At 43.0% G+C, this 121896-nt stretch overlaps 3 protein-coding genes and 1 long non-coding RNA gene across 5 annotated transcripts; 3 read left to right on the top strand and 1 right to left on the bottom strand.

Moving 5' to 3' along the window:
* Positions 1-447: 447 nt before the first annotated feature.
* NELFA (negative elongation factor complex member A) lies at positions 448-37851 on the bottom strand. The gene is made up of 11 exons (XM_048849097.2): positions 37524-37851; positions 28113-28284; positions 26648-26809; positions 25580-25669; positions 19919-20049; positions 18899-18968; positions 12590-12678; positions 11735-11846; positions 7943-8196; positions 5873-5972; positions 448-4936 (listed from the first exon to the last, which is right to left on the bottom strand). Exons 1-11 carry the CDS (start codon positions 37773-37775, stop codon positions 4752-4754), a joined length of 1617 nt encoding a protein of 538 aa, XP_048705054.1. The 5' UTR covers positions 37776-37851; the 3' UTR covers positions 448-4751.
* Positions 37852-37972: 121 nt separating this feature from the next.
* On the top strand, positions 37973-52846 carry LOC125636243 (uncharacterized). 2 transcript variants are annotated; one of them, XR_012668220.1, is made up of 2 exons: positions 37973-48576; positions 48789-52846. It is a non-coding gene; the product is annotated as an uncharacterized LOC125636243 (long non-coding RNA). The 2 variants fall into 2 exon arrangements; XR_007356522.2 differs by having other exon boundaries at positions 48695-52846.
* Positions 52847-57426: 4580 nt separating this feature from the next.
* LOC125636241 (NELL2-interacting cell ontogeny regulator 1) lies at positions 57427-70400 on the top strand. Its single transcript, XM_048849099.2, has 4 exons — positions 57427-57536; positions 59654-59798; positions 61529-61617; positions 70017-70400. Exons 1-4 carry the CDS (start codon positions 57453-57455, stop codon positions 70086-70088), a joined length of 390 nt encoding a protein of 129 aa, XP_048705056.1. The 5' UTR covers positions 57427-57452; the 3' UTR covers positions 70089-70400.
* Positions 70401-86609: 16209 nt separating this feature from the next.
* On the top strand, positions 86610-101666 carry NICOL1 (NELL2 interacting cell ontogeny regulator 1). Its single transcript, XM_048849100.2, has 4 exons — positions 86610-86744; positions 86896-87053; positions 92689-92777; positions 98650-101666. The coding sequence occupies exons 2-4, from the start codon at positions 86921-86923 to the stop codon at positions 98713-98715; spliced, it is 288 nt and encodes a 95-aa protein (XP_048705057.1). The 5' UTR covers positions 86610-86744; positions 86896-86920; the 3' UTR covers positions 98716-101666.
* Positions 101667-121896: the final 20230 nt, after the last annotated feature.

Raw genomic sequence — 121896 nt, 5'->3', positions numbered from 1 at the left:
TCCCTTCCAGTCCTATGAGAAATATTTTCATATCAATCCCACATGGCTCCTCAGAGAATGGTCATGACTGAGACACCAAGATTATTATCAGGATTCACTACTGTCAATCTCATTAACAAGCAGTGACCCAAACTAGGCACAAGTGACATCTTAACAATGGCAATCTATCCTGCATGTAGTTCTAGATCAGGGGTTCTCAAACTGAGGGTCAGGATCCCTCAGGGGGTCACAAGGTTATTACATGTGGGGGTTGCAAGCTGTCAACCTTCACCCCAAACCCCACTTTGCCTCCAGCATTTAAAATGGTATTAAATATATAAAAAAGTGTTTTTAATTTATAAGGTGGGGGGTTGCACTCAGAGACTTGCTGTGTGAAAGGGATCACCAGTAAAAAAAGTTTAAGAGCCACTGTTCTATGCTAACTTTAAAGAATGTAACTACATAAAGTACTAAAAATAATCCAATGAGTTTATTTTAAAGCTCGGCTATATATAGAGGCACCACGATACAAGAAGATCACTTTGTCAGGCAGCTACTACACACTACTAGCTCAACTGTTAGCTCAATATGTAGAAATATGCCATTGCAGATTGTAATAACTGACCTTACAGTTTCTTTAGAAAATCTAAACTTTTATTATACATACTGTAGTACACTGAAAATACGTACCCGAAGACAGAAGATCTTGAATTTACAACTGTACAAAAAACAAATAGAAAACATATGGGCTATGCTATAGATGTAACATTTTACAAAATGACATTTCTTGTTAAAGGCACCAGATTCCCAGTGGGCTCTGGCTTAACATTTTTCAGTCTTTTTTCTAGTCAGATCTTGCTATGAATGTGCGAGCCAACCTCAAGCTCTACAGTGTCAAAGTATCAAGCTTCTTTTTTCTATGCAAGTGGTCTGCACTTTGACGTGATTCAGTGGGGGAAATTAGCAACTTCACAGGGGCCTATTTTATTAACTACTCGAAAGAAGATTTTCCCCATCACATCCAGCACCCTATTTTATTTGACTGAAAGGTTAACAGCAAAACTACAAATAAAAACTGAGACCCCTTAGGATCCTCTTAGGACGCTGATCCAGAACTGAAGAGTTAGTCATCCTAAGAACTGGGCAGTGTTTTGGGGAGTTGGATGGGATTTACTAGAGAACGCTTTGGCAGGAAAAGGTGTTTCCTCACCTCAGAAGAGATGAAAGGAGCCATGTTACCTGTTTCTACCCTATACTTCACCCTAGAATCCTAAATAAGAGAAACTAATTCTGTGTGGCCCCTCCGTAACCACGCTGGGGGGGCTTTCACAACCTTAAAAAACAAAAACAGAACACCCACAAAGGTCTCCTCCTTGCCCCCAGCGTAAAATTCCCCAGGGCATTCTTGTTTGCTGAAGCTACCCCACAATGCACATGTGACATTCTGGCTCACAGACTAGGGCCTAGAATGTTGGGCTACAGTAAAGGGAAACAAGAAAAAGGATTTAAAGAATGTTAGCCCTGAACAATGTGTGCACCTCCCACGCCTAGTTAGTGGGGGCTTCAGCACATCATTCTAGAGTTAACTTGGTTTTTGTTTAGCTTTGCAATGCACTGCTGAGCCTCATGTACAAAATCAACTTTTCAGTCATTTAGATGCTAGGTGAAGACAAAAATTATCAAGCTCAAGGAGTCAGATTTGCTTTGTAAAAATCAAGATTAAGTAATATACAGGAATTCAAGTGCTTGCTCTGCTGTTTCCTGAACTTTCTGGTACTTTAGATGTTCTCTTCTCAAAGCACTGGTTCAAGCTATGATACAGGGCTCTCGATGTAGTTTAGTTTTTCAACAGTGTAATGATTCTAAAAACATTTAAATGGCTACTTTCATTTCATATTTTGTTTTTAAAAAGGACACTAGATACTCAGAGCTAGCTGAAATAAAGTTACAGTCCTTAGGGCTAGATCCAGCCAAGAGAAAGCTTTTGTATTTAAAAATAAGACTGCTAATTATTTTAGCAATGTTAAGTTGTCTCAGTTCCAGTGAGAATGAGTTTAAAATATTTTGTTTCTATTTAAAAACTAATTGGTTTAGTGCATATCACTAGTCTTCGATGAATAGGCCTGGAGATTGAAGTCTGTCCATCTACACAGTAAATACAGAGCAGGTAGCAGCAGTGTAAGTTTCCCCCATCCTGCTTCATTCTAATACTTCAACCGAGTTCTGGAGAGACTACTTAGAGAGAGGGAGCATCTCCTTGCCCACGCAGTCCTCTTCCTTGCTGCTGATGGCTGAATTTTGGGGATGTGGAATTTGTCCACTAGACACTGGACTGAGAACCCCAACTCATCGCATGTAAACTGAAGAGCCATCAAACGGCAGCTTCTGATCACTACCAAATGTGAATGAGTTTTGAACCAATAGCTGGGGATGCGAATGCACGTCCCCTGAGGTGTCCACTCCTAAAAACATTGTTTCTTATAAAAAGAAACAAACCCCTCATCTAATGTCTCTATTAGCAGAAGACTAAATGTATTAAAGCAGCAGCAGTTAAGACAGAAGCGTCACACTGGTTTAGTTTATAGAAAACTAGTTATCACATGGACTATTTTAAAACCTGAAAACAAACGAGATTGAAAAGGAATGCAATTTATTCCTTACACATTTTTAAAAAGACAAATACTTCTGACTTTAGCCCTTCACTTGTAATGTATTAAGTCAAAGAAGTTATAACCATTGTGAACACACCTTATAGTGAATTCATTCTAAAAACGAAAACCCTCCACTCATTTTAACTTGTTCCTGTTGCTTGTTTGGCTGATTTGTATCACTTGGAAAATAGTCTACCTCACTGCAGAAATGGAGTAATTAAGTAGAGGGCACTTTCTAGAGTGACAGTTATGCTGAGGAGTCTCGTTCTCTCACTTATACATGCACACAACTTCTTAATGATAATGGAAGTTCCATGCAGGTACCAACAGTACAACTCAACCATTAAGTGTTAGAATGGTTAATTTAGGTTATTCTGGACCTTAATTTTGTTGGAGCAAATATACATACTTTTGATCAAATCACAATAAAATGTTGTAAATACATTTCCTCATTAATGTTTGCCCTGTTCTGATAGGCACATAGCTGGATAATCTATAGGCTGTGTTGGCACACAGATGTATCACTTAGGGGATATTTGCTTTTATCTTAGAAAAAGATCGTGTTGGCCTAAAAGTCATAGATTAATATTCCTTTTTAAGGCCAACCCTGAGTCATCACAAGGCCCCATGTCAGTCTCTCACAATGCTATGTGACTTATCTTTGTACTTCTACCTCCCCAGCATCACCTTCCCAGGCAAGTGCAATTCCACACGAGATTGGCTGAAAGAAATTTAACATGGACATTTAATGCAAGTCTCCATTAAGGGCCAAATTCTGAAGTCACTACTTATGCCTGGTCTACACACAAGATGTACTGCTTTAACTGTACCAGTTCAGTTAAAGTGGTACAGTTATATTGGTATGTGTGCATATATGGTATAGCTATTCCTGTATGGGAAAGGGAATAAGCTATACAAGCATGAGACCCCTTTACTCTGGTATAACTGCATTCACACTAGGGATTTTACTGGTATAACTATATCAGTTTTCAAGAAAGTCACACCCAACAGTTGTACCAGTACAAAAACCTGTGTGTAGCTCAGGCCTTGGTCACCAAGTGCCCAGTGGCTGATTAGTCAAACTTGCACTAAAAAAAAAAAAAAAAAGGAATTTGCCATAAAGGCAGAGTCTCGCTAACCTTCCACATTCACAGATGTGACAGTAACTCACTTTGTGGCTGGAAGAGCCACTCTTAAGACTGCAGTAAAATTCAACTGCTCTTGAGAGGCGTGAAAGCACAATACAAGCTTCATTCCCTCCAAGAGAAAGATAGGTTGCCCAGGGGGCCTGCTGTACGAGAGGCAGAGATTAATCTCCACTGTGCGCCTCACGTGGTAGCAAAGAGCTATGATCCCGAAGCAGCCCATAAGCAAGGTGGGAATTCCATTTGGCAATCTTAAGTTTGACACTAAAGGAAATTATAAATTTTGCTGCATAAAAGGTTAAGATATTCAGTTCCCCTCCATCTCAGTTGATTTATGCCAAATACAGATTAACTCGTGCTGGGCATTAACATTTGCAATACAGTAAGATTAACAAAGCTTCTCAAACCCACCCTATGACCCTGGAAGAGACAAGCTAAACACACAGAGGGTGCCATTAGACATCTACCACTTGCAGTAGTTAGATTTACTACAATCAATCAAATTGCAGGAAGAACTGCAAATACCTGTGGTGGTGCAAGTGTCCATATGTAAATGGAACCCATGTAGTCAAAGTAAATATTTCTGCATTAAAATCTGTGCCCTTGCTTAGTGGTAAATTGTGATTCTGTAATTGTTCTTTCCTCAGTGCTTGGAACTGAAATGCTCTCAAAGTGAAAAGGAAATTTTTCAGCTGTGATCTCAATGTCTGGCACCCTGAATCACAGATTAACAAATCACAAATGTTAACTTCCCCCCTCCTTAAAAAAAAAAAAAAAAAAAAGGTAAATCTGTCAGTTTGACAGCATCCTCATACTGCATTCACCTGAGCCCAGTTAGTTTGGATAGCTACAACTTGTATTCTGGAAGGGAATAAGAAACCTACACATGAATGCCATTTTGTACAACGGACGCACTCTAGAGGTGCTGGCTGATTCTAGTCTTGGTTTGGTCCACAGTTTGTTGTTACTGAATCTCTTAGGAAACATTAGTTATAGGTTTGTACTTCTTGAGTCTGGTCCACTGGCCCGTAGCATAGTTCATTTCAAAGACTGTGTCAACTAACATGGTGGTGCTCCCAGTGCCATCGGCCTTTGGTAAAACTTCTGTATGCTCGCTAAGTTTAATCTGAATGATGTCGCCTTGCTCTTGGCAAGGATTCTCTGTGGAGACAAGAATAAAAAATAGTCAAACTACAAGTTAAGACACATTTCAACACAGTGTGTTAGCAAAATTAAAGGGTAAGGAAAAGCTTTGGCTCTGCCAGGGCCAGAGGGAGGAGGAAACCAAAAACCTGACAAGCTATAGTATCACTAGCACCTGGAACAAAGCAGGAAGCCACATGCTCTCACAGATCATGGTTTGAGTTAACAAAGGGAACTGAACCCTGAGGGACTAAATTAAGGATTTAGCAAGGTTACCCGGGTAGGTGGGTGGGTGTTAGGGCTCTCCCTGAGCTTTATCATAGCATTTGAGGTCATCTGATGTGCTTGAGTCAATATTTGCTACATTTAAAACATTAAAGAAGAGGCTCTGTACTCTTGAGCTCCCTCCTCGTCCTGGTCTGACAGCACCCACACTCACTGATCTTCCGAGCACAGCGCAAGGCCTATTCACAAGACAAGAGTGTGGACTAGTTTGGTCTGTAGGGGTGGGTGCCCCCCCCCGAGGTCCACCACATGCTTTTGTATGAGCAATGGTATTATGGTTATTTGTTATTTACTGAAGCATGTGTATGTCCTGAAGGGCACATTTTGTAACTACAAAAATACAGTTTGTCAGAGCAGTCAGATGTCAGCACCCCTCCAACCACCACTCACAAGATTTTAGACTTCAGCTGGTATGTTGACACAGCCATGCCATACAAGCTTTCCGTGCATTGTTGTAGGGGCAACTGTATAGTTCAGCTGTTGCCAGGCAGTGTAGTGAGGCACTCCATACCTTTAAAACAGAGGCTTTCCCTGCTCCTCCCAATTTTTACATTTAAGCCATAAAATAAGATCCTGCCCAGATTATCACTAAAGCAGCACATCTTTACATTTTAGTGGTGCTTCATACCATCTACTGGTCCTCAAAATAATGTTAGTTGTAATACATGCCTCTGGATCCTGCCATGAACCCAAGGATAAGAGCCTTTTCTGGCCTAGTAACTTTGTTTGCAGTCTTGAACATTTCCTGTGCGGCATACATTTGCTCCCTCTGCAACATATTAAAGCAAGTGTATATTTCAGTGGAGAAAATGCTACTGAAGAACACAGTAAGTTACATTCAACATTCAAAGATAAGACACAGGCTACATAGTGATCTTTATTCTTATAGAAAATAAGTCCACTCATTCCTTTTCATAAAAGGCACATAGTGGCACACATTTTTGAGGTTGCAAAAGAGTTCACATAAGCCCCATTTTCACACAATTTTAGGGCAGTCACTTTTTGTGACTAGCGCAGACCTCTCAGTGACACCTCTACTCCACTTTTCCTTAAGGACTACACCAGCACATTTCACGTTTCAAAGTTCAGCTGCTTCTGCTATAAAAGTTTTTTAAGGGGAAAAAATCCATGTGGTGAAGAATTTCTTTTTATGGGGGGAAGAGTCTGCTTTGCTGACTTGTGTGTGTGTGTGTGTGTGTGTGTGCAGAGGTGGCAAGGGAACAAAATGTTAAAACTGTATGTGAATGAAAAATCACTGAGAATGTTCAGGAGCATCTGCTTCGTCCATCTCTTTTGTGACATTACAGATTCTTCCTACCCAGACTGACAGGCCATGGGGCTGCTGCTGGGACAGTTTCATGAAAGAGATTTTTTGAGAGAGATTTAAATATAGCAAACTCATTGAAATGAAAACAAAAAGGTCAAACAACCCTTTCTTAAGGCCCTGATTCTTTGAACACTTATGCACGTGCTTAACACTGAAGACCTGAAGCTCACGCTTGAGGGCTTCAGACAGTCACCTGCAGGGCTCAGGAAGGAATTCCAGCTCCCCAGCCCCAATATATTCTATTTTGTTTGATCTCCTATCTCCAAAGCATCAGAGATGGCCACAGCTGGAGGTGGGACACTGGATGGGGCCTGTGTTCTTAGAAGGCACTGAACATTTTCCCTCTCACATGCTTAGCTGGCTGGTTCTTGCTCAGGGTTTAACTGATCGCCATATGTGGGGTTGAGAAGGAATTGAGAGAGAGACTGTGTGTGTGTGTGTGTGTGTGTGGTGAGAGAGCGCACGTGCGACCGTCTGTCTCGCCTTCCTCTGGACCATGAAACATCACTTGCCTGGATTATCTGGGTCTCTCTCAGTTAAACCATTTCCCTTCCATTGCAGGGGCCTTGGATATTGATATACCTCAGTCCCTCCCATTCTGCCTGTGGCACATAATAGTCTAGTCCCCTTGTAGGCTGTAATACTTTAGTTTAAGTTTGGTTGTTGGGTTTAGCGTGCAGCTGCTGGATGGTGTTGGTGGTCTGTGACGTACAGGATGTCAGACTAGGGATCTGATGGTGCCTTCTGGCCTTAGAACTCTATGACCTGGGACTGCTCATGTACTTAACTTCAGGCACGTGCATTAGAGTTTACAGGATCGTGACCTTAATCAGCAACAGAAAAGAGATGTAGTCCAGCATTTGGAGTATGATTTTTCCTGCATTTTACAGTATTTGACCATTTAAAGCTTTCTCTTTAGAACAATCAATTGCTATCTTCTTCCACTGTACAGTCACTGCTATTTGTGTTGGTTTATAATACAAGTCCTTTTCAGCCAAACATGAGTAGCAGTTATGGTGGAAACTCACCCCCATCCCATTTGTCTCAATGTTTGACTGTAACAACCTCATTAGGTCCATTTACCGTTATGAAAAACAAATGATTTGTTGGGGTTTTTTTTTTTAAAACTTAAAAAACAAGGAAATCAGGTAAAGAAGTCTACCATACTGAACCATTATGTTTGCACAGATAGAAATCACAAGACACATGAAAACATCCAATAGCAACGTTAACTAGTTGGCAGAGCACTTCTATTTTCGTTGGTTAAAAGATGTACTTTCCACAGCCTCCTGAATGCCAAAACTCAGCATTTGCCAAGCCATTAAAGAATTAACATGCTACTGAGGTTAACAGTAAAGATTTGTGATCCTGAATGAAAACTGCTTTTCATCTACAGATACATTATTACTTACCGTGAGAGAAAGGCTTTTCTTGGGTGGTGGCTGCTGCGGAGTTTGGGGGACTACTTGTGGAGGTTGTGCAGCAGGGGAAATGGCAGGAGGCGTAGTAGGTGTTAAGGGTGAAGTAGGTGTAGCTGCAGCTGGATTTGAGTTACTGTTGTACATGGGTGTTCGTTGTTTGAACTGAGCAGGAAGAGGAGTAGTGTTTGGAGCTGTAGACTCTTCGGGTTGCCTGTTAGCCTGTATGGCCTCTCGCACAGATCCAGCTGCATGAACAAATGTAACAATTAAAAAAAAATCACCCGCAATTGGATAAGGGTCTCAGATACTACAGTGCCTTTTAAAAGTATCTAGATACAGACAGACAAGAGTTGGAGAGAGCCACGTTTTAGTGATGTGATTAAATGAGCCATTTATTTTATTTATGGATTACATTTGAAAAACTACATTCTCTCTCCCTTTCCACTGCATTTCCTTTACCAATAATGGAGAAAGCTTGGGGACTTCCAATTGGCAAATCTCCGTTGCACTATACTTAGCAGTGAAATTTGTATTTAATGGAGTCTGCTTTATAAATTTTTGAGTTTCTACTCCATAATTATAAGTATAGCACAATTATTGTATGAAGACCTATTATGCAGGAGCTGAGATTAGAGAAACTAAATTTTAGAAGCAACTTCCCAAAGGAAGTCAGAATTAATTCCCAGTCTCAGCCAGTCAGTGAATATTGAGAAGACAGACTGAAAAAACAGGCTAAACAACAGGAATTATAGAATTAAAATCCAGTTCCTGAATCAGTTGTTGTTTAGAGGACCACTGAAAAGGAAAGGGTTACTGTAGAGACCTGCTTTTGGAATGACAGATGAACTGTCCCTTCTCTCCCAAAGTGGATAACCAACTAGTACAATTAAACCCCAAAACCACACACAGTAACTATTTCAAATCCAGTATGAACTCAAAACATTTTAGAGGAAAATCCCAGACAATGATATCCGCCACAGCCAGACACAGATTCTACAATTTATCAAATTATAATCTTGTCATCTGAAGACTCCCACAAGGCTTTACAAACGGAATCTATTAATCACTTAGCTTACCATGACATGCAACTTACTCTTGGCTTAAACAAAGAAGCTGACTCCTAAGTGACTTAGGGGCTATTGAAAATGCTACTACTATTTAACGATGCTAAGCATCATTATAAAGAGTTTAGGGCAGGAAGTGAGGAATGTGACCATATTCAATTGAAAACAGACTGGGGGGCACAGAGGGCAAAAGAAGGAGAAAAAACTGGCAGAATGTAAGTGCAGGAGTTGGGATTTCGGCAAGACCCCACATTAACAGCTTTAATCTTGGAGGTTGTTAATAGCTAAAGTGATGCAAGATGCACAGTTTGTTGTATTACATAAAAAAAATAAGGTCAAACAATAAAGCAATTAGATCCTGAATATGTGAAGTACGGCATTGACCAATTTAAAATATTTCCTGCCACAACAATGAAACAAAATGTTTAAAGAAAGAGGTTCTTAACCTTGACCATGAAAACCAGATAGGGCATTCAAAGCCATAAGGTGTATAGATTGTCGGGCTCAACGGGTAGTGATCAATGGCTCCATGTCTAGTTGGCAGCTGGTATCAAGTGGAGTGCCCCAAGGGTTGGTCCTAGGGCCGGTTTTGTTCAATATCTTCATTAATGATCTGGAGGATGGTGTGGATTGCACCGTCAGCAAGTTTGCAGATGACACCAAACTGGGGAAGAGGTAGATACGCTGGAGGGTAGGGATAGGATACAGAGGGCCCTAGACAAATTAGGGGATTGGGCCAAAAGAAATCAGATGAGGTTCAACAAGGACAAGTGCAGAGTCTTGCACTTAGGACGGAGGAATCCCATGCACTGCTACAGACTAGGGACCGAGTGGCTCGGCAGCAGTTCTGCAGAAAAGGACCTAGGGGTTATAGTGGAAGAGAAGCTGGATAGGAGTCAACAGTATGCCCTTGTTGCCAAGAAGACTAACGGTATTTTGCGCTGTATAAGTAGGAGCATTGCCAGCAGATCGAGGGACGTGAACATTCCCTTCTATTTGGCATTGGTGAGGCCTCATCTGGAGTACTGTGTCCAGTTTTGGGCCCCACACTACAAAAAGGATGTGGAAAAATTGGAAGGAGTCCAGCGGAGGGCAACAAAAATGATTAATGGGCTGGAGCACATGACTTATGAGGAGAGGCTGAGGGAACTGGGATTGTTTAATCTGCAGAAGAGAAGAATGAGGGGGGATTTGATGGCTCCTTTCAACTACCTCAAAGGGGGTTCCAAAGAAGATGGATCTAGACTGTTCTCAGTGGTAGCAGGTGGCAGAACAAGGAGTAATGGTCTCAAGTTGCAGTGGGGGAGGTTTAGGTTGGATATTAGGAAAAACTTTTTCACTGGGAGGGTGATGAAGCACTGGAATGAATTACCTAGGGAGGTGGTGGAATCTCCTTCCTTAAAAATCTTCAAGGTCAGGCTGGGATGATTTAGTTGGGGATTGGTCCTGCTTTGATAACCTCCTGAGGTCCCTTCCAACCCTGATATTCTATGATTCTAAATTCAAATTAAAGTAAACCAAAATATTTGGTCTTCATTGTATGTGCTTTAATTAAACAAGACAATGTTAAACTCCCCTGGCTAGATAACACACACGATCCAAAAGGAATAAAAAATAAAATGCAACTAGCAAGGCTCAGAACATCACATGATGGTTTTTCTGCAGTTAGATACAATGCTAATACTAGAAAACAACAAATACTAGCGGCTGACACTGCTGATGCTTCAGGCCATGTACTTTCCAGAGCTGCCAAGTTGCAGTCAGAGAGAGATTTATACAGGGCTTCTGAGAGATTTGGAACTCTGTTTCTGAGCCAAGCTTGTGTACATTCTACATGTGCCCGTCTGCAGTGACCACTGTGCCAAAGTTCCTGAACTGAAAAGTAAACATTGCTATGGTAGGAATCTGTACACAAGCACCAGGGTAAAGAATGTTGCATATAATTGAAATGTCAGTTCTTTGTTGACTGAATTTATCCCAAAGTGCTTTGTTAACGAATCACTATTATTTACGTGTATTAGATATCTTACGGACCTGTATGATGACAAGTCCCTGCTCCGTTGTGTGTGTGTGTGTTGGGGGGGCCGTGGGGGGTGTTAAACCTTTTAATCCCATGGCTAATCACTTATTTTAACACTTCCCTGTTTTCTATTATTGAATGTAATTTGATTTTTGAACTGTACCTAATAGACCTTCATAAAAATGCAAAGGAAAAAGGTGAGAGGGTGATAGGTTGTGGTTGAACACCATGTGTTAAAGCAGTAACCCTTTAATAAATTATACAATTATTGTTTAACACTTGAGAAAGTACCTCTCTCTTTCACACACCCAGAGCCACAAGGCAATCTTTGGACTAATGTACATTCCTAATGGCTTACAATCAGATTTCCTATAAAAAGACCAAGCAAATGAACCATTTAGGGGGATAAAGAGTACCTTAGCCTTTGTCAGATCTATAATTAAAAGTGATTTCATAGCTACTTTTAAAGTGAGAATTTTTTTAAAAATAATGTAAATGATGTGTCTTTTGTTACTAAAAAACTAGAGGCCTTCTCCTGCAACCCTTACACAAATAGTCCTGTTGAAGTCAATGAGATTACTTACACCAGGGATGGTTGAAGGAATGTGTCCTGCATTTGTAATTACAAATGAATGACAAAAAATATATGAGAGAACCAATGTATTAATAAAGTGCCAGTAGCAAAAATGATTATTTTACCTGGCTGCACTTCGGAGCTTGGGATATAGGAGGAAGATGGAACCACGCTGGGGGTTGCAGGCAAATAGCTTGTAGAAGGTAGTGCAGACTCATTGTTCAGAGGGCCAAGTTTCTGTAAAACAGTAAATGGTTTTGCAGTTCTGCAGCCATATATGACATGTCATTTCTCTATTTCTCCATTAGCGCTTTCTTTTTGGCACTTGCTTAACAATGTATGTACATGGGAGATTTTTCCAATTATACAATTATAGTTAACTGCTATAATTATATCAGTAACTCCTCACGTGGACACTCTTATTCCAGAATAAGAGTGCCTTATCTTAAACGGCTTACAACTCAATATAAACCAAACTGAAAAAAGGCACTCTTAGTCTGGTAGAAGAGTGTCCACACAGGGAGTTATACTGGTGTAACTAGTGCAGTTTGAATTCACAGCCTACCTTTTAGTGGTATAACTTCCCTGTGCACATTAGTCGTAGAACACCAGAAACTCCCTGAGATGTTGTCAGTCATTCAAAGTTTAGACAGAATTAGCAGCTTGCAATGATAGTCCACCTTTCGGCTTCCACAAACTCCTCACATCCCCTTCTAACCCTCAGAAGAGAAGATCGACCCTAAGTTACATTTATGAAAAAAGCTCTCACTAGTTTTCCTAGAACACATTTAAGTGTTCATTCTGCATTGTATATTAGCAGCAAAATACATCAAGAATAGAACATTATTTTGTGGAATCGTTATAAAATAGTTATTCACTTGGAGGTAAGCTTTAAAGAGGATACAGAACTAGTCTTTAGAATAAAATATCCCAGCATTATGCAGCACAATTTTATATTTCATTGCAACTTAATGTCCTACCTGGGTAGACACAAGGCCAGCAGCATAATCTGGAGTTGCATTTTCCACTACTGTTTCTTCTTTGGCTTGTTTTTCCACCACTTCTGTATCTATTGGATAGAAAAGAAGGAGTTTGTTCAAGTTAACTTTCCTAATTCCTGAACTAAATTTTTTTTAGAGTGATCCATGTAGAAGATTAAAAGAAAATTCTGATAAAAATTACTTAGAAAACACATCTGTTATAATTCTGGTAAAATCAACGTTTTTCCATATAAAATACCCACGTGGTTTCATAATCACGCTGATGCTTAAATTAACCATAAAATTTACATTTCACAAAGATACTAAATCTGAGCATTCAGATAAACCAAGCACAGCTATCCATCACAACACTTCTTACAATTGTGATTTCATTCATAAAAATGTATTTAACTTGTTTTGGATCTTACAAAAAAGAACTGAGATTTGTTTTCATTTAGCAAATTGCAAAATCAAGAAAGTGTTCCAGGAAAAACATGCCACCTAATTTGTTTTCTGCATGTGTTTAAGTAGCCCGGTCTTCTCATTCAGGATGATTATTAAATAATGCCTAATTGTTTTTTCATTCTTTTAAGATCATTCAAAATAAATATTTAAGATGCTTGTATACCATATAGATAAAAGATTCAAAATTGATCCTTTCAAAATTTCACTTAGTTATGCAATAAGTAAAAGTATACAATATACAAAAATGTTTCAGAACTTTTTTTTGACTGCAACACAAAAGGAAAAGCTAATGTCACATTCATCTTTGTTGGGATGTTTGTATGTTCAAAAGGGCACAGGTAGTTAGTTCAACCCTCTCAACATATTTCCAGGGCACACAGCATTTTAATTAGTGGAATTCAGAAACAAACATGGCTACCTTTAATTCTTCAAGTGCTTGCCCCTGTCCATTCCAAAGTAGGTGTGTGCTCACCCCAAGCACCGCCACTCAGTGGTATCTGTCAGGTTGGCTCCAGTGCCCCCTAGAGTTGTGTGCTCATAGCGCTGCTATAAAGGGTTCTACCGCTCCTTCTTACCAGTCGCTGGAACTTCAGCTCATTCTTGCATTTTCCCTCAAGTACCCCTCTCAGTGGACTTTGTTCTTCTAGTTGTACATAATTATTTGTAGTGGTTAAGTTTCAGTTATTTAGATTATGGTACCCTGTTTAGCAGGGTTACCCACCCCCTAGTAGCGAGGCATGCCTCGGTCTCCAGGGTTTAAGTCTTGTGTGTCATGCCACAAGCCTATGCCTGTTAGTGACCCCCATTCCAGCTGCCTCAAATGTCTGCGGGAAGCCTACATGCAGAAGCACTGCAGAATCTGTAAAGGATTCAGGCCCCACACTAAGAGAGACAGGGACACCAGACTTAAATTCTTCCTCATGGTGGAGGCACTTCACCCTCCCTTGGAGCCGAACCACTTTGACTCAGCACCGAGTACTTTGGCCTCAATAAGCAGCATGGAGGCTTCTCTTAGAGAGATGCAGCGCTGTTCTGCCTCTCTGGTGCCTTTCTGCTTTTCAGGACTCCTGGCACCATCAGTCATCCCTGTTGCCAAAGATCGCTCCTGTAAGGGACTCTCCATCGCCGGTGCTGAGAAAGAAGCAGAAGAAGATGGACAGGGAGCGATTCCCAACCCCAAGATCTGTGGGACACAAAGACACCGGCAGACTGCGACCCATGCCGGGTCTAAGATGCCAGCAATTCGCCCTGTACTGTTGACTCCAGCCCCAGAAAGGCACCACTGAGTCTGGCACCTTTGGCTCTCTCGTGGTGGAGGGTCCATCAGAGCCCAACTACTCTGGTGATGCCATCCACACCAGAGGTGTTTGAGGCCGTGAGGGAGGAATCGTTGCTCCCAGGACCGCCATCCCCTACTGTACAGGAGCTGTCAGCGGCGGCACCAGAGACCAGAGCTCCCACAGCACCGTGGCCCAGGATGCCATCAGAAGGGAAACTGGCCATGATGGCACAGCACCAGTATCCTCCCTCCCAGCACCGCTCACCGGCACTTGTCAGCACCACTCCGTGCTGGTCACCTGGCAGGGAGTCCTCGGAGTCTGACTCAGAGGCAGAGTTGTATGTCTCCCGCAGAAGCCGGCACTGCTCCAGTTGGCTTTACCCAATGGTGGACATGGGCCAGGGCATTCCACCAGCGGCCTGGCCACCAGCGCAGTGACAAATGCCACTACAATGATTATTCTGGAAGGCCTGGGCCTTTCCACCAGTCCAGGGGTCATAGTCCAGGAAATCCTACTCCATTGTTTCAGAGTCTGGAGCTCCCCCACCACGTCCCTCGGAACAGGGCCCATGTTCCGGTATTGAGCCTCGTGCCAAATATCAAGATCCAGCACTGAGAGACCGAGCCGGTGCACAGAATGAGGAACAGTGCCCCTTGCCTGTAAAGGCCTCCTCTTTCTTCTCTCTTGACAAGGCAGTGGTGGGAACAGGCATAGCACCCTCCTGTATAATGATGATTATAGGGAGCACTAGGCGCTCCTCAAAAGGGTAGCTCAAAACCTGGGGGTACATAGAGGAGATTAGAGTCCTCCCATGCCCTCGTGGATATTCCTGCTGCATCAGGCCCTCATGAGTTGCTTTGCCCTTAAACGAAGCCATTATGGACCCCATCAAGGCCTTATGCCAGACCCCAGTGTCCCTATAACCAACGGTTAAAAGGATAGAGAAAAAGTACTTTGTTCCAGCAAAGGGGTTTGAATTCCTTCAAACTCATCCACCACTGAGCTCACTGGTGGTATCAGTGGCCAATGAGTGGGAGCAACAGGGTCAGCAAGGTCCAACCCTTAAGACCAGAGATGCCAAAAAATTAGACTTCTTGGGCAGAAAAGTATCTTCAACTGGCAGCCTCCAGCTCAGGATCGCAAACCAGCAAGTGTTCCTGAGTTGCTATGATTTTAATTCTTGGAACTTGATGGCAAAATTCAAGAAACTATTGCCATAGGAGTCAAGAAGTGGATTCACAGCCCTAGCAGAGGAGGGAAAATCTGTGGCAAGGGCATCCCTACAGGGAGCTTTAGACACGGTGGACTCTGCAGCCCGATCAATGGCTTCGACAGTAGTTATGAGGAGAGGCTCTTAGCGTCAATCTTTGGGCCTATCGTATGAGGTGTACCAGACCTTACAGGACCTCCCTTTTGAGAGTATGTCATTCTTCTCAGAGCAAACAGACATCAAAATGCACAGCCTCAAGGTCTCAAGAGCCACCCTGAAGTCCCTAGGGCTACATACACCAGCCCCTTCTAGGATGCACTGAAAGCCCCAACCAGCTCACTTCTTCCCACCACAGTCCTGACAGGACTATAGTAAGAGGAGAAGCAGGGGCTACAAGACAAGACCTCTACCCCAGTCCTCATCTGCTTCCGTGCCTGCCCCCCAAGACAATCGGCGGGGTGGCAGACCTTTTGATGGGACACTCAGGGACAATATAAGAGGTCAATGTGTGGATCAGATTTCCCCAATTTTTGTGGACCGGTTGTCCCACTTCTATGAGGCATGGTATTACCTCAGATCACTGGGTGCTACACACGATAACACTGGGATACACCCTTCAATTCAGTTGTTCCCCTCTTTCGCACCCCATCCTCCGTCTCTCTTCAAGGATCCTTCTCACAAGCAACTTCTAGCATAAAAGGCCTTCTTCATCCCCTCCCTGTATTCAGGGAACTGGTATGCCGCCCTGGATTTGAAAGATGCTTATCATATTTCAGTCTTTCAGGGAAAGAGAAGGTTCCTCAGATTTACTGTGAATAATGTGTACTACCAATTTGCTGTGCTCCCATTTGGCCTGTCCGCAGCCGCTTGGGTGTTCACAAAGTGCATGGCAGCCTTCCTGAGGAGACGGGATTCAGGTCTACCCTTATCTCAACAGCTGGTTGATCAGAGGTTGGAGCAAGGTCCAGATGGAGACATATATAGCACAGTCAACTTTCTAGGACTTAGGTCTGTTAATAAATATACAGAAGTCTACTCTCTCCCCAGTTCAAAAGATAGAATTCATCAGGGCGATTCTCAGTTTGGTCCAAGCCAGAGCCTCCCTCCTGGAAGCCTGGTTCCAAGCAATATGGGTGCTCATTGAAAGCTTCAGAAACCACCCATTACCATGGCTGGGATGGATCATGATGGGATGGGATCATGAACTTATGTGGTGAAGCATGCAAGACTACAGCACAGACCCCTTCAGGCATGGTATACCTGGACATGGTCATCACACTTCCCTCATTGGTGATCGCCTCCTTTCTTTGGTGGTTAGACCAAACCAAGTCCCATTCTCGAGACCCCAACCATCAATGTCTCTCATCACAGACACATCAGCGATGGGCTGGGGAGGTCACTTGGGGACCCTCAGGAGTCAGGGTCTCCAAAGGAGCTCTTGCTACACATCAATATCAGGAGGTCAGTGTGGTTTGCCTAGCCTGTCAGGCCTTCCAACCCCATCTGAAGGGCAAGTGCATGTTGGTTCTTACAGACAACATGACAGTGATCTTTTATATAAAGCAGCAGCATGCAGCGTGCAGTACGCAGAAATTCTGCATAGCTCACTCGATCCACTTTGAAGCCTCCTATCTTCCACGGCACAGAACAAGCCAGTGGATCACCTCAGCAGATCCTTTTCCAACCACCACAAGTGGTCCATCTGTCCAGATGTCATAAAAGGCATCTTTCACAAGTGGGGGACTCCCCAGATAGATCTGCTCGCGACGAAGTAGAACAAGAAATGTCTTTGGTTCTGCTCCTTCCTGGGTCGCTCATAGACACTTTTCTCCTCCCCTGGACAGACCACCTCTTCTACGCATTCCCTCCCATCCCTCTCATTCACAAGGTCTTGCTGAAGGTCAGAAGAGACAAGATGCATCTGATAGCCCTAGTGTAGCCATGTCAGCACCGGTTCACCATCCTATTAGACCTCTCGATGGAAACGCCAATCTGCCTGCCCCCATTTCCAGACCTGATCTCCTACGACCACAGCCGTCTACATCATATGAACATAGCGTCCCTTCATCTCACGGTCTGGAAGTTCCATGGCTGAACCCCACAGAGCTAGCATGCTGTGAGCTGGTTTGTGAGGTGCTTTTAAAGAGCAGAAAACCGTCCACTTGAACCACTTACCTGCCAAAGTGGAAGAGATTCTTGAACTGGTCTATGCAGAAGTGTGTTTCACCTGCACAATCAACTCCACTTGAAACAACAAGTCCTAACCGTGTCATCTATTAGGGTCCATCTAGCTGCGATCTTGGCTCTTCACCCATGGGTGAATCGCCATTCTGTTTTCTCAAACTCTCATTGTCGTCATTTTCTTAAGGGCCTGGAGAGGTTATACCCCCAGATATGGCAGCCACTCCCTCCCTGGGACCTAAACTTGGTGTTAGCAAGGCTAACAAGACCTCCATTTGAACCGCTGGTAACGTGATCTCTGCTCTACCTATCCTGGAAGGTGGCCTTCCTGGTGGCCATTATTTCTGCCAGAGGGTCTGGGAGATCTGAGTCCTTACTTTGTAACCACCTTATACAGTCTTCAAGGACACGGTTCAATTGCAGCCATATCCGCCCTTCCTTCTAAAGGTGGTCTCACAATTCCATAGTTACCAGGATATCTTCCTACTGGTCTTCTATCCGAAGCTGCATGTCAACAGGGAGGAACAGAGACTCTACTCACCGGATGTCAGATGTGCACTGGCCTACACAGAAAGACTAAATCATTTAAAAAAATCTACTTGGCTTTTTGTAGCTGTTGCAGACGGCATGAAAGGCCTTCCAGTCTCGGCCCAGATAATTTTATCATCATGTATCCACACATGCTACGATTTGGCAAAGGTCCCTGCTTCTCCTGCCCTGACAACACAATTCTAGGAGGGCTCAAGCATCTTTGGTGGCGTTTGTAGCTCAAGTTCCTAACCAGAACATCTGTAGACCAGCACCATGGAATGCAAAATAGTGGATTGATGACCATTATACCATCACCCAACAGGCTAGAGATGATGCAGGTTTCAGCCAAGCAGTATTAACAATCAGCGTGCCAATAAACTCCAAATCCTTCACCATAGCTTGGGAGTCACCTACTTTGGAATGGACATGAGCAACACATCTCAAAGAACCGTAGTTATGGAAGGTTAGTAGCCATTTTTTCAAAGGGAGGAACCTCCCTTCAAGTTTAAACCCATCTGAGTTGATAATTTTAATTAAAAGTTGGATTTAAGAAAGTGAAATTGATAGGATATATCTGGCTCTTGTTCTCAAGGTAGTTTCAGTTATTAACATTTATACACCTTACAGACATGCTGTACCAACCTAAAGTCTTTCTTCTTCTCTTTGCTTCACGGCCAGCACCAACCATATCCAACTCTGAGATATCTAGTAGCTACCAAAAAAAAAAAAAAATTCATTATTGAATTGAAATGTCTTACAAAACGTATTTCATAGAATCACAGAAATGCAGGGCTGGAAGGGACCTTGAGAGGTCATCAAGTCTAGTCCCCTGTGCCAAGGCAGGACCAAGTATACCTAGACCACTTCTGAAGGGTGTTTGTCCAACCTGTTCTTAAAAACCTTCAATTCCACAGCCTACTTTCGAAGAGTATTCCAGAGCTAAACTATCTTTACAGTTAGAAATTTCTTCCTAATATCGAATCCAAATCTCCTTTGCTGCAGATTAAGCCCATTATTTCTTATCCTGTCTTCATCAGACATGGAAAACAATGAATCACTGTCTTCTTTAAAGCAGCCTTTAACATATTTGAAAACATATCAGATCTCCCCTCCAACCCCAGTCTTCTTTTCTCAAGGCTAAACCTGCCCAGTTTTTTAACCTTTCATCATCGATCAGGCTTTATAACCCTTTTATTATTTTTGTTGTGAACTCTCTCCAATTTAGCCACATCTTCCCTAAAGTGCGCTGCCCAGAAGTGGACACGATACTGCAGCTGAGACCTCACCAGTGTTGAGCACAGCAAGACAATTACGTCCTATGTCTTATATACAATATTCTTGTTAATACACCCCAGAATATTAGCCTTTTTTGCAGCTGCATCACTTTGTCAACTTATATTCAATTTGTGATCCACTACAACCACCAGATCCTTTTCAGCAGTACTGAAACCTAGACAGTTATTCCACATTTTGTAATTGTGCATTTGATTTTTCATTTTTAAAAGTAGTATTTGATTTGTACTATTTGATGAAATACTTTGGAAACTCACAAAAAAATATTAACTGCTCTATAACCAGTGCCAACAAACTATAGTTCACTTTTGATCAGAGGCTGGGGACTGATGGGAAAATGCAAGAGTATTTAAAAAGACTATTACTTACCTTCACTCCTCTTTCTTTGCGCAGAGGTGTTCTTGAAGGAGGTATAGGGGTTCTGTTTCCAGCAGGGCTAAATACACTAGGTGCTGTGGGACTCCTGAATGGAGCTTGTTTTGGTATTCCTTTGAGCGGGGCTTTGGAGGGGGGAAAAAAAAAAATCAGCAACATCAGTTGTAATGAACTTCCACTTAGTTGAAAAGAATGATGAGATCTGGACTCCTCATTTCTTGTACTGTAGCTTTAAAAGCTTTAAAAGCTTCTTGGACGGAATTGACTATAGATATACATCAGCTGCATCTCAGAGGTTTATTTTTGCCTGCAAAAATGTTAATAAAAGGAGTTCACTGGGTCAGAGTTTGTGCCCCAAAGGTTTAAGGATGAGCCACAATTATTACACAGTTAGACGCATACAGATATCTTTTCATGCACAGGAATTTAAATAAAGCAGTCTATTAAAAAAGACATATTGCTACTGAACTACATCAAGCTCTGCTTACTGCTAAGGGCTCTATTTAATCAAGGTGAATTATAGACACAGATGGTAGTACCTCCTATAGTTAAGACTGCCTAACGTTTTCCATGATAGGACAAGTTTTCAGTTGCTTATAACTTTACCATGCTTTAACCTTTTGAGATGAAATGTATCATGTTATTTGTGCGTCTCTGGCTGAAATACACAGGGGACTGCAGGAGCCGGGGGAGGGGGAGGGTCAGAGGGATGCAGCAGCTGGTGATGGGGGTAGATAGGAGCAGAGGGTGCTGGTGGGATTGCATAAGAGAAGAGTTATGGAGGGAATGTGGAGGATAAAAGAAACATGGAGTAACTACCCATTCCCTGAATGAGACAGAGGCCCTGTGGAAAATAATAGTATATAATCATGTAATTAAAGTCTAAATCATAATGCAAGGGTGCCAAATGAAGTTTTAACACAAGCAGCTTTAATTCAGACATTTCCTAACTTTTGAGTCCTTGACTTTGCAAACTTAATATGCTTTAAGATGTGTTTTGGATGCATATATAAATCAGGAAAGCACTTAGCTTAATTTTCATAAGCTATTAAGAAGTTAAGCTATTGGAAGGAGCAACATATTGGTTATCAACTTCCCTCAAACAGCAGTTAGAAGCCATCCTGATGTCTCTAACCTTCCCCTTTCTGGGAAAGAGGACAAAAGTAATTGGTGTTCTACCTGACTTTCCTGCTTTCAATCAGGTTTTTGGCTTGGGTTTAAACAGAGTGTACCCATTCATTTTGTTGGCTGATTATCTTCTCCTATGGAAACTCAGGTTTCCATGCAGAGATTGTATTGTAATTGTCCAGCGACCTTTGATGCTATTGACCATAAACTTTTGAGACTCTCCTGCAGATCCTGGTGATGGGAGTAGATAAGATTGCATTTTGATGCTTCTCTTCTTTCCTCTCAGAGATCCAAGCATTATTCTGAGAACCTGTTCAGATGTTCTGAAGGTTCTCACGTGTCATGCAGAAATCTGTTCCCTCACCTTCCCTTTTCTCGTGAGATCACTTGGGCAGACAACAACATGTGTCTACATCTCCCTGTCACCAGACACTGATGATGCAGCCTCACTGCCTTCCAACTGCCTGGTTGAAAAAAGGCAGGTAAGAGCACAGATAACTGTAGTTCCAGAAAACATCTATTGTAGGTAGAAGAGGAAATGGAGATGGAGAAACTGCACTGGCTGAAACTGCTTCTGGCTGTATAGATGTTCCTGAAGGTGTGAGAAGGTGCAGTGTGCCTCATAAGCTACATAGAAGAGAATAGGTGTTTGTCTCTAACATTCTATCACTGTTGAAAAGTTATTGAAAGTAACTATGCCAAAAGCAACCAGCTGTATATTTAGCAGTTATGATAATCTGTCAGCCTGAGTAACCCTCTGCGAAGGAGTCTACACCATTACTTGCTTCCTAAAAAAATGCCACAGCCTAACTTGCACTTCTGGAAGTTGCATACAGGCAACAGTAGCTGCAGCAGCTGGGTGCATGTCTGAACTCCAACAGCAGGTCTGGCCACTGTGCTCCTACTCTGGATGGGTCCTCAATGTGAAGCTCACCTCTCTACCTTGAAATCTACCGGTATGTGTAGGAGGCCACTCGTCTGGTTTTATATGAGGCAGTCCTCTTTTTGGCTAGTTTGTCCCCCAGCCAGTACTAGACAAAACTATGCTATTTTGAAGAGTGCCACTCCATCCCTGCCAGTGTGATCTTGCATGCACTGTGAATGCAGGGTCACACAGGCAGGAATGGGGTCATGCAATTCCCAGAAGTGCTGGAATGCCCAGTATTCTGGGAATTTGTGGATGGCCACATTGTGTGACACCAGCACCTAACATGTGACAAATGCCCAAAATGTTTACTAAACTTACTGCCTCAGCAGTTGTGCGGTGTGACCCGGGACCTCTTGGTGCCAACTGGCAGAGGGGTGCATAAGTGATACAGGGATCCACTGGGTCTGATGTCTTCATATTAGTTTGCCAAGGGTGCGATGTAACCCTAGTGATCATAATCACTGTGAAATGTATACATGGATAATATGTAAGGAGTCATGTATATATATTGAAAATTATGTTCCCAAGGTATGTGAATTGGAGCTGGTCACCAGAAGGTGATAAAGAAGATTCTTTTAGGCAAGAGATGTTTGTCTGGCTATATGTAAATTGAGTATTGTGTGGTTCACAATGGATACCCATTTACAGTCTGAGCTGAATAGTAATGATGGGATTATAAAATCTTCAAGAGAAGGAATTTACAGGAAGAAATAACCCAGCAGGAGGGAATCCAGTTTACAAGTGAAGACAATGGATTTTTGGACTATAACTGTAGAAAGAAAAAAGGAACTCACTCTGTATCCTTCATGTAGGAAGTAAGCTGACTGCGTGTGTGCTTTATGAAAAAAGTATCATAGTCAGGCTTGGTTGAAAAATGCTGGGAAGACTTTGGGGTGAATTAAACTTAGACACCCCTTGGCCAATGAAGTAAGTCTACATTCTAGAATGCATGTTATGAACTTTGTTATATGTATCCCTTTGCTTCCAATACTTCTACTTGCTATCACCTGGATCTGTTCTTTGTTAAATAAATATCTTCTTTTTACTGTAAACATATCTAATTGCTGGGTGTTAAGCAGAGCCGCGATCTAAGGTATAACTGGTAAGCTGAAATGTACTGTTCTTTTGGGAGCAGAGGCTCCGGGAATTTTGTGAGCGTCCAGTGATCAGAGGCTGGGTACTCCACGGGAACACGTGTGGAGAGTTAGAGTGCGCGTATTGTTAACCTGTAAAGTCAGTGATTGCATTTCCAGAGGCTGGTGAAGCTGGAGAACTGACCCATAATAAGCACAGATGAGGGCAGGTGGTACGGGTGTGTCTCACAACCATAGGTACCCCCAAGAAGTGTCACATGTGGATTAAATGTAACATGTACCTTTGTATCAGAGGGGTAGCCGTGTTAGTCTGGATCTGTAAAAGCGGCAGAGTCCTGTGGCACCTTATAGACTAACAGACGTATTGGAGCATAAGCTCCAGTACATGCATCTGACGAAGTGGGTATTCACCCACGAAAGCTTATGCTCCAATACATCTGTTAGTCTATAAAGGTGCCACAGGACTCTTTGCCGCTTTTATGTATCTTTGTGAAAATCTTAAGTGACCTACAACACATTCCTGCTGGCATCCTTCCCTGGAATCACAGGCACATCTGAGCTTACTGAAGCTTCTCCATCTGCCAGAAGAAGTCGGGGGCTGGGTGAAAAAGAGGCCAGAATTAGAAAGTCGGACAGAGGAGGGCACATGCATGGGGGCTCTTGCAGGTAAGACTAGCTCCCGCACACAAGGCAAGACCAATAGTGACTGACAGTGATGGCATTTGTTAATGTATGACCAAAGTATTAAACTGTTTAATACATTGTTTGAACCCTACGCCACGTCTGATGGCCCAAGGATTCAGAATACACTGACACCATTTTGTCCTTTACCACTTGTAAGATATAACCTATTTTAAAATGCCCTGAACCACCACCTCTATAAAAAAACGTGTAGCCAATGCTAACCCTGTAAGGCTCTTTGTTTCCTACAGTGGCTACCCCACATACGAAGCTTTTAGAGTCTGCCCCTGCCTTTGACCAAATGGCCTAATCCTCTAGCTCAAACAATAGCTTTAAAATCCAGAGGTCCAGGGCTTATTTCACACTAGACAGCCTGACGAGTGGGATACAAAGAGAAACACTGCAAGCATGGATTACACCCTGGCCAGGGAAGCTTGTCCCAAGCTTCAAGCTTCTGAGGTTGACAGGAGTTTCAATCCTCACATGTATCCATGGGGATTGAACCTGAGGCTTCTGGATCTGAAAGTAGGAGCCTCTAGTGCTTGGGCTAAAGAGATAGCTTTATTAGCTCCAAGTCTAGAGTAGACAAACCACTATCTTGTATCTGTGGTCTGTCCTTTAACAGGGGACAAAGAGCCACATTTCATTAGGATCAGAACTCCTGTAGCGTGGTAGTAAGCAGTATGTCTGATAAATTAGATCATCAGAAACCCCTTGTCATTGTACTGAGATAACTCCAACACTACCATTATAACTTGTATCTTCAGCAAATTGTGTCCACATAGCTCCAGTGCTATCAATATTCCTTATCTTATACCAGTGTCAACCTTGATCAGTTCCACTGTATCAATGTCAACATTCAAGCAGTAACATTTTAAAGCTTAAATATCTATTGATTTTTTTAAAAATGCAACTTTTAAATATTCTTCCAATCTACTCATAGCAAAGAATCAGACCAATTTTCACACTTCAGATTGCTGTAGGATGTTTAAAGAAGGCCCTGAAGGAAAAACTTCAGGCACTAACATGGTTTAGTTGCATAGCAGTTTCAAAAACTGGCATAATTGGCTTTAATTTTTTTCCCCACTACAAACTGATAACAGAAAATTCAAGCAGTTCAGAAATTACAACAAATACTTGGAACTGATCATCTCAGAGCACTGACTTGTGTAGACTCTTTTCACCCCATTAAAATGGAAATCTTGAGTGCAATTTTAACTGTAGTGGTGCTACTGCTACCCTAAAATATTGAAGGTACTGACACTTCAAGAAAATGGTGCATTTATAGTTCTCTACATTTAGAAAACAACTATTCTCAACTACTACAATATCCTTAGTAAGAGCTAGGCAATCTTTGCATCTGTTTGAGTCAGTGTTTGATAGGCTTTATCTGCCTTTTCCCTTCTAATGCGCAGAACTGTTTATGTTCTTGGTAATTATGTTTGACAGTTTTGTACCTTATTTTAAGAATTACAATAAAATATACTATTTTTATATATAACCTCATCTATATATGTAAGCAAAAAAAATTCCAAGCAGGAGTTTCATACTATTTCACCTGGAATAATTACCCCATATTATGGTTATCACATGTTCTCCTTTCCATATGTGAAAATCAGTTTAAGATTACTTCACTAAAGTGCATCATTATTTTTATATTTTCATGTTTCCATAGAGCTTCATTTCCCTCCTCTCTGCAATCCAGTTTTTAAAAATATAAACCTTGTAATTTTATTCTTTGCAAACATTATATTTTACCTACATATGAGCTGTATAGACATATACATTATTCTCTACTGAGTAGTAATATAAAATGAGTCATACTTGTTGTATCTATTTTTTTGACCAGCCCCCTTCCTTTGGCATGGAAAGGCACTCCTGCAGTCTTCTTGAGCTGTTGTGCAGTTTCTGTTGCTAAAAAGAGAAATGCTCTAGTTATTTCAAAATTTGTATTTGAAATTAAAACTACTGCACATCCTACATAAAATTCTTTTAGGACCTAATCTAGTACAAGATGGGAAACTACCTTTAATTGACACAGGTCATCAATGTTCGACAAATCACATAATCTAATTATTTTTTTTCCCAAATGGTGCATTATCTGTTACACAATCCTTTTAAGTTACAGAAGTATGCAAACTAACATAAAAATAAACAAACAATCTACTTGAGGGGAAAGTAGAAAGTTAAAAAAGGTAAAAATTTCATTCAAAATGCTTAGCTACTCAAGTTGATATTTTAATCCAATCAAACTGACTAATCAACTCAAAGAAAGGTAAAAGCAAGTTGCTACAGCAAAGTGCAATGTACAGTACAATATTTTAAATTCACGGCTGTGGCCAAACTTCCTGCCTTCTGTTAATGAAAATCTTCTTGGCTTTCACTCACAGTAGGCACACTGAGCAAGGGAAAGCATGTACTGGCTGCCTCTGCTCCCTGTTGCAAAAACTATGACAAAATAAAGCTCAGCTTGGTTCCAGTTTCATTTTTGTGGTAAGAGCCCCAAGCATCTTAACAAAAGCTCTCCCTGATGAGTCTCAAACTGATTGCTAAATATAACCACCAAAGAATCTAACGTTGCTTTAAACAGAGAAAAAAAAAAAAAAAAAAAGCAAAAAAAAAGCTTTTTCAGTGCCTTCAAATCTGAACAGCATTTAAATTACAAAAACAAGACTAGCATATTAATATGGTGACAGCCAGAATGGCTTCACTAGGCTTCGTCCTGATCTTCTGCACTGTTGTGTATTGTGGAAAACCAGTCAGCACATATTCTTGTAAGAAGGGAAGATACGATAAGTGTTCCTGTACTGAAGAACAAGACTGAATTCTATGCCTTCCTTTTACAATCCTATTTGTAACTGTATCTGATCAACTAGCTGGTTTACTACTTACATTTCTGCAAGAGTTCTGCTCGAAGAGTGGCACTTTTGGGTTTTCTTTTCAGCTGGAAGTGTTTCACTGGGGGAGTAAGTGGCCCAGCTAGTGTTGTCAAGGCATTTTTGTTTAAGTACTGGCACTCCAACGGCAACATAGCTGATGTTTCACATTCACTTACTGTGTAAAGAGTTAACATAATGCATGTGGGTAAAAGGACCTCTTGCACAGATAATTACAAGACAATTTTTATATAGTTTGTGCAGGTGATTCTTAACTTCAAAGTATTTATTCAGACCCCGAGGGAAACTTCTGTTTTGCTCATAATCACTATTCCAGAAACCTGCCAACTCTAGCTATGTTGTAGGAAGTAACCCTTCACAAGGATTTAATAAAACAGGAAATATGTTATTTTTAAGATGGCCACGTTAGATTTGTCTAGTCAAGTGTAAAGTTATTTTTAAAGTATTGTACATATTTCAGTACTCGGGAGAAAACAGCTGAAGATTAATTCTCAGAAGCTACATTTAAAAAAAAACACAAAAAACAAACAAAAAACAGAAAACCTAATCTGGCAGACCACAAAATACCGAGAGGTAAAGATTTCTACCAGCAAATGATCATTCCTATTGTCAAGCATGATGCAGTTCTCTTTCCAAGGAGTTTTTCTATTACTTTGCTGCATCCTGGCTTCTACAACCATTTCTGTCCATTACATTCGGTGGCTCTTCTACACTTCCAACTTTTGGGATAGTTCCTGTTATTTCATGAAGACTGGTACTGCATCACTGGTAGCAGTAACTATGGGAGTACTAGCATATACATGGCTCAGGCATTTTAACTGCCTTAGTCTAGACTACACTAATGCTCTGACTGCTGCCATCATCCGTGAAGCTGCACCGATGGGACACTTCCTAAGAACTGCTAGTATAGTTGCAGTCCATCTGTATAGCACAATGGTTGGTTCTTTGAAGTACAGATGTACACGCTCATCTTTAATGAGGCTCAATACAGGGGTCTGTCCACACAAAGCTCACTGCTTTGGGATCGGCGTCTTAGAGAGAAAGCATAATAGCATGCTTTCGAAACTATGAACAAGTGCACAGAGCCTCTCTCCTAATGTAGACAACCCGAAGTCCCTTGAAGATTAGTAAAAAAAAAAAAAAAGAATGCAAGACAGGAATAAAATGATGTTTAATTTATGATCTTTTAAAAGTTTATACAAGTTTAATCAAAAAGTAATATTTATTAAATTATACATCAGTTTTATTTCATTTCAGGCACTCCTTACATAGTTCTACTGCCTCATGTGGAACAGTTCCTGTGGCAAAGAGCTGCTGAATTAGACCCACATTTATTGCTTCCCATTAGACTCAAACACATAGGGTGTAATCCTTGCCTCATTGACTTTCACCCATAGTGGTTTGAATGCAAAAAAATGTAAAATATGCAGAGTAATTTTAGACAACAAATGATTGCTTACCCTTTTCCCTAAGTTCTCCTAAAATATCTTGAACATTGGGATTCTGTTCTTCAAGATCAAGGTTAAGGGAGCCAGTATCTGGAAAGGATTTTAAAATATCAGCTACCATTAAGACCCAGGGGTCTGAATCCAAGGTAGCGAGCTGGATAATTTCAGTCAGTGCACCTTTCATCTAACAAAAAAGAGAAAAGAAAATCAACAAATTGGAAACAATTCTAAGAAGGTTACTTTGTATCTGGAAATATTTTCAGAAACCAGCACAAACATGCACAATATTTACTTCCTGTGGGGAACCCATATATTGTGTTTTAACACAGTTAAAAAGACCTTTAAGCCATATGTCCAGAGTCATCTTTTTTGTTACAGAGTGCCATGAAGAAAAGATGATTTTTAAAAACTTATTTCAGGAGGTTCAACTGGGGAAAAAGTCACAAGATTGTAGTGGGGGAAAGTTTATTTCAGCTACTAGTCAAAATATCTATTTGTTCGTAGCATAAATAAATAAAAATAAAGAAAATACAATCATCTCACTGAAATTACATATTGACATTTGGTTTTAATCATTATACTTTATTCACAGGTAGCTCAATCCCTGAGAGAGTTGAAAATTCAGATTTAAAAACTTTTTTTAATGTCTTATTTGAACGTTAAAAATTGACTTTTTTAAATCTCTCCAGTCTTTTGCAGAGCTAAGATGTTGCTTTAGGCAGCATGTGCTTACCAGAACACAAGAAAAAAATAGAGTCAACATAAACTGTGTGGTTTCAGAGTAACAGCCGTGTTAGTCTGTATTCGCAAAAAGAAAAGGAGTACTTGTGGCACCTTAGAGACTAACCAATTTATTTGAGCATGAGCTTTCGTGAGCTACAGCTCACTTCATCGGATGCATGCCGTGGAAACTGCAGCAGACTTTATTTATACACAGAGAATATGAAAAAATACCTCCTCCCACCCCACTGTCCTGCTGGTAATAGCTTATCTAAAGTGATCATCAGGTGGGCCATTTCCAGCACAAATCCAGGTTTTCTCACCCTCCACCCCCCACACAAATTCACTCTCCTGCTGGTGATAGCCCATCCAAAGTGACAACTCTCTACACAATGTGCATGATAATCAAGTTGGGCCATTTCCTGCACAAATCCAGGTTCTCTCACCCCCTCACCCCCCTCCCAAAAACCACACACACAAACTCACTATCCTGCTGGTAATACCTCATCCAAAGTGACCATTCTCCCTACAATGTGCATAATTAAGGTGGGCCATTTCCAGCACAAATCCAGGTTTTCTCACATCCCCCCACCCCCATACACACACAAACTCACTATCCTGCTGGTAATACCTCATCCAAAGTGACCATTCTCCCTACAATGTGCATAATTAAGGTGGGCCATTTCCAGCACAAATCCAGGTTTTCTCACATCCCCCCACCCCCATACACACACAAACTCACTCTCCTGCTGGTAATAGCTCATCCAAACTGACCACTCTCCAAGTTTAAATCCAAGTTAAACCAGAACATCGGGGGGGGGGGGGTAGGAAAAAACAAGAGGAAATAGGCTACCTTGCATAATGACTTAGCCACTCCCAGTCTCTATTTAAGCCTAAATTAATAGTATCCAATTTGCAAATGAATTCCAATTCAGCAGTTTCTCGCTGGAGTCTGGATTTGAAGTTTTTTTGTTTTAAGATAGCGACCTTCATGTCTGTGATTGCGTGACCAGAGAGATTGAAGTGTTCTCCGACTGGTTTATGAATGTTATAATTCTTGACATCTGATTTGTGTCCATTTATTCTTTTACGTAGAGACTGTCCAGTTTGACCAATGTACATGGCAGAGGGGCATTGCTGGCACATGATGGCATATATCACATTGGTGGATGTGCAGGTATACGAGCCTCTGATAGTGTGGCTGATGTTATTAGGCCCTGTGATGGTGTCCCCTGAATAGATATGTGGGCACAATTGGCAACGGGCTTTGTTGCAAGGATAAGTTCCTGGGTTAGTGGTTCTGTAGTGTGGTATGTGGTTGTTGGTGAGTATTTGCTTCAGGTTGCGGGGCTGTCTGTAGGCAAGGACTGGCCTGTCTCCCAAGATTTGTGAGAGTGTTGGGTCATCCTTTAGGCTAGGTTGTAGATCCTTAATAATGTGTTGGAGTGGTTTTAGTTGGGGGCTGAAGGTGACGGCTAGTGGCGTTCTGTTATTTTCTTTGTTAGGCCTGTCCTGTAGTAGGTAACTTCTGGGAACTCTTCTGGCTCTATCAATCTGTTTCTTTACTTCAGCAGGTGGGTACTGTAGTTGTAAGAAAGCTTGACAGAGATCTTGTAGGTGTTTGTCTCTGTCTGAGAGGTTGGAGCAAATGCGGTTGTATCGCAGAGCTTGGCTGTAGACGATGGATCGTGTGGTGTGGTCAGGGTGAAAGCTGGAGGCATGCAGGTAGGAATAGCGGTCAGTAGGTTTCCGGTATAGGGTGGTGTTTATGTGACCATTGTTTATTAGCACTGTAGTGTCCAGGAAGTGGATCTCTTGTGTGGACTGGACCAGGCTGAGGTTGGTGGTGGGATGGAAATTGTTGAAATCATGGTGGAATTCCTCAAGGGAATTCCTCAAGGGAAACTGTGTGACCACTATTAAGACATATTGGCAATACACAGTCCTAAGACTAAGGGTTTTAAGATGAAGTGCAAGGAAACTAAGAGTTAATATTGAGACGTGGCCCTTTCCATATCCCATTGTGATCACATATTGCAGTACATATGGCACAATTTACACTGTTTTCAGGAATCCAAACACAATGAGACAATCAAGGAGAGATCTTCATCCTTAACTCTATATTTCCTTTCTCTTATTAATTTACAACAGGACTTTTGTTATTTGAACATATTTTGCTTGTTAAAAAAAAATATTACACCAAAATAGTAAATTATTAGATTATATCCCAGTTCTCTCTTCCATTTCCAAGCATCTTTAGACCTCAGAAATAAAGTCAATGGTCCTTTTGATTTTGCTGATTATATAGTGATCCCCCTGCTCCAACACATACACCCTAAATTACAGAAAGCTAATTTACGGTCTTATTTATGCTGTGCACAGAAGTCTCCACAAATTTCTAATCCCTGCTCCCCTCAAAGCCTCCCTCTCCCAAATCTTCACAAGAAACCGTGCTTAATTTGTAATGAAAGAGGTGCTGGGGCTCAAACAATTTTTTTTACTTTCATAACTGATGCAGCAAGCGCAGAGGTGCCAGGGCTATGAAATGCCAAGCCTAGAGGTGCCGGACTCAGCTCTGGCACAAATTAAGCACTGCAAAAAACCCAGTGTCAGCCTAGAACTGAGGGGAAAATGGCAAAACGGCCAAATTGGGCTTCCCCTCCATCAGAAGCTGCTTCCGCTATATTTTAAAAAAGGAACGAATTAAGCAATGAGAGGGAAGAGTATGATACTTCTCAGGACAAAGGGCTGCTTTGACCTCTCCAGTCCACAATACAAATTCTAGAACTTGAATAGGGATTTTCAGGGATTGTAAGTGTGAACACAGAACAGTCAATAATGCTTTCAGTACGTTTGAGTAATATGGTAAGAATGATAGACCCTGACTAAGCTGTCTATATTATGATTCCCACCAGTTTTAACACCGGTTCAGCTGACCTGGTGGTAATTTTTTCCATACATTTCCTCAGTGTCAACATCTTATGTCTCCTCTTCCCACCACTCTGTTAGTGCTTTTTCTTCAGGCTGCTTTCTACATATAGCCAAGCATCCTCAATGCCCTCTTTTATATTCCTCCTCAAACTCCTCTTTTCTCTAGTTTTGCATCAGGAAGACCACCACTGGGCTCTCTGATCCCAGGTTAAGTTTACAGATATGGCAGTTAGAAAAATATGTATTTATTTGCAAACTGAGCATATATAATATGCAAGTCAGAGGCAACAGAATCGCACATGCCATTTTTACAGTTACTTTTCAAAGCAGAACTACATTCCAACATTGTTAATTTCATTATGGACCGAATCTTGAAATCCTTACTTAGGCAAATCTCTCATTGATTCCAACGAGAGTCTTGTTAATCATAGACTTCAGGATCAGGTCCAACATAGTTTGTCAGTTGTCCTTATGGGTCTTTCCTAAAACATCAATGTTTAGCAAAAATACTTTAAAAAAGGAGTGAAATTAGTACCTATGGAAATGAGGAGTTAATTACATTTTGTACAGACAGCCAAAAATATGGCAAGGCTTTAACTTGGACAAATATCACTATAAAGATTAACATGAGAAAAACCAAACTCATTTTCACTAATAACAAACAGCCATCAGCATTATAAATAATCATAGCATTTGGGAATGGGAGGGAAGGGACAAGTTACTGGCAGCAGACAAGAAAACCAGACAAGAGCTCCAGCTTCATCCAAGTAGTTCCTATTAATTTGCTTTCCACTTCTACCACTAATGCAGTGTGGATTAAATAGAATTATAAAGTGGTTTTACTACTGGCTAAAAAACCTTAACTGTTTTTAATGGTTCAGTGTCCATTAAGAAGGTGATGTTGAATAGGAGTCCACAAAGGTCTATTATTAATCAGCATTTTCATTAATCTGAAGAATGGAGTGGAGAGTATATTAATATCTGCAGATGGTAAAGGTCAAAAGGATCAAAAATTCTCCAGTGACAAGGGATTAAAATACAGTATATATTTAATAAAATGGAAAAATGGCCAAGTTCAATATAAAATCGGATTCAATAAACTGTAAGATAGGAAATACAAGTGAGGGCCAGGGAAAAGTAAAGGATGACAAATTAAGACAGATAGTGATTGTCTTACATGCAGCTCAAAGAACTAAGGTAGCATAATATACCCCCCCTTACTCCGGTGCTTTATACCACCACTTCTAGTGTGCAGGGAACAGACAACTTCCCACCCATGCAGGTGGATGGGGGCAGAGCCTTGACTCCGTACCCTTCAGTGTAGTTATGCTAGTGCATCAGGGAGTGCAAACAAGACTCCGGTTTAGACAACTCTCTCCCAGGGTACTCCAGGGGAAGCACAACACCACATTGCCCAAAATGCAGGGCATAATGACACAACCTAGCCATAAAGGAGTAAATACAATCCTGGCAGAAAAATACACATGCCACTATGGGTCATGTTAACAGGAGTATATTGTGCAAAATAAATAAGGGTAATTATTCCTCTGAACTCAGAACTGCACTGAGCTTTCGGTATCATTTCAAAACTCTGATTAGCTGCAAAGGGTTTAGAAGAAAAAGAACAAAAGGTTAGGGAAATAAATCCATTAGGGAATGGTTAGGAAAGCTACCACGTTCAGCTTAGAGAAAAGCAGTACGAAGGATGAATTTAACAATTGTCTACAAATACACAGAGATGTTAAGAAGACAGGCACCAATTATTCTCATTAGTCAGTGAGGACAAACAAGTAGTAATGGGTTTATGGTGTGGTAAGGAAAATGTAAGTTAATTACCTACCCGACAGGATTGCTGGAAGGATTAATTCATTAATACTTGTAAAACACTTGGAGTTTCTGAATGAAAGGTACCAAGGAAGTTGCAAACTATTGGGGGGGGGCAGGGCGGGGGAGCTGAACACTCAAGCAATGGATCAAGCTGTCAAAGAAGGTTTGTGAATCACCTTCACTGGATATATTCTTAGATAGACTTGACACTTCCCAGAGAGGTTTAGGGATTAAGAATGGACAAGTGACCATCAAAAATCCTTTTTAAACCAAACACCATGTATTCTATTCATCCCAACATACATTGTAGTCCAGAAGTGGTTTCCCAATTATCCTGTTCCACTGTTAACCAATATACTTCACACAGTGCTCATTTTAGAAGGATGAAAGATACTGTCTCTTTAAAAAGCCTATATTCAACCTACTATCCACACAGCACAATATAATTTGATGTTTAATACCTTTAGTACACATGATACACCAGTTACATACACTGTACACACCATTCAGAACCAACAAATGCAACATTGTTCCTAATCTCATAACATTTTCAGACACCAGCTCAATGCTCTGAGTCCTAACACCTGATCAGTGCAGACATGTACATGAGGAATAAAGAAAAACATGCAGTACGCTAATGAAGTCTAATCACACTGAATCTAAGTCATTTTCACAGGTCAATTCAACTCATAATACAAACTAATTCAAAAATCAGTCTGAATATACATTAAGACTTTTCACTCTTAGCTAGCCACAGCTCTGTTATATTAAAGTAATTTATTATTATTAGTTGTTGTTAAAGGATGATATTGTGCTCAGTGCTGTATCATATATAAAAATGAATACTGTTCTGGCCCAAAAGACTAAGAAACTGTAAGGTTAATGCTAAATAGCAGCTGTTACTTGTTTTAAAGTCATCCTATAACAAGTGTGATTGTAACACTGTTTAACGTGACTTCCTAAGCATCATCATTTAATTTGAGCTAGTTTATTATAAAACAATGCACTTTTGATGTAACAATTGTTCCTTCTCAATGAACTCATCACTGAATTCCCTTTGGTTAATAGCTTTGTTCCACTGGGGTACTTTATTAACAATACAAAACTAATGCAAAAAGTTTTGGGATTCGACTATACAATTTTTCATCTTCAACTGATTTTACCTATATAATAATGATTTTTTTTTATGTTTAAGTTTTAAGTGGGTGAAAATGGAGGAAAAAGGTCACGTACCCTAGCAGTTTTAACAGATCACAAGTACTCTGCAAAGGGACCAAAAAATTACATTGTGCAAGTCTCTCTCAAGAGCAGGCTTGCTCAGTTTACAAGTCAAACGATAAAATTTGTAGCTGCTAGCTCCACAAACTCCATCTAGAATCTGAAAAAGCCAGCACTTCTGCCTCGGTCAATAACACCAGTACAAGTTTCTATATTCAGAGCTTAGCTGGCCGTTTTGACAATACATGAGGTAGGATAGAAACTAGCTCACTCTTCAATAGTTTGAATGAGTCAGCAAGGCTAACAAAAGTCAAAATGAGTGAAGTGACCTGCCAAGCCTAATTAAATTTGGATTAATTTTAAAGCAGTATTTTAATAAAAAGTACCTCAGAAGTACTGTTCGGATGGATGGCTTTGCAGCATTTCAATGGATTATTTTACAGTGTCACTTGAGCTGCAGCTCCATCTGTTTGAGACAAGAGCCAATCAAGTGTTCTCCGTGAAGAGCCCCAAACTTTTTAATTCACTCCTCTTGATCCAAAATACCTCTAATGTGGTAACTTTCAGGGAACACAGCAAGTCCCATTTTTTTACCTAAGCTTTCCGGGGCTTTTGCTAACTCTGGGTGTAATGAGAGTTGGGGTCTTGATATAGAGGGATCATGTGCGACTGGGGTGAGCGATTCCTATTTTCTGGTTTTGGGGAGGCTGCTTTATTTTGTTGTATTAGTATAATTGAATTTGTAATGTAAGAAAGATTCAGAGGTGGGACAGGCACTTAGCAAGCAGTTACAGTATGTCTCAAAGATACACAGGAAGTAGATATGCTAAGAAAGCGCCTTTTTAAAAAACAGACTGCAGTGACACATAACTCAGTGAATGACTGCACAGAAAAACCTACAAGAGCCACTCTGAGTCACACTACTCTGAAACCAATTGGTTAAAACACTTGATGCTTTGCATATATCTCTTTTAGGACATTTGGTTGTAAATTCTCGAGGGTGCAGTGTGCACTAATCCAGGTTATTTACAATTTCCCCTGCACCGTGTTTAGAACACTACTATCACACCTCAACAACAAACATATCCTATCTGACAATGGCATCCATAAACATGAGTCTCTTGCAAACTGCACATCTACTCGGAAAAGGTGAGACTCAAGCTGAACCTGCACGGTATCTGCATTGGTGTTGTCAGGAAACAGAACAATGTGGGCCATGAAGTAGAGTGCAAATTCCTCAAGACTCAAGTTGTGGAAATGTATGCTCCAGAATGCCCTCCCATTGTAAAACTATTCCCTCACAAATCAGCAGCTTCCTGACTTCCAACTCAATGCCACTTCAAAACACCCCACTCAGACTGTTACATCCTCCTACCTCCAGTTAGCCATGCCAACTCTGATTTCCTAGCCCCTACACATTTGAACTTCAACATCCCTCTCCTATCCCCCCTAGAGACCCCTGCTCTTTCCCTCTCCGAGTTTCAGCACTTGCTGCTGTCCTCCCTAGGGTAAGGCTCTTAGGCTATGTTTACACTACAAGTGCTACAGCAGCATACTGCAGTGCTGCATTATAGACCAGTGATGTGCAAATGGGGCGGGGGGGGGGGGGAAGAGAAGGATGCAGGGAGCAAAAGGTTCGGGGGGGCGGGGGGAGTTAGGCTATTCCCTAGATCGGTGGTTTTCAACCTTTTCCCCCTGCATTTACAGATTCCTAAAAAGCGTCAAATGGAGGAGCAGACCCCTTTGGAAATTTCAGACAGTGTGCGGATCACAGGTTGAAAACCACTGCCCTATATAGTTTGCTCCTCTGGCCTACTTCCAAGCACAGGTGCTGGCCCAGAGACACAATCCCCCAGAAGGAAGCCACTACACTAGCAGTTGTACCTGGTGAAAGTCTCAGGTTCATAACTCATCAGCCTAAAGATGAAACACAACCCCTCCCCCAACCATGTTTCAGACAAGAGGGCAATGATGGGACTTTTTAAGACTGACTGTATGGCACCCACATGGGTGCCACACACGAGTAACAGTAATGATTGCATTTTACACTTTCCATTAGGAGGGTCTCCGGGCACTTCACTTTCATCACAGATTGAAACCTCAAAGTACTGGCTAAACAAATAATACTAAATGCCTAGATCTTACACAGCACTTTCATCAAAACAATACAAAGAAGGACAGTACCAATACCCCCATTTTACAGATGGGCAAACTGAGGCACAAAGGTGGGCCAGGACTTGGCCAAGGTCACCCATCAGGCCAGAGGCTCCCAGGCCCTGTGGATTCAAGGCCAGCGCTCTCTCCACTGAGAGACACGGGTCTCAATGGGCTGGCCACTCAATCCAGAACAGCTATTTCAGTGTAAACTGGGGAAGCTGGTCGGGTTGGCGGAACTGGGGGAGGGCTTGGCAGGAACACATGGCAAGGACCCCCTGGGAGTGGATGTAGGGGCATTATGGGTTATAACTGTGTGGGGGCCACACCAGGCAGGTACTGAGTGTAACGCCCCGGGGGAGGACGGGGGGGCGCAGTACTGATACCCCCTCCCCCACCCGGGGGTGTGTCCAGCAGGCGGGGGCGAGACTCCGCGCACGGCTCTTCAGACGCCATTTAACGGGGAGAGGGCGGGTACCGGCGCCGTCGCCACACGGGGACGTTTGCCGCCCGCCCTGCCGGGCCGTAGCCCCGACCTTCCCGGCTCCTGTGCAGCCCCTGCCCTGTTCTCACCTCATCCACCGCCCGGCGGGGCAGGTGCAGCATCCCCAGCAGCAGTTTGAGCTTGACGGCCGAGGAGAGGCCGTGGAAGCAGAGGCGGATGTTGTCGATCACCGAGGCCGTGAGCAGCGAGGCGATGCTCGGCGGCGCCCACAGCTCGTCCGTGGAGCCCAGCTTGTTGTGCAGCCACAGGCCAGTGTCGCTCTCCCGCATCGACGCCATCTTGAGAGCGGGGCGAAAAAAGAGGGGATTCTCAGCGGGCATTTTATGAAGACACCTAAACGAAGGGAGGGTGAGGACCCCTTTGGGCTGCCGTTTCGTTCGTAACCCAAAATGGCGGCGCCCAGTGGAGAAACTCCACCATGGGGGGGGCAAGGAATTCCGTAATCTAAAATGGCGGCGCCCTGTTGAAGAGGAAGAGCCGGCTCTTGAGCAAATCTCCTGTGATGCAAAATGGCGCCTCTCTTCCGTATTGCAATATGGCCACCCCCTGTTGAGGGGAAGCGTTACCCACAGACTGGCTTCCTACCCCTCTCCGCGGGCTGGTTGTGTCCCCAATGCTCCCTTGTGGTAGTGACGGGCCACGGGACGGGTCTGAAGGTCGAGCGTCTTGGAGCGCGCCCCTCAGCCAGACGGAGCAGCGGCTCTGAGCCAGGCCCCTTCCCTGTGCCCGCTCCCTCTGCCCTTCTCTCTCCCTCATTCATTTCTTCCCCCTTCCCACACCTTCACCTCTTGTCTCCCCGCCCCTCTTCTCCGTCCATCCGCTCTCCTCCTGCCCCCCACTTCAGCCCCGCGCCTCACTGGCCAGTAGCCAGCCAAAGCCCAAGAACTCTCCGCTCAGCCCTGCGCGGAGCAGCTTCCCCGCGCCCGGGGCTGTGCTCTGCCCATTGGACGTTACCGACCGTTTCTGACTCGGTGGCAGCCTGTTGTAGGCTAGAGCTGGCCGGAAAAGTTTGCAATGTATATTTATTTATATAAAATATTTAAATATTTTAAATATATATAAGACTTCTCCTGTCTCCAATCTCTCCCCCCACCTTCTTTTGACCAGTCAGCCCGATGCTCTAATCTACACCCTCCACTGTGGTGTCTGGGCAACTCACTTCTTTGGTCCTTAGTTTGTTCCCCCTCTTTTCTTCCTTTCAAAACAACAAACCCAACCTGCCACCAAATTGATAGATGATGAAATCAACTTGCAATGCTGTGCTTTGACGGAAGCAAAGTTAACTGCCTTTTTCATCATCTCCCCAAAGATTTTAGTGGGGGGGGTGATGGTGACAGGAGGAAGTCATCTCCGTGTTCACACCAAAAGCAGGAAAAATAGTCTCTGCAGGTTCAGGGCCTTATAAATACAGCTTAAAATGCTTATTTTAGTATAGCAATAAACTAAATTAAAATAGGGGAATCTTTCTGGGCATGGCTGGAGACCATGAATTTGGTGACCCTGCCACACTTAGGGATTTTGTATCTGCAGATTTTGCCACCTCACAGTTTACCTCTTTTTCCAGACCCTTTATGAATATATTGAACAGTATTGTTCCCAGTACAGACTCCTGGGGGACACCGCTATTTACCTCTCTCCATTCTGAAAACTGACCATTTATTCCTACCTTTTGTTTCCTGTCTTTTAACCAGTTACTGATCCATGAAGAGCCTTTGGTGAGGGAACTTGTCAAAGACTTTCTGAAAATCTAAGTACACTATATTCACTGGATCCCCCTTGTCCACATGCTTGTTGGACCCCCTCAGAGAATTCTAGTAGATTGGTGAGGCATGATTTCCCCTTTTACAAAAACCATGTTGACTCTTGCCCAGCAAATCATGTTCATCTATGTGTCTGATAATTCTGTTCTTTACTCTAGTTTCCAACCAGTTTGCCCAGTACTGAAGTTAGGCTTACCCGCCTGTAATTGCTGGGATCGTCTCTGGAGCCTTTTAAAAATATTCATGTCAGATTAGCTATCCTCTAGTCATCTGGTGCAGAAGCAGATTTAAATGATAGGTTACATAACCACAGTTAGTAGTTCTGCAGTTTCACATTTAAGTTCCTTCAGAACTCTTGGGTGAATACCATCTGGTCCTGGTGACTTTTATTACTGTTTAATTTATAATTTTTTTCCAAGATCTCCTCTGACACCTCAATCTGGGACAGTTCCTCAGATTTGTCATCGAAAAAGAATGGCTCAGGTTGGGGAATCTCCCTCCATGAAAACCGATGCCATGAAGACTGATGCAAAGAATTCATTTAGTTTTTTCACAATGGCCTTAAGGGGGATAAGTGCGCCTTTAGCATCTCGATCATCCAGTGACTCTGCTGGTTGTTTAGAAAGGCTTTCTGTTTCTTATATACTTACAGGGTTTTGTTTTGTTTTTTTAATATTACTTTTCGAATCTTTGGCTAGCTATTCTTCAAATTCTTTTTTGGCCTTCCTTTTTTTTCACACTTCACTTGCCAGAGTTTATGCTCCTTTCTATTCAATAGAATTTAACTTCCACTTTTTAAAGGATGCCTTTTTGCCTCAACTGCTTCTTTGACTTTGTTTATCCACAGTGGCACTTTTTTGGTCCTCTTACTACATTTTTTTAATTTGGGGTATACATTTAATTTGAGCCTCTATTACAGTGTCTTTAAAAAGTTTTCATGTAGTTTGCAGGGATTTCACTTTTGGCACTGTACCTTTTAATTTCTGTTTAACTAACTTCCTCATTTTTCTGTAATTCCTCTTTCTGAAATTCAATGCTACCGTGATGGGTTGCTGTGGTGTGTCGTCGTCGTCGTCGTCGTCCCCCCCCCCTTCCCCCCCGGATGTTAAATTTTATTATGCTATGGTCACTATTACCAAGTGGTTTAGCTATATTCACTTCTTGGACCAGACTCTGTGCTCCATTTAGAACTAAATCAAGAATTGCCTTTCCTCTTGAGGGTTTCAGGACTGGCTGCTCCAAGAAGCAGTCATTTAAGATGTCAAGAAACTTTGTCTTTGCGTTGTGTCCTGAGTTGACAAGTCAATATGGGGATAGTTGAAATCCCCCACTATTAGTGAGGTTTTTTTATTTTCGTAGGCTCTCTAATCTCCCAGAGAATTTCAGTCATTATCACCATCCTGGTCAGGTGGGCAGTAGTATATCCCTATTGCTATATTCTTACTATTAGAGCATGGAATTACTATCCATAGAGATTCTGTGGTACAGTTTGGTTCATTTAAGATTTTTATTTCCTTTCACTCTATGCTTTCTTTCACATATAGTACCACCAGTACAACCTATTCTGTCCTTCTGATATATTTTGTACCCTGGTATTACTGTGTCTCAATGATTATCCTCATTCCACCAAGTTTCTGTGATGCCTAGTATATCAATATCCTTATTTAATACAAGGCACATTTAGTTCACCCATCTTATTATTTAGACTTCTAGCATTTGTATATAAGCACTTAAAAATTGTCACTTTTTAGCTTTCTGCCATTATGGGATCACACCTCTAGTCCATCACATGTTGTGCACTTGGACAAATCACTTAACCTTTGTGCCTCTGTTGAGTGAAGTTTTTTACGTGTAACTTCCTACCTTTAAAAATATTGAAAAAACAAATTTCATCATGTGGTCATGTTGACACCCACATGGGTCATCGGATATGTAGGGCTATTTACAGTGACTCGAGTGTGAGTGAAAATCTCAGGGCAGACTGTTAGGAAGCAGGGCACAAACCCCAAATTGGCTGTGGCACCAGCTACCAGGGAAGGAGCCTCGGGGGAGGCCTGTGGCTGCTCCAGCAACCACCAGGGGGCACCCCGGGGTCAACTGCTGCCCTTGGGGCTGCTGCTCAGGCATTCCCCAGGGCCAGCTGCATTGGCTGCTGCTCAGGCGGTCCCTGGGGCCAGGTTCCCTGGGCCTCCAGAGTAGCAGTTGGGGTGGGGGCCGCTCCAGCAGCAACTGGTGAGACTGGCTGTGGGGCCACCTGAGTGACTGGCCCCAGGGTCAGCTGCTTGGGTGGCCATGGGGACAGCCACACTGGCTGGTTTCTGCAGAAGTCATGGAGGATACAGGAAGTCACAGAATCTGTGACTTCCACAACCTCCGTGACAAACACAGAGCCCTACACATAAGTGAGCCAGACTGATTCCTGCTATGTATTTGTCTGTTCTACTGAGACACGGGGACTCTGGCATGAGCTTGCACCTGGTTTGCCAGCATCACACGCACTGTTGGAACCTTTAGATCTATAACACAGACCTCTGCGACTTGTGCTGAGGGAGAAACTGATAGCAGTAGTAGGTGTCATCATCAGCCCAGTAGGAGATGGGATACTTTGCCAGGAGGTTTCACAAATCTTTGCTGGCAGCGGAGGAATGGTGAGTCTCAGGAATCTTGGATACCATGCCAGACTCTGGAGGGGAGCTTGCTGTGAGCACAGTTTCTTTCTATCCTTTCCAAGTGGGATCCCTTCTGCCCCAACCCCTCTAATCTGTCCTTGTCCCGTCCACGTCCCATTCCCCTTACCTAGCCAGTTCCAGTCTTCACTCCACTCCTTAGGCTTTTTTCCACTGAATGCATCCAATGAAGTGAGCTGTAGTTCACGAAAGCTTATGCTCAAATAAATTTGTTAGTCTCTAAGGTGCCACAAGTACTCCTTTTCTTTTTGCGAATACAGACTAACACAGCTGCTACTCTGAAACCAGAATTATGTTTGATTTTTTTGGCAACAGTATTACATTGTTGACTCATATTTAGTTTGTGATCCACTATAATTATATAGTGAACCTTGGGTTCCATGCCAGCTTCTGGAAAGGCGTGTCCTCTAGTGGTCACAGACCCTTCTGCCCCTTTCTCTCTCCCCACAAAAGACTGACCCCTTTGCCCCTCTCCCAGACCCCTCTCTCTTCCCCTAACTCCCAATCCTAGCCTGGACCCTGGGTTCCTTGTCCCAATCTACCCCATCATATGGTTCTTTTCCCTTCTGGATTCATTAAATTGGTTCCTCCTCTTTGTTCCCTGGGTACCAGAAGAGAGACAGTCTGCCTGCCCTCAGGACCACAGAAGAGCCCAAGCTGGAAGAAGCAATTGCAAAGGAAGTCCTTCTCAGCCCCAGTACCCAAGATGGAGTATGCTCAGTTGGTATATGCAAAGTTCTGTTGGCACATAGAAGCTGTGAGGGGATGGAGCAGGTCCAGTACAGACAGATTCTTCAGAGAATTTAGCTGCCAACCTTTTAACAAGTCTGGACTGAGAATTTGTGAGACGAGGTTTTTTTTTCTAAGGCTTATAACTTGGCCAGGGTTTCTCATGGAAACATCCTTGATACAAAGGCCAAATTTCAAACCCCTTCTCCAAAGCATGGAAGTGCAAGAGCATTTCAGCAAAATGATTGTATGAATTTTTTCTAACATGGACAAAACACATTTTCCCCTAGTTGGTTCTCAGAAGCACATGGTTTCAGCAAAAATAGTCTAACTAAATTCAGCCTGAAGCAGACAATTGACATGGAAAATGTCAGCCCAAGTGGTTAAAGGCTGGCAAAGTTATAAGCTCCTAATAACAGCTCTTATGATGGAAAGTGTCAGGGTACCTTAAGTATAAGACTTGCTATCTGTGCCACCAATAATGAACAGTAAATCTGAACCTTGGAAAAATTAATCTTCAAAAATGTATTTCAAATGCTATACAGCATTTGTTGTTTTAAATGAGTTTTTCCAGTGGTCCATACAGCTGTTCATACGTGTTAGACTTATTGCAAGAAATGAAGGAAGCAGAAAAGGGGAGAAGGGAGAACCAAATCTCAACTTAAACGCCTCACCCACAAAGGGCCAGGAAAAATAGAGCTGAGCGCACTTGTTCAAAACTTTTGTAGTGGAAAAAATGCAGATTTGGCAAACAGAATTTGTATCAATTTCACCAAATCGTTTAAGTAAAATCTAAAAAAAGAAAAATTTTAAAAAAATCTAAATGTTTAAATATTTTTGGAACAGGACATTTTGATTTTTTTCAGTTCGAAATGACTTTGTTTAGAAATTTCCTTTAATTTTATTAAATTAAAATGAAACCTTTGTTTTGGGTTAAAGAAAATGTCTTGCTCAACCCAAAACAATTTTTTGAAATTTTTTGATATGCTAAAAATTTTTGGTTTTGGTTCAGCCTGAAACTATTTCTCTCCACCCCCACCCAATTTTTTTCAGAATTGCTAGTGAACCAAAAAATCCATTATTCATCCGCCTCTACAGCAAAAGTAACGGTAGGACTCAGCCTCTTTTGTTGTTTGAGATGCTCTCAACGAAATTTTGGAAAACATTTTGAAGTCTGTATTTGCTATAAATAGTTTTTAAAAAGTTGTCACATTCAGTCATTTATTTTTCCAAGCTATTGTTGCAGGAGAACCTATGCCTTCCATTCTGGCAGTTATTTTTTGCCCAACATCTGTGCAATAGTTGTTTTGTTTTAAGCTACACATATTTGTGTCCTCAGGTCCCTTTCAATACTAAACTTGATGTAGGGATAAGTTTTTTTTTTTTTGTAATAAATAGATTGTTAACATACAGGACGATATTTTTCTAGTATTGTCCAATGACCAAACAGCCATCAAGCTTATGTGATAATTTTGAGTAGAGTTGTTAGAATGTGAAGGGATGCTTTCCTTCATCCTATGAAATGTCAGAATGTTTCACTGTGGCAAGTGGGTGCAGCTTTATTTTAATTTCCACTGAAGAAACTTTTCCAGGCAATACCTGGTCCCATAAATGTAACCAAAAGGTGGCAGCATATTGTTTGCTATTCCTTTTCTCTCACTTTATGGAAACACTAGCAATAAGCAACTCAACTTTACTCCATCAGTCTGCAGAGATGCCAGGAAGACTGGCATAATCATTCTGACTAAGGCATTTAGGTGATGACTAATGTAAATTCAGCTGTTTGTTTAAAAGAACATAAGAACGGCCTACTGGGTCAGACCAAAGGTCCATCTAGCCCAGTATCCTGTCTACCGACAGTGGCCAATGCCAGGTGCCCCAGAGGGAGTGAACCTAACGGGTAATGATCTAGTGATCTCTCTCCTGCCATCCATCTCTACCCTCTGACAAACAGAGGCTAGGGACATCATTCCTTACCCCTCCTGGCTAATAGCCATTAATGGACTTAACCTCCATGAATTCATCCAATTCTCTTTTAAACCCTGTTATAGTCCTAGCCTTCACAACCTCCTCAGGCAAGGAGTTCCACAGGTTGACTGTGCACTGAGTGAAGAACTTCCTTTTATTTGTTTTAAACCTGCTACCCATTAATTTCATTTGGTGGCCCCTAGTTCTTATATTATGGGAACAAGTAAATAACTTTTCCTTATTTACTTTCTCCACACCACTCATGATTTTATATACCTGTGTCATATCCCCCCTTAGTCTCCTCTTTTCCAAGCTGAAAAGTCCTAGCCTCTTTACTCTTTCCTCATATGGGACCCATTCCAAACCCCTAATCATTTTAGTTGCCCTTTTCTGAATCTTTTCTAATGCCAGTATATCTTTTTTGAGATGAGGGTCCACATCTGTATGCAGTATTCAAGGTGTGGGCGTACAATGGATTTATATAAGGGCAATAAGGTATTCTCTATCCCTTTTTTAATGATTCCTAACATCCAGTTTGCTTTTTTGGCTGCTGCTGCTGCACACTGTGTGGATGTCTTCAGAGAACTATCCACGATGACGCCAAGATCTTTCTCCTGATTAGTTGTAGCTAAATTAGCCCCGATCATATTGTATGTATAGTTGGGGTTATTTTTCCCAATGTGCATTACTTTATATTTATCCACATTAAATTTCATTTGTCATTTTGTTGCCCAATCACTTAGTTTTGTGAGATCTTTTTGAAGTTCTTCACAGTCTGCTTTGGTCTTAACTATCTTGAGCAGTTTAGTATCATCTGCAAACTTTGCCACCTCACTGTTTACCCCTTTCTCCAGATCATTTATCAATAAGTTGAATAGGATTGGTCCTAGGATTGACCCTTGGGGAACACCACTAGTTACCCCTCTCCATTCTGAAACTTTACTGTTTATTCCTACCGTTTGTTTCCTGTCTTTTAACCAGCTCTCATTCCATGAAAGGATCTTCCCTCTTATCCCATGACAACTTAATTTACATAAGAGCCTTTGGTGAGGGACCTTGTCAAAGGCTTTCTGGAAATCTAAGTACACTATGTCCAATGGATCCCCCTTGTCCACATGTCTGACCCCCTCAAAGAACTCTAATAGATTAGTAAGACATGATCTCCCTTTACAGAAACCATGTTGAACAATACAGAACAATTTATGTTCTTCTATGTGTCTGACAATTTTATTCTTTACTATTGTTTCAATTAATTTGCCCGGTACTGACATTAGACTTAGTGGTCTGTAATTGCCAGGATCACCTCTAGAACCCTTCTTAAATATTGGCGTTATGTTAGCTATCTTCCAGTCATTGGGTACAGTAGCTGATTTAAAGGACAGGTTACAAACCATAGTTAACAGTTCTGCAATTTCACATTTGAACATTCAGAACTCTTGGGTGAATGCCATCTGGTCCCGGTGACTTTTTACTGTTAAGTTTCTCAATTAATTCCAAAACCTCCTCTAGTGACACTTCAATCTGTGACAATTCCTCAGATTTGTCACAAAAGACTGCTCAGGTTTGGGAATCTCCCTAATATCCTCAGCCATGAAGACTGAAGCAAATTAATACAGACCTGTTATTTCAGTTGGTTCAATGGTTTGCACCTCATTTGTTTGGCTTCTGGCACAAGATAGAAAACACCTCTGAAGAAAGGTTACATTTTAGCTCACTGTTAGTCTGCTGAGGTAGCTTCAGGAAGAACATGTCCTTTACTGCTTGTTAATTAATCTAGACATTGTAAGCAGACTATTTGAAAAGCCTCAGGTGTGTTATTGATCTGTAGACTTGTGCCGAATTTTGTCCCTTGTGCCACCTTGGATAACTGGGCTGGGTGCCAGTGACCTCCCCAGGCCCAGGAAGGGGAGGAGGAATCCTTCATGCAGAAGTATACAAAAGTGAAATGGTATGAATATATCAGTCAAGGTTTTGCTGAATAACTGCATCTGTTTAAATGACTGCTTCTGAAAGATCTGCAGATGTCCAGTTACCAGCTTCAGAGGTAAGAGGCACGTGTGTGTGTGTTCTGGACATCACTTACATTGCATTTCTGTAGCCCAGAGAGCATCTGGGCATGGAGCCAGCAGCCCTTAGGAAACTCCAGCTAGTACAGAACACTGCAGCATGACTCCTCAGCAACAAGGGCCAGCGAGAGCACAGGAGCCTTGTCTTCCACGTCCTCTGCTGGCTTCCCACAGACTATCAAGTCCAGTTCCAGGTCTCAGTCTTTGCCTTCAAAGCTCTCAGTGGCCTGGGATATTTAAAATATCACCTAATGCTCTGGGATGAGGACCATCGTTGACAACTCCACTCCCCAGACACAATGGAGCTTTCTAACACAGGGGTAAAGCTTGCCTGTGCAAGAGACAGTTTTCTCAGGGGCTGTTCAGACTGTGGAACAAACTCTCACAGGAATGAAGGACCATCATAAACATCACCACTTTCTGTACTAAGTGCCAGGTGCACTCCTTCAGCCTAACCACAGAGCAATGGGTGCATGTGTAAAAACAAATCCCTCAATGTTACACTGAACAAATAAATCTTCCCCTGGGGAGAAGATGAGAGAACAAACCTTGCATGAAAAATGTGGTTTAATCCACTGTTGGAAGGTGCTCAGATGCACATGTTGTTGACGATAATACAAGGGCATATATAGTTTAGGAGCCCTGGGTTTTCATTCTTGTGTTATGTGAACTTGAATCTCTGTGTGGGGAGTATGGGGGTAGGAGGCTGGAACTTGGATTCTCTCTTTACTGTTTGCTATATTTTGGGTGTTGTTCTCCCTGAGGCAGCACTGAGAACTTGCTGGAGAATGTTTAGATCACTCTGTATCACTTGATGGCAATGGATGTTCTACTGTGCCGTCAGTCTGGTTCCTGCAACTTGCCCTCCTATCTGCTCTTTTCTTGGTTTACTTACTTTTCTATGATGTCAATACACTCTTGGGGCATGATCCTTTGAGGAGCCTCTGATGATTGGGTGTGGCATACAAATTTAGCACCAGCCACCACAATTTACACTAAACCTAGTTTACACCCTCCCTGGGGTCTAGTTTAGGAGTGAGGGTGGACACTGAATGCACCTGTAATGGAGTGTACCAGGCCCTTTGAGGCCCCCTCCTGGAGACCTCATGGTCCTCCTACCACACCCCGCCCCAGAAAAGGAGCAATAAAGGTGGGTTCTCCAGGCCTGCCTAGAAAGGATGCAGGAAAGCAGCCAATCAGAGCACAGCAGGCTCAGATTAAAGGAGCTGCAAGGGCTGAGCAGGTCAGTTGCTGGCTGGGACCAGAGGAGCAAGGAAGGTGGTCCTTGCTGGAGCTCAGTGGAGAACCAGAAGACAGGTTGTAGTGACATTGTTATTCCGTGAGGAAGAACTTCAGCCCTGAGTAAGGGGCTACATGGGAAGTGACCCAGGGAATAGCAGCAGCAACTATTATAGGGCAGAGAATGTTTAGATCACTCTATCACTCGAGGGCTAGTGGCTGCTATTTATAGGGTCCTTGGGTTGGGACTCTGAGTAGTGGGCAGGCTGGGTCCCCTCACTGGCAGGGTGGTCTAAGTCCCAAGAAGGGGTTAAGACTTATTTAGAGGCCCAAGTGAAGGGCAGGACTTAGAGTCTCCAGGGAGGAAGCCCTGGGGGGACTGCTCTATAACAGGGCAGGGATGGACTTAAAACTAGCCCAGAAGGGGCTGAGATCTGAGCCCAGAGACAGGGCTGTAGACATTACCATGGGCACAGGGACAGGCCCTGTTGGACCTTTTACCCTGGAAGGGGTTTGTTTGTTCACGTTTGACTGACATTACCAAAGGCACAGCGTTTCACTGTGTGTGACTTGGCCACAGGGTTGAGCCACTGAAGGCATGCCTGACAAGGGGCACCATGAGAAGAAAAGAGTGCAGGATTGCACCTGGCTGACAGAAGGCACTCATGGGAGGTGAGTGACCCCCATCACAAAGCCCCATTGCCTTTTTTGTGCATGCAAATATACTGGGGGAGGAGGTGAGATGAGAATTACTTCATGAAGTGTCTTATTTCTTTAATTGCTGTCATAGGTATGAGTTAATACAAATTTCAGTGTGCCAGCATGAGCAGATTTCAAAGCTGCTTGACTGTTGCTCCCTCTATTTCCCATCTCTTGCTGAACAGCTGGTCTCTAGAAACAGAGGAAATGTTTCCATTGGGAGATTTCAAAGCCAGCTTGAAAGAAAAGGGACAGAGGGTACGTCAATATGTTCTCTCTCCTCACTCTTTCCAAGCCCTGGACTATTAAAACACTCCAATTTGGGAATTGTCTATATTTAATGCCTTCATGGACCCAGAGTCATGTGTTCAGCTCAGTCTGTCGTTGACCTTTAATTAGCTGGCCCACTGTGAACAGAAATTCTGTTTTCCTTTATCCTTTACTTCAAAAGCATCTGCGGCACAACGTTATGCACAAAACACACAAAACTTATAAGTCTGCATGTGAGAATGAGAATGCCAATGCAATTTGGCGTGGCACAGGCACTGTCCCAATACAGCTTTGTTACATTTGTTTTGGGGATGAAGGTACTTTCTGAGTTGCTGTGCTTGTGTCTGATCTAAATGAAGATGGTTTAATTGGGATCTTAAGGCTGCCTTTTCTTTACTTTGAAGAGTTATTTCTGTTCCCTGGTCTCTTCACTGACATGTACAATTTTCTCTCTCTCTTTCTTTTTGGATTGGGAAGGCAGGCCAGAATTAATACTCCTTCAAGAATGTCATTCTGTCAATAAAACATCCAGAGGTGCACCTGTCCATTGAGATACTGAGTGCTAGTCACTATTACTCTGGGCCAGATTTAACTCACTAATCTTGAGTTTAAAAGTTTTTCATGTAATTGCCAAGCTTTTGAGCCACCTGGTTCCCTGACTTCACTCTTAGGAAAAAGTGACAATTTAGTATTTTCCTTTCAAAATTAAGGCTACATCTACATTACACACCTTTTAGCCACTACAGCTGTCCCGCTAAAAGGTGCGCAGTGTAGCCGCTGTTTGTTGGCAGGAGACAGCTCTCCTGCCAACAAAGCGCTGTTCACCGGTGCTTTTCGTTAGCAAAACTTTTGTCGTTCGGGGGTGTGTGTGTGTGTGTGTGTGTGGTTTTTTTTTTTTTCACACCCCTGAATGACCAAAGTTTTGGCCTTCAGATTCCAGTGTAGACACAGCCTAAGTTTTGAATATTTAGAAAAAGACAGTAGTAAAGCTTTCAAAACAGCCAAAGTCCCAATTAGTCAATGAGTGGCTTGCATTGTCTAAGCCACTCTTAAAAAACAAACAAAACAATCAGCAAAAACCCCAAGCCAAAAATTCTACTGTGCATGTGAAAAAAACATTTATATGCTCATCAATTTTTTTTTAAAGTACTGAACAGATTTTATTCAGATGTGGCTTGCACCATAGCTACAAAACAATCCAACTTTAAATACAAAAAAGTTTGAGCCAACTTTGAATGATGCAGGGTCAATATTTTTGCCTGGAATAAGTAAGGCATAGTGCATTTGTTTAGTTTTTATACAAACTGCATCAATTCTCTTCAAAGTATCTCCCCTTCTCCCCATTCCCCCTGAGTCACTTCTGTGAGAAGACTAAGTATGGAAAATTACAGACTCAAATGCATTTGTTTGCAAGAGCCATGAGCAATTGAAGAGGTTAAGTGGGGGGTTATAATGGAGGTTGGAATTCAACTTTAACTGCAGAGTAAGCAGTAGCACAAGCTAATTTATCTGTCATGTTCGGTGTGTGTTTTTCAGATACTGAATGCAGCCGTGGTCTTGTTTGTGTCAAAAAGATATTTTTGTTATTATTGTTACTTAAAAACCTTTGTTTGCCTGAACCATGTTGTAAAGCTGCTATAAATCTATTGGGACTTTTTTCTTTTCTTATTTTGAATCTTGAAAAATTCTCACTTCAACTTGCACATTTAAAAAAACCCGACAATATGAAAACCACATGCCCTAAGTGTGAATACATTTTCCCCTCCATGATTCAGAGCAGTATTGGATTGTACTGTAACTCTTCAAAGGTGGCAGTATTGTGACAGCAACATTTAGCATATCACAAGTGTTCAATTAGCACAGACATAGCAAGAATATGTGCTTTGAAAAATAAGAGGTTTTAAACCCCCTCCCCTCACAACCCCTTTCCTCTTTACCTTGATGCAGTTTCCAAGACGCAGTTGGAAAGCTAGTTAAAAGAAATCTCCCTTCTGAGATGAGATTGTTCTGCGGTGATGAAAACCCAGAGATGTCTGCACAGAGCAAGTTCCTTGGCATTAGAAAAACATCTGAGAAACAGAAAGCTATGTCTTTTTTTGTTTTCTTTTCTTTGAGACCGTGAGTGGCCATTAGGACTACAGCTTTGCATGATCGAGGGGATATAAGTGTGCCCTAAAAATGTACTGTGGAATCCCAGCATACGTGTTTGTATGCTACTCCAGTGCATGGCACTCTACTTCAGTGCATGGCTTTTCAACTTGCAGGTTGTGAACTGGACTTGGTGTCTATCTGGCCCATGTCTAGGGCTCCTAGGTAGTATGGTAATACAAATAAATAATTATATTAATAATAATAGACCTGTGTGAGTAACAGATTTTTTTTTTTCACTAGTAATTTCAAAATACTGAAAAAAATCTGTTTGGATCAACATAATACTGACACTTTCCTGAATTTTTAGTGAATCAAAAAGTCAGAGACAAAGTTGTTTCAGGGTGAACAAAATATTTTGTTTCAGTTTTGACCATTTTTAAAGGCTGTTGGATTTTTTTAAAATAAAATTGAGGGGAACTTCTAAACAAAATTGTTTTGAACTGTAAAACTGAAACAGTTTTACCTTTTTCTGAATTTTTTTTTTTGACACACATAATTTGGCAACATCAGCACAAATTTGTAAAATGTTTCAGTATAAACAAATCTTCAATTTTTTGCTGAAAAAACTTTCAGGGGAAAAAATTTGCCTAGCACTGGTTGTGATCACCTTACCCATCCTGGATGGGTATTCCTGGGGTGGAAAAGGCAGGTCTTTAGTATGGAAAAGTTGGAGAAAAATTTTCTCTAGGGCACAGATGCCTTTCTTAGGGCATCCCCAGGATGAACAAGGGCCTTGGTCAAGGCGAGCCATAGGCATTTTTTGTTTGTTTTTTTGCCAGCCTGCAAAATATTTTGCAACCAGCTCTCCTGCCTCCAGATATCCTTAAACATAAAAGGTACTCTCGTCTCACACTCCCTGCAAAAAGTAAATTTTAACCTCTTCTTACTCATCATGAACACGCCCATCCTCCCACGCTGTGTGTTTATGTGAGTTAACCACGCAATCCTGTAGCCAATGATTGTAGTTTATTATTCATTTGTTGTGTAATATAACTAACTTGTATGCTATTTCATATATCATCATTGCATGCTAAATAGATTTAAATTGTCAGATTATAGAAGTATAGGATTGATCAAGAGTTAGAAGAGATAATTACTTAGATATCTAATACATATGGCTAAAACACAAGGCCTACTGGCTAAGGCTTCTAAGATTTTAGCTTATAGTCATACTAGGCCATAGGCTTAAGAAATGCTTGACACAAGTAAGTGATCAAAGAATGACCTTATGCCACAAGATTACTGGAAAAGATGCACCAATGGGTGATATTGCGAAAAATTAACTGTAAGAGAATTTTTTGCTTACAAGATACCAGATAGGGCACGTGTTAGAAAAATGTGACTAACTGCAGGGTGCACTATATGTGTAAATGCTAATGAGGTATAGTCAGAATCGCATTTAAAAAGAGGGTGCCCAGATGAGGAAAACTGAGCTCCGTATGGGAAACTCCAGCAGGAACCATTGCTCTACTGAAGATCAATTGGCAATGCAGCCATCAGACCTTAAGAATATTGCAAGTATATGAGTAACTTGTGCAAAGGTCTTTATAGAATTTCTATATACTTGGGTAATAACTTTAACTGTGACTTTAATAAAACGTGTAAAACAGATCAGACCTTGTACTTGTGAAATGTATGTGTGGTCACGATCCTTGGTCTTTATGTGTTCCTAGAGACTCTAAATCGGAAGCAAGTAGCAGAGGTGACTCACTTGGTTGAGCTTGAAACTGTAGCCACCAGTGCCGAACTCACGGTGTTGTAATACAACGTTACTAAATGTATTTAAAATAAAATAAAGGGCTATGATCCCAATTTATATAAATGTCTGTCTACCTATCTCAGTGTTTGTTTTTCTGCCTCCCATCACTGTCATGTCTGAGTGCCTTCCATGTAAAATGGACAGCAATAGTGAAGTCTTCAGGGTAATCATGTGGCTTTGAAAATCAGGGATGCCATAGAATCATAGAACATCAGGGTTGGAAGGGACCTCAGGAGGTCATCTAGTCCAACCCCCTGCTCAAAGCAGGACCAATCCCCAGCTAAATCATCCCGGCCAGGGCTTTGTCAAGCCTGACCTTAAAAACTTCAAAGGAAGGAGATTCTACCACCTCCCTAGGTAACGCATTCCAGTGCTTCACCACCCTCCTAGTGAAAAAGTTTTTCCTAATATTGAACCTAAACCTCCCTCACTGCAACTTGAGACCATTACTCCTTGTTCTGCCATCTGCTACCACTGAACAGTCTAGATCCATCCTCTTTGGAACCCCCTTTCAGGTAGTTGAAAGCAGCTATCAAATCCCCCCTCATTCTTCTCTTCCGCAGACTAAACAATCCCAGTTCCCTCAGCCTCTCCTCATAACTCATGTGTTCCAGTCCCCTAATCATTTTTGTTGCCCTCCGCTGGACGTCTTCCAATTTTTCCACATCCTTCTTGTAGTGTGGGGCCCAAAACTGGACACAGTACTCCAGATGAGGCCTCAACAATGTCAAATAGAGGAGTATGATCACGTCCCTCAATCTGCTGGCAATGCCGCTACTTATACAGCCCAAGATGCCATTGGCCTTCTTGGCAACAAGGGCACACTGACTCCTATCCAGCTTCTTATCCACTGTAACCGCTAGGTCCTTCTCTGCAGAACAGCTGCCGAGCCATTCGGTCCCTAGTCTGTAGCGGTGCATGGGATTCTTCCGTCCTAAGTGCAGGACTCTGCACTTGTCCTTGTTGAATCTCATCAGATATCTTTTGGCCCAATCCTCTAATTTGTCTAGGTCCCTCTGTATTCTATCCCTACCCCCAGCGTATCTACCTCTCCTCCCAGTTTACTGTCCTCTGCAAACTTGCTGAGGGTGCCATCCTCTAGATCATTAATGAAGATATTGAACAAAACCGGCCCCAGGACCGACCCTTGGGGCACTCCACTTGATAGACATGGAGCCATTGATCTCTATCCGTTGAGCAAGATCTAGCCAACTTTCTATCCACCTTATAGTCCATTCATCCAGCCCATACTTCTTTAACTTGCTGGCAAGAATGTGGGAGACTGTGTCAAAAGCTTTGCTAAAGTCAAGGAATAACACATCTACTGCTTTCCCCTCATCCACAGAGCCAGTTATCTCGTCATAGAAGGCAATTAGATTAGTCAGGCATGACTTGCCCTTGGTGAATCCATGGTGACTGTTCCTGATCACTTTCCTCTCCTCTAAGTGCTTCAGAATTGATTCCTTGAGGACCTGCGCCATGATTTTTCCAGGGACTGAGGTAAGGCTGACTGGCCTGTAGTTCCTCAGATCCTCCTCCTTCCCTTTTTTAAAGATGGGCACTACATTAGCCTTTTTCCAGTCATCCAGGACCTCCCCCGATTGCCATGAGTTTTCAAAGATAATGGCGAATGGCTCTGCAATCACATCCGCCAACTCCTTTAGCTCTCTCAGATGCAGCACATCCGGCCCCATGGACTTGTGCTCGTCCAGCTTTTCTAAACAGTCCCTTTTTTTCTGAGTCCCTCTCCATGTCCTGTCTGTTTTACAGAAGCAGTGTATTACAAACCCCTGCAGAATGGAGGCATGAAGGAGTTGCCAGGCACCTGAGCTGGCTGAGTGAGCACATCTAGATCTGCCAGATAATAATGTTCCCACTATGCACCCCCCATGATTCTCCCCTGCCCCACAAGAAGTCAAGTCTCTGAGGAGGCTGAGAATCTTGACACCTCTGAATGACAGCCTACCGCTGCACGCATTGCCACCACATGCACGCATGCACTGCAGGTGAGTCCCAGATTTTGGTCGGGTGTCAGGGCCAGAATGGGGAACGAAAGGGATCAAGGTGGGAGACAAAGGAGTGAGAGTGAATGTGAGAGAGAATGGAAAAAGTGTGGCAGAGGGAGAGAGAGGACTTGGAAGACAAGAGGCAAGGAGCAGAGGTAAAACAAAAATAGACAAAAGTACAGAAGAGGTACCCTTTTCTTTTCCTGTCTCTCTTAGTTTGCTAAAACCTGCAGAGCTGGAACCTGGAGGGTTTTGGGCTGCTGATGCCTCCCCCTCACCATAGAAGGCTTAGGCTGAGTTCTCATGGGAGGACCCTGTGAGGCTGGGCTTGGCAGGAAGTACCGCCCAGCAGGACTTGAGTGACCCCCTCTCACAGCCCCCTGATTGGCCAATATCAGTACTTAAGCCAGGATGGGAAGCTGTCTGAGCAACAACTCAGACTACCTGCCCATTTTTGCTCCAGATCCTTGCTTGCGATCGACCCTGGTTTGTCCTTGACATCACTCTTTGATTGCTGTCTGTAACCTGGTGCCCAACTCTGACCTCCTGCCTGCCTCCAAGCATCTGACTCTTGGTTCACCCTCTGGCCTGTCTTGGACTCTGTTCTCCCAGTGCCTGACTCCTGCTCCAGCCACTAGGTCTGACTGCCCATGTCCTGGTCATAACACAGCTGACAAACCCTCCTGTGCACATCTCAACCCCCTCTAAAAAGTGTCTGTAAATTCTCTTTCACTGGGACAAGTGTTCTGGCTTTTCACTTTGAAAATCTGTCTGTCCTCTAAATGACCTGCTATTATTTTGAAACATAAATCCTGTCTCAAGCTATTAAACTGCTGTAAGTATCTGCAACTCCAGCTCAGGCAACTCCAAGTTTCCGAGGGATCATTCTGATGTTTTGGTGTGCAGACTCACCCATCAGACTGCCGGGCTTAAGGCTTTCAGACAATTCTGGGTTCCAGTGATAACAGTGCAAAGCCTGAGAATTTTTCTTGGTTCACTGAATGGTTAAGTGCCTAAAAACAGTATTCTGCAGAAATCACAGTAATGGGGCAATGCACAGTACAACAATGGGGTGGAGTGCATCTCCTGCAGTCTGTTCTTGATAACAAAATGTTTTCTAGAATGATGAAGGTGTAGCCTGTATCATTTCAGCAATGCTTTGTAGCTTATTTGTCAGGTATTAATAATCAAAGTCAGAATGATTATTGTCTCTCTGAGAACTGCATACCAGACTCCATAGCTTTTGTGTTGGCCCGGAAAACAATATTTTGCTGTCTAACCTCTAAAGACCCCATCCACTAGAAATATATTACTATGCCCAGGGCTGGCCTGAAGGCTTTGGGATAAAGGTTACGGGGATGATTCTTTGGTCTGTACCCCAAACTCAACATGCTCTTCACTTCTCTACCCCTCCTTGCTCATCTGGTCTTGTCTCCTGCCATCTCTGCCCTGCAGTTATGTCAGCCCCAACCTCCCCTTTTGGCTATTTCTCTCACAACCACTCCTGTGCTTTCCTCATACTACCCCTTACTGATAGAATACTCTCTGCAAGATGTAAAGCCACCCCCCTCTCCTTCAAATCCCTCTGCAAGACCGAGATTTACAATGAAGCTCACATGAATTGAATTTACTGCATTAACAGTGGCTTATCAGCCAATTGGGATAGATGAGGATTACAGAAAAAAGTTTATTGTATGTTTTGTTCCTCAGCTTCCTCATTTGGCTTGTTGCTTGTCCAAGACTGTAAACTCTATCTATTTTAGGGTTTCATACTGCTGTCCGTAGTAGCTGAGTGCCTTCCACATAAAATCAATAGTATAGTTCCTAGTAGGCTTCATGGGATCTCTAGCTCTTCTCCCTTTTGCAGGGTCAAAACTCTGTAAAATGATTTTTTTTGTGGAGTGGTGGTGCTAGGGGCTTGGGAATCTTCTTCTTCTTTTGTATGGCTTGGGTAGATAGCAACAATTACAAATTTATATTTAAGTTTGATAGCCAGCAAATGTTCCCTTCATAGCTCTGCTAGTGCATCTCAGTCCTGACCCTCACTTCTGCTATGCCCATCCTTTTGAAGCAGGGACTGCCAAACATGCCGCATCATGTGGATGTCTCATGATGGGGCAAATGTGCACAAAGGGCAAAGATGAAATCCAGGAAACTTAATTTTACATCTAAAAAAAGTGTTTAATCCACAACTTTCTATCACCATGATACATTCTGCAAGTAAATGTTCTAAATTAAGCAATGCATCCCCGTGTATGGCTCCAGGGATATGAGAGGGGAGCAAAGGTGCTGGCTCTGGGGCAAGGAGGCAGGGATAAAGTTCTTACTCTGGAACGTTCAGTGCCTCCAGTCTTGCTAATTCTTCTGCCTCTTCACATCCAGTGGCTGGGATTGCAAATCTGGAGAAACTTCCTGGGAACCAGCCTTGGGTGGGTGATTACAGACCCTTTAACTGGCCGTGCCAGACAAACCCTCTTGAGTGGGGAGGTGTAGCTAATCTTAACAACTTTACACAGAAACTTCACACTTAAGACTGAGACATAGCCTGTTCCTCTTTAAATTGTGCCTCTGTACTGAACTGCTCTGCACTGCACTGTTGCTATGGAAGATCCTTCACCATAGTAATAACCTCTTTCAGGGAAGGTTAAAAAGAAGCAGTGCACATGCTCAGAGATGCTTTTTCTTGTTCTGTTGGCAGTTTGCAGCGGCCATGCCAAAGAGACCATCACAAAGACAAGAGAAATCAGGTACTAATATATATATATATATATATAATTTGAGGGATGGGGTGACTTTTGTTTCATAAAACTCCAAACAGGCCATGCTCTCAGATTTTTATTGACTGTCGGCTGCAAAGGCAGAGGCAGACAGCACTTGAAAGCATGTTGTGATTATGCTGCACAGACAGCTGTTTCTGTTCAAACACCTAACAGTCACTTTGGTGTGGTGTGAGATAACTGATGCCCCATGGGAATGTTTCTTTTACAGGGGGGCTCATTAAAAAGCTGAGCTGGGGCTGGGACTGAACATGTCTCAGGTGCCCTGAAAAAGTTTAGCTTAGCATCTGCTTCATTTGCCTCACTGATGCTTAAGCTTCAGCATGAGTTTATAGGAATTAGCCTCCCTTCATGATGCCCCTGTGCAGCTACAAGCACTTTAGATGTAAATGGCACTCTCCTAATCTGCTGTTTCAGGAGGACACTCTCTGTATTTTGCTGTATCTCGTTGCAAGGACTAGGATTTAACTGGACTTTTTCACTTGGATCACTACTGATTTAAAAAAAAACACCCCCTTTTTTTGTGCTGTTAATGCTCTTACTAAATTTTACTTTGTTAGTGAAGATAATGAAGACCGGCAAAGGGAATCAATAAATTCACACAGTCTCTCAGTTCTGGTGTTGAAAGAATTACATAAGGGACCCATTTTTTTTTTTTTCTGAAACTGGAACCCTGAGTTTGTGGCTGCACTATGTGCAAGTCTGCCCACTGTAAACTTACACGTACAACTGGGGATTTGTGCATGGAACACAGATGATTGCACATAACAGTACTCCTTTGCTGGCCCAGCTGCCAATTTGCATATGCAGCAGGTGTTCATGCAAAATTTGCAGATTCATCTCAGTTGCAGGGTTTGTAAATGTGGCCTTGCAGTTGTCTAAACAGCAGGTTTATTCCCTTATGTTTCTGTTGCAAACCACCTCTTCTGACTGGGAAATGGAGACTGTACTGTATAATGCTGTATTCCAGCAGCACATTCAGAGCACAAGGATTCAACATTCTTATGCAACATTTTTGCTCAGTGTTAATATTTAAAAATTAGAAAAAGAACGGACAACTCATCCTCTTGCCTTCCTGTGCTCTGCTAATGAGAATCTGCATTCTCTGTATATGGAATTTATTTTAGTCTTGTTACTGCTTAGAACTGAGTAAGTTTTTCTCTCTGCCTGTGTTTGAATGTACAACAACTGGTCCCAGTATACAATGCTCCATCTTGACCTAAGCAACTTATCTACTTGGGTCAAGATGAAACCCTGCATACAAGAGCTGATAGTGTTCAGAGGCTTCACCTTTGTATTCAGATGAGATAACCTTGGGTCAGGCTGTCTAATACTTCTGGCCATGCTTTGGCCATCTCTGATGTACAGGAACAAATGTATGACAATAAGTAGAGGTTTGAAAACCAAGCAGGGATCAGAGGAGAGACAAGGGGGAATAATTCATGTCAAGAAACTGCTGATTTTGTTTTAGTTGTGACCAGAGACTTTGCCTATGGTTCTATGGGTTGGGGTTTAAGAAAAGCCTCCTCTCCTGCATGAAGGAAGCTGAGTGAAACCAGCTTATGTGATTTGTTTAGTTGCAAAGTAATTATAAAATTAATTTTACTTTTTCAGGTATATGTGAAAAAATGGTACATTAAAAATGAGAGGGAGAGAGCACTTTTCATCTCTAGGTTCAAACGCAGGTCAGCTTGGGAGCAGAGCTGCACAAATTCCCAGGGGTTAGCAATGACCCAACCCTTGCTGGTTTGGGTTTGTGTAGAATAGGACAAGTATCAGCATCACAAAGCTGGCACCCTAGTTAGCAATCTCAGCAGAGAGGCCAGAGGCTGACTGAGCCATGGGAAGTGAACTTCTATCTCATTCCTACAAGAAGTCCCTCTAGGCCAGGTTTGAGGCACAAGGGTGGGGTGGGGTGAAGAACTTGGCTCTGCCACTGTCCATGCTGTACCTGTTCTGTAGATAAAGAGAGGAATTTAATCTCCAGGACTGTCAGTCTTGTAACTATCATGAACGTTACAGACACAAAGGGTTTATTTTACAGAACTTAATGTTTCTCACTAACTTGTTTATTGCCCTTAATAAAGGAGGAAGTACCAATTAGCAGGATGCTGACACCTTACCTCCTAAGAAGAGTGGTCTTCATGGTTCCTTTGATTTTTGTAGTTGCGCTGCTCACCATGGAGCCCATTAAAGCCAACCAAGAAGCAGGAACCACAATCCCAGCTGAAAGTATGTACTGCCCTGTATACAGGTTATCTCATAACGATACATAAGTATAACACAGATTTAATGCTGCAGCATTTACAGGTTTTTAAAGATCATCTTAATTCAACCAGTCCTGGATACTTCGTGTATTCATTGCACTAGATGAAAATCTTCGTAACATACTCCCTCAGTCCCCCAGTGGCTTCTGGATCACATTCGTCCTCCCCATCCCCTCATCTAGGGCACCTCACTGCTCTGCATCTTCCTGCATTTCTTCAGTCCTACCCCTACCCTGCTCTCATGCTGTACTCTGCCAGTGTGGCACACCTTGACGCTCCGTTCCCCACCCCCTACATTTGGAGTGTCCTCTCCAGTCCTGTGTTCCATGCAATTATAGTCTCCACCTTTATATGGATCCTGAAGGACCACTTCTTTCCGCCAACAATGCCCTCACACGTGCCTTCGTGCCGGGCACTGTCCCCCAAACCGAACATAGTAAAAATTCTCTGAAATTAAAAAAATGAATGTACAGGATACCGAAATAATAATAAGCACATCTCATAATCTTTCATGATCACAATCTCCATCCTCCCATTCTCCTCCCTTTGTGTATAGACATCCGTTGAGCTGTGATGAGTCTAATTTACATTATAAATTACTTGGAACAAGGACCTATCATTTTATTTGTCTGGAAAGTGCCATCCTCACCTATGGTTCTATGTATATACTAAATAATAATAATAATTAATAACAAAATTAGACTAAGAAATATACTAGAACATTCAGAGATTAGGTCTTTTAATATATTTTTATACATTTCTCCTTTTATTCAACTGTAGCTGAATAGTTTGGAGTGTTATTTTTCTCAGGCAGGCAGACTTCTAAAGGACTCTGAAAATTCATCTTTCCTTATTAGCAGGCAGACTTCATGTTGTAGGATCCCGCTCTGGTTTGTCAAAAGTGTGTGGAAATCAGTCACAGTGTTTGCACAACAGGCTGAAGGTCACTGCTGCCTCACTCTAGTTCTTTCCTTGTTTCTTCTCAACTTCAGAGTGCTGACTGGCCCCACGTCCTGAACTTCTCATTTGAGCAAATCGCCCAGTGAAGTAATCAAAGATGCATAGAAATTAAGAGGCAAGTGAGAGCATATGGAATGCCAATAATAGTTGATTTTAGAGCATATTAGTACCATTGCTTTATCTAACTCTGAATTACTAATGTTTATAGTGTATAGTTTCTAGTTGGATGAAGATCTGGCCTTGGTTTCATAGAATATCAGGGTTGGAAGGGACCTCAGGAGATCGTGTAGTCCGACCCCCTGCTCAAAGCAGGACCAATCCCCAGTTTTTGCACCAGATCCCTAAATGGCCCCCTCATGGTCATCCACATCCTTGTGACCTGCAGCTTGGATTACTTAGACCAGAGAACACAAACCTTAAAAATGCTTCAATTAGTCCAGAGGGCAGCAGCCCTCCTCCTCAGCGACACCAGCCACTAGGAGCACCTCGGTACACTGCTCACTACAATGGCTCCCCATGGAATAATGGGTCAAATTCAAAGTCTCAGATCCTCACATCCTCACCTATGGTTCTATGTATATACTAAATAATAATAATAATAATAATAATAATTCCTGTTGCTGACTTGCTGGTTGTCTCTTGGAAGGGCCTGATTCCGTAAAAAGTCATAGTCATCCCCTTTGATTACTATTTCATGCCATTTAGGAATGTCTTTCTACTAAAACTCTTCCCTAGGTCGCCCCTGTGTTGACTGCCATGCATTTGAATTCATGCAGAGGGCCTTGCAGGATTTAAAGAAGACTGCGTATAATCTAGACACACGGGTAAGGCGGCATTGGACTTTTTTGTTGTATGACAAAGTTGTTTTGCTTAGAAGTGGGTAAAATGGATACATTTTTGTTTTGGCAATATCAATCTACTGTACGTAACTGTTCTAAGGGATGATGTTGGGCAATATCTGTTCATTGCTCAGGATAACAGCATGAGTTCCCTAGCTCCCTCTTATTCAACGTATAAGCCCATTGAGAGGATTAGTGAGGAGCTGTGGCCTGCACAGCTTTCAGTATTTTGGTGACATCCCGCTCCGTCCCTAGCTCTATCTCACCAACTCAGTCAGTGCTACCAGCCCTTGGCCCAGTAGCTGGTTGGGGTTGGGTCACGGATGAGAGCTGGTTGGCTGGAGCTCATTCTGGATAAGACTGAAGTGATGCTGGTAGGCTGGGGAAAAATGATAAAAAAATATTCCAAGGATCGTACCTTCCCCTCTTATTGAGAGTGTTTGTCTACCTGTTGTCACTGGGGCTTGCAATCTGTGGCTACTGTTGTCTCCAACTGCCGTTAAACAGTAGTGGTGTCTAGGAAGGGTTTTTTAGTCTTTGCCTAGCTAGGATGTTGAAAGTGTTTCTTTCAGATGCAAACCTTGCTGCTGTGATCTTTGCCACCTTGATATTGCACTATTGCAATACACTCCACTTAGGGCTGCACCTTAAACAACCTGGAAGCTTCTTCAAGTCCTATCTTAAACTGTAGTGCAGTGTTGCTATCTGCTGGTAAACATCTGCCATGTTCCACCCTAGAGGTGGCTGCTTTTCAGTGGTAGGTGAAATGATTGCTGTGTTGTGCAATTTAAATACTCTGGGATGAAAGATACTATGTAAATATAAGATATTTAAATTACCTAAATCCAGGGAATGTGCATGGTTTATCGTCTCGCAGACATAAAATACCCCACTGTTGCATATGCAACATCAAAATGTACATAGCCCTTAGTAAGTTCTCCATTTTCTATGTTTTCTATTCATGCACATTTTTCAAAAGAAGCTTCTAAAAATTTGAGCATTATATTGTCTGACATCTGATTTATATAAGCAAATGTATTTTACAGGTTTGGAAGCGTAAAAGCACATTGGCATTTTTAGAGATTGGTCTGAGGACCCTTTGAAAGTTGAGCCATCATGTTTACATAAAAAGGCAGCTGCAGGGATGAAGATACCCTGAAGATTTTACTATGGAAAAATATGTGTTTCAGTGGGGCCAAATTGGTGCACAGCAGATGTATTCTTATAAACAAACCTGCTTAATAAATACAAGTCAAATGTATGTCAGACTCCTCCATGAATAAATTTGCTTAATGAATACATCTGCTGAGCATCACTAAAGCCAAAACTACATATTCATGCCATGCTGAAATGTACCAGTACATCTTTCCTTCTGTTACAAGTATAGTTGAACCTCTTCAGCAAGCAGAGCACTCGGCATCAGTTGATTATTCCCTGATACTCAGATTTCTGAAAGAGGAATAAAAAGGAGATCTGACCTGCCCAACTGGTTTCAAACTCCGTTTTTTTGCAGAGATTTCTCAGGACTGCTTCAAAAACCTCCATAGTGAATAAAGATTCTTAGCAGTTTCCCTTATGGGTTCTACAGTGTCATGGACACAGGTACTATGGCAAAGAAAAAGTGAGGCTGAATAAAAGAGAGAGAGAGAGAGACTGCAGAGAAAACTGAATTCTTGAGCCCTCAGGTCTCTAAATTCACTTGATGTTGGGGGAATGTAGCCTTCCCCTATTTTTGTTTTTTAAATTAAAGTTACATGAAGCTATTTTTACCCAAATGGCAGAGAGAAAATGAAGAGGGACGGGAAGGGTTTCAGCTGAAATGAATGCCAAGGACATGTATTTCCCAATTGTAGGTATGATAGCTGAGTTTGAGAACATCACTTTGTGAGATATATTTTTACAAAACCAGACCCTCTGTCTTTCTCCATCTTAATTTGGGAGTCTGTTTAAATCCAAATGACTGAATCCTTGAATATGTTTGGACTAGGAACGTCCACTGGGAATTCTCTTTATATGTTCTCAAAAAACATTAAAGCATTTAATAGTCGTTGAGGACTAAATGGCTCAGGAGATTGCTAATGAGTTATGGAGCTTTTCAACTCTCTGCTCACTAGTTCACTCTAGCTCGAGTTAGTGCTTACTAGAAGTTTCAGTGTGATAGTTTACATATCGATATGTCCAGTTGTCTTAGTGTGTTATGTATATTTGGCAGATTATTTATAATGCGATTAGTTGTCTTAATCTACTTCCTATTGCTGCCATACCATCCCATAAACCATTGATACCTTTGTTGGTATTGTGACATCCTGCTCAGGACACCCAGAACTGTGAGCCACTGTGCTACCCCTCCGCCTTAGCAAGAGTGAGAGCTTTCCTGCTGCTATGCTCTGTGCCAGCTCCCTGACACACCAGCCTGTCTGCCTTGCCAGCAAACTCTTCAAAACTCTGCCTGTCTAAACCTTGCTTTGCAGGTAATGATCAGGGAACCCCAGTTCCCAAGTTCCACGGAGATGTCTCCCTGCGGTGTCTAGTCCCTCTTGCTGGACACTTGCAGAAATTACTAGGTTCGCTGCCTCCAAAAAACCAGACACATCAGCCTGTTAGGTGAGCTGAAGACTCACACTTCACTTTAATACGCAGCACTGAGATGGTTTTGTAATAAAACAAGAATAAATTTGTTAACAAAGAACAGAGATTTAGCAAGAGAAAAGGAGACAGCGGTGGTTACAAAGAAAACAAAATTAAACAGTCTTTCTAGAGACTAAAATTTAAGATTAGCAAATTATAGTCTTTGCCTAAGCAGTTTTCATATTCACAAGTTAATCAGCATCTCCAGCCCTCCAAGTCAGGGAACCCAACGTTCACAGAATCAAAGGGTGCTGTTCCTTTTGCTCCCTAAGGGATGGATAACCAAATTGCCTTTTTGTTCCCCTTCTATTGCCCAAAGTCCATTGTCTCTGCTCTAAGAGTCAGGAAGGATTCCTGGAGTGCAGGCTCTATCTGTCAGTGTGCTCATTAAGCTGCAGCGTGTTAGCTTGATAACTTCATTTACTACATATGTAAATATACATTCATTGTCCTCTGCCAGTAATCAAGCAGGTCAGACACATTTCTTTCTCTAGCGCAGGCTGGGTTTAAGCACTGCCTTCCAAATACAATTTAAGAACATGTTTGCAGCACATACATACAACCTGTACATAGATGACACAATGATTTTCAGGACCATGGTGTGACCAGTTTACATATGATACCTTTTTAGATACATACTATGACAACAGTGTGTTGGGGGTAATGAGGGTGTGAGACCCAATGTGAGTTACAATATGGTGGGCCCTCTGCTAGTTGGCATTGAAGGGCTCCCAGGGTCACAGGTATATTCATTAGAGACATCCTCTACCTTGAGACAATAGACTCAGTTTGTAGATGAGATCGATGTGATGATCCTATGGCTCTTTTCCGTCTCTAATTCATAACTAGATGTGGGTGGGAAAAGGTTTTCTTATCCTGTGAACCTTTCTGAGATATCAAAAAAAAAAAATTCCTGTTTCACATTAGGACAAAACCAAGACATTTTGAAACTTTTCACGAAGACCAGAGACAATGCATGTAGAATAGACAATAGCTTGGTGGTTAGGGCACTCACTTGGCATATGGGAGACCCGGGTCCAAATCCCTGGTTTGAGTCAGGTTACTGGTTATTCTGGGAGCAAGCTCTTTGGGTTTGACCAGAAATCCCATCTGGGAAACCATTGCTGTCAAAACTGGTATATTTCTGCAAAAAGTTTTGGTTTTTAGTAAATCAACATTGCTCATGTAATGCTGATTTAAAAAAAAAAATCTGCTCTTTACTATAGTTACCATCAATTTGCCTGGTACTGCAGTTAGGCTTTTTGGGCTGTAATTGCCAGGATCACTTCTAGAGCTTTATCAGACACATAGATGCAAACAATATGTTGGGGGAAGAGTCACTTTGGCTCTTGTATAGGGAAATCATGCCTCAACAATCTATTAGAATTCTTTGAGGGGGTCAACAAGCTTGTGGACAAGGGTGATCAGGTGAATACAGTGTACTTGGACTTTCAGAAAGCCTTTGACAAGGTCTCACACCAAAGGCCCATAAACAAAGTGAGCAATCATCGGGTAAGAGGAAAGGTCCTCTCATGGATCAGTTACTGCTTAAAGGATAGGATAAAAAGAGTAGGTTTTCACAATGGAGAAAGATAAATAGTGGAGTCCCCAAACGATCAGTAGTGGGACGTGTGCTGTTCAGAATACCCTGTATTCATAAATGATCTGGAAAAGGGGATGAAGGGTGAGGTGGCAAAATTTGGAGATACAAAATTATCAAGATAGTTAAGTCGAAAGCTGACGGGGAAGAGTTACAAAGGGATCTCATTAAACTGGGTGACTGGGGAACAAAAATAGCATATGAAATTCAATGTTGTTAAGTGCAATGTAAGGCACATTGGAAAAAATAATCCAGATTATACATACACAATGATGGGATCTAAATTAGCTGTTACTACTCAAGAAAGAGATGTTGGAGTCATTGTGGATAGTCCTTTGAAAATATCTGCTCAATGTGCAGCAGCAGTCACGTTAGGAACCATTAGGAAAGGGACAATAAGAGAAAATATCGTAATGCCACTATATAAAGCTATGGTACACCTGCACCTTGAATATTGCATACAGTTCTGGTTACTCCATCTCAAAAATTAGAATTTGAAAAGGTGCAGAGAAGGGCAACAAAAATGATTGGAGATATGGAACAGCTTCCATGTGAGGAGAGATTAAAAAGACTGGGCCTGTTCATCTGAGAAAAGAGAGGACTAAGAGGGGATATGATAAGAGGTCTATAAAATCATGAGCGGTGTGGAGAAAGTGAATAGGGAAGTGTTATTTACCCCATCACCTAACACAAGAACTAGGGGTCACCAAATGAAATTAATAGGCAGCAGGTTTTAAATAAACACAAGGAAGAACTTCTTCACACAATGCAAAGTCAACCTGTGGAACTTGTTGCCAGGGGATGTTGTGAAGGCCAGAAGTATAACTGGGTTCAAAAACAAATTAGGTAAGTTCAGGGAGGATAGGGCCATCAATTCCTACTAGCCAAGATGGTCAGGGATGCAACCCTTCCTCTGGGTGTCCCTAACCCTCTGACTGCCAGAAGTTGGGACTGGACGATAAGGAATGGATCACTCCATGTTCTGTTCATTGCCTCTGAAGCATCTGGCACTGGCCAGGGTCAGAAGACAGGATACTGGGCTAGATGGAGCATTGGTCTGAACTAGTATGGCCATTTTTATGTTCTTATGATATTTTCTGATGAAATCCCATTTCATTTAAGAATTCCCGATTAGCTCTTCTCATAACTTTCTGTTGTAGGGTGAGACTTTTAAAAGCTCCTCGGGGAACTAGATGCCCAGCTCCTATTGAAAGGAGTTGAGCTCTCATCTCCTTTAGCTGCTTTTTAACCACCCCCCCCCAATCTAAAGTTCTCCCCAGGAGAAAATACTATGAGAATGGACCATATACTCTTTTATTACTAGCTGAACTTGATCGATGCTTTGAAATGAACTTGGCATTGATGGCTATTTATCTATGTAAATATTGGCAAAACAGATATTCACGTGTTCAAAATTCTAATGGGTGTTTTTTAAAGTTAGCCATGAGATGTTGGATGTGTTATCATTATTCTAAAAGGTTAAGAGTTCTGAGACCATGAATATTTAGGATAAATGAACCAAAAACCAGGTTCCAAACAACCGTGAACATTTGGCTGGGTTCAGAATCTGAACCTGGATCCAGATCCAAAGTTTTTAGTGTGTTCTTCTCTCTACAATGGGCCTAAACAAAACCTCCACTCTGTATAGCCATACATTTTGATGGACTCAAAATCCAGGTCTTAACTTAGCAGTTGGAACCCATCTTTAATTTTTAGGTAAAAAGAAAAGGAGTACTTGTGGCACCTTAGAGACTAACCAATTTATTTGAGCATGAGCTTTCGTGAGCTACAGCTCACTTCATCAGATGAAGCTGTAGCTCACGAAAGCTCATGCTCAAATAAATTGGTTAGTCTCTAAGGTGCCACAAGTACTCCTTTTCTTTTTGCGAATACAGACTAACACGGCTGTTCCTCTGAAACCTGTAATTTTTAGGTGTAATTTTAGGGATATTTAATTTTGTGTGTAAACAGTTTTATGATTATGCTCAACTAACAGCTACCAAAACCTCTATTTGTTCTTTATTAATTTCTAAACTATTCATGATAAATTAGCATATGCAAAGCATATCAAATTAGATGTGCTCATGGAAATAAAAATAAAACATTAGCCATGGCTGAGTTTGTAAATTTTCACTAGAAATATAAAAGTTGTAAGCAGCCTTGAGACTTAGCTCAGAAACCATTGGCAAGCTGTTGGGTTATCGTATTCAAGCCTTCATGAGTAAGGTGAAGGTGATATTTAAAAGGTAGATGATTGAGTGGTTTTAAGTGATTAGCAAAAGTCTGATTAGACTTTCCCACTCAGAGTAACTGAAGGATTCAGTATTAGTGATTCCCTGAATTAGAGACAATACAATTGTATTTTAATGGTTTAACAACTGGCAAAAGATTAATATAGGAGAAAATGTTTATTGGTTAGAGAAGAGGGTGGGTGCTCTGGACACTTTGGTTCTAATCCTAGCTCTCCCACCGACTCCCTGTGTAACATGGGCAATTCACTGAAGTCAAAGAAAATTCTCCCAAATTTGGCCATGTTAGAAGCCTTTGAAAATCACAATCCACACATGCTCAGCAGAGACTCCTTTGATTTTAACAGCTAAAATCTCCAAAGATTCTATCCTTGCTGAGCATGCTCCTCCCTTTACGGCAGTGCCTGTGATGCTGGGACTAGGTGAATGGGGAAGCTGGGACTGGGAACTAGATGCAGGGGAGAGGAGGACTGGGACAGGAAGAAGGCTAGGAGACTGGGAGAGGAAGCTGGGGCTTTGGAGAGGCTGTTACTGGCTGGGCAAGGAGACTGGAACTGGGAACCAGGGTGAAAGGACGGGAGAGACAGATAGGAGGAGGAGCCAGGAGGGGAGAACTGAGAATGGTTGTACAAGGAGACTGGAGTCAAGGAGTTGGGGGGGTGGGGAGAGGAAAACTGGGACTGGCTGGGCAAGGAGAGAGGGACTGGATGTGGGGAGGAGGAGAGATTGGGAGTGGGGGATTCTGGGATTGGGAGTTTAGGACTTACTAGGCAAGGAGACAGGACTGGGATGAGAAGCCTGAGGAGTGGAGACTGGGATTGGAAGAAAGAGCCAAGGGTGGGGAAAGAGACTAGACTGGGATGGGGACAGAGCAGAAGGACACTTGGGAGGAATGGGCAGAAAAATCTGTGCCCACTAGAGTAGTGGTTCTCAAACTTTAGTAACCCGAGGACCCCCATTTTGATTTAAAATTTTGCCATAGACCCAGGTCCTGCCGCCACTCCACCCCTTCCCCCAAGGCCCCACTCTGCCCCATCTCTTCCCACCCTTGCTCCACCCCTGCCCCTCCTCTTCCCCGCCTCTTTCTACCCCCTCCTCCTCCCTCCTAGCACTTCCTGCATGCTGGAGAACAGCTGGTCCCCGGCATGCAGGAGTTGAGGGTGGGAGGGGGAGGAGTTGATCGGCTGGACCCGCGGACCCCCTGGAGTACCCTCACGGACCCTCAGGGGTCCGTGGACCCCAGTTTGAGAAACTCTGCACTAGAGCATTTGCCTCTCCAGAGCCTGGACTGGTCATCAGAAATGGTCACTGAAAATGCAGTTATTTGCCCAGCTCTACTCCCGATTCTTTTCATTGTCTGTTCCCCCTCTGAAATAAACACAAAATTCTGATTTTAAAGTCCTCCCATATGCTGCATCTTGGATAAATAAAATATTTCACCATCCCCAAATCCACCACCTCCGTTAAATATTTATACAAAAACACTGTCTTGTCCCCACACACTTCCCCTCAACCTGCTATGACACTCAGGGCACTACATTAAATGGGGTCATTATAAATACAAATTATTTTAAAATTCACAATAATTTTTTAAAACCTCTCGTATACATTAGAGTTTTTAATGTGAAAGTAAATAAATAAAAGCTAGAGTGTACCAGGTTCCTATATTTTTCAGATCATCACAGGAAGTGTTGCCATACTATTATGCTAATTTAATAGCCAAAGGCTTAACTACCATCTATAACTAAACAATATGTCTGGTTATTATTCTCAAGCCTCATCATGTAGAACCAAACTGGTATCTCTTGTGACATAAATAAAACAGACTTTTCTTTAGGAGCTAATTAGTTGTAGAATTCTGACGCTCATTTTTTGATGTTGCTTTTTTCTTTCCCCCTTCCTTGCAGACAGAAACACTGCTTCTTCAAGTGGAAAAGAGAACTCTGTGTGACTGTGTAACTGCCGACACGCTGAACTGAACACTGGAGAAGAGCCAAAGAGTGTCACCTGTTCAGCTGGTTTTAAAAATGCTGCTGGATGTAATATGGACAGCCGTGTGGAGTACATATTGCAAGCATGTAAGCCCCAGTGTAGTGAGGCAAGCAGGTGGGGAGTTTCTTTATGAGATGGTGGGGTGGAGTGTGGTTGTCTGTCTTATGCTTGTTTTCTCCAGTAGGAAGGTGCTACTATTGTGGCTTGACTGATTGATCATATCAAGACAGAGCATTGCATGCTGGAATCTGTAGTCTCTGCAGGCTGTATCGCCATATTAAAGGTAATGGTAGCTGCAATCCATTCTGTTTATTTATAATGCAAATTTGGACCAAATTCAGCCAATTTGTAACTGTGGATTTCAATGGTGTTCCTACACCTGCTTCTATCTGGACTGAATTTGGCCCTAAACAGGACTCCTTGTCTCCTGGGAAGCTGTCGACTTGGCTGGAGAAAATGTAGGTATCCTTGAATTAAATCATACACTGTCACTACCCACTTAGCACTCCCACTGTATGCCAGCACATGTAGAAATAGCTATTGTTTTACCAATCTAAATGCATGTTGTGTACAAAGGGAAAAGGACAATAAAACTACTAGAAAAACAGGTAATCCCACACCCAAAGGTACCTTGTTTCTGTTTGAATGAGATCTTGACAATAGGCTAACCTAAAAGTTCAGTGTGACTAGGGGAAGGAGGAATCAAATTTTCATTCACTATCACTGTGCAGTGTAGCTTTTCTTAGAGAAAGTACGTCCACCATAGGAATGTACATGGCACTCAGATGTCACTGAGCTAGTTAGTGGTGTCACAAAGCAACACACTATTGAACAAGTCAACTTTTGTACACATCAAAAATGTCTTCTAAGTTCTCCACAGGGTCAGTGCTCATGCACTACGGGAGCCCTGTTTTCTTTGCCCTCTGCAAACCTGTGTATATATTGTAAGTATGAAAAGGGGAAGAAGTGAAAGCATTAGAAATTACTGAGTTATGTTTAGAGAGACAAGCTGTAGAGAGACAAGGAGGATGAGGTAATATCTTTTATTGGACCAACTTCTGTTGGTGAGAGAGAGACAAGCCTTCGAGCTACACAGAGCTCTTCTTCGGGGCTGGGAAAGGTAGAGTGTCACAGCTAGTTGAGCATAAGTAGTTAGCACATGGTCTAAGGGACCATTCAAGGTGAAGTGGCCTGTTTAACCCCTCCTGAAAGAAATCTTACCTGAATCCCTGTTTCTGGCCCCCCAAATAAACCCCCAACCTCTCCAAGCCCATCACTGGAAGCAAGCTTTATTTATTTAGCTACTTTTCTTTCAATCCCTCCTTAAAACTCACTCCTGCTGCCAGGCCTCCTACAAGAAGTAAGTTAATTAATCCAAAACTTCCCAAACAACTAAACTCCCACCCCCCTTTTTAGTACATTAACAGAACCATCAGGGCATGCATATAATCTTATTACTATAAGCTTTGTCCTTCCTCACTCCTTCCATGCATTGTGTGTTAGCCCCTGGCTGTGTCACTATAAAATTAAATTAGAAGCTCTTTGAGGCAGAGCTTTTGTCTTATTTGTACTGAAAGTGCCCAGTACACTTTGCGGTGATGTAAACATATAAACTAAGCATCACCATGTTTATCTGTTGCTCTAGTTTCATGTTCAACATTTATTTGATAACATACATACACAAAAATGGACCTGTGTCTCCAATTGAATATAACATAATCCACCTAAACTAATACCCTTTCCCCATCATCCATGGAGATGCTCAGTATCTATATTATGACTCTGTCTTTCTCACAGTCACTCCACGGGAGTGGAGAACAGCAGAAATAGGGGCTCAGAGGTCTTATGAAAGAACTGAGTTTTAAGAAGTGATCTGACAGAGATGAGGGTGGAGGCATATCAGACCAGGTCAGAGGAATTCCAAATGTTGGGGGCCATGAAGAAGAAAAAGACACAAAGATCTGAAAACACTTCACTTCTTTATGTAATCAGTCCCCCTTTGCAAGTATTTACTAGTGGTCAAAGACATGCAGCCATAGTGGGGTAAGGAAACATACCACAATAAAAATGTTATTTTAAAACTATTATTCATTCTGAACTGTGGAGCAGGGACTATAGTAAATGTATGTAATAAACACCCAGGCAAAGGACTGTTTTCTGCAACTGGTCCAGTATCTCCTGATGTCACTCTCTGATTGCTGCGGTGAACAATGAACTTGCTGACTTCCACCACGTCAGTATGTCTGCATGAGCCTTGAGTGCAAGCTGCTTTTTGAATCAAGGCACCTGATACTACCCTCTGAGTCTCACTTAAGTAGCCAGTCGGTGGTTAAAACCAAGCAAAAGTGGATGGGAATCTGGGAGGCAGTGACCATGAGTTGGTTGAGTTCAGGATCCTGACACAGGGAGGAAAGGTAAGCAGCAGGATACGGACCCTGGACTTCAGGAAAGCAGACTTTGACTCCCTCAGGGAACGGATGGGTAGGATCCCCTGGGGGACTAACATGAAGGGGAAAGGAGTCCAGGAGAGCTGGCTGTATTTCAAAGAATCCCTGTTGAGGTTACAGGGACAAACCATCCCGATGTGTCGAAAGAATAGTAAATATGGCAGGCGACCAGCTTGGCTTAACGGTGAAATCCTAGCGGATGTTAAACATAAAAAAGAAGCTTACAAGAAGTGGAAGGTTGGACATATTGCTCTGGCATGTAGGAATGAAATCAGGAGGGCCAAATCGCACCTGGAACTGCAGCTAGCGAGAGATGTCAAGAGTAACAAGAAGGGTTTCTTCAGGTATGTTGGCAACAAGAAGAAAGCCAAGGAAAGTGTGGGCCCCTTAATGAATGAGGGAGGCAACCTAGTGACAGAGGATGTGGAAAGAGCTAATGTACTCAATGCTTTTTTTGCCTCTTTCTTCACTAACAAGGTGAGCTCCCAGACTGCTGCGCTGGGCATCACAACATGGGGAATAGATGGCCAGCCCTCTGTGGAGAAAGAGGTGGTTAGGGACTATTTAGAAAAGCTGGACGTGCACAAGTCCATGGGGCCGGACGAGTTGCATCCGAGAGTGCTAAAGGAATTGGCGGCTGTGATTGCAGAGCCATTGGCCATTATCTTTGAAAACTCGTGGCGAATGGGAGAAGTCCCGGATGACTGGAAAAAGGCTAATGTAGTGCCAATCTTTAAAAAAGGGAAGAAGGAGGATCCTGGGAACTACAGGCCAGTCAGCCTCACCTCAGTCCCTGGAAAAATCATGGAGCAGGTCCTCAAAGAATCAAGCCTGAAGCACTTACATGAGAGGAAAGTGATCAGGAACAGTCAGCATGGATTCACAAAGGGAAGGTCATGCCTGACTAATCTAATCACCTTCTATGATAAGATTACTGGTTCTGTGGATGAAGGGAAAGCAGTGGATGTTGTTTCTTGACTTCAGCAAAGCTTTTGACACGGTCTCCCACAGTATTCTTGTCAGCAAGTTAAAGAAGTATGGGCTGGATGAATGCACTATAAGGTGGGTAGAAAGCTGGCTAGATTGTCGGGCTCAACGGGTAGTGATCAATGGCTCCATGTCTAGTTGGCAGCCGGTGTCAAGTGGAGTGCCCCAGGGGTCGGTCTTGGGGCTGGTTTTGTTCAATATCTTCATAAATGATCTGGAGGATGGTGTGGATTGCACTCTCAGCAAATTTGCGGATGATACTAAACTGGGAGGAGTGGTAGATATGCTGGAGGGCAGGGATAGGATACAGAAGGACCTAGACAAATTGGAGGATTGGGCCAAAAGAAATCTGATGAGGTTCAATAAGGATAAGTGCAGGGTCCTGCACTTAGGACGGAAGAACCCAATGCACAGCTACAGACTAAGGACCGAATGGCTAGGCAGCAGTTCTGTGGAAAAGGACCTAGGGGTGACTGTGGACGAGAAGCTGGATATGAGTCAGCAGTGTGCCCTTGTTGCCAAGAAGGCCAATGGCATTTTGGGATGTATAAGTAGGGGCATAGCCAGCAGATCGAGGGACGTGATCATCTCCCTCTGTTCGACATTGGTGAGGCCTCATCTGAAGTACTGTGTCCAGTTTTGGGCCCCACACTACAAGATGGATGTGGATAAATTGGAGAGAGTCCAGCGAAGGGGAACAAAAATGATTAGGGGTCTGGAACACATGACTTATGAGGAGAGGCTGAGGGAACTGGGATTGTTTAGTCTGCAGAAGAGAAGAATGAGAGGGGATTTGATAGCTGCTTTCAACTACCTGAGAGGTGGTTCCAGAGAGGATGGTTCTAGACTATTCTCAGTGGTAGAAGAGGACAGGACAAGGAGTAATGGTCTCAAGTTGCAGTGGGGGAGGTTTAGGTTGGATATTAGGAAAAACTTTTTCACTAGGAGGGTGGGGAAACACTGGAATGCGTTATCTAGGGAGGTGGTAGAATCTCCTTCCTTAGAAGTTTTTAAGGTCAGGTTTGACAAAGCCCTGGCTGGGATGATTTAGTTGGGGATTGGTCCTGCTTTGAGCAGGGGGTTGGACTAGATGACCTCCTGAGGTCCCTTCCAACCCTGATATTCTATGATTCTATGTTACATTCTTATTGCTTTGTCAATAAAGTCTGAAAATGGAACTGTGCTGAAAACTCAGAGTTTATACAGCTGTTCTTTTTTGAGTTACAAAATCAGCTTGCAGGAGTGCTGACTTTTGCTGTTGCATAGGGTTAGCGGGATGTGCATTTCAAGAGAGGCCTGCATTAAAGTTATTTTCTTTGAAGGACCTGAATGTTGTGTGTGTTCTTGCCTGTACGTTACACTGATTGTCTCTGCACTGGCAAAGACTACTGCAGCTAGGGGCAGTACTCTATTAATGATCATTTGATGTCTAAGTATTATAGTTCATGTTATTTTTAATGTAATAACTTCAACCTGTAAAATTGAATACAGTAGCTGGTTTTGAGACTGGAACATTATTTTTGTACTTCATCCTGTGTTTTATTCCTCAACTCCACAAAGTGTTTGGCCATGTGTTATACCTTCTGGGCCACTGGAATCATACAGTGACTGTGAAGTGGTAACCTGCTGCTTTTTCTCTCCCATATTCATAAAGTGCCAGTTGTTGCATCACAGGAATATGGCTTATATTTTGATTGTTAGCTAGAAGGATCACAGCTTCCATTTTAGCTACAAGACTAAAGTAGTATGTGTTAATTTGAGGTACTGAAAGTTATATGTATAAGGAGCTGATATAAAAATTTAGCAGAAAATGTTGGAGTGCATTAGACTGCGTGTCTTGTCCATGTTCACTGAAAAATTTTGCTAAGATTTGTGAAATTTTTGATCAAATCTGTGCCAAGGTTTGAGTGAACCAGTGCTGATTGATGGCTGTGCAAAAAAATCAGATGAAGTTTATAATTCCATGAGGTTTCTGCACAAAGCTGGGGGAAACTTGTAATTTTGCTTTGAGTCAACCTTTGCTGAGTTTCAAGTTTTTAATGAAATCAGACAAGTTTATTGAGAAAATGTTGTCCATTGATTGACCACAGCAATAAGATGCTAACAGATAGAGACAGGCCTAAACTATATATTTTGGATCCAGACCCTAAGCCAAACTTCTCCGAAGTTCAGGGTTGTTTAAATATAAGACTTTGGTCCATTATAGAGATCTGGAGACATCCACAAAATATGGACCCAGATTCAAAATGTCTCAAAGCATGAGTGTTCAGACACAAGGCTTAGTTGGGACCAGTCCTGACTGATAAAAGTTAATTTTTCACAACTCTTAAGTTTTGAGGTTTGATATTTTCCCCTCTCAATTAAATGACAAGCCCTCAAGTTATCCATGTAGTAAGTCTGAAAAGCATGATTTCTTGCCTACCCAAAGATAAAAGTAACTGTGGTATGCTTATCCTTGGCTATAAGGGCCTGCATGCCTTGTGAAAAGTTTCCAAGCTGTAGCATCCAACATGGTAGCACAATATGCAGCTAATGAACAATTCCGTCTTGCACTGTAGATAGTCAAAACACTGTTCAGTTCCGTGTTCTCAGTGACTGTAGCATGATTCTGTTAAAACATGGTCGTCTTATTTGTAATGTAAGACCAAACAGTATTTTGACCATTTTGATTTGCAACCATATGCTGCATCATGGTAACTTTTCCAAGCAAAGCTCAGAAGATATGAACTCAGGTGAATTGAAGCTGAAAAAAAATGTTAGAATGAGCCCCTGTGACGGAAAACTGCTGCATCTTCCTCATCTCGAGCTCCTGATAGTTTGTTGCTGGCAGCTGCAGAATAGATAATCTGGCAAAGCTTCCCCTTCTTAAAAATCCAAACTAACAAAAGAAGCCCCATGGAAAAAAAAATGTTCTCAGAACACAAGAATTTCTAACTTTTCTTGGGCCAAATAAACAAGTCAGAAGAGATTTTACAGGCCGATTCCCACTGGTCAAAGAAAAAAAAAGCAAGCAACTATTGCTTGCTTGAGCCTTCCCAGACAAAGACCCTAATGGTGCCAACGACTAAAAATTCATTTTGAAAAATTGTCAGCAGTGAATGTAATTTAAGACTGGCAGCAGCAGGTCCAAGCTTTGATATTGCTTCCAGCTGCTGCTAGCCCTGGCTTTTCAGAAGAATCAGCATGCACACGGACAACACAAAAGCCTTGTCTCCAGTGGGAATTTGTCCAGTTTCCAGCAAGCAGTGGCTAGCCTCTGCTGTAGCTACACAAGTCCAGAGCAAGCCCAAAGTGTAGACTAGGAAAGCCACGATTTGCCCTGATGGATCTTATCCTTGCTTGAAACCTAGAACCTAAAACAGCTTCATTTCACAGTAATTTTTCAGTGATCTTTCTCATGCAACAGAAAAGAGAAAACTATAAACTGTTAAGAACATATGCATTTCTAATATGCCTGTTACTGTTGTATCTAGATTAGTGGTTCTCAACCCACAGCCTGCAGGCCACTTGCAGCCCATGTGACATCCTCAGAGCCATACAGATAATATATATATTGTGTGGATGCGGCCCACATAACACATAGAGAGATGCCATATGGCCCACAATGGTAAATAGGTTGAGAACCACTTCTTGCATGAACTGCAAAAGTGTTTTTCTGACTTGATCTTTTTCTCCATCATACAAAGTGATGCAAGGTATAATTTGTAGTTAATCAGTTCCTCTAGAAGGGGAAACTTTCTTTTCGTTTTGTTACTATTGTACCCACTTCTGTATCAACACCTCATTTTTGCTGTGTTTCACTGAGGTACTTAAAACTCACTCCTGCTGACTGTATCAACCTCCCAAGTCCCTGAGGGTCAGAAAGGTTTCATAGTATCCCTGTGGTTTTGATTCTTGTGGTGTCTTTCATGGAACTCTAAGGGGGGAAGGTTCTGAGTGTCATACTGCCAATGAGGAGGAGATCATTCCATGTTGCAGACATGACAGGTGATTCTTTTCCTCACCAAGCCTGTGACTTCATGTTTGAAGAAGACACTGAACAATTTCCTAGGTGCAGAGCAAGGTTGAACCAGTATCTAGTAGGACAGAGGAACAAGACAACACCTGGGCTACTTTACTTTTGGCCCTTCTCCTGGACTCACTGGACCCCTGGCTCTCAGATGAAGCAAAGTGGCCTGCAGTATTTATTTACTGAGATGTAAATAAACATATCTCGTGGGGTCCTGCAGGCATCTGTCCTGGTCCTGTACTACTCAATATTTTCATTAATGACTTGGATAGTGGATTGGAGAGTATACTTATTAAATTTGAAGATGACAACAGGCTGGGAGGGAATGCAAGCACTTTGAAGGATAGGATCAGAATTCAAAACAGCCTTGACAATCTAGAGAATTGACCTGAAATCAACAAGATGAAATTCAATAAAGATAAGTGCAAAGTATTACACTTAGGAAGGAAAAATCAAACACACACTACAAAATAGCGAATAACTGGGTAGGTGATAGTAGTGCTGAAAAGGATCTGAGGGGTTAGAGTGGATCACAAATTGAATATGAGCCAACAACGAGATGCAGTTTTGAAAAAGATGAATGTCGTTCTGGGGTGTGTTAACAGGAATAGTCGTATGTCAGACACGGGCAGGGCTGCTAGAACAATATGTGTAGTGGGGGTGCTAAGAACCATTGAACCAAACTGTATATGATGGAAACCACTTCAAGCCAGGGGTGCAGCAGCATCCCCAGCACCTATGGACAAGGATGGTAATTGTCCCGCTCGGTGGACATGGTGAGGACTCGGTTGGAGTGCTGTACCCAGATCTAGGCACCGCACTTTAAGAAAGATGTGGACAAATTGGAAGGAGTCCAGTGGAAAGCAACACAAATGATAAAACACAAATGATAAAAGGTTTAGAAAACCTGGCCTAAGATGAAAGGTTAAAAAAACTGGGCATGTTTAGTCTCGAGAACAGAAGACTGAGGGGGAACCTGGTAACAGTCTTCATGTATGTGAAGGGCTGTTATAAAGAGGGTGGTGATCAATTGTTCTCCATGTCCACTGAAGGTAGGACAAGAAGTAATGTGCTCAATATGCAACAAGAGAGATTTGGGTTAGTTAGTAAGGGAAAATATTTTGACCTATAAGAGTAGTTAAGCTCTGGAATAGGATTCCAAGGGAGGTTATAGAATCTATGTGATCAGAGTTTTTAAGAACAGGTTAGACAAATACCTGTCAGGGATGGTCTAGGTATTTTTGGCTCTGTCTCAGCCCAGGGGGCTGGACTAAATGACCTCCCAAGGTCCCTTCCAGGCCCAGCACTACATTTCTATGATTTTATTAATATAATGCACTAACCAGTCATCTCGTAGCCCAGCTGCAAAATTAAAAAACAATAATATAAATGAGAGTTAATAAACTGGCATGAACAATGTGAACATATCACTTCCCAGCTACAACCTCTAAAACCCTCTGTCACTCAGAAAGAAACTGGGGAAGCAGAGACGCCTTGAAGCTGCCCTGGCAGTAGGTGAATCCAGGTGGGGTATAGTGAGAGGACTGTGAGTTCCCTAGACAAGGACCACTTGCTGAGAATGCCCTGCCAGCAGCCTCCACTTGATTAAACCAAGCAGGGCACTGACTTTGCATTTTGTACGGAAGAAGAATAAAGAGTTAGTGTTGATTTAACCCCAGAGGCCAGGCTCCGGCCAGCATCAGGCAGATTTCTTCCTGAGGTGGCTGTGCTTAACCCACAGCTATAGCAGGAGAGGCATAACATGACAGGGTGGCAGAGTACAACATGTCCAGGGCTACTGATTTATCAGGTTATAGAGGGACAAGATAACCGGCTAATGTACCTATTTAACCAAAACCCATTCTCTCTAAAACCATGTATATCCATGATCATGGTAACAGTATTTATATTCAGGGGCGTACATTATAACTGGAGCACCCAGCCTTCCCTCTGAATATTCTCTGTGCGTATTTAACTTATGTCCTTAATGTTAGTGATTTTTGAAGTAGCTGTATAATTTTTTTTATTCATTTACTGCACCGACAAATCTGCGCTAGTTCCCATAATTCTGTCAGCACCTGTGATATTAAGAGATCAATAGTACATTTTACAGTACTCCCAGAGGTCTCTCCACACTAAACGTCCTCACTAAATGTCTTCCCAGAAAGTCGTTAGCTGCCTTTAATTCTTTTGGCTGGCTGAATGTTCTCTGGTCCTTCGTGATCAGATTTCTACTAAGTATAGAAACTTCTTCCATCTCCATAGAAAGGGAAGATTAAACTCCTTGCAAGCCTGATTGGACAGCCATTTGGGATTTTACTACTTTTTTCGTTAGACACCATGTGGACACTAGTGCATGGCTTTGAATTTGATCATCCTTGATGGTAAGTAGACAGATGACAACTTTATCCATGGACACAGCATCAACATGAATCTATAATACACATAATAACAAACTAAGGCATATGTGCACTTATTTGGCCCTAGGAATTAGAAAGATTTGGTTTACTCTGCTATACTGGGCAAGATGCTTAACCTCAGTGTTTCACTTTATCCATCTGTAAAATGGGAACAATGATACTGAGCCACCTTTGCGAAGTGCTTTGGAGTCCTCAAATTAAAATTGCAAAGTATTATTATTACTTAATTTTAGCAACCAGCAGTTAGAAAAGAAATAGTCTCATATAATTTAAACAGACTCATTCATAATATCTAATATACACATATAATGGCTTTCATCCCGAGGATCCTAAAGGGCCAAAATCTGATACCTGTATCCATGCTGAATAATGCTTTACCCCACAAGTGTTACTGTGACTGCATTAGGACTAAAGGGCTACACAGTCTGAGTAAGGGCTCCATATTGTAGTTCAAAGTGCTTTCCTTGCTACTTGCAGGAATGACTTGAACCTCTACTGATGGTGTAAAAGGGGTAGTAGTTTAATACTGCACAGTGACATTACACAATCATTTAAGCAAGAAGAGGAAAATATTGAATCCAATTGAAATCACAGCTGTATAATGTTTAAACATTATTGGCCAAATTCTGACCTGATGTAAGCAAGAGCCACCCTGTTGACCTCAGTGGAGTGTAACAGACCTGCTGCTTACAGCAGTTCTGAATTTGGCTCTATATTTCTGCTTCCTGGACCTGATCCTGCATGACCCCTAAGCTGCCTCAGTGGGAGCTCTGGGAGGGCGAAGAATACAGGATGAGGCTTCTGATTGTCAGCATGATTAAAACTGGACAGAAATTACTCTACCATCTTGTCCAGTGAGCTCACATCTTGCCAGTGTCACATCTCGGCAGTACGGTGAGTAACACCACACAGTTACAGAAGGGCTGCAAAATGCTGATTTTTTTTTTAAATTTAAAAAGCTTAAAAATTTTGTTTCCAGATAAAACTTTGCCATTGGTATGCGTCCAGCAGCAGCGCTTCCAGCCGTGTGAATGCTCAGGAAACTGGGCTGAATTCAGCTTTGTTGTAATCTGGTTTAGGTTTTCATTAATAAGGGGCAAGCCCTGGTCCCACCTTGGCAAGTGTGGAGGGCCCCTGGCCGCCATTCTACTACACAAGTTGACAGCAGGATGGGGTGGGAGTTACACAGGACAGGTGCACTCCGTGCATGGCAAGGCTCCAACTCTGCAGGTGTACCTTCTGAAGCCGTGAACATAAGGTGCTTGGGAGTGGGTGCAGAGGCTCCGCCACTGAATGGATCCCCGTGCCCTTCTCTTCGATGGACACAGATGTCAAGGTGGCTATTCTATCCATTAAGCAGCATCTGCCAGTCTGCAGTCTTGGGGAGGTGCTACTCCACTCCTTTCCTCCCCATTACTCCCCAGTGACTGCAGACAACTCGAAGGCCATCCCAAGATGCTGACAGGAGACAGATTATTCTTTCTGTTCCCTTAAACAAGTTGGAGCACCTAAGTGAGTACCACAGGAACTAAATTTCTTTTTCTATTATTATTATTATTATTATTGTTGTGCTCCTGTCCCTACCTGCCTACTGCAAAGTGCTAAGATCAAGCAATTGTAAAGGGGAAACTGGCAAATGTCTTACTGGCTCAGAACTGTTTGCATTGATCTCTGGAAAAAGTATTAAAATGGACACCGCCTTCTAGCCTTCCAAAAACTATCAGACTTTATCTCTACATAAAACTTTCTGGTGAAGTCTGCTATAGCCTAATATATTATTGAAAGAAACAGTATGGCCCCAAGGATGGTATAAGAGCACCAATGTTCTGTTTGTCAAGAACATAGCTGAATGCCAGGGAGAATGGGCATGTGAAGTTCTGATTTTGTGCCAGAATTTCCATTTGGAGTTATTTAAAACTAGACTGGACAAAGCACTCACAAATGCCCCACAGGGAATATTCCTGCACTGTGGGATAGACTAGATAACTAGAGTGAAGATGGGCACAAACTGCAAAATGTTACTGTTTTTTCCAAGTTGCTACACCACGCCCGTAACTGTATCTGGTATCCGAGTACCTTACAAAAGATAAATGACACAAAATGAGTAGAATCTGTCAAATGTGGACTCCTTTCTGATCCCTGCCTCAGGGAGAAAATTGGATGTGAGTTGCTCTGTGGTTGTGGGGGGGGAAGGGTGGGGTGGTATTTCAGTTGATGTGCTCACGTGCAGTGGGTATTTTTAAGGCAAGGGCTAAGGAATAGACTTTGCATTTGGACCAAAAAGTGGTGTGGCCTGTGGCTCCTACAGGAATGAGTTCCACAGACTTTGGTCAGCTCCAAAAAGCCCTGTCTTTCTGCACGGGCAAGCTTCATCCTTCCAATAGACATCTCCATTTTGCCAGGGCATTAGGACTGAGACTGGGGCAGTCAAGGTCCCAGATGGAGTGTGAGGTGGTCTTTAAGGTGTCCTAGCCCCAGACTGTGAGGACGGATGCTGAGCGTGGAATTCTGGAGGAAGCCAGCGGAGGGAGGAGACTGCGGGTGCACGTGGCAGTCTGTGTTGCTTTGCCAACGGCCATTTTCTCCGGGCGGGTGCTTTCAAACCCAAGTCCACTACATTGCTGTAGTCCAGGTGGATGCAGTTTCCTCGCCAGCTGGAGGTGGCAGAATACTTTCCCCAGTCACGGTGCGTGCTGGGTGTCAGTCTAGAAGAACTCTTAACATTCAGACTGAAGTGATGAGTTGTGGGTTTGTGTCCTTAACCAGTGGCACCTGCGCTCTGGCTACCTGGTTTTCAAAGTGTTTCCACTGCCAACAAGCATTACTTCTATCTTGCTAAGGTTTAGCTTCAGCCAGCTCTGGGTCATCTCAAGCGCTCCTGAGTTCAGGGGAGTTCAGATCTGGGTTCTTTGTTTGGGTCATTCTAAGGATAGGCCCTCTGATGGGGCGTACAAACCCCACACTGGAGAGCAAGGGGTTAAGGAACAGCTGTGGGCAAAGGCAGCCCCAAAACCTGCCCAAACTGGAGGCAGGGCTGTAAAAAGCAGGGTAGAGCCGTTCAGAGACGGGCAGTGGGAGGGAGCAAACAGCTGCTCTGAGGGGAAATTACTGCCCAGGAGTACCGAGAGCGAGACCTGTGCAAACGCACAAAGGAGAAGCAGGGGTCGGAGTGTGTGGGTCAGAGACTTGGTTGGAGTGATTTACTCTGGGAAGCTGAAGGAGACAGGGGTAGGAAGTCGCCCAGTGTGGCTTAGCACCACAAGATGTCGGATGTAGCTGTCCGCCTTTGGGCCCTGGACTGGAGCCCAGAGGAGAGGGTGGGCCTGGCCTCCCCTACCCAGTCCAAGAGGACAATACTACAACAATAGCCTTCACCTCTGCTGAGAGACCAGCTGGAAAAGACTGAAGTCACCTACTACAGGACAGGCCTAACAAAGAAAATAACAGAATGCCACTAGCCGTCACCTTCAGCCTCCAACTAAAACCTCTCCAACGCATTATCAAGGATCTACAACCTATCCTGAAGGACGACCCATCACTCTCACAAATCTTGGGAGACAGGCCAGTCCTTGCCTACAGACAGCCCCCCAACCTGAAGCAAATACTCACCAGCAACTACATACCACACAACAGAACCACTAACCCAGGAACCTATCCTTGCAACAAAGCCCGTTGCCAACTGTGCCCACATATCTATTCAGGGGACACCATCACAGGGCCTAATAACATCAGCCACACTATCAGAGGCTTGTTCACCTGCACATCTACCAATGTGATATATGCCATCATGTGCAACCAATGCCCCTCTGCCATGTACATTGGTCAAACTGGACAGTCTCACGTAAAAGAATAAATGGATACAAATCAGATGTCAAGAATTATAACATTCATAAACCAGTCGGAGAACACTTCAATCTCTCTGGTCACGCGATTACAGACATGAAAGTTGCGATATTACAACAGAAAAACTTCAAAACCAGAGTCCAGCAAGAGACTGCTGAATTGGAATTCATTTGCAAATTAGATACAATTAACTCAGGCTTATCATAGAATCATAGAATCATAGAATATAAGGGTTGGAAGGGACCCCAGAAGGTCATCTAGTCCAACCCCCTGCTCGAAGCAGGACCAATTCCCAGTTAAATCATCCCAGCCAGGGCTTTGTCAAGCCTGACCTTAAAAACCTCTAAGGAAGGAGATTCTACCACCTCCCTAGGTAACGCATTCCAGTGTTTCACCACCCTCTTAGTGAAAAAGTTTTTCCTAATATCCAATCTAAACCTCCCCCACTGCAGCTTGAGACCATTACTCCTCGTTCTGTCATCTGCTACCACTGAGAACAGTCTAGAGCCATCCTCTTTGGAACCCCCTTTCAGGTAGTTGAAAGCAGCTATCAAATCCCCCCTCATTCTTCTCTTCTGCAGGCTAAACAATCCCAGCTCCCTCAGCCTCTCCTCATAACTCATGTGTTCCAGACCCCTAATCATTTTTGTTGCCCTTCGCTGGACTCTCTCCAATTTATCCACATCCTTCTTGAAGTGTGGGGCCCAAACTGGACACAGTACTCCAGATGAGGCCTCACCAATGTCGAATAGAGGGGAACGATCACGTCCCTCGATCTGCTCGCTATGCCCCTACTTATACATCCCAAAATGCCATTGGCCTTCTTGGCAACAAGGGCACACTGCTGACTCATATCCAGCTTCTCGTCCACTGTCACCCCTAGGTCCTTTTCCGCAGAACTGCTGCCTAGCCATTCGGTCCCTAGTCTGTAGCTGTGCATTGGGTTCTTCCGTCCTAAGTGCAGGACCCTGCACTTATCCTTATTGAACCTCATCAGATTTCTTTTGGCCCAATCCTCCAATTTGTCTAGGTCCTTCTGTATCCTATCCCTCCCCTCCAGCGTATCTACCACTCCTCCCAGTTTAGTATCATCCGCAAATTTGCTGAGAGTGCAATCCACACCATCCTCCAGATCATTTATGAAGATATTGAACAAAACCGGCCCCAGGACCAACCCTTGGGGCACTCCACTTGATACCGGCTGCCAACTAGACATGGAACCATTGATAACTACCCGTTGAGCCCGACAATCTAGCCAGCTTTCTACCCACCTTATAGTGCATTCTTCCAGCCCATACTTCCTTAACTTGCTGACAAGAATACTGTGGGAGACCGTGTCAAAAGCTTTGCTAAAGTCAAGAAACAATACATCCACTGCTTTCCCTTCATCCACAGAACCAGTAATCTCATCATAAAAGGTGATTAGATTAGTCAGGCATGACCTTCCCTTGGTGAATCCATTCTGGCTGTTCCTGATCACTTTCCTCTCATGCAAGTGCTTCAGGATTGATTCTTTGAGGACTTGCTCCATGATTTTTCCTTGAATAGAGGAATAGGCTTGAATAGAGACTGGGAGTGGCTAAGTCATTATGCAAGGTAACCTATTTCCCCTTGTTTTTTCCTACCCCCTTTCCCTCCCCCCCTGTTCCTCAGACGTTCTTGTTAAACCCTGGATTTGTGCTGGAAGTGGCCCACCTTGATTATCATACACATTGTAAGGAGAGTGATCACTTTAGATAAGCTATTACCAGCAGGAGAGTGGGGTGGGGGGAGAAAACCTTTTGAAGTGATAAACACCCATTTTTTCATGGTCTGTGTGTATAAAAACATCCTCACTGCATTTTCCACTTTAATTATGCATCCGATGAAGTGAACTGTAGCTCACAAAAGCTTATGCTCAAATAAATTGGTTAGTCTCTAAGGTGCCACAAGTACTCCTTTTCTTTTTGCAAATACAGACTAACATGGCTGCTACTCTGAAACCTGGAAAAGACTGCGATTGTTCATGGGCCCAGCCCCCAAAGCCCCTGTGCTAAAGGGGAGGACTGGAAATCCTTGGGAGGGAGGTGCTGAAGGACAGGACAGCACTGGACTATACTTCAAGGGGGAGACATCCTGCTAACCGCTGCCTGACCACAAGGCAGCACTGTTGATGGTTGTGCACCTTCTACAGGACATTAACAGAAACTCAGATCCAGAGTTGGCTTTGGATTATGAACTCCCCCAAAACTCAGGGTGTTTATCTCTGGGATATTGGCTTGGGGCCATCCGTGTGACCTTCTGTGATTCTATGTCTGACTCATGGAAACAGGTTGGAAGGCATGACTCATCTGGTTGGCTCACATTCACTTCTATTGGCCATAAGGGGTGGGTTTATAACTAGTGTTGCTTGTTAAGCACGGATGACATGCCCTGCCTAGTACTAGACGCAGAACAGAGTCTCTGCCAGAAAGAGCAAGAGTTGGACACCCGGTGCCTGATTCTGCTCCAGCTGAAATCCTGCTGTAAATGTCTCGCAGCTAAGTAAGGGTTAGGAGCTGTACATTTCAGCATAGCCACATTTTGGAATAAAGGCAACAATCCAAAAATTCATAAATATCTTTGTTATATTACATGTTGCAGCAGTCACTGAAGTATGCCGATGTATGCCCATGAGAGTAAGCGACCATCCAAGAACAGAGACAATTAGTAAACAAAGCAGCTACCATAGTCCTGTCGCTGCCCCTTTAAATCTTCTCCTCTCCTTGGCAGCTCAGTTCTTATATGTTGCTATAGTGAATCTCCATGGCAATGACCCTAATCAGTGAGAGGGGGAATGCAGGGGACGCATGCTCAGTATGGCTGCAGTGGTTCCCTTAGCTGCTTGCTACTGCCATTTCCAAAGGTCTGTCACAAAAGACAGAGGAAGATCAGGCATTTAGCAAATTAGTAGTTTGGGTGAGTTTCATTTCCAAGTGCATGGCCCATGGCTGCATTGGGGTCTGTGTGTGTGTGCATGTGTACCTACGGCTGTCATTTCACATCTGCTTCATTAGGCTGAATGTGCTGGGAGCAAACAGTTGATCTTTCCTATTTCTTCTTGTTTCAGGCTGGGAAGGAAGCTTTAATTCTTGATGATAATAATGGCGTCTCCTTCTGTCTGGAGAGCGATGTGGATGGCAATCCCGTTAATTTCAGTGGTTGGCCTATTGAGTGTGAAGCTGGTCGGGGCCAGTCAAGAATCTGGGAGTGTCATTCCAGCAGAAAGTATGTACCCCTGCCACGCTATGGTGGCTCAGATTCAGAAGCAGAATTTCTGCATTGTTTATGTCCCTTACTTCATCCAGTGAATGCACAAATTTCATGAGCTCCATGTGTAGGCTGCCCTTCTTAATTTTGCTAGGAAGTGCAAATTGGTTTGTAGCACACCAGGAAAGTCAACTAATGTGTGCATTATTATTATTTTTCATTAGCACTTATTTGAAAACAAAGTAACTACTAAATATTTATCTGATGTTATCTTAAACCTGTATAGTCTTAGGCCATTTTTGTTTTCTTCCAGAAGTCTGCAAGAAGATACTCTAGGTGTGCAATTGTACACATGAAATCCTTACTAGTCTGGATGCTGTTACACGCAAACTGTTGCTTAGTTGTGCTAGGGTGTTGCAGGCATGTTTTTTATGTTTTTTGTTATTCGGTTGGAACAAGGCATATTGGGCTGGATTCATCTTTGGTGTAAGCCCAGTGGATTTACACAAAGGAATTTGACCCACAGAGTTTATCCCTGACATGGATGTGGAATTCTGGAATTACACTGCTGTACATCAGAGCAAAATATTAAAATGTGAGGTAGCCATCTGAGCACAGGTCTGGGAGCCAGGAACTCCCAAGTTCTAATCCCAGCTTTAGCACTGACTGCTGTTGTGGCCTTGGGCCAGTCACTGATTCAGTTTCACCCAGTGAAAAGAGGAGGATAACAGTAACAGAGATGATGTGAGGATGTTTTGAGAAGATAGTGTTGTAAAGTGGTCTGACAATGAAAAGTGCTCCAGAAGCGCAGAATGGCCACTCCCTAGAGTGATAAAAATATCAGGCAGCTCTCACGCAGAGTTTTAAAAAGTGTGGAAGGTGACTGCATAAATAAGACTGGTCCCTAAACATAAATCAATGTCAGATTTTATCACAGCCATCTCCATCCATTCTCCTGCCACCAAAGCTTTTAATTCAAAAGTTGATTTGGTCACTACATTTTACTTTCCTGGGATAACATAGCTGCTTTTCAGATGAACCCTTGGTACCTACATGGGACTAGAGGGTAAAATCCCCTGTTCTGTTCTTTTCTGTTCTAGTCTCCTCTTTATTAGAGAGACACTGTTAAATTCTGTTTTTCTTGTTCTATTCAAACTCTTCTATCACCCTCATCACTGTAGTATCCAAGCGCCTTCCAGTAGTGCATTAATATATGTGCCCTGTGCTATGTGTTTATATTAGCAAAGGTGGGGCAAACAAGTGCACTTTGCACATTAAATGGAAGGTAGTGAAGCGTTTTGATGGTTCTTTGTTCGTGGCAGTTCATTCCCCAGTCGTGGGCTCCTGACTCCTTCACAGATGATCTCCCTCTGTGTGGTAGAGAGTTCTAGTGAACAGCACTGTCAACCATGCTCCTCAGCCCTGAGCTTTTAGATACCCTAGACTCAGGCTGTTGAGCACCTTGAAGATTCAGAACGAGGCCTTGCCTTTGACATAATATGGTATGGGAAGAGGCCAGTGCAGTGAGTGGAAGACAGGTATGATGTACTCCTGTAGCTGGTGCTGCTATATAGCTTCTAGGTGGCATTTCCTGAGGACCTGCGACATTTTGCCCAGGTAGACAGCATTGCTTGCCGGAGCCCAACTGGGAAGTGAGAAAGGTGTGTGTGTGTAACGGAGGGCAGGTCATTGTCTGTCAGGATAGCTATAAAAGGTAGAATGCTTTGCCTGTGATGCTGCAATGTGAGAACTTAATGCCAGTGAGGAATCCAGGGGCATCCCTGAGTGAATTGTTGGTGAGTATCTTTAACCAAAGGAGACTGCTTGTGGCTACAAACTACTCAAAGTGCTTTCTTCTGCCCACTTCCTTAAGTTCTGTCTTGCTTGGATTCATCTTCAACCAGCTGTTCTACACCTGTGAGCTGAGCTTGCCCAATCTTGACAGTAGTGGCATGGCTCTATGGGATGAAGGATAGGTAGAGACATGTGCCACCTGTGTATTGTTATCACCTAAGTGCATGTCATCTGACCAGTTCACCTGGTGGCTGCATGTAGATGTTGAACAGGCCTGGAGAGAGTCCTTGACTCTTGAGGAACCCCACAAGTGAGGGGTATGATGGTGGAGGTGTTAAATTAGTATGGACCCTACATTTAAGTTTTGTCAAAGAGGGGGGTGGGTGAGGGAGGCTTTCCAAACCTAACAAACCCAGTGCAGGAGAGCATTTGCACTCCTTGCTGCTGCAAGTGAGAACAAGGACACTGGCAGATAGTTTCTGCAGTGTGGGAATCCTGCCAGCCAAGACTGCATGCTTCAGGGCAGGCCTGGGAGATGCATGATGAAGTGCACTTTGCTATTGCTATGAGCAGGAGCACCATGTAGCTTCCAGCTACTGTGTGCTGCTGACCGCAGTACACATAAGAGTGCTCGGGCGAATACCAGGCACTCCCTAGCTGGCAGACTACACCCTCTTGGGCAAGTGGTGTATGGGCTGATGAATTTACTGGTCCTGCCTGCTAGAGTTCTCTTGACCTTGTCTTGCCCTGCTGTTTGGGGTGGAAGGAGGCTTCAGATGCCCGGTCCTGTTTCCCATTTTGCTCAGAAGTGAAGCAGAAAGCAGGACCTAGCTGATTATGAATAGTAATTAGCAATGAATAATCAGTACCTCGTACTTAGTGCTTAACATCTGCAAAGGACTGTGCAAACATTAAACAATATCAATGTTTTTAGAATAGTTTTCTTTAAATTTCAATGAAAACCAATTTTAATAAAAATGTAAACCTCTCCTGTTGTGTTTATAACCCGAACACAACAACCTTATGCTGGTGCAGGAGAGCTTGAAAATGGGAACCAGCCAGTCTAGTTTCACAGTCCAAGCTGCACAAAATGCAGAGTAAATAAATTGCACACGTGACGGAAAGTAAATTAGTCTTCTGAAATTATTTCGGTTTCAATTGTTTACTAGGAGGACCGCAGAAACAGAAGCAAGGCATTTTTCAATTTCCATGTAGACAGAATCCATTTAAATTTAATTATACTAGAATCTTGAGTGTTCTCATTCTGCACAAACCTGTTAAATCTTCCCCCACAAAATGCCAGCTGGTCCCCACTCCTCAGAAAAGATTGAATAGCAGATTCAGAATGTTGTACTGAGCTCTCGAGGTCATCACTGTGGCAAAATATACTACAGTTTGTGTAGGTGCATCCTATAAATCATTACACACAATTAAAACAGCCCTGCCCTTGTTTATTTGCTTAGGGTGAAATTTGCCTGTGTGCCGAGGGACAGCACAAGGCTGATGCTCCACATTCAGAGTGTAACTGGGGTTAAGTGGCACATAGACCTTGAGATGACCCTCTTCAGAGGTGAATTTCAGCCTCACTCTAGCACACATCCTTGGGGAATCTTCACTGTCTCCCAGTCATCAGTGTGAGATCCTGCAAACTAATGCCTGTCAGTTTCTGCCCTGCTCGCTGATGGTTTTTGTGAGGGGCGTTGTCAGCGTTTGACTGCCGATTGCAGTGTCACTGCCTTATGGAGACAGAGACAGGTGTCTCATCTTGAGATGAGCATTTCTTACTTTCATTTTTGCACCACCAAGTCATGATGTCGTAAATGTTTTAGTGACCACAACTTCAGCGTGGGCAGCTCCTTACCGTACCGAGTCATCGCAAGACTCTCTTACAAAAGACATGCAGTAATTTAAGAAAGTAGGCTGCGATGCCAAGCTAGTAATATGTTCACTGATAAAAGACGGAGAAAGCTAGTCTTCTTTCCGCTGGTTCTCATCCGGTGCTCAGCAGTTAAAATGTGATTAGACCAAAAATCTTTAAAAAAATCCCCTTTTGTTTAAACCATTCCAAATCTGAGTTACTTTAAAGGGCCAGCCCCTCTCCACCACTCAACCCAGCCCTGGAGAAAAATGCCTTTGCTGATGACACTTGTCGTTTATAGGGGAATGCCTCTTAATGCAGCAATGTCCATGCCTGGCATGTTTCAAAAGCCAATAGTTGTCCTCTGCAAAAAGGATCGAGAAAAATGGAGAAGAGTTAGAAATTTGAGTTCATATCATAGGACAGCAACAGTGGAGGTTCAGAAAAATAGGATCTCTGAGGAAAGGTTAAAAGAATGTGGACTGTTGATGTCTTGCCTTAGTCTCGCTGTAGACTGATGTCCACGTACGTACAGATGTGCTATAAAGCAAACAGTTCATTCTCATCACAATCATCCACATTAATCAATGAGAATACAATTATAAACTACAGACAGTAAAGTGTTAACTTAGAAAAATATTCATATTGCAGTAGATAGTCGGTTATAAATTGCCAAGGTGTTAAAGAAAGGCTATCACTAAAGCTTTTGAACACTACAGAAGATATTCAACTGTCAGAAATGCCTCAGACACAATGATACCCTTCCTGATTAGGTGGAAGAGGGAATAAAAAAAAAAGGATTAAGTCACTCTTACAAAATTATCATAAAAGTGTTTTGCTGGTTCCAGAATGGGGATGGGGTAAAGGCAGTTTCCAGCTATCTGAGTCTCCTCAGTTCAAAGCTCAGCCAGACGTGAATTTCAGTGTGTAACAACGTGAGAGATGCTTGCTCACCTCATCCACACAACCAAAGCACTCGTTTGACTTCTGTTGCAAGTTAGAGGAGCCTCAGGGCTGCCAGAACTTTTCCTGGTGGATAATGGCCCCCAAAGGGCTGTTATGCCTGCTGTGGATTGACGGAGCACAGAAGTGCTTTGGCTACATCCCTCTCCTCATTCCTCTTTTGATACACTCCCTACACCAGGGACTCCCCCACCCTGAGGTTCTCGTCAGCTGAATGGCTAAGGCAGCTTTCTGACCACTTTGCATTGTCAGAACAGCACAAAGGGGCTGTAGATGGGCCAGGATCTGGCTCCCTTTCTCTGGGAGTGGATGCTCTATTATCATTGTACATCACAATCTCCTTATTTCCTATTTATCCAGAGGTTGACGTTTTATATGATGTATTTCCCTTCAGAGGGCAGGCTTTCTTAATTCATTAGTCAAATGCAGGAGACTGAGATCTAGACCAGTGTTGGATGGGCAGTGTTGGTGTTAGCCCATTGGGGGCCCTAAGCAGGAATATTTCCCTCCCCCCCCACAATATGGCAGCAGCTGAAAGGAGGAAAACCCAGATTGGGCATGTTCCCTCGCCAAGACATGCATGAGGGCTTCTGAACAAATAACTTGTCTGTATCATTTCTGGAACCACTGAAAATGTCTCCATAGTGTCTTGTCCTGCAGGGAGCTGACCCGTTCATGTGAGGGTCTGAGTGCTTCCACTCCAGGGAAGTGAATGGGAGTTGAAGGCATGCAACACCTTCCAGGGTCAGGTTCTTCAGCAGCTTTGGTCCAGGTTTTCAAAAGCAGGTGTGCAAAAATGTGCATCTATATTTGCAATGACATGTGAACAGGGGATTTGCACATACAGGCATATACTTTTGTGTACGTGCAGCCCCATCCTGTGCATGCACACTGGGCATTTTGTGTGTGCAACCCAGGCCCATTCACGTTGTTAAATGTACTTTTCTCGGAAATACAAGATCATATTTTCTCTTGGCATTGCCATGATGTCAATTCCATGTGATTTCAGTGACGTCTTTCTGCTGCATCCTTTCCCAGGTCGTCCTTGTGTTGACTGCCATGCATTTGAATTCATGCAGAGGGCCCTGCAGGATTTAAAGAAGACTGCGTACAATCTAGACACACGGGTAGGTGTTACCTTAGAAATGATACTTAGGCTTAATGTACCAATTTGCCTTGACTGAGTAAAGCTGACATAACATCTTTTGCTGACTCATTTTCATTTCAAACAAATAGGACTGTACTATGCAGATGTATTGGGGACAAGCAGAGATTAGTAGATTTTAAGGCCAGAAGGGACCATTGCGACCATCTAGTCTGATTTCCTGCATTACACAGGCTAGAGAACTACAGCAACTGGTTCCTGCATATAGCCCACATAGGGAGAAGGAGAAGAGGAGAGAGAAGAGTAAGAAGGGTGACTTACCTTTCCCATCACAATCATAGGCGTGTAGGGCTACAAAGAACCTTGAGAGGCCATCCCCCTGTGATGAGGCAGGACCAAGTATACCTAGACCAAGGGTGGCCAAACTTACTCCGAGCCGCATATGACACTCTTCAGACATTTGAGAGCCGGGGTGCGCCTGACGGGCTCAGGGCTTCAGCCCCACGGGAGGTGCCTGCTGGGGCTCGGGGCTTCAGCCCTGCTCCTGCTGAAGCCCCAAGCCCTGGCAGGTGTGCCCCACGGGGCTAAAGCCCCAAGACTCCCCTCCCCACTGTCGACACATAAGGGAGACAGGTTGGGTCAGGTCGCCCCGCCCAGGTTTGCTGGCCCTGCTCGGTCACATGGTACCACTGGGCCCCTCTATGCATGGCAGTTACTGGAGCCAGCAAGCTGGGGGCTGCGGCCATGGGGAGAGGCAGTGGCAAACAGCTGGGAGCTGCAGGAAGAGCCGCTGCTTTTGCTGATGCCTCTTCCCTGGAACTAAAGCAGCAGCCCCTCCTTGCAGCTCTCAGCCACTGCCTCTCCACCTAGAGCTAACACCTGGAAGCTGCAGGGAGGGGCCACTGAGGGTAAGAGGTGGGGCGGCGTGTCTGAGGGGCATGACTTAAGCTATTGCAGGGCCAAACCTTTAATTAGTCCCCCAACACTCAGCAGGCACCAGTCATCTCTGGCAGAAGCCCCTAACCCCACCACCCCACTGCAGGGTAGAAACCTTGAGCTTGCCCCCCGCCCCCCCACATCTGGTAGGTGGATAATGGGGAGACGGGGGGGTGGGCGGGGCTCCACAAGCCACACTTTCAACTATAAAAGAGCTGCATGCGGCTCGCGAGCCGCAGTTTGGCCTCCTCTGACCTAGACCATTGCTGAGTGGTGTTTGTCTAACCTGGGTTTTTTTAAACTTTTCCTCATAGGTCTGGTTTTCTAATCTTTTCTGTTGCTCTCCTCTCTACTCACCACAATTTGTCCACATTTTTGTTAAAGTGTGATGCCCGGAATTGGACACAGTGCTCCAATTGAGGCCTCACCAATGCCGAGTAGAGGGGTACAATTACCTCCCATATCTTACATACAGACTCCTGTTAATACAGCCCAGAATGTGTATCTGCCTCACACTGTTGGCTCATATTCAATTTATGATCGACTATAATTCCCAGATCCTTTTCAGCAGTACTAGCCAGTTATTCCCCATTTTGCAGTTGTGCATTTGATATTTCCTTCCTAGATGAAGTATTTTGCACTTGTCTTTATTGAATTTCATCTTGTTGATTTTGGACTAATTTGTCAAGGTTGTTTGTATTCTAATCCTGTCCTCCAAAGTGCTAGCAACCCCTCCCAGCTTGGTGTCATTTGCAGATTTTATAAGTGTACTCCCCACTCTGTTATCCAAGTCATTAATACAAATATTGAGTAGTTCTGGAGCCAGGACAGACTCCTGCGGGACCCCAGTAGATACGTCCTCCCAATTGGACAGTGAATCATTGATAACTACTCTTTGAGGATGGTCTTTCAACTAGTTTTATGCCCCCTTATAATAATTTCATCCAGACCACGTTTTCCTAGCTTGTTGTTTGAGAATGTCATGTAGGATTGTGTCAAAAGCCTTACTAAAATAAAGATATATCTATTAGAGCAAGAACCCTGTCAAAGAGGAAATTAGGTTGGTTTGATATGATTTGTTGTCAAATTCATGTTGGCTATTACTTATCACCCTATTATCCTATAGGTGTTTACAAACTGATTGCTTAATCATTTGGTCCAGTATCTGTCCAGGTATTGAAGTTAGACTGACCTATCAAAAATTCCCTGCAACCCCTCCATTCCCCTCTTTAAAACTAGGTTCTTTGTTTGCCATTTTCCAGTCCTCTGGGACCTCACCATTCCACCGTGAGTTTTCAAAGATAATTTCTGACGGTTCTGAGATTGCTTCAGCTAGTTCCTTAAGTACCTAGAAAGAATTTCAACGATCCCTGCTGACTTGAAAACATCTAACTATTATATTTATTAGAGCATAAGCTTTCGTGAGCTACAGCTCACTTCATTGGCTGTAGCTCATGAAAGCTTATGCTGTAATAAATTTGTTAAGACTCTAAGGTGCCACAAGTACTCCTTTTCTTTTTGCGGATACAGACTAATACAGCTGCTACTCTGAAATCTAACTATTATGTAACCTGTTCTTTCCCTATTTTGGTTTGCATTCCTTCCCTTGTTATAATTAACCTTTTTAGTGAAGACTGAAACAAAACAGGCACTGAACATCTTAGCCTTCTTGATGTCACCCATTATTAGCTCTCCTTCCCTTCTAAGCAGAGGACCTACACTTCCCTTCATCTGTCTCTTCTTCCTAATGTATTTATAGAACCTTTCCTTGTTGCCTTTTATGTCCCTTGCTAGGGGTAACTCATTTTGTGCCTCAGCCTTTCTGATTTTGTCCCTACATGCTTGTGTTATTCTTTTGTCCTCCTACTTAGCAATTTTTTGTAGGATTCCTTTTTGATTTTCAGTCACCACTCAGCAATGGCTGTTAACAGGACAGCAGCAGAAGGTGGAAAGTGGAGAGAGACAGTAGAGCAGCACTGACAAAAGGGAATGGGAGCACAAAGGAGGAGGAAAATCTTATGTGGTGTCACATTTACACCCATCATTGCTGCCAGTTCATAATAAACCAGCTTAAACAGCTCACATGGGTGCCCAAGCATTCTGGTTGCTTTGCTGATGGCATGGTCAGTACGGTATACGACATGCATGGGTTTTCATGTTTGGGCTGGTTCACATTAGAGCTTTGAATGGGTTTAACACAATCAGTTTAGTTAAACTTGGTGCAAAACCCAAACATAGATGCACTTAGGGAACTGAGCACTGATATAACCTAAGGCATGAATTTAAACAGATATCATAAAACCATAGCAACTCCCTGTGCGGTTGCTCTTTTTTCAGCATCAGAGTGGTCTTGTTGGTTTAACTTAAGTTGTTTGGGAACAGGTTTACATTAATCTGAACTAAGAGCATCTATACAGGAGTTTGCACTGGGTATAACTATATTGGTATAAAAACTGATTTAAATTAAATCACCTGTCAGGGATGGTTTAAGTGTATCTAGTCCTGCTTCAGTGCAGGGGGACGGACTAGATGACCTTTCAAGGTGCCTTCTACCTTCCTATGATTCTATCTTGCATTATAGGAGTCAAATGGTGACTGATAATGGGAACAAACTACCCAGGGAAATGGTGGGTTCTCCATCTCTTGAAGTCTTCAGATGAAGACTGGCTGCCTTTCTTTAAATTGTGGCTTAGTCATTTACAGCTTAGTGGGATCAGTACAGGAGGTAACTAGGTGAAATTCCATGGCTTGTATTATACAGGAGATCAGACTAGATGACCCAACTGTCACTTCCGGCCTTATGAAAATTTCACCCTCAATTATCCTTATTCCAAGTCAGAGTTTGGCCCATCTCATCTTTTTGTGAAGTTTTACGGCAAATTAATTTAATGTAATAACTCTAAATATTCAGAATACCTTTTACAAGAGCACAGCCTGCAGAGTAATGTTCTTTTAGGGGACTCCTGGGACCAATGGTGGCATTGATAGGGATCTTTCTGCATTCATTAGCTTTTGAGATTATTTTTGAACACTCCCAGATCATCCCTTCCAGCTTGTATAAGGACTGTGAGACTCGCATAGGAAGCATGTGGTGGAATGCCAGTGCGTTGGTCCTACACAAGTATTCAAATCCAAAGAGCTGCTGTGGTGCTAAAATAATCTTATGTTGTCTGCTAGGCTTATGACAACAAGAATGTTCGCCTCGCACAGCTCTGAATCACACAAAGAGCGTCGTTTAATGGCACACACTGCAGCATCAAGCCAATAATTGAAAGCAAACAGGAAAAATGAGCAAGCCTTCCATTCTAATGTCAAGGTGAAAGGCAAAGCTTTTGCATTTAAAAGAAAAAGGGGTTGGGGGAACATAGTGAGGAGGGGAAAGCAGTTGAATCACAAATCAGGAATAGTGAAATTTACCCTGTGCAGAGAGCTAGCACAAAGCCAATGTGCTATTTAAGCTTACAAAACAGGGCTTCAGTTAGAGTTAGAACCTGAGCTGGCTGAATTTCACCCTAAAATATGTCTGAACTGGAGTCTGTGGTCCATTATTATTATTATTTATATTACCACAGTGCCTACGAGACCCTGTTGTGCTAGGCACTGTACAAATACAGAATAAAAAGATAGTCCCTGCCCCAAAGCGCTCACAATCTAAGTATAAGACAAAAGAGTCTACAGGTGGAAACAGACAGACAATGGGAACACAAGAGAACAATGAGGCAGTTCTGGTCAGCCTGATAGGCAGCAATTTTAGCACAACAGCTGCCTACCTAATGTCAAAGTTTTTTTGTAGGCATCATGGCAAAGGAGAGTTGGCTGGTTAAAGGTCCTGTTAGTTCATTCAGGTTATTTACTCAAATTAATGAACACTTATTGAAAATGCCAGAACACAAATGTTTGTGGTTTACCGTAACCAATCTGGACAGGCCTTGTGCAGGCTCTCTATGTCAGGGTAAATTTCACCTTTCCTGATCTGGGATTGGATTTAGCCTAGGTAAACCATGAAAGGTTACTTACATCCAGCAACAAATGTTTGTGAAGTGTCCAGATACTGTTGTCATCGCTATCTTGAGTTAGTGCCAACAGTCATGTTTTTATTGTGAGTCCTGTGATATTTGGTCTGAAAGCCCCAGCTTCTGTAGTGATGGGAGTAGGTGGGAGTTTCAGCTTTCATTTTTTTAAAAGTAAGTTTCTAACCCTCATGGTTACAGAGAAACATTACCCCTAAAAGCACTAAACCAAAAAGTCAAATAAAGACATTTATTTGTTTGTTGTTTTAATCTTGAATTTTTGAGCTAGTCTCCTGGGTTTTGAGAGTCTGACTCATGATTTCTGAGCACTTGGGTTTGGCAGTATTGTAACAGTATGTAACTGTAACATAAATTAACTCCAGTTAAAACAGGACCACAAGCTCAAGCCCAGACCTACCTTGAAAAGGTCCAGATTCAGAAAAGTTGGGGCAGGGAAGTTAAATTGCCAGCCCCAAAGAATTCACTGGAGTTGTTCTGGATTTACAGGTGTGTAGCTGAGAGCGGAATCGGACCCTTAGCACAGTAAGTGGTACTATTAAATTATACAATTCTGGGCACATCAATAGCTGATGTCTTCCTGTTAAGTGGAAGGAATTAAGAGTGTGACTGAGTGGAGTTTTGCCCAGAATTTATAAAAGACACTTCAATAAATTCTGACAATCTAACCCCTTGAGGTTAACTGTGAAAGTGAAAACATTAAAACCACCAAATATTTTCCATGCAGTTTAGTCTGTATTCCTCAGTTCTGAACATGCTTATTATGTACCAGTTTGCCAGGTAAGTCACCATATAAACCAGCTATAATAACCATGATTTCTCATTCCACAAGGCCCCCTGACAATTGCGGTGCTGAGGGATTAGATCTAATCAATTATATATTCCTTTAAAGTGATATATTAAATTCCATGATTTAATGTTCTTTTGCAGACAGAAACCCTCCTCCTGAGAGCAGAAAAGAGAGGCCTATGTGATTGCTTTCCTGCAATGCACTGAAATGAGCACTGGGACATGGCCAATGGACATTATTCATTTTAAAAATGCTATTGAATAAACTACGGACAGATTTATTGAGGATAGGTTGTGAGCATATGTCACAATGTAAGGAAAAGATTGTTTTCATCTGTACAAATTCAACTGAGTTAGACCTTTTTTGCTTTGACATAGTTGATCATTACTGTATCTCTTGTCACACATGCTGAAATGTCAAAGAAGAAACAGTGCCAAAGTTGCACTTCTACGATTTATGTAACAATAGATTTGCATTATTCTGAAATTTCAAGTCAAGTTTTGCCCTTGGATGTTCAGGCTAGGTCTTCCACAGATGTAAATTAGCATAGGTCCACTAAAGAACTACACCAGTTCATACCAACTGGGGATGAGGCCCCAAGGGGTTTCCATTGGATTTACTGATGACTGACGATGGGTGTATCCAATGTCAAAATATGACCCTACACATCCAAAAGCAGCTTATTCTACAATGATGTTCAGCTAAAGAGTTATCTACAAAAAGTCAGTTTGATGTAGAAAATAATGGTTAACATTTACTGCTTTGCAGTGTGAACAAAGCAGTTATCTATCATATTAATATACCAATTGTATCAGTATCTAGTATGTTATATACCGTTATTTGCATCTCACAACATACAGCCATACAGTAGATCTGATCTTGGGGTTTGGTTGGGTTTTTTTTGGGAGAGGGGAGAGAAAGGGTTAACTGGGCTGCGGGCGTGGGAAGGGAAAGTAATCAGCAACATTAGCAATCACATGAATGCTGCCTGGCAGCTTAACAGGATGTACCTGCCAAAACTTTCTGAAGAAGTGCCCTTTATTAAGCAAACCACGTATTGGATTGAACCTTTCAGCTGACCTTCTTCACATGGTTTTGGCAGAGGCTCTACACAATGACTATGCCTCACTTAAGTCCCCGGTAAGTCCTATTTTGGGGAGTTAAGTGGTGCTTAAATTGTGCATAGCCTTTGAGTGAGCCTTCTGAATAGGCATGAATTTCACCCTAGGATCCTGCTGCAGCAAGCTGTTGATTGTTTCCTGTCTGGTGATCCTGCTAAGTGCCTTCAGCTCCACACTGCCGTCAGTGGAAAATGAGGGTGCTCAGGACCTCTGAGGAGACACGCAGCAGTCTGCACTAGCTGGCCGTGTTACTCCTTTAAACCTTGCAAGTGAAATATGATCCCTTTTCAAGTCTTTCATCTCCATTTTGTTTGCCAGGCAAACCTCTTGTGGAAAAGTCTTATAGAAAATAACAAACTTTCTCCAGGGTTCTTAAACCATCTTGTAGAATTAATAGAGAATTATATCCTGGCTATAGAATGCTATAGGCTGGTTTACAAGTTCTATAGACAGGACAGTATTCTCTGTCTGAAATGACCCAGGTTTTCAGAGTAATATCTGTTCATTCTCATTGTTTAATTCCTATTGAATTCAATAGCACCTTTCCAGAAGTGACTGACAGGTTACTGTCGGGCTGCTCAGGAATGGAGGGGCTTCTACTTTTTTTCCTTAATGAAACAATTAGCTTTGAAACATTTATTATCATAATTACATACCTATAAATTACATACAAAGTGAGATATGGGGAAGAACGTCAAGATTCGCTTTGGGGTTACCAGTGTCCCTTGGGCTACAAGTAGTGTCCGAATTGCTAAACATTTTGGCAAAACTGGAGGATGAGGCGTTCTAAGCACAACACCCGCAGGGCTGTAATTATAAAACCATGCTGGGGCTCAAGTCCTGACAGCTTGCAGGAGGCATCCTGTAAACAGCTTCCAGGGTGATATACCTGACTCATCTGAGACCCTGCTGCCAAACACCAACATCCTGTTGAACATCTCCAGATGTTCATTTGACATTTACAACAACCAGTAAACAGAAATGACTCACAGTATCCGAATTCATTGTCAGTGGTGGAGGACCTTACGTGCTGCGGCTCTCTTGGGCCTGATCCTGCAGTCCGTCAGTTTGGATGAAATTCAGCCCCGTGGGGAGAGCCAGCTGTAGATCTGTGCATCATTTAAATCCTCCTTAAGATGTGGGGCTCAGGTGGGATTTAAATGCATCAACCTTGAGCTGGCTTTCTGCATGGGGTGAATTTCACCCTGTGACTTCAACAGGAGTTTTGCCTGAGAAAAGACTTTAGGATTGGGCCCCACATTCTCCAGGGAAAGGAGAAACCTCCTCTCACTCTTCATTACAGGTGTGAATCATGCCTTGCACCTTGCAAGAGAAGCCACTTGTGCAGATCATCAGGGACCAATATTTACTGAGCCTCCTGTGCAGATCCTCCAGTGAAGTCAGGAAGAGTTTTGTGTGTAATAAGGGCTGCGGGACCAGGTTATAAAATAGAAAACTATTTCTAGTCTCATTGCACCGTGCTCTAAAGTAGTTCACCATGGCTAGTGGGTAGCTGTAGATGTCTCTGCTACAGATCACGTATTTTTCTACAGGCAGAAGACATTAGGTGAAACCCACCCCTTTGCAAAGAGACAGCACAAGGTCAATGCACCACTTAACTCCCACTTGGACTTAAGTGGCCTTGTGCTGACCTCTGCACAAGGGGTAAATTTCACCCTGTATGCATCATTGAACCTGTGGATTTTCTAGCACAGCCTCACCCTTTGGGGAGTGGGGGTAAATATAGTATCCATGGCTTTCTATCAATATTTTGCACGCTTATTACTGTTGCAACACCTTAAAGAGTCTGGAAAGTCTTACAAGCAAATAATATTGTTTGGTATGTCATGCATTGCATTTAGAAAGTGGTCGATAGCATTTGAATTTTCACACATGCATCGTATCGTGAGTTCGAAGCAGAGTGAAAAATAGGTGGATGTTTGCCATGTAGAATTCATTGCAAGTTCCCAGCTGTGACGGTAACCATTATGTTGTATGTACTCCTCATTGTCTATAACAATAAAAGATGAGCTGTATTACAGCGCTTAAAGTGCCCTTTTTATTGCTTTGGAAAATTGCATACATATGCAAAAATAAATACTGTCTGTTAAATAAGAAGAAAATCTGCAGTGGAGTTAAGAGTCTTATACTAGGCACTGTATTTAAATACACGCTCTTGTTGCTTATGTATAAAACCTAATTCGTTCGCTCTGGTTTAAAATTGAAATTACTGTGAGTCATTTTATGTCTTTGAGGGAACTTCTGCATCCTGAAAGGATAAAATGCAAGTTTCTTATAATTAGCAAGGATGTTTGGTCTAGTGACTTGAGTGTGGGGCTGGGAGTTAGACACTTCTGAATTCTAAGTCTGGCGTGTTCAAATAGCTTGCATGCCATGAATATGTGTTTCTGTTCATGCTGAAATCAGTATCTGCTCAATTTTTGAACCCACTGGCCCAAATTCTACCCTCACCTGCCCATGTGTATAAAACTACAGCTTGGATTTTGTAAGGTGGCCTCATTTTATTTTAAAAGGATTGGCAGGGGACACCATTTTGAAAGTCAAGCCGTTGCATCCTGTTCCTAGAATTTTAAAATGTGAAGTGCAGAGCTGAAGTATTTTGATTCCAAATCCCCGTAGCACATGTTACAATTGACTTTGTATTTCTCACTATGGTTGAGTTGGCTCCAGGACTTCAGTCCAATCTGTTGTGTAAGTGCATCCTATATATGTAAAATAATAAATAGAAGTCTTGTCTTTTCTGAGCTTAAAAGCACTCTGGCACTAAAGATAGATGCTGTCTACAGCACATGTTGCTGAATATCACCAGTCTTCTGCCCACTGATACTGCAACATGCTTTTACTATGCCATGCATTATAGATGGGAACAGGATGTTGATAATTCTAACTTTTCTCAAGAGGGTAGAATTGCTCTAGAGTGTTAGTAAGGAATTCATGCTGTATAAAAAAGTGAGGGAAGTGAGGTGTCACTACAGATCTACATTATATGCAAAGCAGCATTGGTGTTATAACAAACCTATCTTCTGTGAGGTTTCCTTTTCTTTTTAATTACTTTAAATAGTACTCCTGTACCTCACTGGTCGGACGTAGGAGGGAGTTGTACAGGCCAGGGTTTAATGGGGTACAGTGTAGCACAAATAAAAACTCTACTGTAGTGAGGCAGAGTGGTTAGAGGACTGACCAATGGTCTGGGCTCCAGGAACTCTTGAGTTCTAACGCCCCTCATACTCTGTGGCCTACGCCTGAAGAACATTCAACAGGAGCTGCAAGTACTCAGCACCTCCTAAATTAGGACATTTATTTGTGTAATTAGGGGCCTGATGCAAAGCTTAGTCAAGTCAATAGGAGTATTTCCACTGACTTCAATGGGCTCTAGGTGCCTAGCTTTAGACATCCAAGTTTGAAAATATTGGCTTCAACATCTCTGGGACAAATTCATCCCTGATGGAACATCACATAGTAGATGATTACCGCTCTATGTGTCTCACTTGCCCCATCTGTTAAGTGGGAATAAGTATCTTTGTAGAAAGAAATACCAGAGTAATTGCCCAAAGCACAGATATATCACTATTGTAAGGTGGAGTCTTTTGACTCTAGAATGCTAAATGCTTCTTTTTGAAGGGGAATGCTGTAGAGGCTACTTAGCTAATGTTTGTACAGTGCATTGAAGATGTAAAGTAGAAAATATAATGCATTTCAGTAGTTTTATGAAATGACTGATTTTTATAATGGGTGAATAATGAAAAATCTTTTCTTGAAATATTGGTTTGAATATTTAAATGAATTTGCCTCAGTTGTCTCCATGTTCCTTTCATGTTTGAACATTCACGTGGTTAAATGTCACTACCACGAATGGACGCAACAGCAAATTCACACCAGTAACCTGAGGCTAAGGTTCTAATCGTCGAATCAGGGACCAGACACCATACCATGTGATTTATGTGACCAATCACAACTAAGTGGCACACCCAGAATTGCAAGTCCTAGAGCAAATAAGACACACACAAAAAATTGAGTAATTTTGAATGTGTTGAATAAGAATGAAGAATAAATTGCAGCAAATTGCAGCCTGTTTAGAGACATTATGCAACCAAAACAGGAAAAAGCTATCAAATAAATTAATATAAATACATTATTTCTTGCAAATAATTAGCTCCACTCCAGCCATTACCAAAGCACACCCTCCAGAGAAGCATTGTGAGGGGAATTGGGATTAATTTATACTAGAAAAAGCTTACAGAGGGCCTGATTCAAAGCCCATTGAAGAAGTCAATGGAAAGACTCTCAATAATTTTAACAGGTTTTGGGTCATGCCCCGCTTGCAGAAAAGTGAGCATTGAAGAGAAGGATAAATGTAAGTTAGAAAAAAAGAGACACGTAGTTAATGGCTGGGAATGTGTGTAAATAATGTGGACTCAAGAACATATGGAGAAAAATCCCAAGCAGCAAGGGACCTAAATTACACTATGTCCATTTGCAATCTTCAGAAATTTCATTGTGCACAAGAGGGCTTCCTAAATTGTCTCCCATCAGCGTAGAAAGAGAGAGAGAGATTATATCTAGCCCTGCATGGGAGGAAGTTTGTATCTATCCCCAGAAAAATACAGGCTGTGGGTTTGGTTATGTATTGAATAAAGAACAAAGTACTGTAAGGTAAAATAGATGTTACCGATGCTCTAATTCAGAGGAATATGTCAAGGTACACTATCTGGAAACTAAAACCATATTAATGTATTTGTTGTTAATTGGGTACCACACATCTTTGATTTAAAAAAAAAATCCTCTTGTCCAGCAAAATTGGATTCTACAAAAGCAAGAGACTAAAAAAGATACCCAAAGGAGGGGAACAAACCTAGATCTATGCTTTTAACATGCAATATATGTACTTTCAGGATTGAAATGTTCAGAGAAGCACAATGATCAAGCAAAGTTTACATGAGAAGTCAGAATAATTCTTTCCCTGATTATAGCTGTCTGCCCTTGCAAGCAACACAAGGAGTTCATTCAGGTCAGAACCCATTCTAGGTTATTAAAAATGTAGTATACATACACTCTTATAGTATGCAATGCTTAACCCGTTGAAAACAGCCACTATGCACATTCAGCTGTCTCATCTAAGCACGCCTTTGACTGGCAGTCTGGAAAATGGCTGCTCTTAAGGACTGAGGTTTCATGGTATTTGTGCCCCTGAACATTATTACATTTCACTGGAACTAGAGAAGCTGAGAGGATTGGCAGCTAACCCTCCCATGGTTCTGTAAACGGGGGACAGTTTACACCATTCACTATTTATATAGGGGATTTTTGTTATTATTTCTTTAATCTTGTTGCTCATATTAATCAGCATATTTACTAGGGTAACACAGTATCCTCATCAGTATGTTGGTAGAGAAAGATACCTCCTTTCCCCCCCGTAATAAAGGGATCCTGGAAGATGGTTGCTAGTCAACATTTCTTCCCACCCCAGTCCAGAAGAGATGGAAGCTATAGATTAAAAGCAATGGAGGATTCCACCTTACTACATTCATCACAGTGGAATATTTACAGCATGAGGTGAAAAGGTATTTACGTACTACTATTATATTTATTAATTTGTATTACAGTATCCACTATAAGCCTCAACTGAAATGGGGCCCCATTATGCTAGGCATTATACAAACACACAGTGAGAGACAGTCCCTGCCCCAAAGAGTTTACCGTGTACATACACAAGAAAGACAAAGGGTAGGAGAGGGCACAGAGGTGAAGTGGCTTGCCCAAGGTCACACAGGAAGTCAGTAACAGAGCCAGGCATAGAAACAAAGTCTCTGACTCCAATTCTGGTGCCCTATCCACTGGAGACACTACTGCATACCCTAGGCCTCATTGCCTTCCCTAACTAGTAAGAGAAGTGTTGCCAAGTGGTTGGAGCATAGCAAGAGTTATTACAGTACATGAAAAATCACGTGCTGACCTACGACCTCTGCAGTGCCTAGGCACAGTAATGCCATTGACATCAGTGGAGTAACATCAGGGACGAATTTGGCCTAATGGGTCAAGCCAGGAGACTTCCCCAGAATTAGATTCACTTAATGCTGACACAGGCCTGCGGGCAATTGTGGCTGCTGTGGCTGAGAAAGCAAAAGCAGGGCCTGTGCTGCCTGTGCAGGTAGCTTGTCACTGATTTGTGATTAGGCTGTTCCCGAGCTTTCTCGATTCTCGTGGTGATCTCAGAATCAGCGTAACTGACGCACTTTAAGCCCTATACTGCCAACATGTTTTGCTTGAGGACTGAAGAGCTAATTTGAGATCAAGGCCAGGCACCCAGACAATATGCCGATGGTTATCACTGTAAGACGATAGGTAGATTAGCTAAAACATGGAACCACAATAACCCAGACACAACATTAGAGACAGAGATTATCTACAGCCAACCATTTAAATGATATGCATGGTCCAAAAATTCATATGCACATTTGGGGTTTTAGCAATAAATCTTGCAAGATAGTTGGGATCTCCCCTCTGCTTAAAGAGAAGCCCACCCTTAGGTGCTTTGCTGACTCAGGCCCAGAGTGCTCAGCAGCTTGCTGGATTGATCACTAGCTGAGTTCTGCTTTTAATTATAGCATTGCTGTTATTCAGACGTTGGCGGTGTTTCCATTATAAACCCATGTGTTTGTAATTGCTGAAAAAGATCTGCTGGTTGGAAAGGTGCTGTGCAAAGAATCCACATTTTATTTTTTTAAACAACATTTGAAGAACAATCATTTGGGGCATTTTAAAAAAGGATTAAAAAGAGTAGGGAGTTGATCTTCCGGCAATGTTTTACCATTTAAAGACAACGGCAAGGTCTACTCCATCAAATTGCTGATGTATCTATCTGCCTTGGGTACTTAGGTGTCCTCCATTGCTGTAGTCATGAACACCTCACAACTCCCTCAAGTTAGGGAAGTACTATTACTATTTAGAGATGGGGAACTGAGACCCAGAGAAAATGACTTGCCCAAGGTCACACAGAAGCCTGTGGATAAATGGGGAATTGAATCTGGGTCTTACAAGTCTGGGGTGAGCACCCTAAACACTGGATCATCTTTCCTCAGTTTGGGCAGTCCCAGTGGGACAACAGCTACCTAAATGGATAATGTTGGCAACCAATTACTTAATATGGTCATTTAGAAAAAAAAAAGGCAAACATAAGGCTAGGAACTGATTCCATGATGGAATTTGAAGCAACGAGTGAAGACACTGTTGCACTGAGAGGCCAAGGGACGTTGTTGAAATCGAGGGGAGCTTTGCTATGGACTTCAGTGTGTGCAGGATGACAGCCGAGGGCAGGAAAAAGAACTGGTTTTTAAATCTAGTTTTGTTACTTTGTTCTTTGAAGCTACTTCTTGAACCATATGCCTGTCGCTCTGGGTTTTCAACGGTGACTCTGTGGGGGAGAAAACCACCACCGAGAGAAAACAAGAATGCTGTTCTACTGTCTCTATAGTGCCAGAACTGAATGCAGCCCGTCAGCGTGCAGCACAGTGACTGCTCTGCAGCAGTTCTGAAAGAGCCAAAATACAAAAGGAACATGGAAGCCAAACCAGAGAAGGACGGCCAGGGGGCATGTAGTAAATGCAGTGCATTCCTTTCCCCAATATAGCATTTTCCCCCAGGGAGTCAATGGCTGGAAAGCAACTGTTTTTATGCCTTTATTTAGCAATATCCTACACATCTTGTATTTGTAATAGTGGTAAAGGGGTAATTTAAACTAACAGGGTCCAACCTGTGTTTCTCCTTTCGTCCCTGGGGTATGTCTGGTTGGTCCCACTTTTGAATTTGATTGGTTTTGTTTTTTATAGCACCACAGTTTGGGACCCCCATCAACCAACTTCAGTGATTAGGGCTAGACTCTCTTTAGACACAGCCCTGAGTAAGGCGTGATGCAAAAGCAGCCCCACCAGGTGGTGCTGTGACTCAGAGACCCTCCTCAGGGTCATAGCTTCCTCATTGCTCCAGGGCAGCGGTAATCTGCTGCTGGCCCAGACTAGCCATAAATTACGCCCTCTACAGAAGCTCAGCTGTGCTGGCCAGCAAGTAGTGGAGTCAAGATTCCACCCATTCCCCTCCCTGCCCACCTGCTCCCATATAATCAGGTGAAGAGTGACCCAGCATCTGGATGGCATGCTGGATGGTGTAACGTGGGTCTCCCCTTGCATGGGCACGCAGATTGAGTCACAGTCTGGCTGTTACAAGACAGTACTCATTGCATGTCCCTACAATGATCCATGAAAAATCATGGCTATGGAAAGGAACTACCTAAGTAGACTTGGAGACAACATTTACTAGTGATTTACGTGACATAGGAGATTGGAACTCAGAGGATTTAGCTTCTCTTCCTGGCTCTGCCACAGACTTGCTGTGTGACCTTTGGCAACTCACTTGCCCACTCTGTGCCTCGGTTTCCCTCGCTATAAAATGGAGATGGTAATACTTCTCTATCTCACAGGGAAGTTTGTGTAATATTTTGACACACTCAGATGGAAGACAGTATAGAAATTCTAAGTATTATTATAGCAGGAGGCAGAACCCTATAGAATCACCATAGCAATGCCTGTAACAACATGGTCTTCAGCCCAGTGGAATATAGGAATTGCCATAACAGATCAAACCAGAGGGTCATCTAGTCCTGTAGCTTGTCTCCAAGGAAGGGGTAAGAATGCCAGTAATGATAGATTGTAGAATAACATGCTTATAAGAGAAGTTTCTTCCAAAGCCCCTCAGTCAGTGGCTGTATTATGGTTTGAAGCATGAAGCTTATAGCTCTATTAAAATGCATTTGGCCCTTTTGCTGTGCTCTGTCTTTATTTAGGCATATTTTGTCCTGAGACAGCTCTATGGGGATTTTCTTACTCCCTCTGCTGTATGGTCTTATGTACTGCTTTTAAGGAGCCTACTCTTCCCACTGAATTCAGTGGGAGTTCCTTATTGACTTTAATGGAGCAGCATCATGGGGTCACTTTTTGGTTGCATGTGAATTGTTCTGTTATGTAGGCACAGTAGGAAAACGCTGCTGGTTCTCAGTTCTCTGTGGCTTTGTTACTGTGATGGTTTGCATTAGTGTGTCAGGCCCAGCTCATCAAAGATATTTAGGTACCTAAGTCCTATTTAAATCAAGGGGAGTTAGGCACTATATGGTTCTGAGGATCCGGCACTCAGCATCTATGGATGTGTGTATTTATGTCTTTCACTGTCCCTATTTATGTATTTTCCACTGAATGCATCCGATGAAGTGAGCTGTAGCTCACGAAAGCTTATGCTCAAATAAATTTGTTAGTCTCTAAGGTGCCACAAGTCCTCCTTTTCTTTTTCCTGTCCCTATGGGCGCACTGCCTCCCACATGTCTGAACTTCAGGGCTAATATCTTTACTGTTTGCTGCACATCCCTGATAATTATTGTGTTCCCTCATTTGTTAGTCTCACTTAGTTCACCATTTCCCTCTATATTTGTCTGATAATATGGTTAGGGTGGGATTTTCAAAGCCCCTAAGAGGACACCCAATTCCCATGGACGGGAAGTGGGCTGACAAACCTCTTATCCACCTTTCTCTCTCCTATCAGTCTATGTAGCCTTTTCCCTGTAGGTTTCTGTTTCTTAGTCCTCCATCTCCTCCTTGTCCTCCTCCTTTGTATTTTCCTGTCAATAAACATCAGCACATTTCCAGTTATGTTTGTTTATTTTTGCATTTGTTAAAATTGTCATGTAGTGGGGTGGTCACCCCTCTCCGGCCCTGAAGGGGTTAAAGCAGCCCTGGAGAGGGCTGTGGCTGGGAACAGCTGGGCTGATTGGGGGAAGCAGCCAGAGCTGGGGCCACGCCTCAATCAGGCCACAGCTGGCCCTTATAAGAGGGCTGTGGGCTAGAAGCTGGAGAAGTCTCACTCTAGCCTTGGAGTGGAAAGGGCTAGCTATCTGGGAGCAAGGTACCTAGAGCAGAACAGTACTGGGGAAGGGTAAAGGGAGCTGGGATGCTCCAGCCTGGTAAACCCCTGGGCTGCAGGCCTTGTTAAAGGCCCAGAAAGGTACTGGGGCTGCAGAGGTGCAGCCCAGGAACAGGCAGAGGCAGCTGGTCCTACCCCCTTGCCAGTGATGAGTGGCAATTACAGGCTGCAGTCTGCCCCAGGAAAAGGGGGCTGGATGACGACTGGCAGTAGCCACTAAGGCAAGGTGGGGATAGAGGGTTGGGGGTTCCCCTGGGTGGGAAGACCCAGAGTGTGGGGGCACTGCCAGGGGGCAGCACCCCAAGGTATAGGGGCACAGGGGTCTGGGAGGGACACCGGGGCCGGTGGCAGGCGAGACACTGGCCTGCAGAGAGCGTGCTGGGCTGGAAGAGCTAATTCCCGAGACAACCAGCAGGAGGTGCCACACCGGTGAGTCGTCACCTAACTAGATGCCACATCTGGGGGAGTAGCACTGTATGTAAGGGAGCAGTATGACTGCTCAGAGCTCCGGTACGAAACTGCAGAAAAACCTGAGTGTCTCTGGATTAAGTTTAGAAGTGTGTGCAACAAGAGTGATGTAGTGGTGGGAGTCTGCTATAGACCACCGGACCAGGGGGATGAGGTAGATGAGGCTTTCTTCCGGCAGCTCACGGAAGCTACTGGATCGCATGCCCTGATTCTCATGGGTGACTTTAATTTTCCTGATATCTGCTGGGAGAGCAATACAGCGGTGCATAGACAATCCAGGAAGTTTTTGGAAAGCGTAGGGGACAATTTCCTGGCGCAAGTGCTAGAGGAGCCAACTAGGGGGGGCGCTTTTCTTGACCTGCTGCTCACAAACCGGGTAGAATTAGTGGGGGAAGCAAAAGTGGATGGGAATCTGGGAGGCAGTGACCATGAGTTGGTTGAGTTCAGGATCCTGACACAGGGAAGAAAGGTAAGCAGCACGATACGGACCCTGGACTTCAGGAAAGCAGACTTCGACTCCCTCAGGGAACGGATGGCCAGGATCCCCTGGGGGACTAACTTGAAGGGGAAAGGAGTCCAGGAGAGCTGGCTGTATTTCAAGGAATCCCTGTTGAGGTTACAGGGACAAACCATCCCGATGAGTCGAAAGAATAGTAAATATGGCAGGCGACCAGCTTGGCTTAATGGTGAAATCTTAGCGGATCTTAAACATAAAAAAGAAGCTTACAAGAAGTGGAAGGTTGGACATATGACCAGGGAAGAGTATAAAAATATTGCTCGGGCATGTAGGAATGTTATCAGGAGGGCCAAATAGCACCTGGAGCTGCAGCTAGCCAGAGATGTCAAGAGTAACAAGAAGGGTTTCTTCAGGTATGTTGGCAACAAGAAGAAAGCCAAGGAATGTGTGGGCCCCTTACTGAATGAGGGAGGCAAACTAGTGACAGAGGATGTGGAAAAAGCTAATGTACTCAATGCTTTTTTTGCCTCTGTTTTCACTAACAAGGTCAGCTCCCAGACTGCTACGCTGGGCATCACAAAATGGGGAAGAGATGGACAGCCCTCTGTGGAGACAGAGGTGGTTAGGGACTATTTAGAAAAGCTGGACGTGCACAAGTCCATGGGGCCGGACGAGTTGCATCCGAGAGTGCTGAAGGAACTGGCGGCTGTGATTGCAGAGCCATTGGCCATTATCTTTGAAAACTCGTGGCGAACCGGGGAAGTCCCGGATGACTGGAAAAAGGCTAATGTAGTGCCAATCTTTAAAAAAGGGAAGAAGGAGGATCCTGGGAACTACAGGCCAGTCAGCCTCACTTCAGTCCCTGGAAAAATCATGGAGCAGGTCCTCAAAGAATCAATCCTGAAGCACTTGCATGAGAGGAAAGTGATCAGGAACAGCCAGCATGGATTCACCAAGGGAAGGTCATGCCTGACTAATCTAATCGCCTTCTATGATGAGATTACTGGTTCTGTGGATGAAGGGAAAGCAGTGGATGTATTGTTTCTTGACTTTAGCAAAGCTTTTGACACGGTCTCCCACAGTATTCTTGTCAGCAAGTTAAGGAAGTATGGGCTGGATGAATGCAATACAAGGTGGGTAGAAAGCTGGCTAGATTGTCGGGCTCAATGGGTAGTTATCAATGGCTCCATGTCTAGTTGGCAGCCGGTATCAAGTGGAGTGCCCCAAGGGTCGGTCCTGGGGCCGGTTTTGTTCAATATCTTCATAAATGATCTGGAGGATGGTGTGGATTGCACTCTCAGCAAATTTGCGGATGATACTAAACTGGGAGGAGTGGTAGATACGCTGGAGGGGAGGGATAGGATACAGAAGGACCTAGACAAATTGGAGGATTGGGCCAAAAGAAATCTGATGAGGTTCAATAAGGATAAGTGCAGGGTCCTGCACTTAGGACGGAAGAACCCAATGCACAGCTACAGACTAGGGACCGAATGGCTAGGCAGCAGTTCTGCGGAAAAGGACCTAGGGGTGACAGTGGACGAGAAGCTGGATATGAGTCAGCAGTGTGCCCTTGTTGCCAAGAAGGCCAATGGCATTTTGGGATGTATAAGTAGGGGCATAGCGAGCAGATCGAGGGACGTGATCGTTCCCCTCTATTCGACATTAGTGAGGCCTCATCTGGAGTACTGTGTCCAGTTTTGGGCCCCACACTTCAAGAAGGATGTGGATAAATTGGAGAGAGTCCAGCGAAGGGCAACAAAAATGATTAGGGGTCTGGAACACATGAGTTATGAGGAGAGGCTGAGGGAGCTGGGATTGTTTAGCCTGCAGAAGAGAAGAATGAGGGGGGATTTGATAGCTGCTTTCAACTACCTGAAAGGGGGTTCCAAAGAGGATGGCTCTAGACTGTTCTCAATGGTAGCAGATGACAGAACGAGGAGTAATGGTCTCAAGCTGCAGTGGGGGAGGTTTAGATTGGATATTAGGAAAAACTTTTTCACTAAGAGGGTGGTGAAACACTGGAATGCGTTACCTAGGGAGGTGGTAGAATCTCCTTCCTTAGAGGTTTTTAAGGTCAGGCTTGACAAAGCCCTGGCTGGGATGATTTAACTGGGAATTGGTCCTGCTTCGAGCAGGGGGTTGGACTAGATGACCTTCTGGGGTCCCTTCCAACCCTTATATTCTATGATCTGTAAATCACATTGGAAATGGATGGCTATATATTATGGTGGTGGTGGTTGATGGCATTAAAAAGATGCTGGCATCTTGGGTTGTTCTAAATTTTGTCTTAAGTTCAAAGAAATAAAATTTCTGATATTTTTTCCTGATAAAATTGCTGCCATGATTATGGTGGGGCATCGAATGAGACAGGCACATGACAATCAACAAAGCAGTGACACTGATTCTGCACAAATTGCTGACAAATGCACAAAATTAAACTGAAAAAATAGACAAATCCTAGGTATTGTTTGTAAGTGCAAGGTTTTTCAGACAGAAATGGGCTTTTTCATGTTGACAATGTCCCTTTGAGAATCTGTGTAAATGATGATTAATGATCCAGTTAACAGAAATGGAAACTTCATTGGAAAAACATGCTGTAAAACTGCACCCTGGAAATCAGCCTGTATCTGGGATGAGTGGTAAGGAGAACCCCTCATCAAGGAGGCATATGCAGAGACACACAAAATATCAATTGAAGTTGTCTGCTGTAGGCTGTGGATGTGCTGAGAGGGATTCTATCTGCTATTGTTACAGAACAGTAAGAGAGCAGCAGTGGGATATCTGGGGCCCAAGCCAATGAGGTATTAAGTACCCTTAATTTATTATTATTGTTGTTTCATGTTCTATAATCCATAGAATCATAGCACTGGAAGGGACCTCTCGAGGTTATCTAGTCCACTCATGGCAGGATTAAGTATTATCTAGACCAGTGGTTCCCAAACTTGTTCCGCAGCTTGTGCAGGGAAAGCCAGTATGGCCCGCGCTGCTTCCCACAGCTCCCATTGGCCTGGAGCAGCGAACCACAGCCACTGGGAGCCCCGATCAGCCGAATCTGCGGATGCGGCAGGTAAACAAACTGGCCTGGCACAGGCTTTCCCCGCACAAGCGGCAGAACAAGTTTAGGAACCACTGGTCTAGACCATTCCTGACCGGTATATGTCTAACCTGCTCTTAAAAATCTCCAATGATGGAGATTCCACAATCTCCCAGGGCAATTTAGTCTAGTGGTTAACCACCCTGACAGTTAGGAAGTTTTTCCTAATGTCCAACCTAAACCTCCCTTGAAGCAATTTAAGCCCATTGCTTCTTGTCCTATTCTCAGAGGTTAAGGAGAACAATTTTTCTCCCTCCTCCTTGTGAAAACCTCTTACGAGGTTGAAAACTGTTATCATGGACCCTCTTAGTCTTCTCTTGTCCAATCGCCTCTCAACTGTGAGGGCTGCTCTCATCTTGGTATTCTTGTGCTTCAGGGCAGGGGAAAGCAAGTCACAAAGTTCCATGAAAGTGCCCTTACGCATGCGAAAGTTTCGCAGCCACTGGGAATCACCCTAGACCCGCAACACTATGCGGTCCCACCAGTCTGTGCTTGTTTCCTGGGCCCAGAATCGGTGTTCCACGGCAGGAACCTACCCCATTACCACCATGATGTCCAAATTGCCAGGGCCCATGCTTTGAGAAAAGTCTGTGTCCGTGTCATGTCCTCATCACTATCGAGATTGCACTGTTGTCACCTCCTCGCCTGCTTTTGCAGGTTCTGCACATACTGCAGGATAATGTGTGAGATGTTTACAATGCTCACAACAGCAGTGGTGAGCTGAGCGGGTTCCATGCTTTCCGTGGTGTGGTGTCTGCAGGAGAGCAGAGTTGCAGCGGAAGTGGTGGATGACGACGGATGCCACGAGAATAGATATCTATACAGAACGACGAGAGGACGTGCGAGGTGGATTCATGGCACCAGGAGAGAAGAGTGGCAGCGGTGGATGATGACAACATGGAGAAATTTGCTTTTGAGACTGAGCTCATTTACGAGAGCAGAGTTGCTGCGGATGATGACGGTTAGCAGTCCTACTGCACCGTCTGCTGACAGCAGCACCCAGAACACAACATCAGTGGTGACGGTGACCTCAGCTGAGCGGGCTCCATGCTTGCCGTGGTATGGCGTCTGCACTGAAAAAAGGCATGAAATGATTGTCTGCCATTGCTTTCACAGAGGGAGGGGAGACTGACAACATGTACCCAAAACCACCCACAACAATGTTTTTGCCCCATTAGGCATTGGGAGCTTAACCCAGAATTCCAATGAGACTGCGGGAGCTGTGGGATAGTTACCCACAGTGCACCACTCTGTAAGTCGATGCTAGCCACGGTAGTGAGGACGCACTCCGCTGACTTAATGCGGTTAGTGGGGACATACACAATCGACGGTATAAAATTGATTTATAAAAATCGACCTCTATAAAATCAACCTAATTTTGTAGTTTAGACATACCCTTTGTTATCCAATAGGCAGCTGCCATGTCAAGTCTTAAATACTGACTCCCTCTAAAATGCTTAGAATCATTCAGCATTTCATTTTGGGAGGCAGTTATAGGAGGATGTGGGCTGTGATGAGTGGAGTCAAGGGCCCTTTAAAACTGTCTAATTTCATGTATAGCATCTTTAGCTAGGAGGAAGTTAAATTCCTGAATGTGCTAAATGAAAAATGGTAATAGAGAAGCTGCAATGTAGCATAGGGAATGGAGTTGGAAAACTTTAGCAATGAACAGGCATACACACAGTTTACACCAAGCATTGCATATATGGCTTTCTGAGCAGAGCCATGTGTATCACCAAAAACGATTCACCAAAGATCAGTAGACTTTGTAAAGAGACTGATTTTGGCCATGTTCACACCCCTTTTGTGGTTGCTTTCCATGGTAATCCAGCACAGCAACCCTGGCACTTTGGTGGATCCATGTACCACTGTTCATGCCTCCACACTTTTGTAGATGGGAGGCTTGACTTCAGTTGACATCCTGCTAGTTCAGTGTCTGCTATGGCAAAGGATGGTAGTGAGTCAGCACAGGGAGGAAGAGCAAAAAGGAGTTCCTGTTGCTCCACACTGACCACTGTGGACAATCAACAGAAAAAGGGTTGTTAGACTTCCCCAGCTGGCAGTGCTGAGGCTTGGAGCTGAAGCAAGTGTTTAAGGCAAGGTAAGAGAATGGGATGAGGTGGGAGACAGGAGATCCATGGCATGCAATGGATCTCCTAACAATCTTTGTACAAATAAATACAATTCACTTGGTATAGCCTTTGTTTTATTTTTAGACCTATTATCTGCCAGGCTTTTAGTATGTGTTTTTCTGCAAAAGGCTCTGCTGCCTTCTCAAGCACTTAGTCTGTGCTTCAGAACCCTTAGCCCGCTTGATACAATTATTAATGCACCGAGCCACAATTTAGATTTTATGATGAGCTGTTTACTCCTTTCACTCTGGGGATCTTTTATACATGAAACTGCGATATTTAGCTGCACGTCTGAACTCCTGAAGTAATCACTTTTTGTCTGTCTGGAATCTCATTTCAGCAGGCTCTCTGCCTCTGTTAGCAATGCAAACAGATTAATGGGCTGATGGTGGCTCTTAACTTTACAAATCTTCCACCTTTGCTGTTTGTTTTAAAGAGCAGACCTGCATAAACATGTATCTTAGCCAATTATTCATGCACAACTGCACCATTTCTTAGTGTCATTTGTATGTTTTCAATCATAGGCTGCTAGATCTGCAGTATTTAAAAATAACACTCTGGTCTGATTTCTGATGGAATTCATACTGTTATCTTTTTTTGACTCAAGTGTTTAACCAATAGTTAGGGTTTTGAAGGTTGTTTGTTTTAGGAGGAAAAATGGGCTAGAGTCAGGTATGTCTTTGATGCAATCATGTTTATTTACAAAGTCCTATTTTCATGAACACCGTAGAAATTAAACAGAAGGCAATTTCTTTGCTCACAGTTCAATGCCTCTTTCCAGCTAGCTCTCTGCCCAAAAGCTTTCTCTTGGCTTTTTCCCAGGGATGTACCAAAAGTCCTTCTCTGACTCTCTGGGGGTCCCTTGCGACTTTTTCTTGTGTGCTTCTGTGATGGCTTTTGTATTCTGCTCCTTCCCTCTCACGCACACAGCTCCATCAAACAATACTCAGCCCCCTGAATTTGCATTTAGACCCCAGAGAAAACACCTCAGACCTCATAACTCAACTCCTGCTCTATTTTGGGGGGTGGCCTGTGTTTTGGGCAGTAGTTCCTATGGTTTCAGCTATCTATTCCAGAAAAGAGCTTAATTACTTTTTTCATAAATGAAGGGCTGCTCTCCCACCAATCAGGCTTCACCCAACTCCTAGCATAATACAACTGTACTGTACCTAAGGCACCATGTAGAGCTTTACATTGTAAGTGATGTTAAATTGGGTGAAGTTAATAATTACTATATGTAGATTACACTCAGCAAGTAGCTGAATTTGGAGAAAAGCACACTCGAAACCTACAGTTTACATCATTTTAATTCAATGGGGGTTGAGGTGGGGGCATGGGCAGGGCAGGGAAAGCACAACAAAAGCCAGGAATGAAAAAGATAATACTGTTTACAACTCAGAAACAAAATTAGTCACTACAGAAAGATTACCATACGTTATTTATAGCACAGCCTGGCACTTCTGCTTTGAACCACATCTTGTCTCTCATGTTTTGACTGCTCTTTCAGGAGACTGCAATGAGGTTGGATAGAAACCAGTGCAGGGGGGAGAACATTTGAAAGCGTAGGCAGAGGGCATTTGTGTTTTAGTGGTATAAATCAAGAGATGTGGACATGGACTGTCCTCACTAGTGATGCTTCCGCTCTGCTCTTGAAAAGTATTCTGAGAATAACATTCTCTGGTGCCCTCTACCTTGTGCAGTCATTTAGACCAGTTCAAAGTGGGTGTAAAATGCTTGCACTTCAGAACATTTAGCATTTTACCCCTGCTTTGCCCTGGTGTGCATGACTTTACCAGGTGCGGAGCACTGGAGAATCAGCCCCTGAGAATGTAGACTGTAAAGATGCCTGCAGAACATGGGAGGCAGGTGATGTACTTTTGGGGGAATTTGAGGGATAACTTTCCTCAGATTTCTTTTAAATACCTGACACTCAATGCAAGCTGAGTCATCTAAAGGCAAATATTTCCTCCCTGAAATTATTCTTCTGAGCCCGAAGGATAAGGTATGTCTGCAACGATGAATTAGCCATATCTACAAAGCAGATGAGCTCCATCGCCATACTGAGGTCATCACCCACTGATCCCAAACCATACCAAACAACCACAGTGAAAAAACACTAAGGGTGTGTCTCCACCGCAATTAGACATGTGCGGCTGGCCTGTGCTAGTTGACTCAGGCTTGCGGGGCTTGGTCTACACTGTAATTGCAGTGTAGATGTTTGGGCTCTAGGACCCAGCGAGGTGGGAGGGTCCCAGAACTCGCGCTGCAGTCCGAACTGGAACATGTACACTGCAATGAAACAGCCCCTTAGCCCGAGCCCCATGAGCACGAGTCAGCTGTCATGGGTGTAGACCTAATTGCAGTGTAGACATACCCATAAGGATGCAATGCAAAGCTTAAAGGACAGGCTTCCCTTGTGCAGCTTTAACTTTGCCCCTTCTCTGGCTTATCCCCTGGGGAGCTTGGTCTCTGCAGCTTAGCTCGCCAGTTTATCTTCCCCCTCTCAGTTCCCGTGCTCCACCCCAGGCCCCATATCCCAGAGAAGATGATGTGGGAGAGCAGCACTGGCTTAGGAGTTGTAGACCTGTCCTCCTCTTTGTAGCTGTGAGAGGGTATACACGCCAGGACCAGACACGCTCCATAAATTCCATCCCTGAGAAGGCTGCTGCATTTTGCCTTCCAAGGCCATTACATAAAGCTCCACTTTCCTGCCCTGATTCAGTGAGGTAGGAAAGGTCATGCATAACAGAGGTAACTGGGTGAAATTTAAGGGCCTGTGATATACAGAAGGTTGAACTAGATGATCTAACAGTCCCTTATCGTCTTAAATGCTGTGAATCATAACTTTCAGCACATCAATAACCCAGTTAAGTTAATGAGGACTATACACATGCTGAAGGTCATACACACGCTTAAGTACCTTGCTGAATCAGGGCCTTGTAGCACACTTGCTATGAAATACAAAGGCCTTGGCCCTTGCAGGAAGTTCCCTGAGTGTATTTTCATTTAATTTGCCCTTGTCTGACTTCTTCTCGGGCATTGAACTCCTGGTACTAGTGACTTGTAACAGTGAGAGACTTCTCTGCTAACTGGAGAATGGGGATTAACGAATGGGGAGCTGCTTGTGGATATTGCCACTCTCAAAGTCTTGCTCTGTCAGGGTTTAATCCTATGAGGTGCTGAGCACCCTCTGTTCTTGGTCCTGGGCACGCTGCTGCAGCAGGCTCTCATTGAACTGGGCCTGGCTTAGAGCAAGGGGGAAGATGTTTCGACCTCAGACTTGTAGTAATTGTGCTCCTCATCAGCCTCAGTTTACCATGACAAATGAGAGTCAGCAAGTCATGGTAATGGATTGTTTTAGCCCAGTGTACTGATGACAAAGGCCCCATTAGAGCACCAGCATTGGTCTTCAACTTGCTGAGGGTGTTTTTTCATTAACCTATTGCATCACAAAGTCTACTCAAGGAAAACGGAAGTTGAAGTAACATTCCATATGAATAATTCAGATTGTTTGACCATAGTAGAGAGGCCTGTGGGCATGCCCCATCTAGCTGGCGTTTCTAGGAAACCACTTCTTTCCCCTAGTCCCTCATATAGAATTTGATAGCAAACATAAGAGTTAAATTCCTGTCTCTGTTATATGCTGAAAATCCAGAGTGACTCCGTTAATCTCAGTAGAATTCCTCTGAATTCACACTAGTGTAGGTAAGAGCAAAATTTGGCTCTAAAGTTTTTTATTCCATACATCACAATACTTAAATCTGTTCTTAGTCAAAAAAGGTTGTGGACTGTAAATTGTCACGGCCTCTTACATTTCCACAGCAACTAGCTCAATCCTGACTGGGATGTTATGGCAATACTATAATAAATACAATCAATAATTATTATATTTAGCTCTCTTTCAATTTACCAGAGGTGGCCTTTGACCCCTCCTGAAATCTGCAGCCATCATCTTCCCTGGTTTGTGGATATCACAGCTTTCACTTTTTAAATAATGAGTTTCAAGCCCTTGTAAAGGTATCCTCAAAAAGAGAAATTGTGAGGTGATGACTAGGGCTGAAAGGAATAAGCAGCTGGGCTCCATTTCTGCAGCAGGAGGTTGCTGGGTACATAAAGATCTTCTCTATCGACACACAGTTATGTACAATGAGATGGTTAAGACTGGGATGTATCCCAACCTAGCAGCCCCTTAGTAATGAGTCTTCAGACCCTTAGGACTCTCCTGTAGAATGGTGGGATCACTGTGGGCAGGGACTGGTTAAGTTTTAGAACAATATGGGGGAGCAATAATAATTTTGCAAGCTTGCCCCAAAGTGCTCAGGCTGGATCTGATTATACAGTGAAACCACCTGGAATGAGATGGTCTAACAGCAAACTAGTCCTGAAAACTTACAATGCCTCCTCTTTAATTATAAACAGTGAATCTTCGGAGTAACACAACCTCTTTAAACATTTCAATTTTTCAAAACCAAGAGTAGCTATTGATGTAACAGGCAATGAAATCTCTAGTGGGCAGCCCTGGGATGGAAGATCAATAATTCACAGCTCTATTTCTGCCAGCTTCTCATCCCCAGTCTAAATCCTTTCCTCAGAACAATATCTTACATGCTAAACTTGCTCATCCATTTATCTGTGGCTGTGTCCCCAAATACATATGGGGGAAAGCTTGCTTCCTTGAAATCAATGGCAAAACTCCGAGGGGCCCTATCCTCATTACTGTACCTAGTTTTGTGCAGTCCAGTGCCCACTAATGCTGACGGGAAGACTCCCACTGGGCATTGCATTGGGCCCTAATATAGCAGCATTGATGTTCACATCGGTATAGGCTCTCACCCAGCAGGAGTGGCAGGTGCTTCTCGGATTGTGTTTTTAGCCTTAGACGGGGGGGAGGGAGGGGGAAGCAGAGTTTTGATTAGAGATGGTAGCACTAGCCAGGCTAAAATAAGCAGCAGCACAAATCTTTGCCTGAACCTCAAAGTGAAGTTTGTTACATCTTGTGGGCACATACTTGAAGGCCAGGCTAAGATGAGGCTCAAATTAAAACTCACTCGAAGTTGGATAATGCAGAAGTTAAGGTACCAACAACATGAGCAAACTGACCTGGCCAGTTTTGAAGCTTGAGTTATGAAAGGAGGCTAGACTTGTAGTTAAGGAGCTGAACAGGGAACCAGGAGAGCTGGGGCCAGTTCCTGGCTCTGCCACAGGCTGCCTTTGTGACATTGGGCAAGTCACCTTCTCTCTGTGTTCCTCAGTTTCCCTTCTGTAAAATGACAGGTTTCAGAGGAACAGCCGTGTTAGTCTGTATTCGCAAAAAGAAAAGGAGTACTTGTGGCACCTTAGAGACTAACCAATTTATTTGAGCATGAGCTTTCGTGAGCTACAGCTCACTTCATCAGATGTTTACTGTGGAAACTGCAGCAGACTTTATATACACACAGAGAATATGAAACAATACCTCCTCCCACCCCACTGTCCTGCTGGTAATAGCTTATCTAAAGTGATCAACAGGTGGGAAATGGCCCATGCTAATGAACTAAACTTTGAGGTTGCCGCTGCACTATGAATCCAGGTTTTCTCACCCTCCACCCCCCCACACAAATTCACTCTCCTGCTGGTGCTAGCCCATCCAAAGTGACAACTCTTTACATAATCAAGTCGGGCTATTTCCTGCACAAATCCAGGTTTTCTCACATCCCCCCCACCCCCATACACACACAAACTCACTCTCCTGCTGGTAATAGCTCATCCAAAGTGACCACTCTCCCTACAATGTGCATGGTAATCCCATGCACATTGTAGGGAGAGTGGTCACTTTGGATGAGCTATTACTAGCAGGAGAGTGAGTTTGTGTGTGTGGGGGGGGGAGGCGGAGGGTGAGAAAACCTGGATTTGTGCTGGAAATGGCCCAACTTGATGATCACTTTAGATAAGCTATTACCAGCAGGACAGTGGGGTGGGAGGAGGTATTGTTTCATATTCTCTGTGTGTATATAAAGTCTGCTGCAGTTTCCACGGTAAACATCTGATGAAGTGAGCTGTAGCTCACGAAAGCTCATGCTCAAATAAATTGGTTAGTCTCTAAGGTGCCACAAGTACTCCTTTCCTTCTGTAAAATGAGGTTTACACTTCCT

The sequence above is a fragment of the Caretta caretta genome, chromosome 4, assembly GCF_965140235.1.
Source record: "Caretta caretta isolate rCarCar2 chromosome 4, rCarCar1.hap1, whole genome shotgun sequence".
Classification (NCBI taxonomy): Eukaryota; Metazoa; Chordata; order Testudines; family Cheloniidae; genus Caretta; species Caretta caretta.
Note: the sequence above shows the minus strand (reverse complement) of the source record. Positions and strands in the feature narration are given on the sequence as shown.

Excerpts from the sequence above, each read along its gene's own strand:
- NELFA (XM_048849097.2), bottom strand. The coding sequence starts at position 37,775 with ATGCCCGCTGAGAATCCCCTCTTTTTTCGCCCCGCTCTCAAGATGGCG. Across the intron at positions 12,679-18,898 it reads GAGAAGAAGAAAGACTTTAG|ATACAGAAGTGGTGGAAAAA; the intron begins GTTGGTACAGCA and ends TCTATCCAATAG. Across the intron at positions 4,937-5,872 it reads GTTCATGGCAGGATCCAGAG|AGAATCCTTGCCAAGAGCAA; the intron begins GCATGTATTACA and ends TTGTCTCCACAG.
- NICOL1 (XM_048849100.2), top strand. The coding sequence starts at position 86,921 with ATGATAATAATGGCGTCTCCTTCTGTCTGGAGAGCGATGTGGATGGCA. Across the intron at positions 87,054-92,688 it reads GAGTGTCATTCCAGCAGAAA|GTCGTCCTTGTGTTGACTGC; the intron begins GTATGTACCCCT and ends ATCCTTTCCCAG. Across the intron at positions 92,778-98,649 it reads CGTACAATCTAGACACACGG|ACAGAAACCCTCCTCCTGAG; the intron begins GTAGGTGTTACC and ends GTTCTTTTGCAG.
- LOC125636241 (XM_048849099.2), top strand. The coding sequence starts at position 57,453 with ATGCTCAGAGATGCTTTTTCTTGTTCTGTTGGCAGTTTGCAGCGGCCA. Across the intron at positions 57,537-59,653 it reads ACAAAGACAAGAGAAATCAG|GAGGAAGTACCAATTAGCAG; the intron begins GTACTAATATAT and ends CCCTTAATAAAG. Across the intron at positions 61,618-70,016 it reads CGTATAATCTAGACACACGG|ACAGAAACACTGCTTCTTCA; the intron begins GTAAGGCGGCAT and ends CCTTCCTTGCAG.